A 144,179-nucleotide genomic window follows, 5' to 3' on the forward strand; every position below is an offset into this window, starting at 1 on the left:
TTAAGTTGACCATCTCCCACAAAGGAAAATTCCTGACCATCCGACAGCCCGAAGATATGGAGCCTCTGGCTAAAACCCTGGGCCTCCCCGTGGAACCCTTCCGCCATGCTCACCAGCCTGACAACAGACCCCGGGAAAGGGAGGACCACCCGGTTAGAGCATCTGAAAGGATCGCGGAGCAGAGGCAGTCCAGGGAGCGATGACGGGTGTCCCCTGCACAACGAGAGGCCCTCCCGGGAGATTTCCACCTTCTTCCCTAACACCACCTAAAATGGCGTCGGAAGGGTCCCCCGCCAAGTGCCTCCGTACAAGAAACACCAAAAGAAGCACTAACCTTTTAACAGGGGCTCCCAGCAGCAACTAGAGGAGCGACCGGCTCCATCCCCGCTGACACCATGAAGGCACCACCCGCGGCTTCACTGGAGATCGAGGAGGAGAGTCCACCTTGTGCGCACCGGATTCCCCCAAGATTGCATCCTGAGAGTCTTCATTCCGCTGCGGAGCACCACGAGGCATCCTGGGCGAGATTGAGACGAAGCAGACGTCATCACCGCGCGCGACCTCCAGACTCCACTCTCCGCATCACGTGGCCCCGACCTGTTGTTCCAGACCAGAGGCGTCGCACGCACAGCACCAGAGGAGGCCATGCAACAGCCCGGCAGCCCGGCCGAGGGGGGGTCAGAAGATCTCGTTGGCGGTCCAACCCCTGACGGTCCCAGGGGACCATGACTTCCCCCCTCCGCGGAGGGGCGGACGGCACAGGATATCCCGGTCGCTCCCAGCTGTGAGGCGTCCACGGAGGGTCTGTAGCACTGTTCCCCCCATGTTACCCCCGGTTATTATTATATATCCCATCACCCCCAGTTAGGCACCAGGCCTTAATTGTCCCAGCGTCCACGTCCTCCCAGTTAGAAAGGCCCACAAAGAACTCGAAGGGCATCCCCCTACCCTCCCCCCTCCTTTATCCTATCCCCCCACGCATCCTACCCACCCCCCTCCCTAATACCAACATCCCCACCCCTTCCCCCCTGCCCAATAACTGCCTCACCTCGCCCCTCTCTTCCCCCCGCCCCCCCCCTCTCGTCCTCGCTAACCCCTTCCACCCCACCCCACTTTCCTGCTCAAATCCCCCCCCCTCCCCTCCCTCCTACCCCCCCCCCTCCCTCCTACCCCCCCCTCCTCCACCTTCCCCCCTGCCCCCTAACCCCGCTCTCAACCCCTCCCCCAGCCCACCAGCCCCCCAAGAGAGGATGCACGCATCCCAGCTACAACCCAGTGACAATCACAAGTGACTCAGGACATGAAGCTAACATTTTTCTGAGCCGACACAAAAGGCTGTACTAACCCGGTACTATTGTCACTGCTAGATGCCTACAGTAATGTATGTTTTCTCTGGATAATGTTTTGGGGGCAATGGTCGAGGTGACCCCACCCCCTACCCCCTCCTCAGGCCCCCCCCCCTGCCCCCACTTCCTCACCCCACCCCCCCTGCGAGGTACCCCCAAACCCTCCCTACCCCCCCCCCCAACACCCCTTCCTGCCACTCGCCCCCCCCCCCCCGGTTCCCTGACCCAGAACTACCTACACCTCAGCCCTACCATACCTCAGCAGGTAACTCAGGCTTAGACTGCCGCTTCCCTCATGGGAGGACCTGAAGGGCGTATTGCCCCCATAGCACTGCAGAGATCTGACACATATCGAACGGGTGGGAGAATGTGTGAAGTATGTAGGGCACAAAGACCGGTGTTACCCTTGTCCCCGCCCCTCCCCCCCTCTCCCTCCCCCAGTACCCCAGGTTCCCCTCCACCCCCCGCCTCACCCACCTCCTCCCCCCCTACCTGCCCCCCCCGACCACGCAAGTCCCCCCCCACACCCCCGCCCCCCCCTCCCCCTTCTCCACCCCCCTTCCCCCACCCTTACCCCTTCTAGTCCCCTCTGAGCGGAACCGCTTACCTCTGTGCCAGATCAGCCGAATACGCTCACGACGATGGACCTATTAAGCGCTGCACCCAGATTCCTCACACGAGGGTACAGGACACTTGGGCCATAGAGAAGGTCTGTTATCAATATTGCTCAATGTACACTATGCATAAATGTCTAAGGTCAAACGTATAAGCCTGTACCGCCCCCTATCCCCCCCCCCCATCCCATATCCCCTCCCCAACTACCCCCCTTTTTTTTAATCTTTTTTTCAACCCCCCTTTCCTCCCCCTCTCCCCCCCTTTCCTCCCCCTCTCCCCCCTACTCTTCCCCCCCCCCCTACTCCTCCCCGGCCCCCCCCTCCCCCCTACTCTTCCCCGTCCCAGGACCTACTCCCTGCCCCCCCCCCTGTCTCCCAAATACCCCGTCCCTCCCTCTCCCTGTCCCCTCTCTAACCCCTCCCCAGTCCCCCCGGGCTGGTCCACTCTACCTTGAATCTGCTTGGTTAAGCACGCTCTCGAATGCGGACCCGACAGGCGCAGTTCCCGGGTTTACCACATGAGGCCGCTCAACGCTGGTGTTAAGGCAAATGTATAAGGTGTATACTGCTATATGTGATTCATGCACAATGCTGAAGGTTCAATGTACTAACCATGTATTATTGTCACTGCTAGAAGCCTACAGTAATGAACATTAAAGGTTCAATGTTTAAGCCTGTACCCCCCCTACCCCCTATCCCCGAACCCTCCCCTTCCACCCACCCCCACCCCAGCTTCCCTGAGCAGGAACATCTTCGAGACTGACGGTTACCTAAGGAGAATGGAGATATGTCTCTCAATGTCCCGCCTATGCTCCATCCCCCCTGTCCCCTCCCTCTCACCATACCCTTTTCTTTCCCAAGACCTGCCCCCTCCCCCCCCTTCACCCACCCCTTAACCTCCCCTCCCCCACACCAAATGAGCAGGGACCCTTCCCGTATACCCCCTCCCCCCCCACCAGCCACTAAGCACTTCAGATAGATAACATTGCCATACAACAGGTTCCACCAACCGAGAGCCCAAAATGAGATCTCTTCCCCTCCCCCCCTCTCCCCAACCACCCTCCCTCCCTACACCCCCCCCTCCATGCTCCCCCTTCACTACCCAATCCCTCCTGGCCCCCCCCCTCCCCCCTCCGCCCTCTAGGGCAATCACTCCCACAGCGACCTTTAAAGTCCCCATCCCCTCACCTCCCGACCCAGTTCCCCCTCCCCTGTCCAAGTCTGCCCACACACGGCTAGATAGAGCAAAAAGCCCTGTGGGCCTGTCATCTCACCGAATAAGCCAACCCTGCGATGCGGAGGCCGGTTGAAGTCACAGAATTTTCTGGGTCTCCACCCGGCCCGCCTTCACTGGAGAGCGTTCTCGGACCCGCCCCCAAGGGTCTTATACCCCATTAACCGGTTCTTTCTCTAAGACCGGTCAAACACTTTTAGACCCCATTAGGGTCGATTTTCCTCCCTCTTTCCAACCGCTGTCACTGTCCCAGCGGTCCCACTCCCGACCCCTCTTCCCCTCGCCCATTTTGACTGCTCCCCCTAGCACTACTCTAGAGATAACACAAGCGGTCTTAGCTGAGAGATAACAATGTCCCACCAAAAAGCCCTGAAAATTATCTCCCTCAACGTGAAGGGACTCCACAATAATAGAAAGCGCCGCCTGGCCCTCCAGGAGTTAAAGAAAATAGGAGGGGACGTTGTTTTCCTCCAGGAGACGCACTTCACGTCACAAGAGCCGCCTAAAATATTCCAGCAAGCATTCCCAATGAGTTATTTCTCATCATTTAGCAGCAAGCGCAGAGGGGTTGCCATTCTGTTCCGTCAGGGCACCCCATTTAATTTAACAAAAATCCAAGCAGATCCAGAGGGGAGATTTATTGTAGTCTACGGCTCACTATCCGGCATTTCAATCGCCCTTATTAACCTATATGCCCCAAACGAGAACCAGACAGAATTTCTTAAAAAGGTTCTGGAAGAAATTGACCCACAATACCTATCCTCAATACTCATTGCAGGGGATTTAAATATGGCTCTCAACCCAAAAGAAGACAAATCGAGCCAACCAGGACGGCAGCACTCCACTCAGTCACAAAGACTGGGGAAAAAAATTTATGACATTATGGGAGACTTTTCTCTGGTAGACATTTGGAGAACACAGCATCAGGGACAGGGAGATTACACTTTTTACTCGGCGCCTCACCAGTCTTACTCCCGTATTGACTACTTCCTTTGTTTCCAAGAACGTACTAGAGGCCACCACTGATACAGATATCGGCCCAATTACATGGTCAGATCATGCTCCCATCACCATGACCCTGTCCATCCCCTTCGGGAAAACTATCTCGTACTGCTGGAAATTAAATGATTCCTTACTGAACCACTCCGGGACAGTGATGGAACTCAAAAAATCCCTTAAGGAATACTTCAGAATAAACAAAGGCTCCGTAGCCTCTCCAGCAAGCCTGTGGGAAGCCCATAAGGCGACAATTCGAGGAAATCTTATCTCGATTGCCTCCCACCGGAAGAAAACTAAACTCAGATTACCTAAAGAGCTCACAGACAAAATAATCGACTTAGAGCAACAGCATAAAAATAACCCCTCCCGGAGAATTTATAAACAGTTGACAACTGCTTGAAACGATTTAAGGATCACCCAATTAGAAGATGTAGAAAAAGCTCTTAGATGGACGGGTCAAAGGTATTATGATAAAGGGAACAAGGCCGATAGACTTCTTGCCAGCAAGTTACGAGGCATACAGAAAAGATCGCAAATCACGGCGATCAGGAATAACTCTGGTGAACTCCAATATAACGGGAAAAAAATAGCAGAGGAATTCACCAAATTCTACACTAAATTGTATAACCTAAAAACCCACTCTGCTAACTCTAAAGAGATGGATACGGCTTTAGCCGCCGGTTACCTATCCAAATGCGACCTCCCTTCATTAACAGAAGAGGAGAATACTTACCTAAATGCGAAAATAACGCTAGACGAATTAGAAATGGCCGAGAGAGCCTCCAAAAATTCCAAGGCGCCGGGCCCTGATGGCTTCACAAATGCATACTACAAAAAATTCAAGCACTTTACCAGAACCCCTCAGCCTCGGTACGCCTCTCGGGCGGAGGATCTGAACGATTCCTAATCCAGAACGGTACCCGTCAGGGTTGCCCCCTCTCTCCCCTTCTCTTCGCCCTCACGATTGAACCACTGGCGTTTAAAATAAGACAGAACCCGAACATCCAGGGAATCCCGATTGATAAAACACAATACAAAATTTCCCTATTCGCTGATGACATCATCCTTACTCTGACTAAACCTCTAACTTCCCTCCCCAACCTCCAGAAGGAACTGGCGGAGTTTGGCAGAGTATCAGGATATAAGATACACAGCGACAAATCAGAGGCCCTAAATCTTAGTCTCCCTGATCCCGAAGTCAATCTCCTCAAAACCAATTTTAACTACAGATGGTGCCCTTCACACATTAAATATCTGGGAGTTAATGTGTCAAGGTACTACCGGGATTTATACCGGGATAACTACCCGCGATTATGGGACAAGATCAAAAAGGATCTAGATCAGTGGGAAGGTTACCAGATATCGTGGTTCGGTCGAATGATTTCCATTAAGATGAATATACTCCCAAGAATGTTATATCTCTTTCAAACACTCCCGACCCACGTCCCAGGCGCTGATCTCAAAAACATGCAAAACAGAATATTTCACTTTATTTGGCAGGGCAAAAGACCCCGAGTCGCCAGATCGGTCCTGATGGCAGCAAGATCTAGGGGAGGTCTGGGGGTACCGGACTTACACAGATATTACCTAGCTGCACAGCTCAAGCAGGTGGTAATGTGGAATTCTAACCCGACCCGTTGTAGTTGGGTGGAGATAGAGACTCAATGTGCCAAAATACCTTCTCTGCAAGCCTGCCTCTGGAGCCTGGACAGAGGGGAGGGACATACACACAACCTGAAACTTCAGGCCTCCCGTTTCACATGGAATGTGTGGTTACGTTGTAAATACAAATATGGCCTTACAACTAAAAGCTCCCAATTGACCCCTATTTTTAACAATCCAAAGTTCCCCCCGGGATGTGGATCTAAACTGTTCGAACAATACAGCACAAGGGGTATAGAGGCGATTGCGGATTTTCTGAGCCTGGGGAGGCTTCTGAGTTTCCAAGAAATAAGGACCAAATATAAAATCAGACAATTGGACACATTCAAATATCTTCAAATCAGAAACTTTATTAGAACAACTTGCCCTCTCCCAGAATACCCCACTCTCACATCGTTTGAACTTCTCTGCGAGACAAAGACCCATCAGAAAGGTCTAATCTCAGACATATACGGGGCTCTAGAGCGCTTCTCAACCCCAAAAGAGCACAATTATATGCTCAAATGGGCAGCTGACCTGAACACAGATATAGACAGAGAGACTTGGGAAGAAATTTGGGAGACAGCCTCGGAGACCTCCCTATGTACTACAATAAAGGAAAACATTTATAAAATTATGTTCGGCTGGTATCTTACCCCAGCCCGATTAAACCAAATCTACTCTCTGGCTTCAGATCTATGTTGGAGAGGCTGTGGTCATAGAGGGGACATGGTCCACATCTTGTGGTCCTGTCCAGAAATTGTAAAGTACTGGGCCAAGGTCCAAATTTTTAATAAAAGAGGTCACCGACCTGGAAGTGCCTATTGAACCACTGACCTACCTGCTGGCGGCACCACTGAAGGACATTGTCCGGCCAGTCAGGAAATTGATATCCTTCATTTTTACTGTGGCTCGATGCTGTATTGCGGCCTCCTGGAGGAAAACAACTACGCCGGCACTGGGAACGATCAGAAAAAGAGTCGACGAGGTGATGGTCATGGAACGGATCACCGCCATCGTTCGACAAAAACTGCCGGCTTACGAGGACATCTGGGACCCATGGATCTCCAACAATAGGGCCAGACAGCCAATCCCAGCGCTCCAAAGACCGGACACCCCACCATAGGCGATCGAACAATGCTCTATAGCTCATACCCCCAAACAGTCAGATGGGTCGTCCCCCTCTCTTCTCCCCCCCCCCACCCTCCCAGTCCCCCTCCCCTTTGCCTTCCCTCTCTGAAGGCTTCCCCCCCTTTTTCTACGGACAACGGCGGTTGTCTTTCTGTTCCCCCCCCAAAAAAAACTGTGGATTAGAAAATGTTAGGCTTTTTTGCACAATACCACTGTATGTATACCTGAATGCCTAATAAAATTGTTTGGAAAAAAAAAAGGTACATCCACCAATCCTATGTGGGTGGGGTGGGGGGCCATTGTGGCTATCCCAATGTATACCCTGTTCATTTGTGTAACTGTATTTTTAACCATTTTTAACCATGTATTATTTGTCATATTAACTATGTCCAGGACATACCTGAAAACGAGAGGTAACTCTCAATGTATTACTTCCTGGTAAACCATTTTATAAATAAATAAATAAATTTGGGACCCATTGAGAGCATAGATTACAACATTGAAAATCAATGGATTAAATTACTAGAGTTTTGATTTATTGTATTGTATTTTATTATTATTGCACTATCGTGATTATTTGAATGGGCAAAAGTGCTACTAGCCATCTTTGGCTAATAGCACTTTTTCCCATTTCTTTGTGGTGTTGGTGGTAGAGGGGGTGGATGGAGTGGGTAGTTCTCCCAGGGAGGGTGGTTAGGCCTCGCAGTGGAGGTTTACCCCTTCATTACCATAGCGGTTGCAATCGCTAAGGTATGGGTGAGATTAATCTCTCCCGGGAGGCCTAAATGGTTAAATAACATTGTAATGAAGTCTTATTAAAAACAGTGGGGTCTATGCTAGTTGCTTCGATAAGTGACTTATCGAGAATTTTGGGCACTTCTCGAGCGAGTTTGCAAGTGTAGCTATTCAGAAAGCTCTGATAACATGTCAAACTCGCCCGAGAAGTGCTTCTTCCTGATTGGTTGCACTCCCACACAGGCAAACCCTGCAAAGCTCAAAAAAATGCTCAAACTCGCATTTTTTGTAAAATCCAGCTATTCTTGTAGCTACGAGATTCACATCGCGGCGGCGGCGGGAACTCGCACTGTTTTTCAGGTGGCGAGGTGGGGTCAGCGATAGGACTCTGAAGAACAAAAGTATTTTTACTGCATCGGATGGAAGCCGGCTGTCTCCGGAGCTGACACGCATTAATATCAGCTCCAGAGACCCTGCTTCCATCCTTAGCGGTTACTACCACTAAGGTAATGAAGGGATTAACCCCTCCCGGTACTCACCCAGTAGGCATAAACACCCATCACTGGCAACTCCAACCTTCACCCACCCTCACTACCCCCAATAAACATTCAAATACAATACAAGCAGCAATACTAGCCAATATACCCATTGATTGCCACTGTGGGTACCTATGCCCTCAATGGGAGCAAAGTTAACCCCAATGGCAATGAATGGGCACCCTAATACCCACCTCCTCTACCCTCAACAATCCTCCCTCCCCCCACCCCCCAACACATGCAGTACACTAATGGGCAATATCCTGTGTATAAAGTAAATTCAAGTTTTATTTATCCATGCCAGGTTGAAGGCCGCCCTCGTCCTCATCTTTGTTCTCCATGTCTTCCGTGGGCAGCAACATTAAAATAAAAAAAACTAACTACTGGCCTCTAACCCCATAATTACCTTAGCGGTTAGTAACCGCTACAGTAATTAACGGTTTAACCCCCCCCCCCCCCAATACCCACCCAGGAGGCCTAACCACCCTCCTTGGGCAACTACCCCCACCCCTTTACCCCCATCACCACACATACAAATGGGCAGAGGCACTAGAGTAGCCAAAAATGGCTAATAGCACATTTGCCCGTTTGTTTGCAAAACAAAATAAATACACAATAAAATAACATTGGCATAACAGTACAATACATTATACTTGCCAATAAACTCATTGATTGTGACTATGGTAAACTATGCCAACAATATGGACATTTATTGCAATTAAGTTTTTATTTTATTTATCCCCACAAAGTTTAAATCTCCCGGTCACGTGACGTGGGAGATTTAAACAATGCAGAGAGATACCGGCACCCCATACCGGGGCCTGTAACTCCGGAAGCAAGGGTTCCCTGCGGCAGAAATGAATGCGCTTCAGCTCCGGAGCCTCCTGCTTCAATACTGAGTTATTCAAATAAAAAAAAAAACAGGGAGATCGCCTGTAAGAGCTGTGCAGGGAGATGCAGCTCTCTCTGTGCAGTGTGATCGCCTGTAAGAGCTGTGCAGGGAGATGCTGCTCTCTCTGTGCAGGGAGATGCAGCTCTCTCTGTGCAGGGAGATCGCCTGTAAGAGCTGTGCAGGGAGATGCAGCTCTCTCTGTGCAGGGAGATCGCCTGTAAGAGCTGTGCAGGGAGATGCAGCTCTCTCTGTGCAGGGAGATCGCCTGTGAGGCCTTGCCCCCACTGCCTGCTACAGCGTCCGCTGTGGCGGACGCTGCGCTCACGAGAGCCCTCCCCGCAACGGCGCCGGGCCCGCTGCGATTGGGGGCCGCAGCGCTCGCGCGAGAGCTACTCCTGCTCTCAATAGTATTGAGAGCAGGAACTCGCGTCGAGCGGCTAGGCACGCCCCCGTCACTCCTCCACCACGCCCCCCCCGGTCTCTGCTCCTGCAGTGAGCTGCAGACCGGGGAATCGCCGGAACGCGCAGCCAAAAGCGCGGGCGCGCATTAGAGCGCCGTGACCGGGCCTTAGCCTAAGAGCTGTGCAGGGAGATGCAGCTCTCTCTGTGCAGGGAGATCGCCTGTAAGAGCTGTGCAGGGAGATGCAGCTCTCTCTGTGCAGGGAGATGCAGCTCTCTCTGTGCAGGGAGATGCAGCTCTCTCTGTACAGTTCTTACAGACTGCAGGCAGATCACAGGGGCAGAACTTAGCAAAAGGCTGAGATAAGGACACTGCTATCCCGAGCGGTTTGGCATTTTCCTACCTCACGTTATCTGACATGCGATAACTCTTTCTGAATACTGTGATAACACACGTCTAACCGTGAGGTAGGATCATGCAAAACGTTTGATTTGGCAGTGATAACATCAAAGCTCCTAGAACAGGCGTGCGTGAGTGAAAGTGTGCAGCTATTGGAAAACAAAAGATGCAGCAAAGCAGAAAATTAAGCGCAAAAAACATATCCATATAGATCTAGATCAGGAAACAGAAATGCTAATAATGAGGGGTGGATGAAACCCAATGGAATAGGAATAGAGAAGAAAGAGGTGATTATAAGAGACAGAATCAGAAACATAGGGAACAAGATATAGATACAAATAGACAAAAAAGGGATTTTCAACACACACATTCAGATAGGAATGAAATGAGCACACATGGACAGAATTTGTTTTTTGAGAAACGCAGTTATCAGAAACCATATACACAGAGGTGGACGGGCGATTGGAGAGCTGTATTTGGGAAGCACCAAGTCCTTCTACCCCGGCAGACGACCAGGCATGTGACGATCGGGGAGCTGGCAGAGGGGATTGTGGGAGCAGAGAGTGGAGCGCTGGGAGAATGCCAATACATTAACCGCACCCAAAGAAGGCTCAGGGCGACCTCAATACGCTCTAAAGGCCTTATACTCACCTACAATTGTGAGTATTGTATTGTATGTCTTTATTTATGTAGCGCCATTAATGTACATAGCGCTTCACAGTAGTAATACATGTGGTAATCGAATAAATAACAGATAATATAAATAACAGATCATGGGAATAAGTGCTTTAGACATAAACATAACATTAAGGAAGAGGAGTCCCTGCCCCGAGGAGCTTACAATCTAATTGGTAGGTAGGGAGAACGTACGGAGACAGTAGGAGGGAGTTCTGGTAAGTGCGTCTGCAGGGGGCCAAGCTTTATGTATCATGTGTCCAAGATTATCCACAGTGCTATTCATATGCTTCTTTAAGCAAGTGTGTCTTAAGGTGAGTCTTAAAGGTGGATAGAGAGGGTGCTAGTCGGGTACTGAGGGGAAGGGCATTCCAGAGGTGTGGGGCAGTCAGTGAAAAAGGTTTAAGGCGGGAGAGGGCTTTAGATAAAAAGGGGGTAGAAAGAAGACATCCTTGAGCAGAACGCAAGAGTCGGGATGGTGCATAGCGAGAAATTAGGGCTGAGATGTAAGGAGGGGCAGAAGAGTGTAAAGCTTTAAAAGTGAGGAGAAGAATGGAGTGTGAGATGCAGGATTTGATTGGAAGCCAGGAGAGGGATTTCAGGAGGGGAGATGCTGAGACAGATCTAGGAAAGAGTAGAGTGATTCTGGCAGCAGCATTTAGGATAGATTGTAGGGGAGACGGGTGAGAGGCCGGAAGGCCGGATAGCAGGAGGTTACAGTAATCAAGACGGGAGAGAATGAGGGCCTGAGTCAGAGTTTTAGCAGTCGAGCAACAGAGGAAAGGGCGTATCTTTGTTATATTGTGGAAGAAAAAGCGACAAGTTTTAGAAATGTTTTGAATGTGAGGGGCGAATGTGAGAGAGGAGTCGAGTGTGACCCATAGGCAGCGTGCTTGGGCTACTGGGTGAATGATCGTAGTTCCAACAGTAATGTGGAAGGAGGTAGTAGGGCCAGGTTTGGGAGGAAGTATGAGGAGCTCTGTTTTAGCCATGTTGAGTTTAAGGCGACGGAGGGCCATCCAGGATGATATAGCAGAGAGACATTCAGAAACTTTGGTCTGTATAGCAGGTGTAAGGTCGGGTGTTGAAAAGTATATTTGTGTGTCGTCAGCATAGAGGTGATATTTAAACCCAAAAGATGTTATTAGGTCACCTAGAGAGAGTGTGTACAGAGAAAAGAGAAGAGGTCCCAGGACAGAGCCCTGGGGTACCCCCACAGAGAGCTCAATAGAGGAGGAGGAGGAGGAGGTGTTAGCAGAAGAGACACTGAAAGTATGATGGGAGAGCTAGGATGAGATCCAGGATAGAGCTTTGTTCCGAATACCAAGAGTATGGAGAATGTGAAGGAGAAGAGGGTGATCCACAGTATCAAATGCTGCAGAGAGGTCGAGTAATATGAGCAGAGTGTAGTGACCTCTGTTTTTGGCAGCATTGAGGTCGTCAGTTATTTTAGTGAGGGCTGTTTCTGTGGAGTGAGCAGTGCGAAAGCCAGATTGTAGAGGGTCTAGGAGAGAATAGGTGTTGAGAAAATGGAGCAAGCGAGAGAATACAAGACGTTCAAGGAGTTTAGAGGCAAAAGGCAGGAGGGAGACAGGTCGATAGTTAGAAAGACAGGTAGGGTCAAGCTTGCTGTTTTTGAGTAATGGTATGACTGTTGCATGTTTGAAGGAGGATGGAAAGGTTCCAGAGCAGAGGGAGGAGTTAAAAATGTGTGTGAGCGTAGGGATTATAGTAGGAGCAAGAGGTTTTAGGAGATGGGAGGGAATGGGGTCAAGAGGGCAAGTGGTAGAGGGAGAAGAGGCGATCAACAGCGACACATCCTCCTCTGAGACAGTGGAAAAAGAGTCAAGGAAGGCAGGAGGAGAGTTAGGAAGAGGTGTAGGATGGGAAGAAGAAACAGAGGGGATGTTCTGACGTATGGATTCCACCTTTTCCTTAAAATAGTCAGCAAAGTCCTGAGCGGAGATGGAGGAAGGAGAGGCAGCAGAGGGTGGTTTGAGTAGAGTATCAAAGACAGAGAACAGTCGGCGTGGGTTAGACTTGTGCATGTTGATTAGTGCAGAAAAGTGAGTGACATGTATGAGTTGTTTATTTATCAGTGAATGGTTTTACACTATATTCTCTTTTGCTCTTTTATTTCTCTCCTCCATATGTGCCGAGGATCTCTCCCTTTGTATGGAATAAATGACGTCATCCACTGCAGAGAGGGGGTTTGACCCATTTAATATACCCCAGTTTTTTCTCGCCGGATTTACCACATTGAATAATAATAATAACAACTTTATTTATATAGCGCTTTTCTCTCTATGGGACTCAAAGCGCATCACAGTTACAAAAAGGAAAAAAGAAAACATTCAAGGTTTCTTTTTTTTTCATAACCACATTTTTTATTGAAGATTGTACATACATAACAATTGCATATCAAAGTATCAAACACAATATTTGAGAGAGGGGTTTGGGGGGGGTATACAAAAAATAAAATAGGGACGAAATTAAAACCCAGGAAGGGTATTGAGTAGGGGGGAGGGTAGAAGGGGGAAGAGGGTGGAGGGAAATAGAATAGATGCACAGAAAATTTCAATCCAATTCACCACATCTTATTTATACAGGAACAATTCCTCTAAGAGAATCTCCGTGGGAAGCACTTCCATGGTTACTTTACAGTAAGAAGGAGTAGCGGTTAAGTCCAGGAATTTTTACGTGAGATATCCAAGGCTGCCACACCTTTTGGAACTTGTCGAGGGAGAAGGACTCATTCACCTGACACGTCAACATATCCATTTGGCAGATAAACCATATTTTGTTTTTATTTTTGGCTAGGGAGGGGATGCCAGATAGTTTCCATACTGCCGCTATTTCAACATGAGTAGCTAGTGAGATGTGCAAACTTAGTTTATTTTCTGACCTCGTCGTATTCTGCTGGAGTCTCCCAACCAAAAACTACATTTTGTACACATTGGTAATTCACCCAGCTATTTCATTCTAACACAAGGTTCTGTTTTCCATTTATTAGCTATTTAATACTTGGTGGGTATTCCCAAATGAGGACCCAGTCTTCCCCTTGGCCTTGCACTTGTTTGTCATATCAGCCATTGTTTCTTCTGTTGACCGAGCAAGATGCCTCTGTGGTAAGTCTATAGGCTTTTCATAGCTGCTCCTTGAGCCTCTGTACATATATGTCCTGGGTGATGTGCGCAGAGGGTTTAAAAACAGGAAGTGTTTTTAAGGGAAAATCAAAAGTCTTTTATTAGCCAGAACCTTCAAAACATAAACAGTTTGGGATCAGCAAAACAGGGATAACAGAAAACAAACAGCCCTGGCTCCTATATGGAGCACTAACTAAATAACCACATACCGCCTGTCTATGGGTTGGAGGGCTAAGCCCCTTACCAACAGCAAATTACAAACAGGGCGGAGGTCAGTTACCTGCGGCTGGGGTAGGGGTCTGAAAGTCCTTGTGCAAGGTTTCTCTCCCCAGCGGTCTAGGGTTCAGTACCTTACTGGGCCAGAGAGATGTAGTTCCCCTGTGAGCTCTCCATCAGTCCAGGGTTTCTCCCTGGACTAGAGATCTCCCTTCAGTGAATGCTGCAGGCTTTTTAAAGGAACTAACGAGCCAGCAGAGCAGGTTAATCTGCTTTGAATTAACCTGTTCAGTGCTGGACTCAAGCTCTCCCCAAGGATTTCCTGTAAAGGTACTTTGACAGGGAAGGCGCCCTGTTACATTCTTTCCCTGTTTGTGGGTAGCTAGTGCTAGCCATGGCGGAAACCCATCTCTTTACTCTCTCGAGACACAACTGCGGTTTAAAAAAGAATGGAGAGAGATAACCCTCAGTTAAGCTGGGATTGGAGTCCTTTTCGCCTGTGCACATAACAAGTGTCTCTTCAAGTAGACACTTGAATTTAGCATGCTTTAGTTGCTCGTGGATGGCTTTTTCAAAGCACAGCCTTGCCGTGATGTGCTTAGCGTCCTTAACTCCTGTGAAGGACATTTCGCTCAAGCTCTTTTTTCCATTACACCAAGACATCTTTTACTCGCTTGGTAACTAGTTTTTTCATCCGCCGTGCGATCTTTTCTTCCTTGTCGCTAGGGTAACCAGCCGCGTCTGGCTTAGCATCATTGATCTCGGGCAGCTCAATCTTAGCAGAGTTTTCATCAACTCTGATTGACACCCGTGGCATCTACCTTTGGCAGTCGGCAGGCTTCTAGTCTTGGGACTTTCTTTCATGATTCATTAATGATTCCAGCCTGACCACTTCTTCAATGTGTGGGAAAGTCCCAAGTGATGTATTCCTTATTCATCACAGGCTTAGCCACAAAAAGCACGACCCCCTAATCAGTAGAGAGGTCATTTGCGCCTGGTTCAAAGGTCTTAAATTCCAGAATATCAATCTTGTTTTAGTTCTCCTCACACTTAATCGTGTGTTGGCAAACCTGCAGTCAAAGAACAATCCCTACGCTCCTATCAATTGGGCTAATATATACTAGTGATATTTTTACATTTAGAACCTAAGTCTGTGTAATAAAGGAGTCATTTAGTTGCATCTTTTGATCAAAACATGATTCAAGTCTACCAACTTCGTCAAGGTAGATTCCGTTTAGCAGGTACCTACACTGAATATATGCAATTTCTTATTGTCCTGTGCACTAAACTTTGTGAAATATGTGAAAGTGCCCTGAAGGGGTTAAATAAATGAAGCATATGCGTATTTGTGATTTAGTGCTTTTAAAAGCTGGCCAAAGCCAGTGACAAAGTTATGTTATTATAACGGTAAACTGTGGGTGCACAAATACCCTAGGGTGAAATATTAATACTTACACATATCTCCTCTTTCTGTCAGCCATAAACACTCAAAGACATCATCGGTGGAGGATGAAGTGTAGACTGACAATGAGCTGTATAATACTTTATGCTAATTGGAGAATTGGTAAGGAGCTCCACCCTGAAGGGAGGAGCCAGACACATCCAAGGAACTGTTTAGTAAAACAGAAGCCAGGTGAGCCAAAACCTCTTCTATGGCGGAATGTATCAGTAACACGATAATTAAATGTCCTTATGGAGTATACAGCACGGAAAAAAATTGGCCTAACATTTATGGAAAACAAATACTGTGTAACGGAGTGCTCACCACAAACAAGGCGTGACCGCGAGCCCGAGGTGGGGATTTGATATAACACCAACCCACAGCCGCGTGGGCGCGTCTGGAGTGTAGATTGGTCGAGGTAGCCAGGTCAGGGTAGGAGAGATCTGGATGGTCAGTAATACTTGCCGAGGTCAGTATTGGAGAGGAGCGGATCGTCGAGGAGCTAGCCGGGGTCGGAATGGAGAGGTGCGGATGGTCGTACGTAGCCGAGGTTAGGAGAACAGAAGAGTGGAGTCCGGAGGAAAAGCGAAGGTCAGGAGCAAGGATCTGGAAGCACGACAAGACTGTGGAGGCAAGACAGCAGTGAACTCTTCGCTAGTAGAAAGGTTTATGCTCAGCCGATGAACCAGCATAACGGCTGAGCATATAAGGCAAACAGGAACTAATGAGGACAAGGGGAGAGGAGGCGCGTCAGGAACGCCTGCTGCAATTAGTTGACGAGGTGCAGGAGACAGGTGTAGGAGGACTTACAGGCGTAGGCTGGTGACTGGGTACCTGTGCAAGTAGAGCACGTGTCCCGCGCGTACGTGACGTACCGATGATGCCCCGCATGGGTGCAACCTGGAGGCTGGACCAGAGGGCTTGGTATAAACTTCCACGGTGATGCGCGCGTGTGCGCACCCGTAGTCCGACGGCTGATAGATGGTCCAGGTGACGCGCCGCAGGAGGCAGGGGAAGCAGAGCACCCGATCGTGGGCCGAGGTAAGGAGGGGGCACGCCGAGGGTAGCGGGACTCACGGATCCTTACATACTGTACATATTGCCTGCACTCCTCCCTTTGTGAAGCATGCAGCTAGTAAAAGTATTGGCCTTACATTTATGGAAAACAAAGAACAATTCCTGCGCTCCTCCCAAATGGACTAGTATATTTTAGCCCAATTGGTATGAGTGCAGGAATTGTTCTTTGTTATCCATAAATGTAAGACTAATCCTTGTACCAGCTGCATGCTTCACAAAGGGAGGAGTACTGGTAATGAGCTTTTGTTCGTCTGTACAGTATGACGACCGTTGCAGAGCGTTTGCGCAGATAACTTTCTCATTCCGTTTCCAGCTCAGACCTCAGGTCTTCGAAGTCACTACGCAAGCGACGCCCTGTGTTCAACACAGTCCAACAGTCAAAGGTGAGTGTGAGCAGGTCACTGTAGCTCGTTGTTCGTTTCTATCTCCTTTTCCAATCGTTAACACAGGAGATCACAGTCATGTCTGGCAGTGCATCTTCAGGGTTGGTCAAAGGATCGTCACTTATTTGTTCCAGCTCCACTTCCCTCTTACTGCTTGTAGACGGTTTCTCACTGTCAGAACCGGACAGACACTTCTTTGAGGGACAACTTCTGCCTTGGGCCCTCTGGAGAGTTCTCTATTCCCAAGACGAATCTGCCAGTCACTCTAGGCTAAAGGTCATCTCGGCCCCCATCTTATGTCGCAGGTCATCTGCGGACCTGTCTACAACTTCTACGGTAAGCCGAGAACCTCTTTTCTTCTTTCTTTCCTTTGTTTTCGTAGGCCCTGAGGCATCAACAGTAGTGAGATCCCACTCATTGCTTGAAACTTCTGCAGTTTCACTGCACCCACCATGCTTGGTTTGCAGTTGCAGTAGCTAGCGGAACTATTCGGCGTTCAGCTGGCACTGCTCTTGCCGCCGCTATTCAAATTCACGGTTGTAGGGACATGATTCACCCGGGTGAGGTTTACCACAGCCAAAACATACAGACATTTTTCTGTTGCATCTTGTTTCTGGGACCAAATAAGAGACCTGGAGTCTGTGATGGCAGATACAATAGATATCTTCAAAAAAAGGTTGGACATTTTTTAGAAAGGAAAGTTATACAGGTATACAGTGTTCGACAAACCTATACATTTGCACACCCCAGGCGAGTGGATTTAACATCGTGGCGAGCTCCTATTGGCCCAAGCAGCACACGTGTGGTACTAGGTGGCGAGGAGATTTTTTTGTTCGGCGAGTAGATTTTTTTGTTCGGCGAGTAGATTTTTTGGTGATTTGTCGACCACTGCAGGTATATTCCAAATAAGTAAACATGGGAAGGATGTTGATCCAGGGATTAATCAGATTGCTAATATTTGGAGTCAGGAAGGAATTTCTTTTTCCCCTTATGAGATATCACTAGATGATATTTCACTGGGGTTTTTTGTTTGTCTTTCTCTGGATAAATATAGTGTAAGCACGGATATATGTTGTCTAAATTTAGCATAGGTTGAACTTCATGGAAGTACAGTATGTCTTTTTTCAACCTCATCTACTATGTAACTATGTAACATCTCATAATCATCATCATAAGGCCTGAAGGGACACTCTTCCGTGTGTCCGGGTTCATTACAGGCAAAATGAATGTTGCTCTTCATTTTGGCACCTTTAGGTGTATTCTTCACACTGACCAAGGGAAGCGCTATTGAGTCAATATTCTTTGTATATTCTAAAACCGCAGTTGGTAGACATACAGGTGGGGAAGACTTCACTTGCAGAGTTCGTAGCTCTCGCAGACTTTTTTGAGACACCATTTAATAATCCCAGGGTTTTTTTTGTTGTTGTTCTTGCGCACATGTAATGGAGTAGACAACCTCACAGAAACTGTACCTTATGTGGGTCACCATCTGTAGCAGTCCCCCAGTCCGACTGTGGCATTTGTGGCTTTATCCAGCGCAGTGTAGCTAGATTTTCTGCCTGGATTTTTAGCCCTTTATTCTGGTCAGCTCTGCACGTGGTTCTTCTGCAAATATTTTCGCCGGCATTCTATGAGGCTCCTTTGAAATTCAAGGGACACTTTTCATCCCACATTGAACAGCGTTTGTAGGAGATGTGTGCAGAGGTTTTTTAAAACAGGAGGCGTTTTTAAGGGAAAATCAAAATAGGCTTTTATTAGCCGGAACCTTCAAAACATAAACAGCTTGGGATCTTCAAAACAGGGATAAAGGAAAACAAACAGACCTAACTCCTATATGGAGCACTAACTAAACAACCACATACCCCCTGTCTAGGGGGCTAAGTCGCTTACCAACATTCAATGACAAGCAGGGCGGAGGTCAGTTACCTGCGGCTGGGGTAGGGGTCTGAAAGTACTTGTACAGGGTTCCTCTCCTCAGCAGTCCAGGGTCCAGTACCTTCCTGGGCCAGAGAGATGTAATTCCTCTGATCTCTCCAGCAGTCATCGGTGTCTCCCTGGACTAGAGATCCCTTTGCAGTGAAAGCTGCAGGCTTTTTAAAGGAGCTAACGAGCAAGCTGAGCAGGTTAATTAGGACAGTCTGCTCTGAATTAACTTGTTCAGTGCTGGGCTTAAGCTCTCCACACAGGTTTTCATGTAAACCAACTAAGACAGGGAAGCAACCCTGTTGAAGTCATCATGAAGAGACTTCAATACTACTTCACGGTATTTGACTGGTAGCACTAACTGCTTTGTGCTTAAGTGATGGGACTTCTTAACAACCTGGAACAATACCTCACTCCTCATCACCAGATTAGTCCACTGTCTTAATAGCAATGAGATCTTGGAGTACACTTTCCTGATGGAGGAAACAGGTCTATTCCTTCTCAATGCAGACCATACCTCTTTTATTTCAGTGTCAAGCTGCTTTGCATCCCTAAGATCTTGCTGGTGTACCCAAGGCAGCCCCATCATAGTTAGGTCAGCCGTATTATTATATGCAATGGGTCTAGTGGTGTGGCATACCCCCAAGCTGTCCACCCCACGGCAGAAATCACACATCTGGAAGTCTCAATTTTCCTACATGAGGTCCGTACCCCAGTGGCAGTGATCTCTCCCCACTGGCTGTCGGGCTCTCTGGCACCTTGGGGGATCCTGGATAATGGATTTGCATTCATTTTCTGTTTGCCCGGTCTATACTTTAGGCTAAAATTATACGGAGCCAAGGCTGCTAACCAACGGTCTACAGTGGCATCCAATTTGCCAGCAGAAAGGATATAGGTAAGTGGGTTGTTTTCGCTGTGAACTACATATGATACCCCATAGAGGTAATCGTGCAGCTTGTCGACAACTGCTCCTGTTAATGCCAGAGATGAGTTTGTGGACTAGGTAGTTTTTTTCCTATTGAACCAGACCCTGACTCACAAACACAACAGGCCTCAATCTGCCCAAATGTTCTTGGTATAACACCACTCCCAGTCCTTCCAGGCTTGCATCTAAATGCAATACATAGGGTTTCTGCGGGTCAGCAAAAGCCTGCACTGGAGTGTTGGTGGGGCGGATCTTGAATTTTTAGAATGATTCCTCGCATTTCGTAGTCCACCTGGCTACAAACTGCGCTTTAGTTTTGAAATAGTGTTGACTACTGGTGCTCGGGGTCAAACTAGGTCCACAAGATGAGGATAGCCCTTTGTTAGCTGTGTTAAAAGCTGTAGTATGGCAAAGAAGTTATATACAAATATTCAATAGAACCCACAAAACCCTAGGAAAGACCTTAACTCAGGTAATTGCTTGGACCTGCGCCAGGAGGCAGTTAGGGTCAATTGAAGGAAATTTGAGGGATCAGTGGCAGACCCTTTTTGTGAGATGATATGTCCCACATAGTTAACTGAAGTCCTGTAAAACTGGCATTTGTCAAGAGACAGCATTAATCCCATTCGCTCAACCGATCCAGTACTTTCGTCAACCTGGGCCTCTTGGACTTCTAAGATCCTCCTGAAGACTATGAGGTCATCTAGGTATACTAGTACTTCCAGTAAGTTCATATCCCCCACCACGCATTGCATTAGCCTATGAAAAGTGGCGGGTGCCTCGGACACTCCTTGTAGCATTTGTTCGAATTAGTAGAACTCCAGCGCTGGTCTGGTGTGGTCTGTTTATTCAATGTACGGTAAGCTATACACATCCGCACAGCTTCACTCTTCTTTCAGGTCACCATAATTGGGAAAGCATATGGGCTTCTTGATTTTTATATCATACCAGTGGCTAATAACCACTGCAGATGACGCCTCACACCTTCAGCACCGAATGGGGCCAGTCTCTGTGAACTGTCTCTAAATGGATGGGTATCATGTAAAAGTATTCGGTGATCTACTCCTTTGGCTCGTCCCACTCATGGGTAAAGAATACTTCAGGCCTTTTGGTCATCTTCTCCCTCAGGTGTCTCTTCCACTTCTGGGCAGCACTGCCACAAAGTCAAACATATCCAGAGTCACTCTACCCAGGCAGGTCTTCCTTTGCTTAGCTTGACCCACTGCTTCAGCATTGTACAGGTTGGCCTTCACTGTACCTCTTCTCACCAACACATTACGTGTGGTTTTGTTCATTATTTGGAATTGTTATCCATTCTAGCTCCTTGGTTGACACGAACATCACCCCACTCTTCACTGAAAATCAACCCGGGAATCCTGCATGAGGGGGACCATCTGTCATCATCATGGGGCAATCTACTTCTCGATGGAGGCTCACCCTTCCTTATATTCAACTAATGCTGCTTGGGGGCACTCTCCTCACAGGATGAGGTCCAGTCCATCAGATCTCTCCTATCGGACCTGGCCATGGTGGGCTTTCTTCACTGCCGGTAGGCTTTCAAGAACAAAGGGTGAATGGTCAGAGTCCTACCATAATCATTCCCACTAACCATCTTACACCATCTTGCTAGTTGGACAAAGATATTTGCATCCATTCCAAATGTAGCCCGTCTCATCCTTACTTAAGACCTCTGAAAATATCAATGCATTCACAGTCAATGATCCCGACATGTCCATGATTTTCTTCTCCAACTCCACTACAACATACCCTAGATATGGGTAACTGGCATCACTGAGGCCACAAACAACAAGACCATCTGATCGTTTCCCTGATTGGACTTGGATCAAATGATCCTCTTGACAATGTGTTGCTAGTGTCTGTTAAAGCAGGGGATCTCCTTGGAGTCCATTCCCCTCCTTAATGGCGCATCTTGTCTGGGAGCCCACCGAGGGCCTCATTGCCCTTTAAAGCATCCATGCTCGGGGTGGGTCTTCTTCCACCGGCTAAGCCTTGGTGGCGCTGTCTCCCAACCCCCATTGACTATTTGACCTTACACTTAGTGGCCGTAGGTAGCTATCTGTTTGTTTTCATCCTTGATTTCTCAGTAGTTCCAAAAATGTAGGGGGCATCCCTTTTCTTTCCCTCAGTTAAAGATACAAAGTCATCACATCCCCTGTAGGGACTCCTCGTATCAACTGTACTATTTGTGTGTGATCAGCTTTGTGTACAGGGATCCTATTTTTTCATACGACCCTCTGGAGTACCACTTCTAGCCTACGAAAGAATTCCAACAATTTCTCCCCATCTTGTTGATACATTCCCCTAAACTGAAAGTAGAAGTCTTCCCTGCTCTCTGTGGCCCCGAATGTACTTTATAGCACCTGCAGGTACTCAGCAGGGGTGACAGCTTCTCCCCCTTCCCTAACTGCTCGTAGAAAAGCCAAAGTGGGCCCTTTAAGGCTCTCTGCAATACAGACTTCCTTATCCTGCTCTGATCCCCCCTATTCTTACACCATCCAGCTCTCAAAATCATCGTCGCTACCTGGGGTAGGCATTACACCTGAGAAAGTCTGTAGTCATAGATTCTAATTGTTCCACTTTCGAGATTGCATAGATTTCTCCACTAGCTTCCCTATAGCCATCATGAGTGCTTCGGGGAATGTTGGGGATTATCTGCAGAGGCGGTGGGGACAGCGGGCATTTTTCACTTTGTAAATCTTCCATTGGATTTCCCTCTTTAGCTAGAAACTCTTTGATCTTATCTACTATAATCAAATTCATGTGGTCGCCAGACCCACTGGGGGGCTATGCAATGTAATTATATTCGACACAGCATTTACTTCTGTCCCTTCTATACATGCAGGTTGTCAGTAACAATATTTTCAGTACAAATGTATCTTTGGTATCAGAGTAACTATCCCTTTTATTTGTGACCTTCCCTATACTCCAACCGCTTCGGGTACCTCGTTGCTAGTCGTATCATCAACGGTGTCAGGGATCCCCATTACCAGAAAGGCTTTCTAACACTAAAGCCCTTGCCTGGTAAACCAGTCATTCAAAATGGCCACACATCATGGTTAGACATTTTATATAAACAGCAGGGAGCACTGGGTAGTGCACGTCTCTCTGGTTAGGCCGAGAATGTTTCAGAAAAGTCTCACTGTCTGTCCTTACTGTTAATTATTTACACCAAAATTAACCCTAGCAGCACCTCTAATGTAACCCCTCCTTATTTCCCTAGATTGTACTGTGTGGAATACTAGGGCGGGAGTCTGGTACATCGCAAAGAATGGTGGTAGATGTGAATGATGAAAAGGATACTGAAGTACTGTAGTGCCAATTCCTTGGATGTGTTTCTTCTTGATCTACTCACAGCTTCGAGATTAGCATTACAACAAAAGGAAACAGGTTTTGGGGGGTGCTTAAAGACAATTATATGACCCAAATAATTGAGGAACCAGCCAGGAGAGGGACAGTTCTGGATTTGGTCATATCAAACAATGTAGAAGTAATAACAAATATTCAAGTCCTGGAACATTTGGGTAACAGTGATCCTAACATGGTCTCATTTGAAATAAATTATCAAAAAACAGATTACTTGGGTTCAACAAAGACCTTAAAATTTAGAAAGGCAGATTTTAATAAACTGAGGTCTAATCTAGTAGTAATACAATGGGATGAGGTTTTTGCAGGGAAAAATGTAGAAGATAAATGGGCAGTCTTTAAAACATTGTTAGAAAAGCACACTTATCAGTGTATACCCTTGGGTAATAAGTATAAAAGAAATAAGTCAAAACCAATGTGGCTAAATAAACAAGTAGGGGAGGAAATGGACAAGAAGAGGAAGACGTTTAGATTCTTTAAGTCAGAAGGGACGGAGACATCGTATCAGAATTATAAGGAATGTAACAAAAATTGCAAAAGGGCAATCAAATTAGCAAAAATGGATAATGAAAAAAGGACTGCAATAGAAAGTAAGGTCAACCCTAAAAAGTTCTTTAGGTATCTTAATAACAAAAAAATGAGAAAAGAAAATATAGGACCCTTTCAGTGTGAGATGGGTAGGCAGATTATTGGAGATAAAGGAACAAGCAGAGGTATTAAACAAATTCTTTGCCTCTGTGTTTACCAGGGAAGAATCAAGTTCAATAGTAGCGCCGCAGGAGGAAGCCACAACCTCCATATTAATGAACAATTGGTTAACTGAGAAAGAAGTTCATAAGCAACTTGAAAAAATGAAAGTAAATAAGGCACCTGGCCCCGATGGCATACATCCAAGAGTTCTCAAGGAGTTAAGCTCAGTAATAGCCAAACCATTATATTTAATATTCAATGACTCCATTTCCACAGGCTCAGTACCACAAGATTGGTGTAAAGCAGATGTGGTGGCTATATTTAAAAAGGGAGCTAGATTACAACCGGGAAATTACAGACCTGTAAGCCTGACTTCAATAGTGAGAAAACCACTTGAGGGTTTAATACGGGATAATATTCAGGAATACCTAATGGAAAACAAAATTATTGGTAATAGTCAGCATGGATTTATGAAGGATAAGAAAAAAGGGAAACACAAGAGCGCACCAAGATAAGAGAATTGAAGTGTATTACCAACAATAAAAGATAGTAACCACTTACATGAAATAAAATTTTAATATTCCCCGATCTCAATGATAACTTCTTTGGTGGGGCATCACATTAGGTGTGGAGGGGCAGTTTATTATTTTATTTTATGAAGGATAGATCATGCCAAACTAACCTTATTTGTTTCTTTGAGGAGGTAAGTAGGAAATTAGACCAGGGTAATGCAGTTGATGTGGTCTAATTAGATTTTGCAAAGGCTTTTGATACGGTTCCACACAAGTGGTTGGTGTACAAAATAAAGAAAATTGGACTCAGTAATAATATATGCACCTGGATTGAAAACTGTTTAAAGGATAGACAACAGAGGGTTGTCATAAATGGAACTTTTTAAGGTTGGGCTAAAGTCGTGAGTGGAGTACCTCAGGGATCGGTACTGGGACCCCTGCTTTTTAACTTGTTTATTAATGACCTTGAGGTTGGGATCGAGAGCAAAGTCTCCATCTTTGCTGATGATACTAAATTGTGTAAGGTAGTAGAATCAGAGCAGGATGTAATTTCTCTTCAGAAGTACTTGGAGAGACTGGAAATGTGGGCAGGTAAATGGCAGATGAGGTTTAATACTGATAAATGTAAGGTTATGCATTTGGGATGCAAGAATAAAAAGGCGACTTACAAATTAAATGGAGATATATTGGGGGAATCCTTGATGGAGAAGGATTTAGGAGTGCTTGTAGACAGCAGGCTTAGCAATAGTGCCCAAAGTCATGCAGTAGCTGCAAAGGCAAACAAGATCTTATCGTGCAAACGGGCAATGGATGGAAGGGAAGTAAACATAATTATGCCCCTTTACAAAGCATTAGTAAGACCACACCTTGAATATGGAGTACAATTTTGGGCACCAATCCTAAGAAAAGACATTATGGAACTAGAGAGAGTGCAGAGAAAAGCCACCAAATTAATAAAGGGGATGGACAATCTAACTTATGAGGAGAGGCTAGCTAAATTAGATTTATTTACATTAGAAAAGAGGCGTCTAAGAGGGGATATGATAACTATATACAAATATATTCGGGGACAGTATAAGGAGCTTTCAAAAGAACTATTCATCCCACGGGCAGTACAAAGGACTCTGGGCCATCCCTTAAGGTTGGAGGAAAGGAGATTTCACCAGCAACAAAGGGTTTTTACAGTAAGGGCAGTTAAAATGTGGAATTCATTACCCATGGAGACTGTGATGGCAGATACAATAGATTTATTCAAAAAAGTTTGGACATCTTTTTAGATGGGAAAGGTATACAGGGATATACCAAATAAGTATACATGGGAAGGATGTTGATCCAGGAATGAATCCGATTGCCAATTCTTGGAGTCAGGAAGGAATTTATTTTTCCCCTTCAGTAAGTATAGATATAGTATAAAGTATCTGTTGTCTAAATTTAGCATAGGTTGAACTTGATGGACCTATGTCTTTTTTCAACCTCATCTACTATGTAACTATGAAGCTTCAGGACCCCCAGTTTACACAGGTCCCCTTTACTTGACGATGTACTCTCCACTAGCTCGTATTCACTTCCTCAGGTACGTGCTGCTCTGCCAATCTGGGAAGGCTTTGCAACCACGCTGTATCTCGCCAGGCTCTTCAGGACAGTTCCTCTCTTCTCTCTGCAGGTCACCTCCTCCTCTGTTGCTATATCCCTCTCAACCCCCACCCCCCTCCTAGTTCCATGATATCATCGTTCCTGGTTACGCTATCATCTCAGTCCTTTCCTTAGTTCAGTCATTGGCCAGAGGACACACACACAGGCCTACGCCAAATGTAAGGTGCAGGGGCCCCTACACCTCACAGCACACTGCAGGGACCTGGGGGGGAGGTGAGGGCAGAAGAATATGAGGTATGGGCCTGGGGACAGGCAAGGCTACAGGATAAGGGGGAAAGCCTAGTGTGGAGGAGAGCGGCAGCCCTTCGGCCCACGAAAGGGGGGCAGCGTAAGGCAGAGGTGACCTACAGGCATGTGAATGGGACTGCAGAGGGCCTGGGGCCGAGGTCTGCAACCGGTGGAAAGGGGAGGGAGCCCGATAAAGTATGGTCGCCAGCAGACTCACTGGGCCCGGGACTGCAGCCCTCCCCCTAACAGCAGCCCTCTATACATCAACGTTTCAGTTCACACAATAACCTTTTTCAAGACCAAAAAAGTTCATGTTTGAACCCAATCGTTGGTAGTTGAGTCAAGTATTATTTTTCACATGATAAGACCTGCGAGAGCCTATTTCGACTACTTTGTTCTATACAAGCTGTTAGTGCACAATGAAGAGCCACTACATACATTTACACACAATATTCTTTTGCTTGCACCTGGCATTACTTCTTCCCAAAACTGGCTCTGCATGTTTGTGTAGCATGTACAAATGTTAAACCCAAGGGAAGCTCAATAACATTAGGGCTTCGTCAGACCACACATTAAATGGACAGGTTCATCCACCATATCAGGGAAACACTACTAAATGTATGTTTCTATTCCACGTTAATACTAAAGAAATATTTGAGGCTGCGTTATTACACAAGGGGCTGAATGTTCCAGGGCATACCACGAGCTGTGTTATTTTATTACCACTGATAATGTGTCTTGAAGCAATAATCCACCCTTACTAGGCCCCCTTTCTTTTTTTTTTGTTACCGTATTCAAATTGGGTTGGGGGGGGGGGGGAGGAGGGGGAAAGCAGCCATTTTATCTCCTAGAGGGAGATTTTACCAGATAACATCACCAACCCAGTATCTTGCCGCTGTTCAGCTCCGGAGATCCCTCATTTCCCAAAGATGGGATGGCCGCTTTAAGAGGCAGAATTCAGTTACAGCACTGAGCTTTGAGATACGATTTGGGGTGTAAGTTCCAGGGCAAAGCATTTGTTATTGGTCCAAGTGCTTAAAACTGCACTTTTACTGGAACAGAAGACCATATTATATAAGCTACACGATTTATGTTCAACATTTTATAGGTTTATTGTAAATAAACCTAGAGACCCTTTTTATAGCAGCAAGGTTCTGCTTTTCTCAGCCCTTTGGGTTGTTGAAGTCAGATGGTATTGTTTTCTAACATGTATAACTAATCAAAGAACAACTGGGCTCAGAAATCAGACGGGAATGTGTTGGTGACGTAAAAGTTACTCTTTGGACTGTGACACCACACACTGGCAAAAAGACAAACGCACACTCCCACATATCCTTATTGTAGACGCTGTGTAACCCAGTTCGAGTGCGTGAGGCAAGGAGGGAAGCACGTCAATTTACTGACGAGCATGTACTGTATGCACAGAAAATGTAACACAACCCTCAAGGAACACACACACACACACACACACTAAATGACAAGAAGTAAAACCCATGACAGCCTTTAATTTTTGGGAGCAAAATATGCATCAACAGATCGCATGTTCGGAAATAGCAACGTAAAAAAAAAAAAAAAAAAAGATAAGTTGCAGGATTTATGCAGCATGTTCAAGAAAACTCAGAACAAGAGTTCATAACGGATTACAGGCTTTTCTGCAGCATTCACGGTATTCTTCTGCTCTACAAAAGGTTAAGTACCCAACATCTTTACCATAAGATCAAGTATAAAAGCACTACAGATAAACTACACAGTTCTTACTTTAAAGTTACCAAAAATCGAGTTAAACCTTTTATGAAGTGTGTGTGACTGCACCTGCGATTCTTCCAACTTCAGATAAATCGGACTTGTTCATACCCATAAAGATACCCATGAATTTTGGAGACATTTTAGTCAAAATAAATCAAACAATTAAGATTGTAATGTTGAACCTTTTATGCATTTGTAAGGATCATTTGGCACAGCTCTAGGAGAGTCGGAACCATTGAGACATTCTCCACAAAAATATTATAAATTAAATGAGTCACATGGGAGAATATCCAATAAAAATAAAATTCATAAGAAACCAACCTAGGAACTGTACACAATCCTACATAATGACATGCCAGGTGTCACTGATTTCCCGTGCATTGTCTGCATCCTCTCTACTTCCACACAATAAATGGTTTGATCCGTCTCCAGAGACCTGCAGAGTATAGGAGGGCTGTGAGCAAGGAGAATAGCGCCACATTGTGATAGATCTCGGAACATGGGATACAAAGAAGGCTTCTCCATCCCTCCTACAAAATCTAGGAAACAGGAGAATGCAGCTGGTCCTCCAAGTCATTAAAAAGGGGGCCTTCAGATCTCACTGTATATGCACACATGCAACCCTAGTATTATTAGGAGAACATAAATAAATACGTCAAAAACAAAAATATCTTCAATTACAGGAAAGAGTTAAAAAGATGGAAATCCTCCTTTTCCCCACAAAGCTGGGTTAAAGAATCCAAATTGTTCTGATAAAATTGAAGTTACATTATCGCGAGAGCCCTTACGCCACCAATCTCTCCAGAGCTGCTGGTGGGGCTCAGGTACATTTATGATCTTTGCCATAATCTCTCAAGAGCGCAAAGTGGCAGACTGTCCTAGCACAGGTGGACGGGCAAGTCATCTCCGTACTTCCTGATGAGCTTGCTGTGATTGTGGTCCACTGACCACTGTTGCGGGAGGTGTTTGGGCTGCATGGTGTCCAGGAAATGCTGCCGCCACCGTCTCTCCAGCTCCATGAGGGACTTCAACCCACTATTGGCAAAGCTCTGCACCACTTTCAACCCATGGGGCTTGAATGTCTCATTGAAAACTCTGCAGCAATTAAAAGAAGGAGAGCACAGGGCAACTGAGTTTAGCTGGGCCGTCATGTGGCTTCAACAGAGACAGAATACCTTTAAAAAGGCTGGATTTTACGATGTCACCATTAAACAAACGTTTTATGGTGCAAGTATGTAGCTGTGTGGGTGTGTGATTTTTTTTTCTTTATAAAGCACTTGATCAGCAAGTAATGACCTCATAATATCCATTTTGTCTCACTTATGACCCACAAAGTAACCCATAGAATATCCCAAAATAAGACATCGCCCTGACGGCTGTGAATGTTGATGCCCTCCTTCCATTGCACCTGGCACCTCCCGATCGCCTTGAATAGGTGTCTCCTCCCCCCAGTGTACGTGACTTATCCCTTCGGTATACGTGGTGCCCCTTTTGTGTATGTGGCTCTCCACACCTATGTATGTGGCACCACCCATCCTCTTCCTGCTGTGTGTACGTTTCTCAACCCTCCAGTGTATATGGCTGGCCTTGCTCCTCGACCTGTGCACGTGGCTGGCCCATCTGTGGATGTGACACTGTGTACATGACTACCGCTGCCCACCGCCCATGTACCGTCCTCTTCCCTGTGTATGTGACTGCCCCCTCCTCCTACGTACATGACGTGACATTTAATATAGTTTGAACTCTGTGGACATGTCTTTTTTTTTTTTAACCTCATCAACAATGGAACTCCCCACCCTTCTCATTCTCTCCCCTCTTGTGCATCCCACGTGACTCAAGCCTCCTGTGTCTGCGGCTCCCCCTGTCTTGTGTCTGCGGCTCCCCACCCTCCTGTATATGTGTGTCTCCTCTCCCTCCACCGGTGTACGTGACTTCCCTCATCCTTCTTCCTCGCCCTCCTGTCTACTTCTCCCCCCTCGTCCTGTGTACATAGCTCTCCCCCATGCTCTTCCTCCCCCCTCCTAAGGTCCTCACCTGGTCTCCAGGTTTGCTGCTTCTTGCAGTGTCTCTGCAGTGATGTTCTCTGTGCTGTAGAAAGCTTTGATTATGGTCAGCAGCTCCTCCCTGCGCTGCTCGGGGAGTCCGCCTGCATTCAGTAGAGCCCTAGCCCCAGAGCGCACCTGCCTGCGAACGGGATCTTCCAGCAGACGCACACCCTCCTCACAGCCATTGGGGGCGCTGAACTCACCGGCCAGCTGCTGCTTCAGGCTAGTGTCATAATAGTTAGACACGGCATGGCAGGACGTGCAGAGAAGCAGCACATCGTGGGAGTTGTGATCCTTCATCTGGATAGGGAAGTGACGCCGGTACTCATGTGGGACAATATTCTTCCTGCAGATACACAGTGAGGGGACAGAGAGTAGCATAGTGGTAAAAATGCTGCTCTATGAAATGGGAGAATCCCAGTGTCACCTCCTAGTGGCCGTAGCTCTGAATCGCAGCCCGGGCAGGGCTGTGGCCTTCATATCCCGGCCCTGCTCTCACCGTATATACGACTCTCTCTTGCCGCACACCACACAAAGATTCTCCTTCACCGTCAGATAATAATCTATGCTGGACTCTGGGCGGCCGGATGGCTCAAATCGCAGCTTAACGATGAGTGGATCACTGCTCATCATCTCTACAATGAGAAGCCAACCAGGAGCTCAGCAGAGGTGAAAACAGAGAGGCATGAAGTGATAAACTAAGGGAAGAGGAGAGAGGGAGTCTCAAGCATGAGAGGAAGGAGAGATGGGAAATGCGAGGAAGGAGAGATGGGAAATGAGAGGAAGGAGAGATGGGAAATGAGAGGAAAGCATGAGGAAAGGTGGAGTAACAGAAGAGGGAAGGAGTGAAATACTCACAGTCCCCTAACCAGGTGCAGTGCGAATGTGGACCAGTCTGTCACACTCCTTGCTGAGGCCTGTCTATACTGGAGTAAGACCGGGAACTGGATGGACGCAGACACTATTGGGCCTCATTTGGATGCATTTTTTTTAATGCAGCCTGGCAGGAATCACCTTTATACAAACTGTTTGGACTAACAGCACTCACCCCCAATGCCTTTATCCAGATACCACTGGGCTTTCTTCCTATCACAAGTACACAGGGGCTGCCCATCAGGGGCATGCAGAAAGCAGTTATCGTACAGCGGTGACTTCCTGAGGGTAATACAAGAACACGTCATGAATCTCTCCCAGAACTGGTGTGTGGGCGTGCATATTTATGCATATGCAGTATTATTTTTCTATATGTACACACAGCACTTTTAAGAATTAGCAAGACAGTACAGGGAGATCAGTAATACACAAGTTTTACAAGTGCTTTAAAGAGGAAGTTAAACAAGTAGGATTAAGGAGTCCCTGTCCATCAGTACTTAAGATACAAAGTAACTGGTTTGCAATGGTGGCATATTCGGTGATATTCTGCATTATTAATAGGTAAAGTTAAGCTTGCTATATCTGTATACTGTATAACATGGACTGCACTCTACCTAGTAGTACTATACATATCAGTCAAACACATGTCTGTGTTCAACTCAAGACTCTTATTCTAAATGTGAAAAATGTAAACAATATATATACTGTACACTTGGAGAAAGTCGAGTACTCAGTCCTCCTTTAAGGCCGGGTTCCTCGGGTTTTCATGGTCCAGTCAGGGGACCGCCAACAACATGCAAAAAAATGGGGGGGGGGGGGGGTGGAGGGGGGAAGAGGACAAGTACAATTCTTGCTTTAGTATAAATGCAGATTTGCTGGCCACAAGCCTGAATTCTCACTTATATATTGAATAATGCATTGAAAGGGACCGTTGGATCAGATCTTAGTATGGAGTATGATCTAGAGTCAGACAAGAGGTGGTGTGCCTCTTGGACATAATCTATCCTATTTGAGGACAACTCCCCCCTTGTGCGCTTCACCAATTCTACGTTATGGTTTAGAGCCAAAATCTTCACCTTTAGACACATTAGAGTTGTATTTATTTTTGCAATTGTCACATATGGATTTGAACTCCTGCTCGAATAGATTATACAACACTAAATGCTAAAATTAGATTATTATGAATTTAAATGTATATTCTATAGTACTATTAATAGTGTCCTACCAAGTTAAATTATGCTATAAAGCAATCAATAATAGAGGTATAAAGCATTGACTTTTGAAGCAGCCACCCCACCCTGACGAAGCTTGGTTTGCCGAGCGAAACGCGTAAGGTTCGCTAGGTGGCGCCGCTACCCTTTACCAGAGGAGACCCGAAGTTTTTTTTGGAGAAGTTGGCAAATCGGCAGTTATTGACGCGCAACACGTGACGTCAGACGCTGTAACTCCGCTGTGACAGAGATCCCGGCAGTGCAGAGAGAAGTGAGGACGCCAGGATCCCGGCATCAGCAGCGTTCTACAGGCGCCGCCTAAACGAACTTCCCCACATCTTTACAGCGGCAACAGTTTACATCCATACCACTGTGTAACCTCTGATGCCGCATTATTCAAACTCAATATGTGAGAATTGGGGCTTGTGGCCATAATACAAATCTGAATTTATACTAAAGCAAGAATTGCGCTTGTCCTCTTTTAAACTTTTTTGATATAAATATCAGTGTTCTATCATATAAACATCACATGGACTAACGCGTTTCAGGATGTGACAAGGTCTCAGCAATCACAGGACATCAGAGCTGTGAATCGATGCTGCATTGAGTTATTTCAACCTCGTACAATATACACGCTGTGCATCAGATACCTTGCCGAGTAGCCCACACCAAGTGCCTTCCTCTTGTTTCTCCGGGGATCTTTGCCTTGTGAGCCCTGCGCTGTCTGCTCGCTGGCCCATACTCTCCGCTTATGTGATTCTCCGTTTCCCTCTTCATTCAAGGTGCAGCTCCCTTTCCCTTTGAAGGGAATGTCGATAAGCCCCTGGCACTTTGCCAGCAATGATTGCCAGGAGCAGGGCGGATCCGGGGAGGGGAAGAACCCCAGCAAGTGCAGGAAAAGGGCAACTGACACCTGTGCATCCCTTGCAGCATAAGAGACCTGCAAATATTCACCATGAATTGTAACTCTCTGACAAGCTGTCACATAAATGCTGAGAACCATGAAACCTTGCTAGGGCTTTGGTCCCGCTGCGTCCGGCGGCGCGCGTGGCAGCAGGCCACCAGCCCCTTTCCTCCAGTCTGGAGGTCCCCGCTGGCTCCTTCCGACGTGGCTGACTGCGTGCTGCGACGCGTCAGCCGGCCGATGCTGGAAGCTCCTAGTGATTTGCAGCTCTGACGCGTCACGTGGTGCGGCAGTCAGCCAATGAGGGAAGGAGGCGGCTTGGGAGGGGAGCAGGGAAGGAGCTGCGGGGGAAAAGTGTGTGTGTGTGTATATGTATGTATGTGTTGTTGGGGGGGGGGGGGGGGGAAACGGCACCACGGTCTCATCTCAGACCTGGCAAAGTTTTTGACCGTCAAACCACACTCCCCCCCCCTCCCTACAGACCGCATATAGCGGTCAAGTGCCTCTCAACGCGCCGCCTGTCTGCAGTGCGGGCGCGTGGTCTGAGGCAGCGGGACCTTAGCCTAGGACAACCTCCCAAAGACCCTGTAATGGGCAGAAAGAGGCGAGAACATCTTTCACATTGGGGGAATTCATCACAGACTCCTCTAATCCATGTAGAAACTCTGATAAGATTAACAAAGCGTCCCTGTATATAAACTGCAAATAAACCTTGAAGATAATACTGCAATTCTAAATCTGTATTATGATTAAACAGAGACAGTAGTGCTGTGTGTGCTGTGTGTGCTGTGTGTGCGTGCTGCCTGAGCGAAGAGGGTTATATACAATTCTGAGCTTAACAGTGAGCAGAGACAATCCACACCTGATCTTGAGAGAATTCCTCTGCTTCCCAGTTACTGCATCGAAGGTGAAGTGACTTTTCCAAGGGGCAGCATAAAAGTGTCTCGGAGAGAGATTTCAGGCTCAAGCAATTATGAAATAGGTCCCTCCTATGAATAAAAATGTTTAATATCTAAATTAGAGATTACAATGTGTTAATAGAAATGTATAGATTGAAGACATCAAACCTGATCAATAGTGCTGTAGTAAAAATGTATTATGTATCCATTGATAATTGTTCAAAACAGATAAACAGATATTTTCTGGTATACAAGAACGTGACAACCCCCCTCCACTGTATGGAGTACTGTAATGATAGAGAACATTTGAATACAATACAGTCACACAGACCTGTCTGAATGGTTCTGGTAAAATATGTACTCTTAATCCAATGGAAATGGCTGTAGGATAAATAGTTTACACCCCAAATTAAAAAAAGCCCCTTTCATATATTGATTTAGTGTATGTCATATCTAAATCTCGGTCAGCTTAACAATTGGAACATGTTCCTGCTGCTCAGCGATACTTAGGCACGTTCTATAGTGCCGGGCGCGGAATTTCAGTTGGCTGACGTCAGTCAGCCATTCTATAGAAGGGCCGCACGCGCGCACGGCAGGGAGAGGGGAGCCGACAGACAGCGGCGAAGATGAAGAAATTCATCTTTTCGCGCCGCTGCCTGCGCTCAAATGTATGTATGTATGTGTGTGTATGTATGGATATGTGCATGTATGGATATGTGTGTGGTATATATAGATATATATAATTGCAGAAGTTTAAAAAAAAAAAAAAAAAAAAAAAAAACTTAATTTTTTTTTTAAGAAAAAAATCTATCTAGGACTTACTTTCACTCACACAACCCATGCACACACATATACTCACAGATACATACACATGCACACACATATACTCACACATGCACACACATATATACATATACACAGATATACCGTACCTGCAGCTCCCGGCACTATATAAAGGAAAAGCATGCGGCATGTGCACACATAGGAACGCACGGCCGCATCCTGTATATAACAGGCCTTATTAGACCAGACACACAAGTCTTTGGAGGAGCAGTGGCAGCTTTGTGTGATCCTGGACACAAAAGGTAAAGTTGTGTCTCAGCTCTCCTGATTAGATGCTCCTTATGCAAAAATTGTTATGACATGTAGTGCGTTTTGAAGACTGTACAATAAGAACCTCAGTAATATACATACATACATACATACATACATACATACCTTTGTCTCATGGCCAGGTACCGGATATCTACATTTCCTTTCACAGAAAGGCCATAGTCACATAGCAGCTTGGAGGCATCTTCCCAGCACCCCACTCCAACCTTCAGAATGCTGCCATCTGCCAGGAGGTCCAACAGAGTCTTTGGGATGGTCCTGCCAGAGCCAACCAATCTGGGCAAACGAACCAGGACACACAAACCGCTGTAAGAAGCCATCTGCAGGAGGGAGACTGGGTTCGCCTTTCCATCAACAGATACCTGGACAAGGCAAAGACAGTACTTGGTGGAGTGAACCTTATCATGGAGAAAAAGCTGCCTTACACGAGATAGAAAACAACTCACTGAGGACGGAGGAAACCGTATTAAACAGCTGCCCCAAGGACTGTGCACAGGTTCCTCTTTGTATCAATCCTACGCACCCAATGACCAACGTGCAGTAGGACTTGGAGGTCCTAAGTACCACTACTCTTATTTACAAAATTATAGCTCCAGTATCTTTCAAAAGCAAAAGGGATCTATTCGTTTAAAAATAAAAAGTTATTTTTGTTGATAGCGTATAAATATTATATAAAAGTTTATAAAGGGAGTCTAAAAAGTTTTGCCCAATCTTTAATAGATTTTAAAGGTCTAAAAATCAGACACAATGAACCTACTTTAAGGAACGGAGATCACTGTACGCACCCATTCACAGTCCATTCCAAGGACAGGGCAAGCTGCTAGCTCTTTCTGTATCAACGGCCAAACTATCTCCCATTCATCAGTTCCAGAGACTATTACAGCTTCTGCTGCCAGTATCTTCTCTACCACGGAAATGTCGGCGTATTCCAACACCGAGGGTTCTTTGGCGTTTGTGCCGGAGAGCAGTCTGCTATTGTCCCTTCTGACAATTGTGTTTCTTTGGTCGCCTGCAGCACACTGCTGTCTCCTCCGATGTTTAATGAACTTCCACAGAACGAGAGACCCCACTGTTGTACCCACCAAAGTTGCGATACTGAGAGTTATCACTGTGTGACTGGGCATTTTGTTGCATTACCTGCCAAGAAAGGAGTAAAAAGCAATACTCAGTATTTCAATTAGAACAATATGGGACTATATGGATGAAGATGATGGCAACATTTTTGGGTGTGTTAGTTTTAGTGCTAAAGTCATACAAACCTTTATCACTAATATTAGTAAATAGTGTCCTATTTATAATAGCCATACTGCGAAAACATGACATTATATAACCTATATGAAACAACCGGGCAGTGTAAATAAAATGTTGCTTGATATATAGCAACTTAATTCTCGCTAACACTATTAGAAAAACAGGATACATATGTAATAAAAAATAAAAAAACTAACAGGGAAAAATATTGCAAAAAATGGAGAAAAAAAATAAATAAACCTATATACCGATTTAGAACAAAAAAAAAACAATAAACCCACTCACGTGGTATCAGATCAAATCAATCAGATTGAGGATAAACCTCCTGAACCAGGTAACGGATTATCAGCAGGATCAAGGTTTACCTCATAAAAACAAGAGAACAAAATAGTGCAAAAATGCTTTATAATACAGGCATACCCCGCTTTAAGTACACTCACTTTAAGTACACTCGCGAGTAAGTACATATCGCCCAATAGGCAAACGGCAGCTCACGCATGCGCCTGTCAGCACGTCCTGAACAGCAATACCGGCTCCCTACCGGCACCGAAGCTGTGCGCAAGCGGGGAGACTATAGAGCCTGTTACACATGCGTTATTTACATCAGTTATGCACGTATATAACGATTGCAGTACAGTACATGCATCGATAAGTGGGAAAAAAGGTAGTGCTTCACTTTAAGTACATTTTCGCTTTACATACATGCTCCGGTCCCATTGCGTACGTTAATGCGGGGTATGCCTGTATATAAAAAAAAACACGCAAGTGAAAATACACTCACAAAGTAGGCTTAAAATAAGCAGTGATACCAACGAGGGTCCAGGAGCAGTGCTGGAGACGTCGTAACCAGAGTACACAGAGCTGGATGTCAGAGGTGAAGAGACTAAGGACTGCACTCCAGATACATCAATGCCCTACGCGTTTCGTCCTTCACGGAGTTCCTCAGATTGCCCCTATAGCTTTTTGCATTGTTGCACTATTTTTCCTGTTTTTTTTTTTTTTTAATTACATATGCATCCTATTTTTCTTGTATGTATGCAAGACGATTTGGAAATGTCTTACCACTTCGGAGCATCACTAATTCATACAGTTTTATTGTCATTTTTTTTTTATGGCGTCCACTTTCACAAATGTGTTGTTGATTCGCTTCACTTTGTTCTTTTTTTCGTTTTTTGTTTTTATCGTTGAAAATTTTTATTGGGTTTTCCATAACAAAACATATTACATTTCAACAAGACTACAAAATACCAGTTTACAGTGATTACAATATTTCTTTACATTTAGCAGTGCACTAAACCAGTAAATAATATATTAAAATTACATATACTTTAGACAATGACAAACAAAAAATGAAAATGAAATTTTAAAAATCGATGAATCAGTTCTATCTGCAGTGCATCATTTCCCTCTGTATCTTTCCCCCCCGTACCCACAGTTCCTGTTGTTTCTATGCTATAGGTCCTAACCTTATCTAGGGATAACAGACATTAGATATGTTATTCTTTTCCCCCCTCATCACCTTCTGTGCCTCTCACGTACCAGACTTCTTAGTAAATACCATGACGTTCGGCCATCATCAACCTCTCTGTCCCTGTCTGGTAACATTTCAATAAAGGGATCCCATTTTTTAAATAGTGTTTCCGTTTTTAGCTCTTTATTAGTTTTGGCTTCCATTTTATCGCACATGAATAATTGTGTTAAATATTTGTTTCGAATCTCCATGTTAGGGGGTATATCCTTTATCCATTGTGACATTACATTATTGGCAGCCAGAAAAAACTATTTCTATGAATTTAGGTATTCTTACCACGTTATTCATGATCTTCCATTCCTCCAAGTTGCCAAATATAAAAGAAAATGGTTCTTTCACCATGGTTATTTTAACATTCTGCTGTATATAAGGCCTCGGCCATGTTTGCTGCTTGCTTGCGGAAGCGTGCTGACACGCGCTCCCGCTCAGCACTGAGCCCCTACAGCCGCAATTAGAGCGGCTTTAGTAGGGGCTCACCTGCGCTTCCGCGCGCTTGCGAAAGCGCAGGTCTTAGGGGAATTTAAAATTCCCCCGCTTGCCGGCGAGACAGGCCGGTCACGTGAGCAGTTCGCCCAATGAGGGCGAACCAGCTCCGTGACGTCACTGGCCCGCCCCCGGCCAGTGACACGCCCGCCCCTGGCGCTGGCGGCGCGTGCGGTAAGCAACCGCAAGGCCAGGGAAAGCACCCGCTTTCCCTGAGCCTCAGCGCGCCTCAGCGAGCAAGCAGGGAGCATGGACTCAGCCTAATCCAGCACTTGGTCCCAAAAATGTGCAATCGTGGGGGAGTCCCATAAGTAGTGTTTTAGGTCTGCTTTAGGATCTTGGCACTTTGGACATTTATTCCAGGATTTGTCTGTAGTCTTGTAACTTATGTTAAAAGCACAATATGCCCGGTGTGTCAGTTTTAGTTGCATCTCTCTCCACGCTTCTGATATGATACGTTTTCTAGTTCTATCTAAACCAGTAAGTATTACATCAAGTTCCGTTATTTCCTTGAAATCTTTGTTCCAGGGCACAAGATAGATAGATATAGATATCTCTCTCTGATAGTGTATCTATTCTCTCTGGAAAGACTAAAAAAAAAATTATCAAATATATTATTTGACAATACATCCCTTTTATAGTTCGCCAGATTTACAATAAAGTGTCACCCGTGCATACGAATAACCATGTGAACTAGGTATCTCCCACTTTTCCTTTAATTCCTCAAAAAGGTAAGGAGCCTTTCCTGGTCTTCCTTTATCAAATGTCCTATACACCCTTGACTTCCCACAAATGAAAGGATGTCTGATTTTGGCCTGGGAGGAAGTTTGCATTTCCCTTAATAGGCAGAAATGTAGAGATTGTGTATGATAATCCCATATTCGACCTTATTGTCTTCCATGCTGCGCAAGTGTCTCTTACCAATATATTATCTTTGATCTCTCGCGGTAATGCTCCCCACTTTGTATGTATTATCTCTTAGATTCATAGGCCACACCTGCTGCTGCTCTCTCTCGCTCTCTAAATTTGAGTGGAAACTTTTCCCCAAATTGTACTTTTTGATATCGGGGAAAGAGTCCCCCTGATTCTCTGCATAGTTGTAGTTTTTTTAATGCTATTCTGGGTCACGCTCCTCTCCAAATGCACCTACTAAATGCTCTATTTAATTCTTAGGTATCTGTGTGATTTATTAGTAATGGTAACATTTGTATGGGGTAGAGAATTCTAGCAAAGATGACCATTTTGATCAGTTGGCATCTCCCTGACCGGTTCAGAGGGAGGTTCTCCCACCCTTCCAGTTCCTTTATTACCTTCTGAAAAATATTCTTAAACTTGTCTACATAGTTTACCCACGTCCGCTGCAATATTAATACCTAGATATTTGATAGATTTCCTTGTCCTTTTAAAGGGTAACTTCTCATCCCATGTTACATCATGGTTATTTGTCAGGATTAATATTTCTGTTTTTGTAACATTAACTTTGAACCCTGAGAATTTACCAAATTCCCCAATAGCTTTAAATATGTTGGGCAACACCTCCTCAGGATTAGACACTAGGAGCAGCAGATTGTCCACAAATAGAGCTAAATTTAGCCTCATACTTCCCCATGTTGATTCCCTTGAAACTTTCCATACTTCCTCAGATATTCGGCCAAAGGCTCGATAACCAAATTAAAGAGCAACGGTGACAGAGGGCACCCTTGTCTCATACCGCTGTATAATTTAAACTCGGGAGACAGTAACCCCGCTTCCATTATTTTAGCTTTTCGATCTGCGTACATTGATTGTATTATCCTAAGGAAAGGTCCCTCAATCCCCACTTTTTGCAGTACCTGGAACAGATACTTCCAGCTTACATTATCAAAAGCCTTTTCGGCGTCTATTGATATTATATTATTTTTGTTATTTTCTATATTAGATTTGGTCCAGTTTACGGCAGCTATAACTTTTCTAATATTCTTTACTGGATGTCTCCCCTTTACAAATCCAGACTGATCTGATGGATCAATTTTGGTAGGATTGATGCTAGCCTCTCTGCTAAAAATTGAGAGGATCTTGGTGTCTTGATGTAATAATGAAATTGGTCTATATGGTTCTGGATTTAGTGGGTTTTTCCCTTTCTTGTGAAGAATCCTTATGAAAGTCATCTAGCCTGTTTCTAAGTATTCTTCAGTTTTTAATAGATCTTTGAACGCTTCCTTAAGTGGTAGACCTATTTCCGCACTTAAGATTTTATAGAATTCTGCCCCAAACACATCGGGACCTGGTGCTTTGCCATTTTAAATGTTTTTTTTTTTTTTTAAATCGACTGATATTTCTTCTATGGAAATTGGCTCATTTAATCTTTGTTGATCTTCCCTTGTTAATTTAGGCAACTGTAATTTTCCCATTAAATCCTCCATTACCTCTGCGTTTTCCTCACTCTTTCCATGTCATTTTTTAAATGCTAAAGATATTTCTTTGGGTTTAGTTGAGATTTCCCCATTAGCTTTCTGTATTTTCGTTATATGTTTAGATGTGTAGTTCCTGACTAAATTCCCCAAAACACACACACACACACACACACACACACACACACTAAAGTCTCTATATTGCATTTTTTTTTTACTTCCTTTCTCTGCAGCCATATCTCGCATATATCCTTTTTTTTAAATTATTCATCTTTTGTGGCCAAAGATGGTTTTAGTTTAAAGCTCCTGTATGCTTCCCTCAGCTCGTCACTCGCTTTCCTGAATTGCATGTCTATCTCCTTCCTTGTTGTATTTGAAAAGGCCATTATTTCTCCCCTTAGCACCGCCTTTGCGGTTTCCCAATACAATTTTTTCTTCTTTTGGTGGGCATTGTTATTGTCCTTGAATTGGTACCATTTGTTTAGTAGGAGAGCTTTAAACTCCTCATTGTGATATAAATGTGAAGGGAACCTCCATATCCTATCGTTGTGCTCTTTATGCCCAACATTTAGCCCTATCCATACTAAAGCTTGGTCAGAAATCAAGATTTTTTCAATGGGAGCCATAGCCAGGTTAGGGATTAGATGGTCACTTATTATTGTATTGTATGTCTTTATTTATATAGCGCCATTAATGTACATAGCGCTTCACAGTAGTAATACACATGGTAATCAAATAAATAACAGATAATATAAATAACAGATCATGGGAATAAGTGCTTTAGACATAAAAGTAACATTAAGGAAGAGGAGTCCCTGCCCCGAGGAGCTTACAGTCTAATTGGTAGGTAGGGAGAACGTAGAGACACAGTATGAGGGAATTCTGGTAAGTGCGTCTGCAGGGGGCCAAGCTTTATATCATGTGTCCAGTATTATCCACAGTGCTATTCATATGCTTGTTTAAGCAGGTGTGTTTTAAGATGGGTCTTAAAGGTGGATAGAGAGGGTGCTAGTCGGGTACTGAGGGGAAGGGCATTCCAGAGGTGTGGGGCAGTCAGTGAAAAAGGTTTAAGGCGGGAGAGGGCTTTAGATACAAAGGGGGTAGTAAGAAGACATCCTTGAGAAGAACGCAAGAGTCTGGATGGTGCATAACGAGAAATTAGGGCTGAGATGTAAGGAGGGACAGCAGAGTGTAAAGCTTTAAAAGTGAGAAGAATGGAGTGTGAGATGCGGGATTTGATCGGAAGCCAGGAAGATGCGGGATTTGATCGGAAGCCAGGAGAGTGATTTCATGAGGGGAGATGCTGAGACAGATCTAGGAAAGAGTAGCGTAACTCTGACAGCAGCGTTTAGGATAGATTGTAGGGGAGACAGGTGAGAGGCCGGAAGGCCGGATAGCAGGAGGTTACAGTAATCAAGACGGGAGAGAATGAGGGCCTGAGTCAGAGTTTTAGCAGTCGAGCAACAGAGGAAAGGGTGTATCTGTTATATTGCGGAGGGAAAAGCGACAGGTTTTAGAAATGTTTTGAACGTGAGGGGCGAATGTGAGAGTCGAGTGTGACCCCTAGGCAGCGTGCTTGGGCTACTGGGTGAATGATCGTAGTTCCAACAGTAATGTGGAAGGAGGTAGTAGGGCCAGGTTTGGGAGGAAGTATGAGGAGCTCTGTTTTAGCCATGTTGAGTTTAAGGCAGCAGAGGGCCATCCAGGATGATATAGCAGAGAGACATTCAGAAACGTTGGTTTGTATAGCAGGTGTAAGGTCGGGTGTTGAAAAGTATATTTGTGTGTCGTCAGCATAGAGGTGATAATTAACCCCAAAAGATGTTATTAGGTCACCTAGAGAGAGTGTGTACAGAGAAAAGAGAAGAGGTCCCAGGACAGAGCCCTGGGGTACCCCCACAGAGAGATCAATAGAGGAGGAGGTGTTAGCAGAAGAGACACTGAAAGTACGATGGTAGAGGTAGGATGAGATCCAGTATAGAGCTTTGTTCCGAATACCAAGAGTATGGAGAATGTGAAGGAGAAGAGGGTGGTCCACAGTGTCAAATGCTGCAGAGAGGTCGAGTAATATGAGCAGAGTGTAATCACCTCTGTCTTTGGCAGCGTGGAGGTCGTCAGTTATTTTAGTGAGGACTGTTTCCGTGGAGTGAGCAGTGCGGAAGTCACATTGAAGAGGGTCTAGGAGAGAATAGGTGTTGAGAAAATAGAGCAAGCGAGAGAATACAAGACGCTCAAGGAGTTTAGAGGCAAAAGGCAGGAGGGAGACAGGTCGATAGTTAGAAAGACAGGTAGGGTCAAGCTTTCTGTTTTTGAGTAATGGTATGACTGTTGCATGTTTGAAGGAGGATGGAAAGGTTCCAGAGCAGAGGGAGGAGTTAAAAATGTGTGTGAGCGTAGGGATTATAGTAGGAGCAAGAGGTTTTAGGAGATGGGAGGGAATGGGGTCAAGAGGGCAAGTGGTAGAGGGAGAAGAGGCGATCAACAGCGACACATCCTCCTCTGAGACAGTGGAAAAAGAGTAAAGGAATGCAGGAGGAGAGTTAAGAAGAGGTGTAGGATGGGAGGAAGAAACAGAGGGGATGTTCTGACGTATGGATTCCACCTTTTCCTTTTATTAAAAAATGATCTATTCTTGAAAAGATATTATGAGGATGGGAGAAAGAGTACTCCCTCTATATGGGATTTAGTAACCTCCAGCAGTCCGTCACCCCTAGCGCTTCCCGCGGAGTCTTAATACTCTTCTGTCCTGGATTTAGTCCCATCTGTTGTATATTTTGCCCTGATTTGTCTAACAATGGATCTTGAGCTACGTTAAAATCTCCGCCCACTATAGTACTGTTACTTTTGTCTATCAATATTTTTTCCCACCATGCTCTGGAAAAAACTCTGGCTATTTTCATTGGGGCCATATAGATTATTATAAATGTTTAATTCTGTTTTGTGTATTTTTACTCTGCATTGCACCAGTCTCCCCGTTGTGTCCCCAGAGGAAGTTATTATTTCCAGGGGCAATGCTTTATTGATTAGCATTGCTACACCTCCCTTCTTTCCCACTGCTGGGGAATAAATACATTCTCCCATCCAGTCCCGCTTAAGTTTTTTACTTTCGTCTTCATTCAGGTGGGTTTTCTGAACAAGTGCAATATCTGGCCTTAATTTTCTGAGGCGTCTAAGAATTTTGTTTCTTTTTATTGGAGAATGTATGCCCTTTATGTTCCAAGAGACTATTTTTCATGTAGATTTTACTGTGCGTTTGTGATTATATACTTGCGGTTCTCCTGCTGCCTTTGTGGGTATCTTACTCTCTTCTACAGCACACCGTGCATTCAGTCCTCGTATTACTTTTGCTGCTGATGACCTTAATTCCATGAACTGAAACACATCTGACAATAATATAACATAACACACACACATACAAAGAAAAAACATTAACATCACTTGTCCCCTTTTCCCCAGGAGCAGCTCCTGCCTCCCATCCTATTGCGATACTTCACTCCTCCCGCTCCGCCATATAATATATATCCTTTAATTTATGCCTGACTAATAAGGTTTTGGCTTTTCTAACCACTTGTTAGGCTTTATTAACCTGTTACACCCCTTACCGCTTCCTTATATAAACATATGTAACTGCTGCTTGTATTAGCATAACTTTTTTTTATAACGAGTTAGTTAAAGCACCTAGCTTGGGCTTGAACTTTGCACTTCCCCAATGCCTGTTAACAAGGCAATTCTAGTCCACTCTACTCCACAAACTTTTTTCCTCCGTCAATCTTATCTCAGGATACGCCAAGAAGTACTCTTAGTCCTTTGCACCATTCCAAGTCCTCAAGATACTTTTAAAGTCCTGGCGCTCTCTTCCTCTGCGTCGTTTTGCGCTCTTGCTGGCCTCGCTCCTTTTGGGGCTTTCGTCGTTTCTTCCGTTGCTCCTATATTTGCCCCAGAGCCTTTATCTTGTGCCTTTGCTTCGGGTCTCTGTAAGATCTTTTCCGCTTCCTCTGCCGTGTTGCACACTCTTGTTCCTGCCTCCGTGGAGACTCTCAGCGTGGCAGGGTAGCTTAGTGTACATTTTTTGAAGCCCTAAAAGAGAGCGCTGCACACCTTGCTGAGTTCCCTCCTTTTATCTGACACCGCTGCGGAATTATCTTGGAATAACAGGATCATGTGTCCCTCAAATATTTCTCCATGATCTATTTTCCAGATCATCCATTTTTTCCTCCAGGGACGGATTCTTTCTTTTTAAAGTCTGCATTTCTAGTTGCAGTGCTGCAGAGTTCTCCTCCAGGTCACTATTTTCAGCCTCCCCTATTCTCTGCACGCTGCTCCATGAGGTCAGCAGACATCTTGGATTTTTCTTTTGAAGTGAAACTTCTTTAGTGGCACCTACCACATGAGCAAAATTCAGTGGCAGTGAATGGAGTTGATGGGAACGTTAGTCAGTGGTGACGGAAGTAATGTCACTGCTGGCAGAAGAGGCCGTCAGCAACATTCACTGCCACTGCATTTTGCCAGCTTCCACCAGCAGGAGTCAGGGGAGACACACGCCGCCAAACAACCCTCCCGCTCCCCCAGTGAGCCGCCGCCGCGCAACTCCCCCCAGTGAGCCCCCGCCGCCGCCGCGCAACTCCCTCCAGTGAGACCCCGCCGCCGCCGCGCAACTCCCCCCAGTGAGCCCCCGCCACCGCGCAACTCCCCCCAGTGAGCCGCCGCCGCGCAACTCCCCCCAGTGAGCCCCCGCCACCGCGCAACACCCCCCAGTGAGCCGCCGCCACCGCGCAACTCCCCCCAGTGAGCCCCCGCCACCGCGCAACTCCCCCCAGTGAGCCCCCGCCACCGCGCAACTCCCCCCCGTGAGCCGCCGCCGCGCAACACCCCCCAGTGAGCCGCCGCCGCGCAACTCCCCCCAGTGAGCCCCCGCCACCGCGCAACTCCCCCCAGTGAGCCCCCGCCACCGCGCAACTCCCCCCAGTGAGCCGCCGCCGCGCAACACCCCCCAGTGAGCCGCCGCCGCGCAACTCCCCCCAGTGAGCCCCCGCCGCCGCGCAACTCCCCCCAGTGAGCCGCCGCCGCCGCGCAACTCCCCCCAGTGAGCCGCCGCCGCCGCGCAACTCCCCCCAGTGAGCCGCCGTCGCCGCGCAACTCCCCCCAGTGAGCCGCCGCTGTGCAACTCCCCCCAGTGAGCCCCCGCCACCGCGCAACTCCCCCCAGTGAGCCGCCGCCGCGCAACACCCCCCAGTGAGCCGCCGCCGCGCAACTCCCCCCAGTGAGCCGCCGCCGCGCAACACCCCCCAGTGAGCCGCCGCCGCACAACTCCCCCCAGTGAGCCGCCGCCGCCGCGCAACTCCCCCCAGTGAGCCGCCGCCGCTGCGCAACTCCCCCCAGTGAGCCGCCGCGCAACTCCCCCCAGTGAGCCGCCGTCGCCGCGCAACTCCCCCCAGTGAGCCGCCGCTGTGCAACTCCCCCCAGTGAGCCCCCGCCACCGCGCAACTCCCCCCAGTGAGCCGCCGCCGCGCAACACCCCCCAGTGAGCCGCCGCCGCGCAACTCCCCCCAGTGAGCCGCCGCTGTGCAACTCCCCCCAGTGAGCCGCCGCTGTGCAACTCCCCCCAGTGAGCCGCCGCTGTGCAACTCCCCCCAGTGAGCCGCCGCTGTGCAACTCCCCCCAGTGAGCCGCCGCCGCTGTGCAACTCCCACCAGTGAGCCGCCGCGCAACTCCCCCCAGTGAGCCGCCGCCGCTGTGCAACTCCCCCCAGTGAGCCGCCGCCGCTGTGCAACTCCCCCCAGTGAGCCGCCGCTGCGCAACCAAGCCGCCGACAGTGAACAGCCGCGCAACCCACCCCCCCAGTGAACCGACGCACAACCCACTCCCCCAGTGAACGGCCGCACAACCCACTCCCCCAGTGAACCGCCGCACAACCCACTCCACCAAAGAGCCGCCGCCACGCAACATCCCCCCAGTGAGCCACCGCGCAACCCCCTCCCCCCCAGTGAGCCCCTGCCACGCAACCACCCCCTCCCACCCGTGAGCCACCGAACGCCCCCGTGTCCCCGCTCCAACAGAAGGCAGCACCAGGGCACAGCTCTGCCGGGGGAGAGAGTGGGGGCTGCAGACAGGCACTTCCGCCGGAGGGAGGAAGGGAGAGAACACACACACACAAGGAATTCAGCTACTATAAATATACAGGTGCACATAGCTAAAACACACGTTCTCAGTAAGACTTCTTTGCGTTTTGGCAATGAAATTGTGTTTTGATTATTAATGAAAAACATCACCATTACAAACACAATTTCTGTGATAAGATAAAGAAGTTTCACTTAAAATGTGCGTGAACAACACACACAATTTTTTTCTTCTTCTCTGCCTTCTCAGGACGTTGCTGCTGCTTTGGAGGCATCTTAGATTTTTTTCAGAAATATATTTTTCCACCCAGCTCACTTGGGACCCTTTCCTCTCTCCTTGCCTGTCACTTTTTTTCAGATTAGTTCTGTTTTGGGTGGTTACTAGCTGGGTTTCTGCAGAGCTCAGCACTCACTTTGCCCAGTACCAAAACAGAACCCCCCTTTATTTTTGTGGGGTAATCTGACTTTAAAATGCTAAGGAGCCTCTCATCTATCTTAGCTCTACACCTCTGGTGCCCCTTTGTGTGTACAGATTATTGCCTTTTTGGCAATTTAAATATCACTCTAAATTCAAGTGAAATGTGCGCTTGAATCCCAATCACTTCGGGCCAACACAACTTTTTAACAAGTTATTTACCTAGCACCAAAAAGGTGATTACATTTAGCCCTTTCATGTCGCTCCCCTGCTGAAGAGGTGAATGAAGAAGCAGAAAATAATAATAAATAAGCGCTCATTTAAACAATACATTTACAATACTCCCCCCCCCCCCCCTCAAAACCACTTCATCCTACAGCACAAATATACAAATAAAAATATTACTTGTGAGCACATTCACGTCTTAGACAGGTCTGCAACCCTGCTTTTCACCATTATCACCTAACATACATTGCTTCCACTGCAACCTGCAGTAAATAATGTGTGTATATATGTGTGTACACACACACACACACACACACACACACACACACACACACACACACACACACAGTATTTGTACTAAAGGTGGGTTTTCAACCACCACCCGTGTACGCTTTATTTCTCATGTATAGGGGCAATAACATATCCCATAGCAGGCAGCAGTTTCCCCACTGAATGTCATGTTTAATGCTTTAAATCTAAACACGCCACACATAAAGAATTTCACAGCCTTGCATACTGTGCAAGAACTTGCCGAATAACCCCGTTGATCGTTACCTGTTTGCTCTCAGCACACACTCTACTTCCGCCTCCCATACACCGCGCTGAAACGCACGCATGCGTTCCAACATCCGTGATGTTCCTTTTCCTGGAAAACCAAAAAATACGTCACATACATTTGTCTCCCATAGCGGCTGCCATATTGTACGGAAAGTGGCTTGTAGCCGACAGCTGTTTAAGTACCTCAGGTCCGATCTTCACTCACCTCTTAACCCGTACAGCGCTGGAGGATCAGACAGCAGCCCCCAGCACTGCCCGGGTTAAACATCGTATGGGGGTTTCTACATTACAAGCACACACAGTGTTTATACATTCCCCCCCCCCCCCCCACACACACAGGGGGTTATATACTGTTTAGTTTGTGTATACCAATGTATCGCAACTATTACACATGAAATCAATGGTATATCGCATTTTCAGACCCATATATCAGTCCAGGTAGTTCGATTTAATATGGAATCCCAATGTGACAGGGGAGTGCTACTGTGTATATAAGATTGGTATTTATTATAGTGCACTGTAACACGCAGCAGGGCCTGATCGTGTGCGCATTGTATCAGCACGGAAAGTAAGTGTGACTCACACTCACTCACCCCCTCTCTCACTCTCTCACTCACTCACTCCTCTCTCTAGCTGCCCCGGTGAGAGGATCAGGGGGAGGAAGCTCTGGATCAGCTGAGAGAGGAGGAGCCGGGTTCAGCCCCGCAAGTTCAGCCTAAACAGCTCGATGCCTGTGTGCGTGAGCGGGGCTCGGGTCACTCAGGGTCCGGCCTGTGTTTGGGACCTGGCACCATGAGGAGGGACAGTGGCTGTGGCATGAGGTCCGTGCTGGGATTTCTGTCCCGGAGAGGCCTGCACGGAGACCCCCTGCTGAAGGAGGACTTCCAGAGGAGGAGGCTGCAGGCCTGCAGCAACCTCTACAACAAGGACCTGCTGGGCCACTTCGGCTGTGTCAATGCTATTGAGTTCTCCAACAACGGGGGCCACATGCTGGTGTCAGGCAAGTCACGGCCTGCACCCCAAAAATCCCCCCTCACCCAGTGCCAGCACCCCAACCCACGCACCATCGCTGCCTGCACGCCGCAAACATCCCCCAGTATTAGCGCCCCACAAAATATCCCTACCTCCGGCACCCCCCCCCCTCCCCAAAAACGCCCTTTAATAATAATGCCTGCATTGTAAAATTACCCCTCAGTGCCAGAACCCCAATAACCTCCCGTCACTGGAACAGGTAAGGTTCAGCCCTCTCCCCACTTACAGTTTGCACAACAAATCCCTCCCCCCTCCTGTCAGCACCATAAAGCGTTCCGACATTGGCACTCAATCCTAACTACCCAACTTCCCACCACAACTCACACATAATACCCACCACACACAACCACCTACCCCTCCCCATTATACCCACCACATACAACCACCTACCCTTCCCCCATAATACCCACCACACACAACCACCTACCCTTCCCCATAATACCCACCACACACAACCACCTACCCTTCCCCATAATACCCACCACACACAACCACCTACCCTTCCCCATAATACCCACCACACACAACCACCTACCCTTCCCCCATAATACCCACCACACACAACCACCTACCCTTCCCCATAATACCCACCACACACAACCACCTACCCTTCCCCATAATACCCACCACACAAAATCACCTACCCTTCCCCATAATACCCACCACACACAACCACATACCCTTCCCCATAATACCCACCGCACACAGAACCACCTACCCTTCCCCATAATACCCACAGCACACAGAACCACCTACCCTTCCCCATAATACCCACAGCACACAGAACCACCTACCCTTCCCCATAATACCCACCGCACACAGAACCACCTACCCTTCCCCATAATACCCACCGCACACAGAACCACCTACCCTTCCCCATAATACCCACCGCACACAGAACCACCTACCCTTCCCCATAATACCCACCGCACACAGAACCACCTACCCTTCCCCATAATACCCACCGCACACAGAACCACCTACCCTTCCCCATAATACCCACCGCACACAGAACCACCTACCCTTCCCCATAATACCCACCGCACACAGAACCACCTACCCTTCCCCATAATACCCACCGCACACAGAACCACCTACCCTTCCCCATAATACCCAAAGCACACAGAACCACCTACCCTTCCCCCTTAATACCTACCGCACACTGAACCACCTACCCTTCCCCCTTAATACCTACCACACACAAAACTACCTACCCTTCCCCATAATACCCACCGCACACAGAACCACCTACCTTTCCCCCATAATACCCACAACACACTGAACCACCTACCCTTTAAGTCACCACACATTGAACCCCCTTACCTCTCCCTGGCAGAAGACCCTTAAAATGACAATTACCAAACCGTAAAGCCACTAATGTCACATATTAAAAGCTAGTCACTGTGGCATATAACATAGATAATGGGATAATGTAACCCCCCCCCTGTAATGTGAGCTGGGGCAGGTGTCCTACCCCGCCCCCCCCCCCCGTAATGTGAGCTGGGGCAGGTGTCCTACCCCCCCCCCTGTAATGTGAGCTGGGGCAGGTGTCGTCATCCCCCCTTAATGTGAGCTGGGGCAGGTGTCGTACCCCCCCCCCCTCTTGTAATGGGAGCTGGGGCAGGTGTCCTCACCCCCCCTTAATGTGAGCTGGGGCAGGTGTCGTACCCCCCCCCCTCTTGTAATGTGAGCTGGGGCAGGTGTCGTACCCCCCCCCCCTCTTGTAATGGGAGCTGGGGCAGGTGTCCTCACCCCCCCTTAATGTGAGCTGGGGCAGGTGTCCTACCCCCCCCCCCCTTAATGTGAGCTGGGGCAGGTGTCCTACCCCCCCCCCCCCCTTAATGTGAGCTGGGGCAGGTGTCCTACCCCCCCCCCCCTCCCTTGTAATGTGAGCTGGGGCAGGTGTCCTACCCCCCCCCCCCCCCCCCTTGTAATATGAGCTGGGGCAGGTGTCCTACCCCCCCTGTAATGTGAGCTGGGGCAGGTGTCCAACCACCCCCTGTAATGTGAGCTGGGGCAGGTGTCCTACCCCCCCCCCCCCTGTAATGTGAGCTGCGGCAGGTATCCTACCCCCCCCCCCCTGTAATGTGAGCTTGGGCAGGTGTCCTACCCCCCCCCTGTAATGTGAGCTGGGGCAGGTGTCCTACCCCCCTCCCCTGTAATGTGAGCTGGGGCAGGTGTTTTACCCCCCCCCCTGTAATGTGAGCTGGGGCAGGTGTCCTACCCCCCTGTAATGTGAGCTGGGGCAGGTGTCCTACCCCCCTGTAATGTGAGCTGGGGCAGGTGTCCTACCCCCCTGTAATGTGAGCTGGGGCAGGTGTCCTACCCCCCTGTAATGTGAGCTGGGGCAGGTGTCCTACCCCCCTGTAATGTGAGCTGGGGCAGGTGTTCTACCCCCCTAAATGTGAGCTGGGGCAGGTGTTCTACCCCCCTTAATGTGAGCTGGGGCAGGTGTCCTACCCCCCCTGTAATGTGAGCTGGGGTAGGTGTCCTACCCCCCCCCCTGTAATGTGAGCTGGGGCAGGTGTCTTACCCCCCTCTATAATCTGAGCTGGGGCAGGTGTCCAATCCCCCCCCCTTCTAATGTGAGCTGGGGCAGGTGTCCTACCCCCCCCCCTGTAATGTGAGCTGAGGCAGGTGTCCTACCCCCCCCCCTGTAATGTGAGTTGGGCCAGGTGTTCTACCCCTGCTTAATGTGAGCTGGGGCAGGTGTCCTACCCACCCCCCTTAATGTGAGCTGGGGCAGGTGTCCTACCCCCTCCATAATGTGAGCTGGGGCAGGTGTCCTACCCCCTCCATAATGTGAGCTGGGGCAGGTGTCCTACCCCCTCCATAATGTGAGCTGGGGCAGGTAACCTACCCCCTCCATAATGTGAGCTGGGGCAGGTGTCCTACCCCCTCCATAATGTGAGCTGGGGCAGGTGTCCTACCCCCCTGTAATGTGAGCTGGGGCAGGTGTCCTACCCCCCTGTAATGTGAGCTGGGGCAGGTGTCCTACCCCCCTTAATGTGAGCTGGGGCAGGTGTCCTACCCCCCTTAATGTGAGCTGGGGCAGGTGTCCTACCCCCCTTAATGTGAGCTGGGGCAGGTGTCCTACCCCCCTTAATGTGAGCTGGGGCAGGTGTCCTACCCCCCTTAATGTGAGCTGGGGCAGGTGTCCTACCCCCCTTAATGTGAGCTGGGGCAGGTGTCCTACCCCCCTTAATGTGAGCTGGGGCAGGTGTCCTACCCCCCTTAATGTGAGCTGGGGCAGGTGTCCTACCCCCCTTAATGTGAGCTGGGGCAGGTGTCCTACCCCCCTTAATGTGAGCTGGGGCAGGTGTCCTACCCCCCTTAATGTGAGCTGGGGCAGGTGTCCTACCCCCCTTAATGTGAGCTGGGGCAGGTGTCCTACCCCCCTTAATGTGAGCTGGGGCAGGTGTCCTACCCCTCTTAATGTGAGCTGGGGCAGGTGTCCTACCCCCCTTAATGTGAGCTGGGGCAGGTGTCCTACCCCCCTTAATGTGAGCTGGGGCAGGTGTCCTACCCCCCTTAATGTGAGCTGGGGCAGGTGTTCGACCCCTCTTAATGTGAGCTGGGGCAGGTGTCCTACCCCCCTTAATGTGAGCTGGGGCAGGTGTTCGACCCCTCTTAATGTGAGCTGGGGCAGGTGTCCTACCCCCCTTAATGTGAGCTGGGGCAGGTGTCCTACCCCCCTTAATGTGAGCTGGGGCAGGTGTCCTACCCCCCTTAATGTGAGCTGGGGCAGGTGTTTGACCCCTCTTAATGTGAGCTGGGGCTGGTGTTCTACCCCCCTTAATGTGAGCTGGGGCTGGTGTTCTACCCCCCTTACGAAATCTTAGCTAGGCCAAGCGCCCCACCGCTTCATATATATATAAAAAAAAAATTTTTTCAAATTCAAAACAAATATGTAACGGTTCAACGTTTTTTTTATTAGATAGATAGATATATATATATATATATATATATATATATAATTAGAAATGTACAACATAACTGAAATAAAAATACATTTAAATTGAGTAAATTAAATAAACAAAGTTACAACTAAAATAAGATACATCTTAATCGTGGTTGTGAGGTTGGACCTCCAGAGATATATAGGAACTGTCCCGGCCATCGACCCATTTGATACATGAAAGAGATGTGATTTTAATATAAAGTGACGGCTGCTTTAATTTGGCTTGAAAAGATTTTAATAAGGTTACACCTCTAAATTAGGTTTTGTATTGTTCCTCTAATCTCCAAGGCCAGAGGTATAGAGACACCAGGCATGCCATATCGATAAAATTTCCTTATTTATCTCAGATTAACCCAGCAACACAGTACTCGGCATTCTGGTCTCATAACATACAAAGAAACGTTTATTTTGATGCTAAACTTACATATAAAAATAGTACAAAATGGCGGTGAAGTTCCAAATAAGTCATAATACAGCTGAACCCCGTTATAATGCGGTGCTCGGGGTCCACAGAATGAGACCGCGTTATAACCGGGATCGCAATTAAATATTTTTTTTAAAATAGCCGCTGCGATCAGGGGTTCCGTGTCCTGTGCATGAGAAGCTGGTGAATCTGTGAGAGGGGGGGAGCGGGGGGAGGATCTCACGGAGTCTGGAGAAGCCGGGATGTCAGCTGTCTGTCTGAGTCAGCCAAACGAAGAAGCGGTGCACTGAGGTAAGCAGAGAACCACACGCAGCTCTAACAAAAAACGACTAATTTATTGAAAAAAAGGGAACAAACATCATGAAGCTAGGAACCTCTTACGCGTTTCATCCCGCAAGGGACTTTGTCTGAGTCCCCCAGCCCGGAACCAGCTCTCCTCTCTCTTATTCCCCCCGGCGGAGGTACAGGGAGGGAGGGGGGAAAGTGGCGTGTGTGTATATGTCTCAGCAGGTGTGGAGAAGCAGCCGCATGATGGTGGGCTAATCGTCTGATGTAGCATGAGATGGGGCTACTAGGATGCATGGGTGGGGGGGAGTCAGAGTCGAGGCACTAAGACAGGCATGGGAATCAAGGGGGCAATGGAATGGATTGGGAGGTCATGAGGTCAGTGAGATTCATGGGAGCTAATGGTTGTATTGGGGTGCATGGGAGCTAATGGTTGTATTGGGATGCATGGGAGCCAATGGTTGTATTGGGATGTATGGGAGCATCATGGTTGTATTGGGATACTGTTCTGTTTTCATTGTTTTACTCATAATTGTCTAATGGGTGATGGTATGTATGTATTATATCAGCGTAATTGTGTGTGTACGTATCAAAGTGTATAAGGCTGCGCTTATAGTAAGCGCGACGCTGGCGGCGCGAATTTTTGAAGCTGGTCAAATTAGATTTTTCAGAGGCTGTCGCTACATGTGACAGCCTCTGAACCAATCAAAGACCTGGTCGCCCGCGACTTCGTCAGAAAGCGATTTACAACTTTCGCTAGCAGCGACGGGTGACGTCATCCGTCGCCATCGCGCACACTATAAAAGCGGCCTTAGGAAGGATATATGTGTATGCATGTGTATCAGATGGGATAAATGTATGTAATGTGTGTATATTTGTTTTTGTATATACTTCATAACTGTGATGTGTAATAATTATTAAATATACTGTACAAAACACATAAAATCGCAGTGGGGCTGGCAAGGTCACTTTCTGTGGTTTGTAACTGATTTTAGTGCCTCCAGGACAGTTGACGTCTCATCAGTTTTTAAAGTTTACCCTCTTTATGAACACTGTTCCTTTCAAAGTGGGTCTTGCTTCTATTATCCCTTACCAGTATCCTCTTTTTTAAATTGCCCTTCAAAGATGCAGTGTGCGTGTGCATGCGCGCGCGCTATTGGTGAAGGTACCCGTGATGTGTTATTAACGTTTGCCCCCCCCCAAAAAATAAAATAAAAACAGGAGTCACACTTAGACCGTGTTATAAGTGGATCCGCGTTGTAGCGGATCGCTCTATAACAGGATTTAGCTGTATTGTTAAGATGGTTGCATAGTTTTCTGTTTCTGTGGAACTCTTGTATTTGATCATAATATCATGATATAACTTCTCTCCATCTCCTGGTGTTAACCCGTCTCTCTCATCTTTCTGGTGTAATCCCTCTGTCCACTGTCTTCTGTCCTACCAGTTATTACCCTGCTAGATATTTATTCAGAAATTATTCCTTAGTCAGCTCTTGCTATCTAATTCTATTACCATATAAAGTCCTACAGCCAAACTGATGTTGTCTGATAAGGAACTGCCCACGCCTCCATTATAGAGAATAACCTAATATGGCATGCCTTCTGGAAAGATCCAACCTAATGCCATAGCCCAGGCCTGCACAACTTGTACAGTGAGAAGGGCCAAACTGCTCCAAGGAAAAAAATATTTGGGCCACACGGGTAAAATCATCATCATCATCGTCATCTCTCCTCCAACACCTCTCATCATCATCCTCATATATCTCCCCCAGCACCCTTCATCATCATCATCCTCATATCTCCCCCAAAACCCATCATCAACCTTTGCGAGACTCCCCAGCAATCTCCCATACCCCCATCTCTCCCCCTCACCCATACACATAATACCCCCCCTCCACATCAAACACACAATACCCCCTGCACACCACACACATCCCACCCCCCTGCACCTCACATCACTCTCCCCCCTGCACCTCACATCACTCTCCCCCCCTGCACCTCACATCACTCTCCCCCCCTGCACCTCACATCACTCTCCCCCCCTGCACCTCACATCACTCTCCCCCCCCTGCACCTCACATCACTTTTCCCCTCCTGCACCTCACATCACTCTCCCCCCCTGCACTTCACATCACTCTCCCCCCCTGCACCTCACATCACTCTCCCCCCCCCTGCACCTCACATCTCTCTCCCCCCCCTGCACCTCACATCACTCTCCCCCCCCTGCACCTCACATCACTCTCCCCCCCTGCACCTCGCATCACTCTTCTCCCCCCCTGCACCTCACATCACTCTCCCCCCCTGCACCTCACTTCACTCTCCCCCCCTGCACCTCACTTCACTCTCCCCCCCTGCACCTCACTTCACTCTCCCCCCTGCACCTCACTTCACTCTCCCCCCCTGCACCTCACTTCACTCTCCCCCCCTGCACCTCACTTCAATCTCCCTCCCCCCCTGCATCTCACTTCACTCTCCCCCCCTGCACCTCACATCACTCTCCCCCCCCCTGCACCTCACATCACTCCCCCCCCCCCTGCACCTCACATCACTCCCCCCCCCCTGCACCTCACATAACTCCCCCCACTCACAAGGAAAACACAGCCCATTTCAGCAGCCCCCCCCAGCCCATTCCATTTCAGCAGGCCCCCCCAACCCATTCCATTTCAGCAGCCACCCCCCATATGTCAGCAGAACCCTCCCCCCTTGTCAGCAGGCCCCGCAGTCCATTCAATTTCAGCAGCCCCCCTCCCATGTCAGCAGCCCCCCCTCCCATGTCTGCAGGCCCCCCAGCCCATTCCATGTCAGCAGCCCCCCAGCCCATTCCATTTCGCATGAATGAACTACCCCCCACACCCCCCATGCTTACCTGACGATGGCGGTAGGGAAGCGTGAGAGAAGCGCAAGGGATGCGCGCTCTGGCCACAGACTCGGAAGTTCCGGGTTGCGCTACACTGCTAGAGCGTGTCACCTTCCTGGAGCAGGCTGAGGGGGGGAGAGCGCAGTCACACAGACACTGCTGGAGCGCGCTCCTACTTAATGCTGGAGCGAGCGCCTACTTCATGCTGGAGCGCGCTCCTACTTAATGCTGGAGCGCGCTCCTACTTAATGCTGGAGCGCGCTCCTACTTAATGCTGGAGCGCGCTCCTACTTAATGCTGGAGCGCGCTCCTACTTAATGCTGGAGCGCGCTCCTATTTAATGCTGGAGCGCGCTCCTACTTGATGCTGGAGCGCGCTCCTACTTGATGCTGGAGCGCACTCCTACTTAATGCTGGAGCGCGCTCCTACTTAATGCTGGAGCGCGCTCCTACTTAATGCTGGAGTGCGCTCCTACTTAATGCTGGAGCGCGTTCCTACTTATTGCTGGAGCGCGCTCCTTGTGTCCTTACCAGAGAAGGGGGGTGAAGGAGGGGGGGGGGGTTGAAGGGGGCCTGTCGCGGGCCGCACCGGCTGTATGTTGTGCAGGCCTGCCATAGCCTCTTCCGGTTGCATCAGCTCTAACTACAGTTTTCTAAAGTCACTGAACACATAGGGTTTCTCTACAGAAAACTCGGCACAGCTGCACTCTCAATATACTTGCCTAATGTATCTGAATCTATTTTATGGTCGCGTACATCTATGTGCACTGTCCAGGAAACAGACCCGCTAGGCAGAGGTGGAGAGTAGAGACCGACCCATACCTGGGATCCGAATCCTGAGGAATAGAATCGTGAGGTCCGGATTTGAGGTCAGGGCTGGAGAAAGCAGGTTCGACGTGGTCACAGGCTGGGATCAGCAATAGCAGGAGTCCAGGGAAACAGAACCTTGCACAGGCAATGAAGAGAGGGGAATGCAGCCTTAGACTAAGGCCCCGCTCCCTCAGTCAACGTGCCCGCACTGCAGACAGGCGGCACGCTGACAGGCACAGACCGCGATATGCGGTCTGTAGGGAGCCGCGAGGGGAGTGGGAGGGGGACATGAGTGGGGGGGCGTGGTTTGAGCGGAGGGACCCGCTACTCCCTCCACGGGTTCGGTCTCCCGGGCTGCTGGAAGGTAAGCAGCTCCCGCTCCCTCCCCCTTCCCCCACAAATGCCCTTCTCACACACGTTGATACACACACGCGCACACACACACCACCCCCTACCTTGTGTAGGAAGCTGTCTGACAGCTCCCGCCCCCGCCGCTGATGGGCTCATCAGCGCACCACGTGACGCGTCACCGCTCAGGATCACAATTTTCTTGCATCCCCTGGGGGCTGATGCGTCACAGCGCGTAGTGAGCCGTGCAGCGTGGGGGGACTGGGACCGGCTCAAAAGGATTCCCCTGCTGGTGGGGAACGCTCACGCGGCCGCCCGCGCCGCCGGGCGCAGCGGGTCCCAGCCCTTAGGCTGAGGCCCCTGTGTTGGCGCTGCACGCGTGCCTGCTAGGCTGGCGGCGTGTGCAGCTGAGATCCCGGGCTGCGGTGAGCTGCAGGGGGAAGACGGGGGTGGGTGGCCATGACGTCACACGGCAGGTTCCCCCTCATTGGCTGAACCGCCGGGGGGTGTGGCCAGTGCTCCGTCGCAAGTTGTGAACACAGATTTCCTGTCTTCAGAGAAATCTGGTCTTGCGGCGGGCAAGGTAGGTAGAGGGCCCGGCCCCATTGAGGGGTGGCTCTTGTCCCTGCAGCGCACGCTAGAGCGGGTTGTGCCGGCAGCGGGGGGACGACAACATGTATTCAATATTACATTCCCCGGGCGAAGCCGGGCACAAAAGCTAGTATGAAATAAATCTGTAACTATTCAATTATCTCACATACAGACGAAACCACGAGTATTCTAAAGCTTGCCTTAAACTAGCCCGGTTACATTCTGGGTATGTGCTGGGTGTAACCTGGCTAGTTTAAGGCGTTTCTGCATTGACTAATGACCCATAGGATTAACACAGCAGGGGTCCCTGGCAGTCCCATTCAGTTTGACTTTTAATCTGATGGGCCATTAATCAATGCAGAAATGCTGGGGCAAGTTTAAGGCAAGTTTAAGGCATGTATCCAGCGTGTACCTGGGTCTTTTTGGCGATTGCCACTGGTTTGTGTTAGAATAGTCGCAGTCTCTGCTGTAACCTACATGCTCTACCTTTTTTTCTCCCAAATAACAAAATCATAACATTTTTACTGTCTCAATGCAAACTAAACATGAATGATAAATAATCTTGTCCTGATGTAGTAAACCAATTATTTTAGACTTAAAATGTAAATAAGCTTTAAAATCTACCTGTTCAAGTCTTGCTCTAATTATGTCAACTTAATGAGGATTTTGGAGACAATAATATATGAGCTGAATATTACTAATAGGTATTCCTAGTACAGGCGGTCCTTGTTATCCGTCACGTCACATTACGACGGGCAGCTTATCCGACGCATCACAGTGCAATTCTTTGGGGACGTTTTCCGCCGCCGGAATGCCTTATTCGCCGCTTACCACCGCTGATTAACATGGGACTCGCTTTACAACACTTTCACTATCCAACGCTGCTTTGCAGAACGGATTCCGATGGATAACCGAGGACCGCCTGCACTGTCATAGGAAATAAAACTTTATTTTCCTAATATAGGTATTAAAAAAATACTTGTATATAGATCATTTATACATCCCAATCACGTATTTACCCATCAATCTGTATGATTTTGAGCAAATGCAAATTCTTCTGGCAAAGTTCGTTGTAATCCTATGGATGCAAGATTAGGGAGAAACACCCACTCTGTAGCAGGCGCCCAATGGCAGGGGGGAGGGGAGTGAGCCGCAGGTGATCCTCGGTTTAGGGTGGCGTTACGGTTAACCCCTTGTATGCTCTTGCTAACGCGGCGCCGGTGCGTGGTCTCCTGGGACGTGACGCATCACCCGTGTTGTCACGGGACGTGATGTGGGGGTGGGGCCTAAGCTCGAGCTTGGAGGTATCCCTCTGTCTGACGATGCTGGGCCTGTGGGTAGCTTCCCTAGTCTACGGCTCATCACCTGGTTGGTCACGGGACCCAACGCCGATCCTCACACCATCAAATTCTATGTACTATTGTGTACTTGAGGCTCGGGCCTGACTCACTAACCCCCTGGTTGCTTGGGGCACCTAGCAACAAACTGGTAAATGGAGAGCGGAGCTGTCAAAAAGAGGAGCCTGGGAAACACAACTTGTGTCCCACCTCACCTAGGTTTGCTGCACAGCTTTTTCTCCTCCGAGACTACATGTATAACCTCCACTACTGTCATGTTTGAGTTATTGCGGAGTGTTTACCCAGCACTGAGCAGTTGCTGTACTCTTCTGTTTACCGTACCAGGTTTAGTAAAACATTGTGTGTCTCTCTTGTCTTGGGCTTTGGACAGAGGGGCACATGTTCTTGCTTAGTTCTGAAGAGGCTCACCTTGGACACCCTGATTAGCTGAGGAGACTCATGCATTTCCCTGAAGTCCGTCAGACACAGGAGGAAAAGTATATTCCCAAGCAAATGCTTTATAAATGTTGGCAAGACAGTCAGTACCTACTGTATGGTGCAAGGACACACTGTATAGATTCTACTGGTAACTAACAACTATGAAACACATGGGCCTTCTGTTGATTCATTAGGGTCAGTTTTTAAAAAAAAAATCAGCATCCAAACTCTAGTTTTTAACGTGTTAGCAGGTCCTTCCATCACTGAAGGGGTTAAACTGATATTGTTTTGTTTCTTCCTCTGTTGTAGGAGGAGATGACCGTCGAGTTTTGTTGTGGCACATGGAACAAGCCATTCACTCCAGAGCCAAACCCATCCAGCTGAGAGGGGAGCACCATTCCAACATCTTCTGCCTGGCATTCAACAGCAGCAACACCAAGGTGTTCTCTGGAGGTGAGCCCTCTCATTATAAACCTCTCACTTAATTCAGACTAGTTCTCGCATTCAGAAGAACAGGAGTTGCATTGCCAGTAAGCTTTCTGACGGTTCACAAAATGATCCCTGGGACCATGTTTTTGAGATGATCAGTATCGTATCCTGACCACATCCTGACGGTTTTCATTATGTTTGGAGATGCATTAGTCCAGATATTTACAAACCTCTGCAGTTGAAAATGTAGCAATCCACAGATTTATCCGGGAATGTAAATGACATTTAAACCTTAAATCTCGTATTCAATATGCAGCGAAGCTGCTTCCCGTGCTGGAGAAGATTTTAGTCCCATTCCTGGGAATGTAGCAGATCTCTTCTATCTCTTTCACAGGGAAGAGGTAGCACAGCATAATGAATAATTGCCAACAAGTTTGTTACCTGTGGATGAGCTAGGCTACGGCCCGGTGTCGGCGCTGCACGCGCGCCTGACAGATTTACGGCGCATGCGGCTGTGATCCCCTGACTGTAGAGCTGCAGGGGGAATGGCGGGGGGCGCGGCCATGACGTCACCAGGCAGGTTCGCCCTCATTGGAAGAACCACCGGGGGGCGAGACCAGGGCTCCGTTGCCAGTTGTGATGATGGTTTAAAGCTATGTCCCCGGTACCTGCGTGGTGCAGGGACAAATGGGGCCGGACCCGCTTGCTGCCTTGGCCCGCTGCGTTGCGCGAACAGATTTGTCTTCAGAACTGGCGTCGGAGTGCTGGCCACTCCCCCCGATGGTTCAGCCAATGAGAGCAAACCTGCCGGGTGACCTTTTGGCTGCACCCCCGTCACGCCTCCCCCTGCCCTCCCCCATCCTCCCATCTTTCCCCCTGCAGCTCTGCACAGCCCTGGGATCACAGCTGTTCGTGCTGCCAGCCTGGCAGGCACACGTGCAGCGCCGACACCGGTGGCCGTAGCCTTACTGTCTTCAGAGAAATCTGGTCACGCGGCAGCCCGGCCCTTAATGAGAGGCGGTTCTTGTCCCTGCAGCGTATGCCATAGCGCGCGCTGCAGCAGGGACCTAGGCTTAGGCACGTTTGATAGTGCCGGGCGTGTGCTACGTCGTACGCGCGGATTTTTAGTTGGCTGAACGTCAGCCTTTCTATAGATGTGCCGCTCGCGCAGGGAGAGGGGAGCCGACAGACAGCGGCGAAGATTAAGAAATTCATCTCTTCACGTGTGTGTGTGTGTGTGTGTGTGTGTGTGTGTGTGTGTGTGTGTGTGTGTGTGTGTGTGTGTGTGTGTGTGTGTGTGTGTGTGTGTGTGTGTGTGTGTGTGTGTGTGTGTGTGTGTGTGTGCACACAAAATTATTAAACTTTTTTTAATTTAAAAAAATCTTGCTTACACTCACACAACACATACACGCACATACACTTACCTGCAGCTCCCGGCTCTATATACACGGAAAGCATGCGGCACGTGCACGCGCGTTCGCATAGGAACGCGCGGCCGCATGCTGTATAGAACGGCCCTTACTTGGAATCTGGAGCTCCCTGCTTTAAGGCACTTTTAAAAGGAATGCGTTTTGGATTGCACAGGTTCAGTAATACTTGCTCTGAATTGCACTAAGGTGTTGGGGCTTCCCTATATCGACATCTGTGCAGTAATTATTTCTAGAGTACTTGGTGCGCATGACCTGTTGAGTTGAGAAGGGCAGCAGCACATCTCTCCACATTATGCTGCAGGCCTTTGTATCTATCGAAAGGCTCAATGTGCAAGTTGGATTCAAATATAAAAAAACCTTCTAAAGCAATTACCTTTATCAAATTGGCAGATTACAACCCTTTCTGATTAGTAGTCTGGGAGTAATTATGGAGAGCATTATTGCTCATATATGTTCAAACCCCCAGGACTGACCCCCTCCAAGCTATATGTTATTAGTGGCATTAGAAGATGAAATCACAGCTAAGTATAAGAAGTGAGTTCAAGTCATAAAAAGTGTTTGGTGTGAACAGGTAAATGGATGCAGCAAGAAAAACGTGTGGAGCAAAATTGGCCCTGGGTGTGACTTCTTTTTGCTTGTTTAGTGGTATTTGTACACTCTTCTATTGGCATTTTAATATAGCTTATTGTGTACTTTTCTGCACTGGTTTTTTATTTGTTTTTTTTTTCCCCCTCACGATTCTCATCTTGTGAGGACTCAGGAGTCTATGCTCGGGCTGCTGATTTTAAATTATCTTACAACAGTAATTAGTATCTTAGGGATACATAGCTATCTATAACTTTAAACCCTTTATGTCAACAAAACAGTTGTATGTGAGGTGGTCAATCAAAACCAGCATGTTTATAGACAACTTCTTTGTTCATTTTGTAGGAAATGATGAACAAGTTATCCTTCATGATGTTGAGAGGTATGTAACATTGGCATCACTGGGATCCATGCTGAATGTAAATGAACACAATGGTAACACTTTTACAATGACTTTAATTCTTCCAGTGGTGAAACTTTGGATGTTTTCGCTCACGAAGAGGCTGTGTACGGTCTGTCGGTCAGTCCAGTGAATGATAATGTGTTTGCTAGCTCGTCGGACGATGGAAGAGTTCTAATATGGGATATCAGAGAGTCTTCCCAAGGAGGTGAGGAGAATTGGGGGAACATTTATTGCTTCACTGAGGCTGCTGACTACAGTGTAACAATGAAAGACACTAGTCCACATTATTCCCTGAAATTCAATTTAGACTTGCAGACCTCTACAGCACTGTAAGGGTTGACGGCTAAAAATGTCTGTCTTGGGGGTCCTTCAAAGTGCATGAAATAATAATTATCCGGCAGAAAAGTATATTAATGTACTTGGACTGGCATGCATTGTAAACAATCTGCATCCCCCTGAAAGGGTGAGACGGCTTCTGGTCCGTTCCTGGAAGCAATGATTACCAAGAGTAGTGGGGGAAATGCAGTTAGAGGATTCATGAATGTTTGGCACAGATGCAAGGAGATTGTATTGGGTGTGATGAATAAAGGCCATAATTGTGTTCTGATCTGTGATTTTATGAGCATGTTTAGAAAAAGGCAAACCACATGTAAATGGCATTCTGTGTTGTATGTATGTATGTATGTATGCATGTCTTTATTTATGTATGTCTTACAATACTGTTGTCAGTATTACGTTAAAGTAGAGAAAAATGGACAATTTAATTATCATGTGTGGTGCATGTGACTTCACAATAGGGCATACAATAAAGTTAAGAGTATCAATGTGCCACTCTGGAGGTCCTATTGGAAATATTTTTATTTAATTAACATTCTGGTCCTTTTAGTGTTCATTCTCGATGAAGGTCCAACCTTCTGAGACTGAAATAAAAATGGGTGGAAATAAAAACATTTGAAATTGAACCTCCAAGTGGCGCTCTGATGACCAGTTGCTGATATACCCAGTTGCAGTGAGTGAGCAGCCACTTTTTTTCTTTTACAATGTAATTGCTGTTCTTTGCTTTTGTGACTTGCGATGTACGTGAATATTGCAAATATATCCTGTAATGGTCACGCGGTGATATAACAAGGTTACGCAGGCCCAGGAACTTCTGCGAAAATAGACAAAATTATTTTCTATCTCTATCCTAAGAGTAGAAAAGAGAAGAAAAATATACAATAAGAACACAAATACATGTCGGGTTACACAATTCTTATCCACTTTTTGAATAGAGTAGCAAAAGCTGCAGTGAGTTGTCTCCCTTGTATCCTCAGATCCTTTCTGCTTGGCACATTACCCCTCAGCCTTCCACAGTGTCATGTTTAACCCAGTGGAGCCAAGGCTGCTGGCGACAGCCAATTCTAAGGAGGGAGTCGGACTTTGGGATATCCGGAAACCGCACAGGTGAGCTGCTCCTTATCTGACCTTAACACTGCAAGCCCCACTGTAGCGGCAGTGATGTCTTGTGTTACAGTCCTTACACTATTTCATGCCATACAACAATTTGAGAGATGCGTGATAGTAGAGAGTTTAAGCTGGGCTTCACAAGGGATAGGAAGTAGCACGAATACAGGAAGACAAGTTTCAAAGAAAAGGCACGGCCACGGTTCTAGTTTCCTTACCAACTTGTGACACCTGTCATGTTGCTTCTTTACCAATAGATGGCATTGGGGAGCCTGCTCTGTGAGCAGCAGCCGCCTCATCCTGGCATAATCTTTTACAAACCCATATTCAGACAAATCTCTGGCATGTCCTGACAAGAAGCGCTGGAAGCTATTTCAGACTTCAGAAGGTGCCAGAATCTTCACATTTCTGTCTTTCCTTGGAAAGCTTCTAACATGACTCAACACCCACTGCAGAGATCACTGTGCCTCAAGAGGAACAACAGTAGAACCGTTTAGCACTACAGTAGAACGTAAAACAATTGTTATTCAAGGGAGATGTACCCAAAATGTCACCCAATGTCACCCAAAATAATAGCAAGATGTTCCAGAAATGTGTTTTAAACTCTCTATTCCCTTTAGTGCTCTGTGGGCTCAGAAATAGCAGCAGTTAGGTGTCTGTGTGTTTGACAGTATGAGAAACTGGGTGAAGAAAAACTTTGTTATTCTGTTTAATAATTTCAATGACACTGCAAATTCTTAACTGTAGGGGGGGACTAAAAAGTTTAGTATACTGTAATTAGGGGCCATTAAACTAGAAGTTACACATCTAGATACAAGGTATGTGGGCTGACACACACACACACACACACACACACTGCTTAGTCTAGTCAAGGAATAAAACATGATTGCAGAGAGTGAAATCCTATAATTCTATATACACACCTATATAATTACCGAACATGTTTGAATTATACAATGATGTCATAGTGAGGGTTATACAGCATTGGGCTCCTTGTGGCAGGACATTCCAGCAGGGTACCAGCAGTCTGGGAACAGTAAATGTCGCATGTCTTCAGACATCTGTCGCCGCTCACTTAAAGATGTAATGTGGCTGGTTTTTGAGGCACAGCTTGGGCTAACCTGTCTGTTAGAGGTGCTGCTCACCAGCTGGAAGCCTAAGCCGGGGATAATATAAGAGGCCCTTTTTACCGAAGGGGTAAAAATACGTAACAAGATTTCATGGTTGTCCCCATGACAGTAGGCACCAATGGGTTAAGTTCTACCCTACAGCTGAGATTGGATAGAAATCTCTCCTTGTGGGAGAACCATAAATAGTCCCTCCTTTCCTCTCCAGGGAGTCTTTTCTGTCCTATTTAGCTGAGGTAGCTGTTAGTTTTTTTTCTGTAAGGAAGGGGGCTTACGTGAATGCCTTTTGATAGTTGATCCACGAGAATTGCCTCCCACTCTCACCCGCTAAAACCTGCACAACCGCACTCCAAGGGGTAGCCTGTCCATGGGGCCAATGTTTGCCCTTGCTGCAGATAACTGCTCAGGTACGCAGCTCAAGCTGTTGTGGTAAGGCTGCTTGAAAGCAGGAGCATGCAAATCCCTCTCCCATAGAACGCCTCAACTCACGTGGGCTCATGATGCAGCGAGAAGATGTCGGGATGACGTTGAACGGGGAGAGGGGAGGAGTGCGAAGGATTTTGGATTGCTCGGCCGGCACACCTAAACTCTGCCCTATTACTCTGCAGTTCTCACTAATACAGACACGCTAAGGAGAGCACAACTGCTGCCAGTTCGGTATAAGAGCTTTAAAGTCTACCAGGTGATGCACACATTGCCCAGACTCTGCAAAGCCTATAAGGGACCTGGCCAGGACTAGTTCATGTCATGGAGACAGTTTCTACAAATCGCCCTATTGCTAAAAATCCTAGGTAAGCCCCAGGGCCGAAGTTGAGTATTAAGATTTTAATTTTTATAAAAGAGATGGCTTTAGTTCACTGATTATCTATGCTAGTACTCCAGGGTTGCAGCCCGAGGAACAAATGACTAGAACAACTATGGAGACGACTAGTAAAATGAACAGTACAAGGAAGATTAAATATTGTGCGCTTGTGATAAACCGGCGTTGGAAAACAAAAAACTCTGCGAAGATTGCCTGAGATACGGCAAAGGACCCTATGGAGCCGGTGTCAGATTTCCTTTCATGGATGAAAGATGCGGTAACCCAGGGTATTGAGGCGGCCTCAAAGTGTGCAGGTAGAAGCCAAAAGCGCACCAGGTCGCAAACCAGACTGGATATGCCCCAGGACTCATCTTCTGAACGATAAGAATAGGAGCAGTTTGTCAGAATGGAGATGGAATCATCAGAGAGGGACTTTTCCACAGGAATCATCAACATTTGACCTTGAACTTCTCAAACCACTCATTAAGGGGGGTTAGATAGATATATTGGATATTGAGGATGAATCTTTCCTTACAGAGCCTAGGGATAATTTATTTAGGAGCCTACACAGGAAACTAAGAAACTTCTTGGTTCATGAGGTGGCAAAGGGTCCAGACAGAAAAGTATCCATGACCAAAAAGTTTGCAAAAATGTATCCTTTCGAGAATAAGGACGTGGAAACCTGGAACTCCTCCCCTCCCCGAAAGTGTATGCAGCGATTTTGATATTCGCCACACAGACAACCCTGCCTATTGATGATGCAGCCTCCTTTTGGGATGCTATGGATAGCCGGATGGGAAACGCCTTAAGAAAGTCATTTACTGTGGCAGGAGCAACTTGTAGGCCATTCGTAGCCATAACATCAATATCCAGAGCGATGAAACTGTAGATTGCTTATTTAGAGGAGGCTCTGGAGAATGGAATTAAAAGGTCTCGAATAATTGGGGCATGCTCTGAGTTGACATTGGTGGCAGATTTTGTACCTGAGGCATTGTTGGGCTCAGACTGGCAGCATGGTCAATGGTGTTATCTGTCACAGCTAGAAGAGCGCTATGGTGTTGGCTGGGGATTCTATGTTTTAAAATCTATGTTCAACTCCTTTTGATGTTCACCACCTCATGGTAGGAAATTAGACTCCATAATCAAAAGAACTTCTAGAGGTAAGAGTATTTTTTTTTGCCACAAGAAATAAAAAGAAGATATGGTAGCCCAGCTTCTATGAACAAGAGGCATAAGATCCCATAGGCCCGGAAGAGGATATTCGAGGGCAACCACCAGGCGTGGGGCCAAACCTCTCTTTTGTGGTCCAAGGGACGTGGACCCTCATAGTGACTGGAAGGTTTCCATGAAATGAGAGGAGCTCAGACATCGTATGTAGGAGGAAGACTCCATCAGTTTCGGGACATCTGGGCTCGTACGATTTAAGATGCATGGGTACTCGGCAAGATTTACAAAGGCTAATCTTTAGAGTTAAAGACTTGTCCCGGAAGACAGAGGTTGAGAAAATCTTGGCTGCCGAGAAACAAACTAGCCGTTCAAGCCTCAAGAAAACGTGTGAAACAGTTAATGGATGATATGGCGATTCAACCGGTTCCGGTACAGGAGAGTTATCAAGGGATTCACAAAGGTACTAGTAGCACTCGTCGCCGAATTAAGATGGAGTTCACATTTGCCATTATCTGGACAATATTTTAATAAAAGCACAGAGCAAAATACAGATGTTCCAACACTAGACGAGGGTACTGGATTTCGTGACATTACACAGTTGGCTAGTCAACCTCAAAAAGAGCTAGATGACCCCAAGGCAAAATGTAAGGTTTTTGGGAGTGCAATTAAACAAAGGGCAAGGTATCGTATTGTTTTTCCTCACAGCAAAAGAGACTAAAATAGATGGTCGACGCAGCCAGAGCCAGTGGCCTGTGGCAAGCCCGGCAATGCATGAAACTGGCAACAACCATCAAGGTGGGGATGTGGGCGAGATGGCATATGAGACCGTTCCAACAAAATTTCTTCGAGCAATGTTCTTGCTAAATTTCTTACAGTCAAAGTTGGTAAAAGTCCATTCCACAACATCCATGGCCACATCCTGGGCAGCAAAGGCACAGGCTTCCCACACACCGTTATGCAGGGCGGAAGTTTGGACTTCTATTAATACCTTTTAGAAAATATCGTTTGGCTGTCCATGCCTCGGCATACGCATGCTTTGGCAGGAAGGTCCTTCAGTCCGTTGTCACTGCTTAATAAAGAAAGCTATACATTATCAAAACATGTTTTTTGCGGGGGGGGGGGGTGTAATTTATTTCAAGACCCCCCCTTACTTGGGTACTACTGCTTTGGCAAGTCCCATTGGTGTCCACTGCCATGGGAACAACCACGAACATTGAAAAGTGTTACTTATCTACAGTGTTCGACAAACCTATACATTTGCACGCCCCGGACGAGTGGATTTGACATCGTGGCGAGCTCCTATTGGCCCAAGCAGCACACGTGTAGTACTAGGTGGCGAGTAGATTTTTTTGGTTGGCGAGTAGATTTTTTGGTGATTTGTCGACCACTGCTTATCTCACCATATTTTATTTTCCCTGGAGAGTCCACCTCCTGTGTATTATGTGAAGGCAAACTCCTACCCAGGACACTGTAAGAAACTTTTCCCTGAATGTGTTAAATCTATTGCTAGAGAAGGGGCGCCTTCATAATTAAGTTTTGCTTGGATTAAAACCTTGATTCTAGAAATCTTGTCATTTCGTTAAGGATCAGTTGCATTATCTTCATGTGCATTTTAAGAGAGGCAGATTTCCCTTCGTGTCATAATCCTGGATGTCTTCTCTTCAGAAGATCAGGAATCATTCTCTGATTAGGAAGGAGAAGCAAGAGATATCCCTGAGAATTAATTATGGGGGATGGTGGGTAGGCTGAGTAAAAGCATCAGGCAAACAATAGAAATTGAGGATGCTATTGACCTAAATACCGTGGACAGGGTCTTTCAAGGCCTACAAAAAAAGACTAGGTCATTTCTGGTTCATCGGGTGATTATGGGCCTTATTGATTTGGAATTGCAGCACACTGATAATCTTCTGGATGCTCATCACCTTTTATCTAAGATGTATCCATTTTTGGAGCGGGGTGCAAAGATTTAGGAACATTTCCCTAGACTGAAACCGGCAGTAGGGAGAATTGCCCATAAAACAAAGATCCCACTTTTGGATGGTTCCTTCCGTGACCCAATGGACCACAGGATAGAGTTCATGGAAAAAATGATATGCAGTCATTGGGCTCGCTTACAAGCCAGTTATTGTGATATGCCGTATGGCTAGATTCCTGAAGATCTGCTTTGCCACATACAGACGATGATAAAAAAAAACACTGTCATGTACGGCACACCTGTGAGCACGTGACCTGCATACAGGACAATAGGTGAATTCACCGCTCTGAAGCTGGCCCACGTTTCACCTTCGCAAAGGTCCCACAAGTGAACAATATTTCCCCTCAATCTGTCGCCATATACCATCTGTAGAGAAAACTACGGCGCTCCCCTTTAACACTTAAGAAATTCAAACGTAGGAGCCTAAAACAAAGAAATATTATACTGGCCCTTCAAATTGCAGCTCAAACGTGAGGAGATCCTTCCTTGACCTCTACCAATTCGTTATTCTTGTAGTGATGGTGAGCGCATATGTAAAAAAAGGAGATAAACACTATGTAAATATTAGCACATTAAATGTAGCACATATAGACACAGGGAATGAGTGGTGGAACATAACAAAAAAGGCTGATGCCAGATCTTACTCACACGGACAAGTGTGAGCCAATCTTATCAGGGTTTCTGTGAAATTGTTCTCTTGAAAGATACACTTCAAAGGGTAGTAACCGGAGATGGTAGGGGTGGAGGGTTGATGTAAGAAGTTCCCTCCCTCTTGTGTGGCTCCAAATAGGGGCGAAAACATGATCAATGAATAGAGGTAAGTTTATTAAACAACAAGTAAGTAAAACACTGCCGGCGTCCGTCTCCTTAGTGTCAGCTCGTGCAGGGATCCCCCTGCTGCCGCGTCCGGTCGCAGGGCCTGAAACTGAGCTTCTCCCTCAAGAAATACGGTGGCCTTCAGTGGTCAAAAACAGAGCAGCTATGCCGACACTGGGCTACGCGTTTCGCGAGTATCTCTCGCTTCGTCATGTACGGCACACCTGTGAGCATGTGACCTGCATACAGGACAATAGGTTAATTCACAGCTCTGAAGCTGGCCCATGTTTCACCTTCGCAAAGGTCCCACAAGTGAACAATATTTCCCCTCAATCTGTCGCCATATACCATCTGTCATGAACAGCACACAAGTGAGCACGTCACGATCTGCAACCAGGGTTAATACACACGGCTACTCTATCTAACTCGCCTTTCTACTCTGTAAGGTACTTTCAGTGAGTTGAGATTAACCCCTTACGCAATTGCAATCATATCTATAGAGTTCCACCACCTGAGAAGTGTGCAAAATATGTAATTAATATATGTCTGCCAAGGTCTCCTGTCCCAGTGTATTATAGAAAAAACTTTGCACTTAACACACACATCTGTGCGAAGATGTAAATACTCTCTACAAAGCGTGCAACAGTTCATTCAAAACCCCAAAGCATTACTTTAATATTTAAAAAAAATACAGTGCTTGGATTACAGAAAAAGGCTTACAAGAACATAGTTTCTTAAAATAACAGGATTGGGAAAACGTGAAAAAGGAAGTGCTCAAAGCGCTAATGCTGTATTGAGTGTGCTAGGAACTAAATCTAATGGACGTTTAACTCACATGAGAAATTACACTTGGGTAGTGAAGTGCACACAATCGTATAAATGGTATAATAAACACAATGTAATTATATTTGCAAGGCTGCCTAGGTAAATCCTCTGAGGACAAGTTACTGTTTGACGCCTCTGTGGGAGAAGATATATATACACACAGACACACAGACAGTCACTGGCAATCCTAAGAATATAGGTATAAGAGCGGTGCTTGGCCCATAAAGATGAATAATGCATGTAATCACCAGCAAGGTGATAAAAAAGACAGCACTCACCAGGTAAAGTCCAAATAAACTATTCCGAGTGTTCACACAAATTCCTACGTTTCGATCCTCTTCAAGGGATCTTTCTCAAGGGGGTGTGCAAAGGACAAATGACAGTCAACCCCTTATAAACCCTCACCCAAGTGCCAGACACACCCATCAATCATTTAATTAAAGAAATGTGTAAAAATCCAGGTGAGTACACTGATTGTATGACAAGTATGTTCCTAACTCAGAGAGCCTCTGCAGCTGTGTGTGAGTGTACTCAAAGCTGAGAGGCTATAGGCCTGGAGTATACCTGTTAGGGGATTGTTATCAGTTTAACTCTGATAGTGGATCCTAATGTATTCAGCAATCTTCTAACTACCAAGACCAGAGCATGCCATAAAGGCACCAGAACGTTATAGTCCCAATACAATAAAGTTACAAGGACAATGACCTGAGCATGGTGTCTGAGAAACTAAGAACCAGTGGACCAAAGGATGATCACATGTACAAAATCACCCACACAGTGAGGTAGTGCAAAAACATAGGGAAAGCACATAATCGGATGGGGGGAGGAGGGATGGATGGGCGCGGAGATGTGCAGCCAACAGACATAGATCTTATGTAAAACCATAGTACACATGGAGAAAGAGCATAAAGTAACAGAATAAGATAAGCAGCATCACAGGAAACACCCAAGGTTAAGGTCTTCATTAAGACCCCTTGGGGTGATGGTGTCCAGTTTATATATCATCCTGGCCTCCAGTTGCAGAAGTAGTTTGTGTCTGTTGCCGCCCCTGTGAGGAACATGGGCTTGGGCAATGGGCATGCATCTAAACGTTGCAAGGCCGTGCCCCTTGAGTTTAAAGTGTCTGGCCACTTGGAGATGTTTAAGTTCATCCTGACTAGGGGTTTTCGCTAGCGCTTTTCAGATGGTCGATCTATGGACCGCTGTTCTCTCTTTAAGCATTCTAGATGTTTTGCCTACATAGAGTAGACCACATGGGCATTTGATAATGTACACCACAATGCGCGACTCACAGTTCAGAAAGTTGGGGATATTTATCTTGTAACCCCTGTTAGGGTGCGTAAAGAATTTACCCAAAATTAGGAATTGACAGTTTACACATCCTTTGCACTTGTGTTATCCTGGTGCCTTGGTTACCCAGGTAGGTTTATTAGTGTACTTTTCTACCGGATCTGAACTGGTCAATAAGTCCCCTAGGCTCGGTCCCCTCCTGTAACAGAAGTGCGGGGGGGATTTGCAATCCCTGCCAATTTTTTTGTCATTGGCTGTATATGCCAATGACTGCGTATGCTGCGCTGAATGTGCCCTGAAGCCGTAGAGTATGTAGAAACTACATGAATGGGGTCCTGTCGGGTGACTTGAGTCCCTGGTATAAGGAGTTCTTCTCTAGAAGGAAGCCTGGTCTTGGTTAGTGCTTGTTGTATCTCTTCTTCGCCATAGCCCCTCTCGCGAAAGCGGGTGGCCATTTTCTGGAGTGCGTCCTCTACATCTGACGGGTTACTGGTCAGCCTCCTTACCCGTAGCATTTGTGAAAATAAATGGTAAACCTCTTTTCAGGGGTGTAGGCTGATGACTACTGGCTTGTAGTAGGGTGTTTTTATCCGTTGGTTATATTGGAGCCCATGGCCGTGCCTATCAGCTGTAGATAATATGTCCGCTCAAAATGAAAGTGTACTCACCTGGATTTTCACACATTTGTTTGATTAATTGTTTAATGAAATGATTGATGGGTGTGCCTGGCACTTTGGTGAGGGTTTATAAGGGTTTCACTGTCATTTGTCCTTTGCACACCCCCTTGAGAAAGATCCCCTGAAGAGGATCGAAACGTTGGAATTTGTGTGAACACTCTGAATACAGTTTATTTGGACTTTACCTGGTGAGTGCTGTCCTTTTTATCACCTTACTGGTGATTACATGAGATATATATATATATATATATATATATATATATATATATATATATATATATATATATATATATATATATATATATATATATATATATATATATATATATATATATATATATATATATATATATATATATATATATATATATATATATATATATATATATATATATATATATATATATATATATATATATATATATATATATATATATATATATATATATATATATATATATATATATATATATATATATATATATATATATATATATATATATCTCATGTAATCACCAGTAAGGTGATAAAAAGGACAGCACTCACCAGGTAAAGTCCAAATAAACTGTATTCAGAGTGTTCACACAAATTCCAACGTTTCGATCCTCTTCAGGGGATCTTTCTCAAGGGGGTGTGCAAAGGACAAATGACAGTGAAACCCTTATAAACCCTCACCAAAGTGCCAGGCACACCCATCAATCATTTCATTAAACAATTAATCAAACAAATGTGTGAAAATCCAGGTGAGTACACTTTCATTTTGAGCGGACATATTATACAAAGATAATAGAAAATGGACCAAACCGTAAAACAATGTCCTGTCCTATGCGTCAGGGCTGGACTTCAGATGACAACATACTGGGTCCCAGGACATGTGGAAAAAGAGTGAGAGAATACATAGTGTAATACTTTAACTCAAAAACAGAAATATCACTTATAAGGAAACAATTCTGGGGAACAAAAGAGAGACTCAAACTACATGAAACTCTGATTTTATTACCTTAATTTAGTGTCATCACCAAAGCTGGAGACTTTGTTCTATATATGAACTTCAAGGTCATTAATAAACAAATTTAAAAAGCAGGGGTCCTAGTACCGATCCATGAGGTACCCCTTACAAATATAGCCCAACCTGAAATGGTTCCATTTATGACAACTCTGTCTATCCTTAAGCCAGTTTTCAATCCAGGTGCAAATATTTTTATATTTCCTTTATTTTGTACACTAACCTCATGTGGAACCATATCAAAAGCCTTTGCAAAATCGAAGGAGACCAAATAAACTGCATTACCCTGGTCTAAATTCCTACTTTCTCCTTAAAAAAAAAAAAAAAAAAAGTGATGGTTAGTTTAGCATGATCTATCCTTCATAAATCAATGCTGTCTGTTACTAATAGTTTTATTATCCATTAGGCATGACTATGAAAATAATCCCATACTAAACCTTCAAGTAGCTTCCCCACTATTGAGGTCAGACTTGCAGGTCTGTAATGTCCCGTTTGTGATCTTGCTCCCTTTTTAAATATAGGCACCACATCTGCTTTACGCCAATCTTGTGGTACTGAGCCTGTGGAAATGGAGTCCTTGAATGTTAAATGTCATTGTTTGGCTATTACTAAACCTAGCGCCTTAAGATCTCTTGGGTGCATGTCAATGAACTTCTTCCTCAGTTAACCAATTGTTTGTTAATATAGAGGTTGTGGTTTCCTCCTATGGCACTATTGTTGCAATTAAGTCCTCCCTGGTAAATACAGAGGCAAATAATTGTTTTAATACATCTGCTTTTTCCTTATCGCCAATAATTTTCCTGACCATCTCACACTGAAACAGTCCTATATTTTATTTTCTAATCTTTTTGTTATTAAGGTACTTAAAGAAGTTTTTAGGGTTTATCTTACTTTGTATTGCAATTTTTTTTTTCATTTTCAATTTTTGCTAATCTGATTTGGCTTTTTGCGATTTTTGTTGCATTCCTTATAATTCTGATACGATGCCTCCGTTCCTTCTGATTTCAAGGATCTAAACGCCTTCCTCTTCCTTTCCATTTCCTCCCTTACAGTACTTATTTAGCCACATTGATTTTAGACTTGTTTCTTTTATATTTATTACCCAAAGGTATACACTGATAAGTGTGCTTTTCTAACAATGTTTACTGCCCAATTATCTTCCACATTTTTTGTATTCTATTGTATTGTATTTGTATTGTATTTGTATTTCTATTGTATTGTATTTGTATTGTATTGTATTTGTATTTTTTATCTTCCACATTCCAATGTATTCTATGTAGATTATTCCTCCGTTTATTAAATTTCTCAATTGCAGTGTATATACACAAATAAAGGAAATAGAAAAATAAAAAGATGGAACACAGCAAGAACCAAAAAATTATCGTTAAGAAATAAAGAAAACAACATCTGATAGAATCTATAAAGTCACTATTGTAGATCTGTAAAGTCACTATTGTAGATCTGTAAAGTCACTATTGTAGATCTGTAAAGTCACTATTGTAGATCTGAAGTGGAGTAAATATGGTCATGGTTGGAACAGAATACCGGCATAACCGAAGTCCACACAGGATTATAGAGTCTCCAGCCGAGTATTTTGCATCCGTGATACAAGTAGCAGCTGCTACTATAGAGCAATAAATAAGTTCTTCTAACAAACTGTACCCAGAAGTAAATATGGGAATGGAGCGAGAACAAGCAATGCTGCCCGACGCGCTTTTCGCTAAGTAGCTTCTTCTGGGGCTGGCGCAGGGAACAGCTGAAGGTTCAGGGTTTGAATACATTCATATTGATGATATCACAACAATCATACCATAGTTCACATCAGACTGCCTGGAGGCCAATAGGGAAGCAGTAGACAAATGGAATCTTCAACAGGGACTAATAGTATTAGTAAATAATAGTAAAAAAATGTTTGTATGTATGGGTGTGTACACACACAGACACAAGACGTGCTATTCTTTGTATCTCAGCTCCCTGCTGCGCTATGGAGGGAACCTCTCCTTGCAGAGCGCTATGAGTGTCCGATTCAACAGCACAGGGACTCGACTTCTAGCCCTGCGCCGCCGCCTGCCGCCTGTCCTGTACGACATCCACTCACGGCTGCCCATTTTCCAGTTCGACAACCAGGGCTACTTCAACTCCTGCACCATGAAGAGTTGCTGCTTCGCAGGGGATCGGGACCAGGTAAGGAGAGGTCACCAGCTGTCACCTGCATCACATGGTACAGTGAGAGAGAAATGATCATACTCACGTTTACAGCTTTGTGTTGGCGACAGAATGAATATTTTCTGTAGCCTTCGTGTAATGGGGCCTTATTATCTGAGGATGTGCAAGCTAGTGATGGGGACGTGTGGCATGTTAATGTCTAGTTTATGCCAGTTTATCAGGAAGGTCACCTTAGTATTATGAGGATATACCAGTTTTTGTGTGAGTGTTACGTACATGGAAGCATCCAATGTGGCAGAGGTGAATTGTAGGTGTAAGTCACTTTTTATAACCCTTACAGCTTTAAGGTTTGTTAGAGATGGTAAAATAGGGCTGACATTTCCACTCGTTGAAAAATCAGATGTGTTTTTTTTAACTATTTGTTTAATAACATTTCACAATTTTTTATTTAAATTACCACTTTATCCTGTGTGAATAGAAGAGAGAATAAAGACTTTTCTTGGGTTTAAAATGTGATTGTTACTGCGGAAGTAAACTGAATACCCGGCTCACTCGCAGGATGGCCTCGGATTACTGCATATGTTTGCGATCTTTGGCTATTGTCTCTCGGTTCCCTTGTTTGACAGTTACAGGCGACCTGCCTTGGCCATGTAAAGTGTATACAGACTAGGAGAAAATAGCCGCATTCAAAGGGTTGTGCCATTTCAAACGGCATATGATGCTTATTTATTAAGCATTAGTGCAGAACACATGCAATGTTTCGGAGGGAACACTCCTTCCTTCGTCTGCTTGATTGTCACTGACACAAACTACTATGATGTAACCATAAGGGTTTTCATGTACACGCTTACCCGTGTGCGCGTGTTTGAAAGGGGTTAACAATAACTAGCCTCCCAATTGTCTTCAGCACTCTCACCCCAAATCAGTCACACTACACCCCAATTGCGCTGCATACCACCAGGATTAATTTAAAGGCTAATACGTCAGGTGTCCGTGGTGTCCCCTTTATACCAGAAAAATATACAACTTGAACAAAAACCCAATTTAGCAAAACGTGTCAGAAAATTAGGGCAATATCTTCAAAAGGCACTAATAATGGTGGCTTCATCAGGGATCGAATCACGATAGCTAGAGTTGGTGGAACTGGACGAAGCCTGGAGCGTGGCTGTAGAGTAACTGTGCATCATACAGTTCTAGAAGGGACTGGAATAGACAATTCTCCATCGTATTGCCTGTACTGACCTCAGCCTGCCTGACCTTTTGTTATGTGTTTGCCGATCCTGCCCTTCAAAAACTCTGCTGCTCAGCCCATCTCAATGGCCATACTCCAGGCTAAATCCAGTCCACCTGCTCCAGCCATTGGGATCCACACTCTGTCATTGAGCCAACCATCACAGGTGCCTAACTGATTGATCTGGCCCAAACATGGATTTCGCTGGCCCAATTCACGCAATTGCTGAACTGGTAGGTGTCATTCAGACATTGAACAGGTTGGAAGAATTTCTTATTAATAAATGGAGGTGCAAAGAGATAAGTAAGCCCTTGGTCCTTATTTGACTTGTTGTCCTTTCATAGGTCACTTTGTGGGGTACCCTTTGCTCGCCTATAGGCCCTTATGGTGCAGTTACTGCTGTAACCCCTTTTGAGAAATCTTTCTCTCATAAAAGCAGCCTGGACTGTAAATTCTGCATCATTGGAACAATTCCTTCGAACTCTAAGGAATTGTCCCACTGGTATTCCTCCTAACAGCGGTGCGAATGGTGGCTGTTAGGAACTTGACTATCATCTTTTAATAGTACACACATTTCATTGGCCAATACGATCATGTGACCTGTGGTCCCATGGTAACAGGAATTTATGTCCCCCTGACAGGATCAGTAGGTAGGGGTCACCTAGACAAAGCTTTGCTACACGATTCGGCCGTGATTAATGCGCTAGCACTGACGCCACAGCGTCCGCGCGGGGCCAGTATTAGGATCGGGGAATTGGAGCTGCAGGCGTGCAACGGGTCTGCGGCCTGCACGGTGCAGCAATAGGGAGTTCACTAAACTCTCAGCTATCCAGCCAGTTATCCTTGTGGTAGCAAGACGTTTCTAAATATGCAGGGCATCCCTTTACCCCATCACTCCCCTACCCCGGTTGCGGGTTTATCCTTTATGGTAAGGATTTGCATATATGGCTCATATACATGCTCAGAAGTAGTATAGGTTACCTCATATTACCTACTCTTTCATATCAGGCTATTCAGCTGTACCAGCCAGTTGGAATCTGTATTAAACGTGATCACATGAGCACAACCTATGTAACTACTACACCAATCCGATCCTATTTTTGAAAGACCAGTTTGCAGCTGAACATTCTCTCGCAATTAGTCTATACTCCACTCTGATTTAAGAATCTGATTTTAACACAGAAAAGTATCTGATTGTATATCAATAGTTGTTACTTAATCTCAAATCTTTACTAACACTGTTTCAGATCATTCATTTGAGTGATAATTACTCACTATTGCTCTCATTTTTTAAGTAATAGCAGATAACTATCCCAGCCAATTTATTCTAAACCACTTGTGTTATATTTACATGGGGTTCCTATACGTTGGTTCTTTTATTTTTATGTATACGTATGTCCATTTAACAAGTACTGTACCTTTAATTTTACTCTGAATTCAATTTCACTCATTTTGTATTCTGCACTGATAACTCAACATAGGGTGATTATTAGTTGATTTGTGACTGGGCCCACATCCACATTCCATTTAAGTGCAGGCCATTTTGTTATGAGTTCCCATAAGTCTTTTCCTTTTACAGTTTCTGGTACGCCAATTATTCTTAAGTTGTATCTTCTGCTTCTATTTTCTAAGACTTCTAGTTTGTCAGTGAGAGTATGTGTGGATTTCTCAAGATTTGTTATTCTGTCTTGGTATCTGGTTACGTCGGTTTCGCAATCTGCAGTGCACTGTCATGCTTCCCTCTATCCGTTTCATATGCGAGTTTAGTTCAGCAAGAGCAGATTTGATGGTGGGATTACGTTTTTCATCAAGTAAAGTATGTGATCATTGTAATGACTGGTTTTGCTGTATCTTCTGCTACCGTATTATTCGGGGGACCATTTTGCGTGTGTGATGAGGGTTGGCTCTCATCATTCATTATGAGTTGCTGTCCCTTTCTCCTCCCCCACTTCTCTTGATGACTTTTAGGCCTCATTCTTGGATCCAAGAACTTCTCCATTGAACCCACACGACCAATCCTGACTCGTCCGGGTTTGAGAGACCTATATATTGCTCCAGGGAGGTGAATATAGTTACTCTCTTGGCGTTGGAAGTATTTTTTATTTTTTTTAGGCTAGTCAATCGTTGTTTGTTACATTCTCACTTTAAAGCAAAGGGGATTTGTGTTGAGTAGAATGAGTGAAATGAGAGAAAGAGGACGTAACTATACAATAGTGTAGTAAGTTGATTGTAATCGTAATATGCAAACAAGGTGCAGGATCTGCCGGGCAGCTGATGCTATCGGTCAGTGATTTTGTGAAATGAGGTGAGATATATTTGAGATTTTATTGAGGAGAGAAAGACAAGATAACCGCTCAATAGTTCATTAAATGTTACAATATTTTGGCAGTTCCCCCAATCTTATTTATTTGGCTTTAATTAGCTGTGAAGCCAAGTTGCAGGATGATGTTGTGAGGGTGGTTTGCAGACGTAGTGCAGGGTCTGTGTTATCAGTCTGCAATAAACTGTGGTTAGTGTTTGCCTAGATTGATGAAACAATTTTTACAACCCCAGCCGATCTGCCCTTTTGTATGGTGGGGAGTTATTTATATGCTCTTCTCTCCCAGGTCCGCGACACCCACAGCCTGATACTCGTATCCACCGTCCGTCCGACTCCCCCCAGGCATTCGTCCCTACCAGAGTCATTCCCCAAGTGAGGGCGAGTACGAGAGGGACAAGGGAGAGGGACAAGGCTGAGAGAGAGAGGGGGAAGGGGAAGTGAGGGGGATAAGGGGTGCGAGAAAGGTGAAAGATGGGGACAAGGGGAGCGTGCGCTCAGCACTTCAATGTACTGGGTAGAGCGCTCCTAAACTGCTGCAACTGGTGATCCCTTCATTCACCACTCCTGCGTTCTACCAGTGCTACAGACGCCCTGGGTGATTGTTGAGGGTGTTTATACCTCAGGTGGTTTCTAGTGTTGCCCGCTGCATCTCAGGGAGACAAGGAGCTGTTACACAATTGTAGGAGGCACCAGGCACCAACAGCGTAGAGGAAGGCCCAAAGTGTTTGCTGGGCCACAATTGCGACTGCACAATCAAGCCTGTTGGAGCAACCGGAGTAGGCGTCACGCGTCACACGTCATCCGCCCTCTTGGAATATTTGGTGCGAGCATCGCAGGGGAAGGGCCAAGGCGTTGGAGTAATCCGTAAACCGCGACCACAAAGTCACAGGCCTCGGAGGAAATCTCTGCTGATGGCATGTCCACTGTCCATGTGTTATTTAATGAGAAAGCTCGATGCGCGGCCTTGCACCTCAGCCTGTCCCATTGGGTGCAGATTCTCTGAGATGTATTTAGTGAGGAGGTTTTCCTGCCCAGGGTTACCATGTCTTGGAGTGGGGGCTCGCTGTGTCTTCTCTCCCGGTATGCGGTTACTGTGGCGTGCTGTTATTCTTGGCTCCCTGCCGCTCTCAGCATTTAGTAGCACCCTCCACCCACACAGGTTTTTGGATAAGTGTGGGTCGCTTCCCTTGGTGAACCACGGCCGGTTATAGGTTAGTCGCGGGGATTAGGGGTGGAAGCCCAAGATTAAAGGGGGGCCTCTATGCCCAGAGCCAACCACACGGCTACTCCAGCTTCGCCTCAAACGAAGTTTCCGCCGAATCTCGCTAGACTTTTTTCATTTTTGGACTTATCTAATCAACGGGAGCTCCATCCTACACAAATCTGTCCAAGAACAAAATGGCAAATTATCCAGGAAGTCACAAAGAACCCCAGAGTAACATTCAGGGACTTGCAGGCCGTGCTTGTCTTGGCCAATGTGAGTGTTCATAACTCAACTATCAGAAAGACTTAACAAGAATTGTGTTCATGGAAGGATAGCCAGGAGGAAACCACTGCTCTCTAAAAAGAACATTGCTGCCAGTCTGAAGTTCGCCAAAGACCACATAGATGATTCATAATACAGCTAAACCCCGTTATAACGCGGGTCTCGGGGTCCACCCCGAGACCACCGCGTTACTAACGGGGTCGCGAGAAAAAAAAATGGCTGCCGCGCTTTAGCGCATATTCATCCCGCGGGACAGGAGATGGGAGCGGGCATGTCCCTCCGCTCCCCGCTTCCCCCTGTCACCGCGGGACAGGCCGCGGGGCAGGAGATGGGAGCGGGGATGTCCCTCCTGTCCCCGCTTCCCCCTGTCACCGCGGGACAGGCCGCGGGGCAGGAGATGGGAGCGGGGATGTCCCTCCTGTCCCCGCTTCCCCCTGTCACCGCGGGAACTGGCAGGCAACATCCACTCCTCACGAGCCGCACGGCGCATGCGCATGCGCACGGCGAACGTGAGGGGTGCCTGCATAAGTGTGCTGCTTTTGGAGACAGGTAAGCAGTCTCCGGAAGACCGCTAACCCCCCCCCCCCCGCCGCAGCACAGGGCCCTCGCGTGTGTGTAAGTGTCTGTGAGTGTGTGTAAGTGTCTGAGTGTGTGTGTAAGTAAGTGTAAGAGCGGGAGGTGGGAGGTTTGACAGGGAGGGGGGGCGTGGCTTGAGCGGAGGGACCCGCTTCTCTCCCCCCCCCTCCCTCCACGGACTGCAGGAGGGAGCTGCTACTCTCCCCCCCCCCCCTCCCTACACGGACTGCAGGAGGGAGCTGCTACTCTCCCCCCCCTCCCCGGACTGCAGGAGGGACCAGGTATGTAGAACTTAAGCATGGTAAAAAGGCCTCGCTTTAATATGCTAACACTATGTGCAACGTGTGGGGTATTTAACAACAAATGACAATCTTGCTGACATGTAATCTATCTTTGGTACAGAAATCTGCCTAGCCTCATTGCCAAGATGATCATCTTCATCTTTTGGTAACACAAGTGCTGTTCATTTCTATGGGTCCCTCCCTCCACTGGCTGCAGGAGGGACCCGCTACTCTTCCCCCCCCCCCTCCCTCCACGGACTCGGGCTGGAGCACTCATACATACACACATACACACATACACACACACACACACACAGGCACTCACGCACTCATACACACACACGCGCGCACACACATGCAGGCACTCACGCACTCACACACACACACAGACAGGCACTCGCACTCACACACACAGACCGCTAACCCCCCCCCCCCCGCCGCAGTACAGGGCCCGCCGTAGCCGCAGCGCAGCGCAGGGCCCCGCCACCCCCCCAACCCCCACAGCACAATGACTTCCCACCCCCTTAACTTTGTGAAACAAAAGTCACAAGACAGGCAAAATACATCTGTTAAAGTGCAGTTGTCTGTTTATTTCTATATAATAATTGTGTGCAGTGTGCAGTGTGCAGTGTGTGTGCAGTGTGTCAGTGTGTGCAGTGTGAGCAATGAGCAGTGTGTGTGCAGTGTGCAGTGTGTGTGCAGTGTGTGTGCAGTGTGTCAGTGTGTGCAGTGTGAGCAATGAGCAGTGTGTGTGCAGTGTGCAGTGTGTCAGTGTGTGCAGTGTCAGCAATGAGCAGTGTGTGTGCAGTGTGTGTGCAGTGTGCAGTGTGTCCAATGAGCAGTGTGTGTGCAGTGTGCAGTGTGTGTGCAGTGTGTCCAATGAGCAGTGTGTGTGCAGTGTGTCAGTGTGTGCAGTGTGAGCAATGAGCAGTGTGTGTGCAGTGTGCAGTGTGTGTGCAGTGTGTGTGCAGTGTGAGCAATGAGCAGTGTGTGTGCAGTGTGCAGTGTGCCAGTGTGTGCAGTGTGAGCAATGAGCAGTGTGCAGTGTGCGTGCAGTGTGCGTGCAGTGTGTGTGCAGTGTGTGTGCAGTGTGAGCAATGAGCAGTGTGTGCAGTGTGTCAGTGTGAGCAATGTGCAGTGTGTGTGTGCAGTGTGCAGTGTGTGTGCAGTGTGTCAGTGTGTGCAGTGTGAGCAATGAGCAGTGAGCAGTGTGTGTGCAGTGTGCAGTGTGTGTCAGTGTGAGCAATGAGCAGTGTGTGTGCAGTGTGTGGGCAGTGTGGCAGTGTGAGCAATGAGCAGTGTGTGTGCAGTGAGTGTTTGCAGTGTGTGCAGTGTGTGCAGTGTGTGCAGTGTGTGCAGTGTGTGCAGTGTGTGCAGTGTGTGCAGTGTGTGCAGTGTGCAAAAAAAATATGTAAAAAAAAAAAATTTAAATTTTTTTTTAAAAAACGGGAGCCACGGGAAAACCGCGTTAGAACCGAATCGCGGTATAACGAGGCGCGTTATAACGGGCTTTAGCTGTACTTCTGGAGCAATGTTCTCTGGACAGACGAGTCAAAGGTAGAATTTGTTGGCCTCAATGTTACAACGTTACGTTCGTTGAAAATCAAACACTGCCTTCGAACAGGAGAACCTCATCCCAACCACCATGCGTGGGAGTGTGATGATTTGGGGCTACTTTGCTGCCTCAGGACCTGTACGGCTTACCGTCATTGACACAACCATGAATTCTGCATTGTATCAGAAGATTTTAGAGGAGAATGTCAAGCCATCCGTCCATGACATAAAGCTGAAGCAAAAGTGGGTCACGCAGCAAGACCATGATCCTAAACATACAAGATCTACAAAAGAATAGCTGCAGAAGAAGAAAATGTGTGATTTAGAATGGCCTAGTTAAAGTCAAGACCTAAACCCCATTGAAATGTTGTGGCATTACCTGAAGTGAGCTGTCCATGCAAGAAAGCCCTCAAATGTTACTGAGTTGAAGCAGTTTTGTAAGGAGGAATGGGCCAAATTCCTCAAAACCGATGTGAGAGACTAAACAGCAGTTACAGGAAATGCTTGGTTGACGTCATTGCTGCTCATGGGGTACTGAATCTAAAGGTTTACATACTTTTTCACACATGGATATTGAATGTTTAATCATGTGTGGATAAATAAATGTTGAAAAAGTACTGTTTTTGTTTTTGTGTCATTTGTTTGATCAGGTTATCTTGATCTATTATTAGGACTTAGATTAAGATCTAATAACATTTTAGGTTTGAAATATGGAAAATATGTGAAAATTCTAAGTGGTTCACAAATTTTTTCTCACCACTGTAGTTTGGCACAGGTTTTGGATGTCCCAACTTGTGAGATTGGTAGAAGGCGAGTACTTCTGCAAGTGTGTGTGTGTGTGTGTGTGTGTGTGTGTGTGTATAGGAATATGTGTAGGGCTGCCAGGTGTCCAGTATTGAACCAGACTATCCTGTATTTGGACACTGTCCAGTTAAAAAAAAATAGAGGTAATACTGGATGTATTGGACTGGACTGTCCGGTATTGCCTCTCTGGACATAGTGACCGACTCAAAGCGCCGTGGGATTTCCCCAAGCAGGGAGAGAGCAGGGCCTTTTCTAGAAGCCACCTGGCAACTGTGTGTTTGTGTGTGTGTGTGTGTGTGTGTGTGTGTGTCTCTCTTATAGCCTTAGATGGTTAAAGATTGTTGTTCCTCTGTTAAGGAGCTTTAACATTACATGGCCATCTTGATCATGCTCCAGGCCACGCCCCTCCCCAAACAACTTTTAATATGTGACAGATACCAGATGCCCACACAGTTCTGTAGATATGTGGCCTGTCTCACATTTGTCACTTCCTCTTCTGTGAGACCTTTTTACTACTACCTGCGTTAGGACAGGATATAGAGATACGAGATAGATATGATATCTAGATATAGATATATATCTATCTCTAGATCTAGATATCTATATCTATACATCTCCTGTCCTAACATAGGTAGTAGTAAAAAAGGTCTCACAGAAGAGGAAGTGACAAATGTGAGACAGGCCACATATCTACAGAACTGTGTGGGCATTATATATCTATATCCGTAATCACCAGATTAATGATACCCGTATCCTTGCAGTCTGGTACTTGTAAAAATGCTATACAAGTATAATTGCTGTTTACATATTTATACCCAGCATCCCTTAGAATTGCACTGAGCAGGAATTATCTTTGAAAATATCACTGTAATGATATGAATATAGTGCCCTTTTTTGTATCATCTTTGATTAGGAATGTAATGGACCATGTTTTGAAGCTCTCCCGTCCAGTTAAGCCTCTTTCCCCCTTCACACGCACCGGTGCATGCAGCTCAGCTGCCCCCTTTGCCAGTGTAATATAAACACGGAGGTAGGGTTAGATCCTGAGAAACACGATACATTTCTTTCATTGTCGGCTTCCCCTCAAGTCCTGAACAAGTAAAGTTTATGAAGCAGGCCTGCTGTGCCAGAGCTACAAAGGGGTTTTAGTGAGTAGGTTAACCTCTTAGCTGCCATACTGCACATGAGCTTTAACTACTACCTGGCTTTATTGTGGCTGGTTTGTTCTGAATCGTTAGATGTTGCATAACTCACTGCTATTTCTGTTTTATATCACACTACATGCAATCTCCCCAGGAATGCCCCCTATGGGGCCTACTCTAGTAGCGTCGAAATGTGACTTTACGCGTCCAAAGTACACTTTAGAAGCTAATTTGCATGTTTTGCTATCTGTAAAACCTGTTTGAAAGCCCAAACCATAGGAGGACAACCTCCTAACGTTATAGTATATCCAGGTGTATATATGTCCCATCAATCCTCCCTCCAAATAAAGTGGGACTACCTCGAATATGGTAATGTCTATACAAAGTATATTTAAATGAGTCACACATCCTAAAATATATCCTTAAGACCAATAAATCTAAGGGCCCTTGTGATTAAGGGGGTACTAGTGTCAGGGCCAACAGGATTAGAACCCACAGCCCTGTCATACTACTCACACTTGTATCCCCTCCCCTAGCTTCCTTTAAAGTAGCAGCATCTGACATCTTGGGCTGCGGTCCCAGTCACTGCTACAGCGCACACCTTCGCGTGCGCTGTGCGTATAAGCACCGCCCCTCAATGGGGCTGGGCCCTGTACTCGCCTTCCCACTGAAGGTGCAGCTGGGCTGTACTCGCAGTTTTTTTTTTTAATTCAATGGAATTGAGTTCAGAACTGGTGACGGAGGCGTGGCCACGCCCACGCCAGCGGTTCACCCAATAAGGACGAACCAGCCGCGTTAGATCATGGCCACACCCCGCAAAACCCCAACCACGCCCCCTCCCATCGCAATCTCCCTCCATATAGACCGCAGATCGCGGGTAGCTCTGTGCTTGCGATGCCCCCCCCCCCCCTGCCGGGCGCGCGTGTCGCAGTGATCACTGGGACCGCAGCCTTAGGGCTGTTCTATACTGCGTGTGCTTGCTACGCCGTGCGCGCGCGACAGTTTTAGTTGGCTGAGGTTAGTCAGCCTTTCTATAAAACTGCGCACACGGCAGTGAGCGTGGAACCGGCCGACGGGGGAAGAGGAAGAAAATAAAAAATTTGCGCCGCTACCACCGCTGGTTGTGTGTGTGTGTGTGTGTGTGTGTGTGTGTGTGTGTGTGTGTGTGTGTGTGTGTGTGTGTGTGTGTGTGTGTGTGTGTGTGTGTGTGTGTGTGTGTGTGTGTGTGTGTGTGTGTGTACAATGTTAATAAACAATTTATTAAAGTATTTCTTTATTTCAAAACTTATTTAACATACACACACATAAATACACACACATACATATACATACAGTACCTCACTCGCTCACAGCATACACACAACAAAAAGCGTGTGGTACGCGCACCGCCGCACACACTACAGTATAGAACGGCCCTTATATTGTTTTTTATTTTTTTAAATAAAAAGTTCTGTACTATTGGATAAGTGTTTTGTTTTATTTTATTCAACTCTTAATGCCATTTTGAATCCGTTTTAAAGCATCCTTTGATCTCTATAGCAAGTTTTAGCCACCTCCCCAGCAGTGCAAGATCTTTGCAACACGTTCCTGTTTATGATAATTTGTTGCAATGTTCCCAGCAGTTTGAGCTGTAAGCTGTAACAATAGATAATGTTAATTTAGCAATATAATGATACATTCTAGCAGCCGAGTTACACTGACTGAGGAATTGATCTAAACTGAAAGGCGGCCATTATGTTAGGCACAAAGTATTTTTACAGATTTATAACAGGAGCACCAAAGGATTGCTAGCTTAGTTAACAATGTAAAATGATACATTGTCACATGCTTTACATATTTAGTATTGTTGCTTTAAAGCAGACAATTTCCTCTTTCTGAATGCCAGTTTAATGTTCCTTCTACAACAACAACATAATGAGCGCACCGGAAAGGCCCGAGAGAGAGAGAGAGGTGACAGTGGGGTTCCCAGCATTTGGTTTGGTTCAGTGCTGGAGCTGCTGCCCTGGGTGACATGGTCGTGGGTTCTAATACTGCTGGCTCTGATACTTCATCACAAGGGCCTTTTGATTGATTGGTCTTAAGGATATATTTTAGGATGTGCGACTCATTTAAATATACTTTGCATATACATTAGCATATCTCCCCGTGTACCTGAGGTATGTTCCTTTTTCAGCACAGGCATCTCTCCCTAATTTATTTGGAGGGAGGTTTGAGGGGGCATCTATACAATTGGAGATACTATTGTTAGGAAGTCCTCTCCCTCTTCCCCCCACCCCCCTCCTCCTCCCCTCTCCCCTTTCTGTAGACGTGGTTTAGGAAATGCAATTTGCAATAGAGTACCATTTTTTTAATACCGCGACACACACGTGTCCCAGGCCTGGAGGCTGTGCAGGACCTTCCCAGCCGGACCCAACTTCTGCGTCCAGCTTGCCGGGCCTCTGGTTGCCACCTCCTTGTTCTCCCCAGCTGCTGCCTGCCTCTTCTCATGCCGTCCTCTCTCTCTCCCGCCGGTGCCGGCGGAAGCTGGGGAGAACTGGGAGCTGGCCCAGCGGCGGAAACCAGAGGTAAGTAGTAATTGTATTTGGGGGGGAAAGGGGGGTCTTTGTATCTGGGGGGTGTAGTGGTGTCTCGCAACACATGTCGGCGACTCTACCCAGACCTACTGTACATTGCAGTGAATTAGGTCGGAAGTGCTTTATATTATTATATTATATTAGATTTTATACTTATATTAGAAGGGCTTAATAATATTATATTATATTAGATATTATACTTATATTAGAAAGGCTTTATATTGTTATATTATATTAGATATTATACTTATATTAGAAGGGCTTTATATTGTTATATTATATTAGATATTATACTTATATTAGAAGGGCTTTATATTATTATATTATATTAGATATTATACTTATATTAGAAGTGCTTTATATTGTTATATTATATTAGATATTATACTTATATTAGAAGGGCTTTATATTATTATATTATATTAGATATTATACTTATATTAGAAGTGCTTTATATTGTTATATTATATTAGATATTATACTTATATTAGAAGGGCTTTATATTGTTATATTATATTAGATATTATACTTATATTAGAAGGGCTTTATATTATTATATTATATTAGATATTATACTTATATTAGAAGTGCTTTATATTGTTATATTATATTAGATATTATACTTATATTAGAAGTGCTTTATAATGTCAGAACAGCCATTTTCCAAGTACCTTCTAGATGTGACCTAGTCCTGGTACATTATACAGAGGGCAGGAGATGTGTTTCCATGTAAGGCAGCCTATTCCTATAGCCACATCTATTGGTGTCTTGAGGCTTCTCGACCCTTCTAATTGCTTCCAGCCCGATGCAATGAAACCTTAAAGGAGCGATCCAAGCAGCCCTTTTCTTTTTTATTTTACAGTGCATTGAAGCATGGGGTCTCCGGAGGTGAACCCCATTCATTTCAGCTCTGAGGACCTCTGCTTCCCAAGAGAGCTGCTCCAAAGGGGGTACCAGGCTATCGGCAAAGTTTAAAGCTCCCGCGTCACAAGGGCCAATAAGTTAGCCGCAGCAGAAGACGTCACGGCTACCTATTGGCCCGCAGTACACGGGAGCTTTGAAAACCCAGCTAGTGAGCCGGAGCAGCCACCGGCTCCCCCTACTGAGGTAAGTATCTCGGGAATCGGGGGTCCCCGAGAGCTGAAATTAATGGGGTTCGGCTACAGAGACCCCGTGCATCAATCCAATGGGAAAAAATAAACAAAAATGGAGAGAGCGAAACGGCTGCTTTAACCTCCCTGCTACATAGCGAGGGGAGTTCATTGCTCTTTGCAGATTCCTTCTAAGCATCTCCCTGTAACAAACACAACTCATACAGAAGTCCATCAGATAAGCTGCACTGGCACCGCCTGCTTTGTGGGCTTTGAAAAGGCAGCACTTTGTAGCAGCTCTGTTAATAAGGCCGTAAATGTATAAAAATAGGTGAATATTTAGCTGATGGATGACACCTTCCTTTTTCATTGAATTACATAACATATTAGAAAGATCACTTATTTTCATTAAAGTGCAATAGTGCTGATCTGACACTAACGCACAAAAACACCAATGAACTTGATCGGCACTTCTCACACTTTAATGAATAACCTCCCTAGTGTCTGATTCTTGAGATAAAGCATTCAAGTCACTCCATCACCCTGTGCCTTGGTCATTAACAATAGTCCGCTCTTCAGTATATGACTTGACTGTGTGTGTAACATTTGGGTATGCCTGGCCTGTGTTATTTAAAGCATTTGTGTATATGTAAAACTTGGAAATGTTTAACATATACATTAACATATTTTTGTGTTCTGTAATTGTATTATTTCAGTATATCCTTTCTGGTTCTGATGATTTCAACCTATACATGTGGAGAATTCCCTCCAGTCCAGAACCAGGTGCGTGAGTCTAAATTTGAAACAGTGGATTGCTCCTTTTTATTTGTAGGAGTGCGAGAGATTACAATAATTGCAACAGAAATCACTAAAATCCATCTTTACTAAACGGTGCTTGGCATTCTCATCTTGGGCACTAATGTACATAAGTGTTAGCTAGGTGTAATAAATCTCCATCTGCTATGCGCATCATTCCGTGAACACACGAACAGGGGTAGTGTCAGACAGCAGAGATTAGTACCAGTAGGCAACTGATCCAGTTATAATTCGTCCCTTAATCTTCACTGACGATCTTCAGGGTCCCAATTAACGAGCAGGTGCAGAGTGCATGGAGCATAGTTTGAGCAGTGGACCACACAGAAGTCACCATCTTCCAATAGCACAAAACAGTGCGTAAAAAAGTAGTGTTTATATCTCTTCAATTCTCTCGGTGCCATTAAGTGAAAGCACAGTCCAGGTTTTTAGCCAAAACGTAGAAATGACAGAAAATGCATGTATTTTTGTCTCTCTCTTAGCTCAGGCTAAGTCCTTCCTTGTATCGGACATGTCTGTCTCTCTCGTGTGTGATGGTCACATTTGTAGATGTAACTAGAGAGGCTTTAAGGGTCACACAGTTCTTCATATTTTCTGTGGTGGTCCAGTATATTGGCACCATCTATTTACAGGACAAAGCCTACTACTTGTATTAGTGCAGAGAATAGGTGACTTGCCCTGTGTGAGGGGATTTTAAACGGCAGCGGTGACCCCAGCACATCCTGAGCCCGTGGCTGACCGCAGCTCAGTATTTCAGATTTTCAAAGACCCCCTAATTGATTCTTCATTTAACTACTAACCGTAATTATTTTATTTTTGATATAGTAACAGTGAGGACACTTGTAAACCCTGCTTCTGTAATTAGCCTGGTGAGCCAGGCCCTTCTGAAGTGCGTCTTAAAATATACGGAAATATAGAATCTGCAGAGTTGTGCATGTGTCTCTCGACTTTTTAGGATCCTGTAACTGACGGCCCCAACCTATCAATGTCCTCTCCTGCCCTCTCAGGGCCTCTGCTCTCTGCTGTTGTTGCTCTACTATCAATATTGACATCGTATGCCCTTATTTTTATGATCAGAATATAACAGAAGTGCTATATCACAAACATACAGTAATATCCAGTGGTTTGGTTTACTGGATGTATTATAACCTGAAATGAATTATCCATGTAACCAACAGATGCCGATATGTATAAATATTTCCGATGTCCATACATAAATTGCCCACAAGCTCACTCCTGCCTGGGTTCTTTTTGTAAATTGATCCATGTACAGTATGAGAGCCCCCTAAGATGAGAGCACCAGCCAGATAAATGTATTGAACCTAAGTTTTTGTTTTTGGAGCACACAAGGTATTTCCATTATTGTTAATGGTTGGAGTAACCCAACTTTTATTAGCAGAAACATCTCGTTCTCATAGCAGTTAGCATGTGACTAGACACTGAATATACTGTTTGTCCGAGATGCTTTGCTGTCCTGTAATCATAATGTCTAGTGACTGCCTTTTTGAACAGGTACAAAGGTTTGTAGAAAGACCTTTCAGAAGTTGATGAACCACATATGACCACTTTAAACACAGGGAGGAAGCCAATCTACCTGCAAACATAGTTCCTAAAAATAGAACAGGATTATTACATCCCTGACTGTTGGGCTTTACAGGATTGGCACTGATCACCATATAATAAGATCATAACATGACAACACTTTCTATGTTTTTATAGGTTTCTGTTTGATCTGCTCAGCAACGGAGATTAGACTTTAAGACTGCAGCACAGTGCTAGGTTTTTAAAGTGGCCTGTTTTTTTATTTATTATATATATACATTATGGTTAGTTTAATATGACCAAGCAGATTGTATGAAATAATAATTGTGGTATTTTCATTCGTTAGGTGGAGCAGGTCGAGTTGTAAATGGTGCTTTCATGGTACTAAAGGGACATCGTTCAATTGTAAATCAAGTGCGTTTCAACCCTGACACCTACATGATCTGCTCGTCAGGTGTTGAAAAGATCATAAAGGTGAGTTTCTGTTACAATGAGGCAACATTGAGTGGCCTCATATGGGTGAAGTGTCCTAAGAATTCTGTAAGGTGGGACACGCTCATACACAAATGTGTTGATTTGTTTCATGGATGCAACGCTATGCAGACAATGCAAAATAGGCATAAGAGGTGTACAAGTCTGGAAAAATATTTGCACAGGTGTGACATGCTGAGAAATGTCCCTTTTTATGAGACACATATAATGAACCTCAACTGTAGCTCTTTATTACAATGTTTGTAATTAAGGGATGTGTGATAATATGGATGGGACATTGCCGGAAGTGGCTAGTGTTGTCTTCTTAGTCAGGAAAGCTGCAGATTTCATGGGGTTTGTGGTGATTTATTTCAGGATTTAATTTGAAATAATTTTCCTGGTTGTCGGCCTGGCAATGGTCACCAATGGTTTAAGTTCCACCCTCCAGCTGAGATGGGACAGAAATCTTTACCTGTGAGAGGACCACAAATAGCCCCTCCTTTCCTCTCCAGGTAGGCTTTTTCTGTTCTAACCTAGCTGAGGTAGCTCTTAAGATCTTTCTGTATCATAGAAAGGGACTTTCCTGACTACCATGTAGTCGATCCACGGGAGTTATCTGCCTCTTTCTCCCGCTGAAGCCTGTATGTCCGCACCCCAAGGAGTTTCTTGTTCCATGGGGCTGACGGGAGGCCATGCTGAAAATAGCCACTGAGGGACATAACACCTGAGTTGCCCTAAGAGAAGCTACCCAATATGTCCAGCGTGGACGTGGTTAACAGCACGAGAACAAGAGACACTTAAACAAACCACCTGGAAATGATCAGTCCCTCCCCTGTGCATGTTGGATTGAGGTATTGTGTGCTGGTATGCTGCTTCTTACATTTCTACCAAAGAATCTCTGGGATATAAAACCAGAGTTGCCCCAAAGGCGTGTTCGCCTTTGGCGTCGGCCGAGGGGCAGCCAGGGGGTGTCTCAGTTTGGTAATGTTGCAGCTGCATTTCAATCTGAAGCTCACCAACCCTCTCATCCCTTGTGCCCAATGTTTCAGCTGACACTGCCTTGTACATTGTAAGCTCTTTGAGGCAGGGCCTCTTCTAACACAGCACATTGCAGGCCTATCCTACCTCTCCTAACACAGCACATTGCAGGCCTGTCCTACCTCTCCTGACACAGCACATTGCAGGCCTATCCTACCTCTCCTGGCACAGCACATTGCAGGCCTGTCCTACCTCTCCTAACACAGCACATTGCAGGCCTATCCTACCTCTCCCAACACAGCACATTGCAGGCCTATCCTACCTCTCCCAACACAGCACATTGCAGGCCTGTCCTACCTCTCCTAACACAGCACATTGCAGGCCTGTCCTACCTCTCCTAACACAGCACATTGCAGGCCTGTCCTACCTCTCCTAACACAGCACATTGCAGGCCTGTCCTACCTCTCCTAACACAACACATTGCAGGCCTGTCCTACCTCTCCTAACACAGCACATTGCAGGCCTGTCCTACCTCTCCTAACACAGCACATTGCAGGCCTGTCCTACCTCTCCTAACACAGCACATTGCAGGCCTGTCCTACCTCTCCTAACACAGCACATTGCAGGCCTGTCCTACCTCTCCTAACACAGCACATTGCAGGCCTATCCTTCCTCTCCTAACACAGCACATTGCAGGCCTGTCCTACCTCTCCTAAAACAGCACATTGCAGGCCTATCCTACCTCTCCTAAGGCTAAGGTCCCGCTGGAGGCTGCTGCATGCGCGTCTGGCGTTCTGGTTGCGCATGCACAGCGCAAAACCGCGGTCTGCAGGCTGCCAGAACTTAGAAACGAACTGTGGTCCGCGATCGGAAACAATAGAAACTGGAACTCCGTGAATACGGAAGATTTCCTTCACATAGATGTCTACTAGGGTGGCAGAATTAGGGAGACCTTTAAGTGGTATAAAATGAGCTTGCTTAGAAAATCTATCTACAATGACCAGGATGGTATTCATACCGCTAGAGAGTGGAAGTTCGACAATTAAGTCCATAGAGATGTGTGTACAAAGGCAATCCGGAATAGGCAAAGGGCGAAGCAGACCAAACGGCTTGTTGCGAGCGGATTTGTTTCGAGCACAGGCTGAACAGGAACTGAAAAATTCTTTAATGTCCAACATGTTTGGCCACCAAAACGTGCGTCTGATTAGGTCTGAGGTTCTCTTGCTACCTGGGTGACCGGCAGATTTAGAGGAGTGACCCCACTCGAGGATCTTTTGGTGGAATTGTGGAGCGGCATACAAGCACCCCTCCAACGCCTCCATACCCTCAGGAATGAGTGTTTGAGACTCCAATATCTGATCCAATACGTCAAAGGAATTAGCCGAAAGGATATACTTAGGGGAAGAATGCTCTCAGGGATATCTTCAGATTTATCTTCGCTGACGAATTGGCGGGACAAAGCATCGGCCTTCAAATTCTTGGTACCAGGGTTGTATAAGCTAATGTAATTGAACCTTGAGAAGAAAAGGGCCCAATGGGCTTGACGAGAACCAAGACGGCGAGCACTCTCAATGTATAATACATTTTTATGATTTGTAAGGATTGAGATAGGGTTTTCAGTACCCTCCAGGAGGTGTCTCCATTCTTGTAGGTCAAGTTTAATGGCCAAAAGTTCTCTATTCCCAACATCATAATTTTGTTCTGAAGACGAGAATTTCTTAGAGAAGAATCCATAGGGGTGCAACTTATCCTAGGGAGAACCACTTGTAGAGAGTATGGCTCCTGCTCCAATATCCGAGGCATCTACCTCCAGAGTGAAAGAGAGAGTAGGGTCAGAATGACATAAGATTGGGGCGGAAACAAAAGCCTTTTTGAGAGAGTCGAAGGCTTGGCATGCATTGGGGGGCCAGGAAGAGGGGTCCGCTCCTTTCTTAGGGCAGTAATGGAAGCCACAGTAGCAGAGAAATTACGAATGAATTTACGATAATAATTGACAAAACCAAGGAAGCGCTGAATCGCCTTGAGAGAAGTGGGTTGGGGCCAATCTAGGACGGCTTTAAGTTTATCAGGATCCATCGCAAACCCCGTATCAGAAATAATGTACCCTAGGAACGTAGTAGAGGTCCGGTGGAACGTACATTTCTCCTTTTTGGCATAAAGATGGCTCTTGCGCAGGCGAGAGAGAACTAACTTAGTGTGCTGAATATGTTCTGGGAGGGACTTGCAATAGATGAGAATGTCATCAAGGTACACAGTGACGAAAATGTTAAGGACATCACAAAAGATTTCATTCACGAACTCCTGGAAAACCGCAGGTGCATTACAAAATCCAAAGGGCATAACTAAATACTCATAATGGCCGTCGCGTGTATTGAAAGCCGTCTTCCATTCGTCTCCTTGTCATATACGTATAAGATTATAAGCCCCGCGGAGGTCCAGCTTGGAGAAAATGGTAGCACCTTTTAAGCGGTCGAAAAGTTCGGAAATAAGGGGCAAAGGGTAGCGATTCTTCAAAGTAATCTTGTTCAAACCTATGTAATCAATACATGGGCGAAGTGACCCATCCTTCTTCTTAACGAAAAAGAACCCAGCGCCGGCAGGGGGAGTGGAGTTTCTTATAAAGCCCTTCTTTAAATTCTCTTGAATATAATCGGACATGGCCTTAGTCTCCGTGAGTGATAAAGGGTAAGACCTAGCTTTGGGAAGGATGGCACCGGGCAAAAGATCAATAGGGCAGTCAAAGGGACGATGAGGGGGCAGAACCTCAGACTGAACCTTATCAAATACGTCAAGAAACTCTGAATATATTACAGGAAGAGAAGGGTTAGCAGGTTTGATGTTCTCTAGGCCGGCAATGAGTTGTATGGGGGGCGTAGAAGGGCTCTTAGTGTCTGGACTCCACTGTATAGGTTTATCAGTCCAGTCTATCTTGGGATTGTGCCGTTGGAGCCAAGGTAGACCAAGGATTACCTGCACTGCAGCGGAGTGAATTACGTCAAAGGAAAATTTCTCTTTTTGGCCATCCTTCGTGGAGAGGGAAAGAAGAACTGTCTCCAAAGTAATGAAGGCTGGCTGGAGAGGTCTTCCATCAATGGCCTCGAAACCGACGGATATGGACTTATGTATCATAGGGATGTTGTGCTTGTTGGTGAAATACTGGTCCACAAAGTTTCTCCCAGACCCAGAGTCAATAAAAGCAGAAGCGGATACATGGAAGTTAGGACCCTCAAGGAAGATCGAAAGCATAATCCTTTTTGGTAGTCTTCCCTTAGTAGGGGGAGAAGAAGAAATAGTACCCAATGAGATTCCCTTATACCTCATTGGGTGTGGGCGTTTCCCGGCTCCGTAGAACAGCGGCGCACCAGATGTCCAGGTAGACCGCAGTAGAAACACAAGCCCTCATTCTTCCGACGTTGTTTCTCAGAATAGGAGAGTTGATAACTTCTTAACTGCTTGTGTTCTGGGACCTCAAGAGCTGGGAGAATGGTGGGAGCAGGACTGCGGATAGAAGGCATAAGAGTGAGAGAGCGAGCATGATGGCGTTCAAGCCGCCTTTCCTGAAGGCGTTGATCCACCCGAATACATACAGCTATCAGGTCCTCTAGTGCGGAGGGTCTTTCCTGGGCCGCTAACTAATTCTTCAGAGTCTCCGAAAGTCTTTGCCAGAAGGCTGCAGATAAAGCCTCCTCGTTCCAGCCCGTCTCCGCAGCGATGGTTCGGAACTCCAGGGCATACTAGCAACAGATCTGTGGCCCTGGGAAATATAAAACAAAGAAGATGCAGCAGTAACTTTACAACCAGGGGTATTAAACACCTGCTTGAATTATTTCTTAAACTTAGCGAAATCTTGTGTAAGTTCGGGTCTCAGTTCCCAGATGGGAGAAGCCCAGAACAATGCATCGCCAGTCAAGAGTGCAATAATATAAGCCACTTTAGCTCTGTCGGAAGAGAAGCGAGAAGGAGTTAATTCAAATTGAATATCACATTGTTTTAAGAATCCTCGACACCGATGTGGGTCACCAGCATAGTGATTGGGAGTAGGGAGGCGTGGCTCCAGGTGTACATTGGGCTACGAACTAGAGGGTGACACGGTTGAAGGACTGAGAATTTGAGACATAGCCTGATGGAGCGAAATTGTGTCGACTTTTTGGGCCAAGGTGGCGACTTGGTTGTCCAAATACTGGACATGCTCAGAAAGAGAGGACAGGGCTGGGCCCACCTCAGGGGGGGTCTATGTTTGTTGGGCTCAGCATACTGAAACGCTTGCGCTGCCCACAAACAAGACCCCGGCACTGAGGTGGGAAGGTATAACACCACACACCCGCAGCAGCAGAGGCGTGCCTGGAAGGCGGATAGTTTAGCGTAGCCGGGTCTGGGTTGGAGAGTGTAGGAGATGCGGTATACTTGCCGAGTTCCGGAATTGGAGAAGACAGGATAGTAGGGTTCCGTAAGTCGTGGTCTGGGATTGGAGAGAGCCGTTTAGTCAGAGTCCGTATGCCGTGTTCAAGGGTAGGAGAGATCGCCGTAGTCGAGGGAATTCCAAAATCCAGAAGGGTCCACAAACAAGCAGAGTCGGTACACATGAGGTTAACTGCAAAGGAGACTGAGCACTGCACAAAACGAAGTGAACTTCACGAGGCTGCATAAGATTATGCTGAGCAAAGCATAGGAGGAAGCAGGAAGTATTTAAAGGCATGACAGGAGGCGGAGCGGAGGCACGGCCCCAGCGGAGCTGGGATAGGCTGCAGGCAACAAGGCCACGCAGCTGGGGATCGTTGCACGTCATCGCGTGTGCACGCCGCGCGGGAGGCGGGACCAGATTCAGTGCGGCAGCTAGAAGGGCTGCGAGTGCGCGCGCGTTCTGTAATGAGCGGGGGAGCGCATATGGGCAGGAACAGTGGCCGCCGCGACAGCAGCAGGTAAGGAGGGAACACGCCACAAAGGACGTGTTCCCTGATTCCTTACATCAAGAGCTTAAGTACATGTTGTCCTCTACTGAATCCGGTCTGGCTCATGCTTAAAACCAATGCAAGTGGGACAGGCTTGGTTGCCCAACTCAGGACCGAGAGCCCAGGGCAGATGGCCTATCGGAAGTCACGAGAATCAAGCAAACATTTTAGAGTTATAAGCAGTAAAGTAGGCAATCTGGCACTTCTCACAGTAACTACAAGGGTACAACGTGAAGGTCTCATCAGACAACTGTACGACAGGGACCTATATTAGGAGACAAGGAGGAACAAGAAGTCCTGTGCTCTGACAGGAGTTACTTCTGATTCTTACCTGGGCAGAACATCTTTTAACAGACCTTACAGCGATCCATATTGCAGGAAAAAGAAATCTATGGGTAGACTTCCTTAGCTAGAAGACCTTAGGCACAGGAGAGTGGTCTCTAGCGTGCAGATCCTTCAACCAATTAGTAAGAGGATGTGGGAAACTAGAGAGATCTCACAGGCAGGTATCTAGAAAGTTTCTGTTCAAGTATGTGTCACCCAGAAGCTACCAACATAGATGCTCTCTCCTTTCCATGGAAATTCCATCTCGCATACATATTCCCAGCAATTCCTCTGATGCCAAAGATTCTCATGTATGTCAGACGGGACAATGCAGATGTGGTGGCAATACTCTCGAATTAGCCAGGTAGAACCTAGTTCACACAAATAATCCACCTCTTGACAGACGAACCATGACAGCTGCCAGTGTTTCAGGGCCTCCTATCCGAAGGTCCAGTTTAACATCGAAATCTGAGGATTTGGACTTTGACGATATGGAGGTTGAGCAGAAACTGCTCAGATGCAAAGAGCTATCCCACAAAGTTGTAGAAACCTTTATGGCAGCAAGGAAGAAAACTACCTCTTCAATATACTTTAGAACTTGGCGGTGATTTAATCTGTGGTGTGAAAGCAAAAGTGTAAAACTTTTCGAGCCACCTACTCTCACGATTCTGCCGTTTCTGTATGGTTTTCTAGAGCTGGGACTCAGTACTTGCTCACTAGAGTTACAGGTGTCGCATTATCGGCATTACTAGGAAAGCAATTAGTCACCATAGATTTCAGGCTCTCGAGAACCAAACCACAATATAAGGATCCAGTGCCTGCCTGGAATTTACCTTTAGCATTAACAGGCTCCACCTTTGATCCCGTTCTCAAGCTTCAGACCCGGATCCAACATTGAAAAACGTCCTGTTGATAGCGATGACGTTTGCACGCAGGATTGATGCATTATAAACCTTGTCCATGAGGGAACCATTTGTTATTGTCCACAAGACCAGATCGTCTTGAGGCCAGTTCAGCTTTTTCAAGCCAAGATAGTTTCAAAATTCCTTCTCAGTGAAAAGATAATTCTACTTTCATTTTCTCAACGCCTGGAAATGACAGAGCGAATTCTTTGCACGCTAGACGTAGTGAGGTACTTAAAACTCCATATTTCCAGAAGAGAAGGATTTAGGAAGTCAGACAGGCTGTTCGTACTTCCAAAGGGACGAAGAAGAGGGCAAACAGCTCAAGGTCTACAATGAGTCACTGGATTGTAAGAGCTATCGGGAAGACCTATAATATCCAGAAGATTCTAGCTCCAGAGCTGGTGAAAGTCCACTCTACAAGAGCCATGGCCACGTGCTGGGCAGCGAAGGCGTAGGCTTACCCCGCAGAATTATGCAGGACGGCAGTATGGACTTCAATTAATATATTTATTAAATGCTATTCTTTGGCTGTACATACTTCAGCAGACACATGCTTTGGCAGCAAGGTACTGCAGTCAATTGTCACCACTTAAAGTAGATGTAAGTGACAAGGAGTGTGGTGTTTTATTCTAGGATCCCATCCCTTTATTCGATACTGCTTTGGCAAGTTCCATTGGTGACCACTGCCATGGGAACAACCAGGAAAATAGAAAATTGATACCCAACTTGTCGTGATTTTGTTTTCCTGGGAGTCCATCCATGACAGCGCTCACCAATTCCTTCCCAAAAGTGCTTGATGTTTCTAGTTATTGCCGCTTTTCTACGAAGACTACCAGAGGAGGAAAGAAGAGGCTATTTATTGTCCTACCACAGGTAGGACAGAAATGTCTATCTCAGCTGGAGGGTGGGGCTTAACCCATTGGTGAGCACTGCCATGGATGGACTCTACAGGAAAAAAACATTGCGGTAAGTTTGGTATCAATTTTCTATTTGTTAAATGTTTGGAAAAATGGAGCAAAAGTTACAACAGCAGAAATGTTACACGTGTGAGTGCATAGGTTCATGTGAAGTCTTGTAAACACCATATGTGCTTAATTAGACTCGTAGTACATCTTTAAAATAAGACCTAGAGGTTCCATGGAAGTTGATTTTGTTGCTATGGATTGGAGATGGCCTGTTTGGATGAAGTGGCATTTTGGTTTTGTGTAGCAGTGTCCCTACCAGTGCTCCTCGGCTACAGCTGGTGCCATTGCTACAGAACATTGACAGGTGCACCTGCTGATTATACATTTCAATTTGAAAAAAGGAAAAGGTGCTCATGAATGTTTCCTCAAACCCGCAGATGGTTAAATGCTGCGAATACGTCTGTTTACTGTAATACATAATACGTTCTAAATATAACTACATACAGTAATGTTTCCTTTGAATGTTTAAAAGGAAGACACCACTAATAATTCCCAGGAAACCAGGCATCATGAACAGGAAAGTTGTGAGTGGTAGTTCTACTGTGAGCAAGCAATAGATACGTGTCCTAACAATAGAATACTGCAGGGCTGTACAGGAATACATAGAAGACAGCACTTTCCTTGCTTGTTCAAAGTATGTCAGACACTACATTTTCTCTCCCCAGTGCAGTCTCTGCTTAATGCAGCATCCTGCAGTCATCTGCTTTCCTGTACTAGAGGCAAGAATTCAAAGTAGCAGCACGACAGGAGGGACTCCCAAATATACACAAACTGCATATTTATTTTTGCAGAAAACTGCAGTATTTTTAAAATGGCATTATCTCAAATAACATTGAATCTAAAATAGAGACATACATCAACAGGACCGCTGACAGCCTTCCCGGGGCACAGGACTAGTTTCCACTGGGGCCCCCCTCCCTCTTTCTCACCTACTTGATCTCTCACCTCTATTTCTCCCCCCCCCCCCGCCCCCATTTGCACTGCCCTGCCCCTTCCTCACACTTCCTCCATTTATTTCCCCCCCTCTCGCTTACTCTCCCCGTCTTAAACTCTTCCTCCCCTACATCCCCTTTCTCTCCCTGCCCCACCTCCCCTCTCTCTCTATCTCCCCCTTTTTCTAACTGACTCCCTCCCCTCTATCACTCAATCCCCCACTTGCCATGAACACACAATTCAACCCCCACGCGCGCACACAGACACAAGCCCCCCCCCACACACACACATCTCCCCTCCAGCCCAATACACACACCCAATTTACACATCTCCCACCTACACACCTTCCTTCCCTCGCCCCCTCCAAACGCACCTTTCCCCCCCCCCCCCAACACACGCACCTTTCCCCCCCCCACACACGCACCTTTCCCCCCCCACACACGCACCTTTCCCCCCCCCAACACACGCACCTTTCCCCCCCCCACACACGCACCTTTCCCCCCCCACACACGCACCTTTCCCCCCCCCCACACACGCACCTTTCCCCCCCCCCACACACGCACCTTTCCCCCCCACACACACGCACCTTTCCCCCCCACACGCACCTTTCCCCCCCACACGCTCCTTTCCCCCCCACACGCACCTTCCCCCCCCACACGCACCTTCCCCCCCCCCCACACGCACCTTCCCCCCCACACGCACCTTCCCCCCCACACGCACCTTCCCCCCCACACGCACCTTCCCCCCCCACGCACCTTCCCCCCCCCACGCACCTTCCCCCCCCCACACGCACCTTCCCCCCCCCCACACGCACCTTCCCCCCCCACACGCACCTTCCCCCCCCACACGCACCTTCCCCCCCCACACGCACCTTCCCCCCCCCTCCCCACATGCACCTTCCCCCCCCTCCCCACATGCACCTTCCCCCCCTCCCCACATGCACCTTCCCCCCCTCCCCACATGCACGTTCCCCCACCTCCCCACACGCACCTTCTCCCCCCTCCCCACACACACCTTCCCCCCCCTCCCCACACGCACCTTCCCCCCCCTCCCCACATGCACCTTCCCCCCCCTCCCCACACGCACCTTCCCCACCCCCTCCCCACACGCACCTTCCCCCCCCCCTCCCCACACGCACCTTCCGCACCTTCCCCCCCTCCCCACACGCACCTTCCCCCTCCTCCCCACACGCACCTTTCCCCCCACTCCCCACACGCACCTTTCCCCCCACTCCCCACACGCACCTTTCCCCCCACTCCCCACACGCACCTTCCCCCCACTCCCCACACGCACCTTCCCCCCCACACGCACCTTCCCCCCACTCCCCACACGCACCTTCCCCCCCCTCCCCACACGCACCTTCCCCCCCTCCCCACACGTACCTTCCCCCCCTCCCCACATGCACCTTCCCCCCCACCCACACGCACCTTCCCCCCCACCCACACGCACCTTCCCCCCCACCCACACGCACCTTCCCCCCCACCCACACGCACCTTCCCCCCCACCCACACGCACCTTCCCCCCCCCACCCCACATGCACCTTCCCCCCCCCGCCCTCACGCACCTTACCCCCCCCCCAGCCCTCACGCACCTTACCCCCTTCACCCACACACGCACCTTCCCTCCCTCCCCACACGCACCTTTCCCCCCACTCCCCACATGCACCTTCCCCCCCTCCCCACACGCACCTTCCCCCCCTCCCCACACGCACCTTCCCCCCCACCCCCCACACGCACCTTCCCCCCCCCCACCCACACGCACCTTCCCCCCCCCCCACCCACATGCAACTTCCCCCACCCACACGCACCTTCCCCCCCCCACCCACACGCACCTTCCCCCCCCACCCACACGCACCTTCCCCCCCCACCCACACGCACCTTTCCCTCCCTCCCACACGCACCTTCCCCCCCCACCCACATGCAACTTCCCCCCCCCACCCACATGCAACTTTCCCTCCCTCCCACACGCACCTTCCCCCCCCACCCACATGCAACTTCCCCCCCCCACCCACATGCAACTTCCCCCACCCACACGCACCTTCCCCCCCCCCCCCACCCACACGCACCTTCCCCCCCCACCCACAAGCACCTTCCCCCCCCCCCCACCCACACGCACCTTTCCCCCCCCCACCCACACGCACCTTTCCCCCCCACACACGCACCTTCACCCACACACGCACTTTCCCCCCCTCCCCACACGCACCTTCCCTCCCTCCCCACACGCACCTTTCCCCCCACTCCCCACACGCACCTTCCCCCCCTCCCCACACGCACCTTCCCCCCCTCCCCACACGCACCTTCCCCCCCCCCCTCCCCACACGCACCTTTCCCCCCCCCAACCACACGCACCTTTCCCCCCCCACCCACACGCTCCTTCTCCCCCCCCACACGCACCTTACCACCCCCCCCACACGCACCTTACCCCCCACCCACCCACACACCTTACCCCCTTCACCCACACACGCACCGTCCCCCGTCCCCCCACCCACACGCGCACCTTACCCCCCCCCACTCCACCTATACATGCATCCTTCCCCCCCCCACACCTACACACGCACATTCCCCCCCATCACACGTATTTCCTCCCCCCACCTACACATGCACCTTCCCCCACACACACACATGCACCTTCCCCCACACACACATACCCCCACCCTACACACGCACCTCGACCAGCCTCCCCCAATGGGGGCGGAAGGCCTCCAGTGTTACGTCAGTCCCGCACGTGACATGAGGAGCTGCAGTATAAGCGCTTTCGCTAGTTCTGTACCTTTCTTTTCCCATTTTGCACTTTCATGATGTACAGTCTCTATTTTACATTCAAAGTTACTTGAAATAATGCTATTTTAAGAGCACTGCTGTTTTCTGCAAAAAAAGGCATTTTAAAATGTAAAAAGAGATGTTACTAGATGCATAATGGATGTATATTATTTCCGTGGATATATTATTAACCCGTGGAGTCCCTACTGTTGAAGTTAACTTACTTTGTCACTTTGTGACTGGAAGTAATTGATGTGATATAGTTCTCCAACTGCATTATGTGACTTTCATTCTTTCTAAAATGATATTACGATTTTCACTGTTATAGAAGGGTTTAAATCTGTAGATATATAGTCACCTTGTTTGTTTATATGATATTAAGGGATGCAATGTTAACAATGGGTTAATCACAGGACTAGGTATGTGATTGGGATAGAGATCAGGACGTTTGTATCATTTAATCTCCTTGTTCCACACCCGGATTTGATTTGTTAACTAGATGTTCTATGTATATAAAGGAGGCTGGCTGCGGGTCACATACTTTTATGCACCTGAGGAAGGGAGGTTGTATCGCTTCGAAACGTAGCGCTTTTTCTACTGGGTATATGATCTGTTACACCGCGCGGTTTGTGCATATTTGGGCATCACTCCTGTCGTGCTGCCACTTTGAATTCTTGCCCCTTGAGTGCTGTACAGGCCCTGGTAAAGAGTTAAACTTGCAAAGAAAGGAGGTAACGTTAGAGTCACTCTGGGGTGTGGACAGTGCTGTGATGCAATGCAGCTTGTAGTGATTTGAATGATTTCTCATACAAATGTTCGGTGCTTTCTTTATTTTGCAGCTTTGGAGCCCTTACAAACAGCCCAGCTGCTCTGGAGACCTTGATGGGCAGATAGAAGATGATTCACGTTGCTTGTACACACATGAAGAGTACATCGGCCTTGTGCTTAACAGTGGAAGTGGTTTGTCTCACGATTATGCCAACCAGTCAGTGCAGGAGGACCCCAGAATGATGGCGTTTTTTGACTCACTGGTGCGGAGGGAGATAGAAGGATGGAGCTCAGACTCTGACAGTGACAGCACAATTCTGCAGCTTCATGCTGGAGTCAGCGAACGCTCTGCTTATAGTGATTCCGAATCTTCAGCCTCTCTGCCTCCGTCGCCAGTACAATCCCCAGGAGAATCCAATGAGACTCTTGCTACCGGGGATTCACAGAGATCAGAAGAGTCTCCGTCCACTAGAAACGAGATGTCTTCCCAGCAAAAGCGATTATCAGCACTGCGGAGGTACCAGGACAAACGCCTGTCTACCTTGTCCAATGACTCTGACTCTGAGGATAACGCCTGTGAGACCGAGGCAGAGAGTGAACCTTTTCCTCGGCCCCGATCCCCAAGTCCTGGGGAAGACAGATCCAGCAGCAGCAGCAGTAGCAGCAGTAATGAGGAGGATAACCTTAATGATCGCCGAGCCTCAACGCGACAACGCAATGCGCTACGACGTCAGCAGAAAATACAGAGGGAGGAAAAGACTAAAGTGAGCTCTGAAATCTCAACGGCTGTTATAGGAGAGGATGTCTATGATTATCCGCAGATTGCAGTGGATGAACTTTCAACTTCTACAGAATCCTCTTCTGGGAGAAGGAGCCCTAACGAAGTAGAGAGAAAGTCTTCATTGTGTTCAAGCATCGACTCGGTAGAGCGGAAGATCTACAAAGCTTACAAATGGCTACAATATTCCTACATATCCTATTCCAAAGGTAAAGATGGAGAATCCTTCCATGAAGAAGGGGAGAGTGACGAGGGAAGACCAGGGACCAGTGGAAGGAGCAGTGCAGTGCCAACTTTAAAAGGTGACCTGAACTCCATTCCACAAGGCAGCAAAAATCTTTCTCCTGAAGGCCTGGGCAAACAACCTGTGCAGAAAAGTTCCCTACTAGAAAGCCTTGATACCTGTCAGAGTCACCAGGGTGAGCAGCAGCTGTGGCTGGATGATCTAGAAAACTCATCCCAAGACGCTGGTTCCTTGGAGTGTTCATCGGAGGCTAAAAAGCTGAATGGATCAGCTGTCCATAAAGAGCTTGGCCATTTTTCTGAAGACTCTTGTGACCAGTATGGTGGGGGCATTGCACCAAGCAGCAGCCCAAACCACCAACAGACAAACCAGCAAACTCCTTTAACCACAAGGGAATCCTCTTTTGTGAAAATCAGCAGAGACTGCTATGTGAGAAGCCCGGATGATGAGATTGAGGAGGAAGGGGCTGACACTTCCTGCACTAGCCATAGCAATGGACATTTCCACCCTCACTCCTCAGTCCTTAGTAACAGTGGACAGAGTCTTGGTGAGCAGCCAACTGAGGTGTTATCTTCAAACACCCTCACCAATTCGGGCAGTGACAGCCTGCCGCAGGTGGTGCTCACGCTGCATAAGGACATATGTTTGACAGAATCGGGCTCTAATATGAGTACCAAAGATAACTTCACTGATCATATGGACACTGGAAGTTACCAGGCTCCGGGAGGAGTAAAAAGGCACTGGCAAGAATATGAAGAGTCAGATAATTCTTCATCAGAAAAGAAAATGAAAACATAACTTTTTTTTTTTTTTTTTTTTCCTTTTACATACTTAAAAAGTATTAAAACCTGTACAATCTGGGTAAAAAAAAGTGTGTGGGTGGCTGTGTGTATCAGATTCTCCAATCCATTCTTATTTTGGCTTTATTCACGTTGGATATAAATGACACAGCCAAAGTTTAGTTTGCACTAAAGAAAAGTTTTGTCTGGCTAATTTTACAGTTTGTCTCCCTTATGTTAATAGTCAGTGAACTGACTCCTGGCTTTGCTCCCCAATAAAAGAGCATCCTTACTACAAGATATAAACATGTTTTTGTCACTAGTATGTGCCCTAAATGTCCAGGAGCACTTGCAGTTCTTCACCAAATCGGAATGAACTCTGCTGTACAAGTGATGGATAGCAGTGAAAGATCATCTGAAATTTGCCATGATGCTTACAAATAGGTAACTTTTTTTTCCTCTTTGCATTGCTAAAGCACACAAGCCGTTTCCTATTAAAGTGCTTACATTGACTATCTGTGACCAGAAAACTCTAGGAATAAATCAACGGATTAAAGAAAAACGTTCTTTCCACCCAGGTTTTGTTTGGGTCTATTTCTCTTCTACCTAACAGTACATCGTAGATAACAGATGATGTTGCTATCCTATTGACAAATCCACCCCACAGGGGGGACACACAGATAAACCCATGTTATCCATGATTGTGAATGGGGTATAAATATACAGTGTGGCTTCTCCCCAGCCTCTGGTATTCTTTCCCTTACACATGAACCACTTCATTTCCCAACCCTTGGATATTTCATTAAATCAGATGCCGCTTAACCTTGATACTGTGCATATTCCCATTTTGCTCGCTGACAAATTATCTTGACAACCAACCTCTTTTGGTGATTATTCTTTCCCATTAATGTCACTCATTCCATGACTTGCTTTTGATGGAATTAACTCCCTTGTTGACCCATCAGTCGCTCATTTGACACCCTATCCCGCAGCCAGCGCAGAGCTGCATGGTGATGCATGAAGCCTTAGAGCACTTATTTTATGGAGCAGCCCTAAAGTTGCCTAGCAGAAGCGGTATGCTTTACCACCCACATGGATGTGACCATCTCCACTGCTAGCTGTTTAACCTCTGTTATTGAAGGGTGGGTTCTGCATGTATAAAGAGGTTCAGGTCTCCACTTATATGACCTCATGTACCATGGAAAATAGGCAGAATTAAGACGGTGCTGGGCAGGTTTGTCCAAAAGCTGACCACCTTCCTGCTGTGTTACTTTGTTTCCATCCAACACTGGTTATAAACAACACTATACAACACAAACATATACAACCATATTTGCTAAGTGGTTCTATGCCATAAGGCCTCTTCCCGTCACAGAAGACCCCTTGCAGCCAATTCACTTGAATTAAATGACCCAGCACTGCTTAGTAAATAATGGTCGATGCAGACAAATCTAGATACACAGAAGTACAAGAGCACAAGCATAATGGCAGGTCCATACTGCTGCAGACCGTGCGGGGCACGATCACATTGCCTAAAGGCATTGATCACGCCCATAGACCGCGCGGGCGCAAGCAGGAGGGGGAGCGCGTTGCGCAAGAAATCAGTTGGAACTGATTTATGGGCGCCTGACAGGCACGTCACGTGAGCGGTTCGCGCAATGAGTGCAAACTAGTTCCAAGACGCCCCTAGGCACGCCCCCCACGGCGCGTCCAACATGGACACTAAACGCACCCGCTTCACGCGGGTGACGTCACAGCCTTCGCATGCCTCCACGCGGGCAAACGCAGTATGGCCTTAGCCTAAGAGAAAACACCGTAAGAAGCAAATCACTGCGCAAGAGCTTGGAATACAGGTGTGATGGGAGAAATACAGTGCAAGTAAATGTTAACTCAGAGATTTATATCCATGTGCTGTAGAAAGTAGAAATGACGTGTGTTTGGTGAGAGGACTGCGAGGCTGTTACAGGTTCTCAGGCTCCTGTAAGATGAGGAGATGAGGATGTACACCAGAAATACCTGAGGGGAAGACCGGTTCCATTAGACTAGAGATAAAAGGATAGGAGTGTAGATAAAAATTATTTCTAATGTGCAATGATCTGTCACTGCACATCTAGAGCAAGGGTGCGCAAACTTTCCCCGCTGCGCCCCACTCCTTACCTTGTCTTCAGTGTCAAATAATGCCGCGGGGTCACGTGACGCCGAAGACACGGTAAGGGACGTTGTAGAGGGCTCACGCAATCCCCCGGCACTTAATTTAAATGCCGTGGGGAAGAGCGCGGGGCCTCTGCAGCTGCCGCACCCCCCCAGAAAAATCTTGCACCCCCACTTTGCACACCCCTGATCTGGAGTATAGTAATGCGTCAACAGACTAGTGGGACAGAGCTTTCGTGTCTTAACATGTGAGAATAACTTTTTTAGGATTCCTTCTTCAGTGTCTGCACCACATCTGATAAATCGTTGCCACATTGGACAAACTCAGACACAGCAGAAGGATTGATACAACAAGTTAAACATTGCATCATACCAGTATAACAAGTGCATCAAGTAAATAATGCTGTTTCCGCCTATATGCTCCCTCTAACGCTATAACTGCTCGTACTGCTCCCTATGACTTCCTATTGCTTTATAGCCGTGATTCCCAACGAGGGTTTGCGAGGAATCTCCAAGGGGTTTGCTCAAATAAAATCAGTGGCGGATCCCAGGCAGTATAGTGGGTTCCTGAGCCTTGTGCAGACAGTGCACTTAGTAAGGCCCCAAGCTGCACCTTGGTGTGTGCGATTCAGCGGTCAATTACAGCAGGGTGTTCCAAAGTCGCTTCCCACAATGCTTTGCATCCACAGCGGCCGGCAGGGCATTGTGGGTCATTACTTTGGAAGCAGTGGCCGTGATTGACAGCTATACCATCCATGTTGTCTGCAAACAAGGTGCATTTTGGGGTCTTATAAAGTGTTGTGTGTGTCCCATCCACCCAAAGTCAGGACATTACACTGCCTGGGATCGGTGAAACTTTGGTTACCAATAGTCTGATCAGAAGCCATAAGATTTATTAATTAGGAGTTCGTGGAACAAATATTTTCAAGCAGCGGGGGCACAATGTACAAACGGTTGGGAATTGTGGATTTATGTAACCCTTTTTCTCATTTGCTGAAACAAATGGTGCGAAACTGTATTTTGATGCAAAGTGACACAAAATGTACACATTGGTGTAACTGAAATGAAGATCAGTACGTGAATGTAACAACCAGCATGGAAAAGAAGGGAAGAAGAGACCGTGTCAAATGTGATCTTTAAATGTTTAGGAATCTGGGCTCGGTGTACAAATGGTATTTTGGTAACATGTTTTTGCTGGGTATCGAGGGCCTTTCTTTTGGATTGGAACTGAATGGGCTGTTGCTTAGCATGGTTTATGTATAACCAGGTTGCAGGCTTTCACACAAAGATCCTGTACAGTTTGCGGCACTTTATTACATCAGCATATAGTGTTCTTGGAAGGTGTATTTCGCCACAAATCAAAAACTGCACGATTTTTCACACCAGAAATTTAACTAAAATGATGAACCGTGAAGCACAAATAAAAGCAAAAAACTCTTCAAAAAAAGTCGTGTTTCAGTCTGGATAGGAGTAACGCCAACACGTACTTAATGCCACATTATTGGAAGCAATTACATGACTTTTAAGCCTGTGCTAATGAGATATACAATGGCTGTTGTGTTTGCATATAATTAGCCTTGTGGATGTGTCTTAACCACGGGGGAAATAACATCCGTTACTGGTTTCGGTAACTTGATGTCAAAAGCCATGAATTAACAGAGCTTTGTGAATCTGGCCCCAAGTGTTTAATATAGCGCAGTGTCTGATTATAGGGTCTGATGATAACCGCGTTAATGTCTGCTCCGGGCACCCCCTGCTTCCCGAGATACCTGTCAGAGAAGGTGCCGGCGGTACTTCATGGAGGTTTAAATATCTTACGTGACGCAGTCCGATAGGAAGCTGCAACGGATGACTGTGGCTTCCTATTTGGCCAAGTGACAGGAAATTTAAACCTCCATTTTATTTCCCCTCGAAGGTACAGTACCCACAGCACCTGCCCCTGTAAGGATCTCGGGAAGCAGGGTGGCCCTGCAGCTGGAATGAATGCAGTACAGCGCGGACACCCCCTGATTCCTATACACATAAACTATAAAGGAGGAGGGGGTGGGGGGAAACAGTAGTGCGAACTGCTCCTTGTAAGGGGAAAGCAGAGTGGTGCTTTCATTTAATTAACTTTTCCCAGAATCCTGTTGTGGATGTTTGAAAGCAGTAAAGGTTCAGGGGACATTGCTTTTAATTGTTTTTTTTTTGTTTAAGTCTAGATGAATCTTTTGCATCAGTATCGCACAAGATGCACCTTGACACTCCCCCCTCCTAGGGGTAGACTGGCTATGATTTTATGTTGTTTTTCAAGGTGCAGTACCTGGTAACAGACATTTTGTAATTGCCTTCATTAAACAAATGTAACCATACATAAAGCAAAAATGTGCCTGCTCTGATTCTTTGTCAATTAAGCACAATAAAGTTTTCTTCAGGTACTGAATGGGGGAGTATTTGTCAATCAAGTGTTTGTTCACCCTTATTCCATCCTGTCATTACTAGAGAGCCAATAAAGGTAAGGGAGGAGGCAAAGGATGTTTATCCTCTGCAAACACCTGTTGAGCTTACAGTGACATCACACAAAAGGGATAAGCCAGAGGAAATCCAGCCCCTCCCAAATTTCAGCTCACTGCGTTTAGTCCTAGTTACTTTGGTCCTCGGAAGGACTGCCCTTTAGGATGTCCCACCCATCCAGGTCCCCTGCCATTTTTCCCATCCAAAAACCATACTGCTGTTTTTACCCTGTTCTTTTCCTGATCTTAATCACTTTGTGTTCAGTAGCCTCCAATCCCCAACACGCACTAGGTTTGTTTTCTTTATAACTTTCAGTGCAGAGAATATGACTCACAATTATATAGCTTTACTTTCTCCAGAAAAAGTACTTGCCGGACTTTCTGCCATTTATGACCTTTTTGAAAATAAAAATATTTGATTTGCACCCTAATTAGTCCGTATGTCACATACTGCTGTTGAAGACAGATGTATGACACCTACAGTTGCGTGTATTTCACCAACATTAGTATGACACCTACATGTTTGTTACCAACATCTTTGATACGTCTCAGAAACGTGGATTCTAGTGACCAGTCAGTAACATTAGTATGACACCCATGTGTCTGTCACTAATAGGCTCGCTTAGTTGCTGTTTTCCCTTTTATTATATCTCCTTTTCAGGCATCTTGAAAATACTTGTGTGGAATTCGTTCCTTTAATGTTTCAAATGAATCACTCTCCAGATGTGAAGATCCCTGCAAAACATCAACATGTTATAATTATTACTAACATCTGCACATCAGATGTTTCCTCTTGCCCCAAGGTACGGCTTCACACGTTAGAAAAGAAGAAAAAAAAGCTGCTAGGTAAAGTTTGGTGCTGCTCTGTCCCATGCAATACCTCTCCCCTTCTGTGATATCCCAGAGCATTGTCATTAACCGCAAACTAACTTCAAACTCCATCAAAGAATGAATATATATATCGATATATATATATACACACACACACACACACACACACTTTACCAGATGGGGGGGTCCGGGAAAAAACGAGACAGCACACAGCCAAGAAAATCCAGAGATATTGTATTCAAGATAAATACATGGCACTGCATCCAACGTTTCGATCATCAAAGTGTGACCTTCCTCAGGGACGTGCCTGAGGAAGGTCACACTTTGATGATCGAAACGTTGGATGCAGTGCCATGTATTTATCTTGAATACAATATCTCTGGATTTTCTTGGCTGTGTGCTGTCTCAGATTTTACCAGATGGGGGTCTGGGAAAAAACATCTGTGTATGTGCATATATGGGATAAGCATCAGTGGATTATCTGTTTACAGTGTGCCAACTGCCCTCTGTTCTTATTTATATATACATATACATATATATATATAAATATCTCCAATAAAGAATATCACTTGTGAGCACATTCACATGTCTCAGACAGGTCTGCAACCCTGCCTTTCAACCATTATCACCTAGCGTACAGTGCTCCCACTGTAGCAAGGGATTCTGGGAAATGACGTGCAAATGAGCACACAATGTGTCCCTTGCTGCAGTGGGAGCACTGTATGCTAGGTGATAATGGTTGAAAGGCAGGGTTGCAGACCTTTCTAAGGCCAAGGACATGGTCAGCGCTTACTCGCTGAGCCGCGCTCACGCTTACCAGTGAGCCCCTGCAGCCGCAATGAGAGCGGCTTTAGCAGGGGCTCGCGCACGTTTCTGCAGGCGTGCGCAGGAGGAGGAGACAGTCAGATTTAAATTTGCGCGCTGAGGGGAGTGGAGGGTCGTTCACGTGAGAGGTATATATATATATATATATATATATATATATATCTATCTCAATCAAATAAAAAGATCACTTGTGAACACATTCACATGTCCTAGGCAGGTCTGCAACAGTGCTTCCACTGCAGCAAGGGATTCTGGGAAATGACATGCAAATGAGCACACAATGTGTCACCTTTTGTCTGAAAAAAACATTGTTACATGGAGCCCATATACGCTAATGCTTGCTGTTAAGGGCTGGTCCCCGCTGGCTACTGCAGCGCCCGCTGTGGCGGACGCTGCAGGGACGAGAGCCCTCCCCTCAATGGCGCCGGGCCCGCAGCGAGGGGGGGCCGCAGCGCTGTGGCGCGAGTTGCTCCTGCTCTCAATAGAATTGAGAGCAGGACTCGCTATGGAGCGCTAAGCCACGCCCCCGGCAGTTCAGCCAATGAGGGCGAACCTGCCGGGTGACGTCATGGCCGCGCCCCGTCACTCCGACACCACGCCCCCCCCCCCCAGTCTTTTGGTTTGCAGCTCCCTGCAGACCGGGGAATCGGATGCACGCGCCGCCAGTCTCGTGGGCGCGCGTGCAGCGGAGGTACTGGGGCCTCAGCCTAACCCCGCTTTAAAGCACAGCATGGGAATCAGATGCAAAGCAAGAGAAACCAATCACAGACATGTTTCAACCTTAATGGGGATCATCAGTGTGAAGTTGGTTGTACTGCTGGCTTTGCATTTTCAAGACTGTAGGGTCTACCGTCACGTCTCAAGTTATGGTGGGTGGGTGGAGGTTTCTTATTGCCATTGAGACGTGATGGTGTATATATATATGTATGTATGTATGTATATATATATAAATGAAATACACACATACATTACAAGCTTTTGAGGCCTGAGGTGTCACTTCAATTTAACTTTTATATAGCTTCTTCCTCGAAAAGGTACTTTGCGCTATCAGATTACATTTTTAACAGGTCTTCGTTTGTGTATTTTCGTCTTTCTTTACAGGGATCCATGTTAAAATGGATAAGAAGCATAAAGTGACACTATGTGCTCAGTTGAATGTCATTACCCAGAATCCCTAGCTGCTGGGGAAGCATTGTGTGCTGAGAGATAATGAGGCAAGACAGATTTGTGGACCTTATTATCAAAAAGAGAAAGCAGTAAGCCCCACAGAAAGGGCTCACAGAAACTCCAACATGGGGCACTCTGAGGTGGCACAACAAATAGATATGTTATGGAACAAGCAATTGAAAAGGACAAAACAGACTGGCAATTATAAAAACACTAAAAAACATATAGTGGGCCGTCTCCTGTGAACATTGTAAATGTAAATGTTTAATCTATCCAGCCGGGAGTAGTGCTTTTTCAGTCCCCTTGTATCCATTAGCTTTGTGGACCTGTCTGGAATGTGAATGTGCTCACCAGTGGCATTTTTTATTTCTTTATGTACACGTAAAAAAAAAAATTGGGGTTTCGCCAAAAATATTTCTTAACGAATTGTCTAATTCTGCTTAATTTCAGCAATTACTTTGTTGTGAGCACCTATTAAATCTAATAGTGTCCGATAGAAGCATTTAGATTGCAATAAAGTTGTTCATTATAATTATTGCTACAATATACATTTTCATTTTGAACTGTTTCCGTTTCTTATAAATGCCAATAAAAGGACAGACAGAAGCCTGAATCCACAATGTCTCAGCTGTTCAGTGTGTGATTTTTTCAGCCCGCTGCCAAGCGTTTCAAGCATCTTAATAAAGTAGTATTTTATGTTTGGCAGATTACATTCCATGCCCAGAATCATAACGTGACTGGTGCAATTCATGTGAGCACACATAGCAACATGAGGACTAGTACCCATGCATTCTGTGGGGTTGTGGCGATTCACTGGTGGGGTCTCCAAAGGGACATGTAGTTCTGTACGCTGCTGCTAGACAGGTCCAATACAAATGCTAATGTTGCTTAGATGCTTCCACTTTATTATAGCATCACTGACTTCTATCTGGGTATCTGTGGAAATAAATGAATCATTAAATAGAAATTACTATTATGTTAGCTCTACTGTTAATGCATTTGTGCATATGAATTAAGGGCAGCGATTCCCCTTTTCTTATTTATGCTCATGATTTTTGCTTTGATGTGATTGTATCTGTCTCTCACTACATTTACGTCGCAATAAAGCACTCTGTAGGATATATGTTTGGCTTTATATAAACATTCAAATAATACATGCATGAACCAACTCCTTCGTGCATTTTAATATCAGATAATGGGTTTTGTCCCTATATGTTATACTGTAGCCTCCATACTGCATCAATGGCTGGTGATTTTCTAGGAACATTTGTTATTGTGTTCGGATTGATTGCAGCTTGGTCTGGAGCTGGGGCTCAGAGGCTGCAGAGCAGGGTCTGTGCCTCCCGCACTGCTCCGTGACGTCACTCTAACCGAACCAATCAGGCGCGCCTGGGAGAGTATGTCCATATAAGGACAAGCTGCACCTTCAGTGAGAGGAGTGCGTGTGTGACACGCAGACCTTACCTTACATGGATATAACGCGCCCCCAGCCTCCAGCTGCAGCTCTGCTGAATATTTCTAATGTAAACTTAGGAACCCCCCAAAAGTATGTCAGGGAGCAGCCATTCGCGGTATGCCGGTCTCACTGCTGTTTAACCCATTGATTTGATCAGGGAGGGCAATCTGCGGCTGGTAAAAACTTTAGGTTTGTGTGTGTGAGATCACAAAGTACAGCTAACCCTCACTCTCACACTGACACACACACTCACACCAACACACTCTTACACTCACACTCACTCTCTCACACACACACACACTCTCTCACACTCACACCGACACACTCTTACACACACTCACACTGACACACTCACTCTCACATACACTCACACCGACACACACTCTCACACTGACATACACACTCACACTGACACACTCACTCTTACACACACTCTCTCACACTGACACACTCACTCTCACACCGACACACACTCACACTGACATACTCTCACACTGACACACTCACTAACACACACTCTCACACTGACACACTCACTCTTACTCACACACTCACACTGACACACTCACACTCACTCACACCGACACACTCACTCTCACTTACACACACTGACATACTCACACACACTCACTCTTACACACTGACACACACACTCACTCTTACACACTGACACACACACTCACACACTCTCTCGGACCAGAGGGGGGAGGGATAGAGACCGAGGCCAAAAACATACCATTTAAAAGTAAATCCAAAGCAGGATACGCAATCCCATCTTCACACCCTAAATATCAATTATTTATTCTGCAACCCCCCAAATTCAACATCCGCTCAATCAGAGTAGGAAAAAAGAACATTAATTCAATTGTATAAATATTTTTTTATTATTAATATCTCACAAATACAAAGTTAGGGACCGCAAAACCATCATGGCCGCTGATATTTTTGCTCGTATATATTGATTATATTCTACTTTGCCTATCCTTTATTTCGTGAATATGAAATTCCTACTTCAAATAAATCTAAACATCGGAAAGGAGTAATCCTATTCTGCCAAATGAAACGAAGCAAATTACCATATAGAGCAGTTTTCTCTAATAGAAGTAATGTTTTTATAATGTGTGTAAGGAAATGCTTTATTACATTTCTTAAGGAAGGCCTCTGGGTTTTTTGTTTTTTTAATGTAGTTAAGAAAAATTTAATTTGTCATGTATGAAACTTGTAAGCTGAAAAAGATATCACAGACAATATTCTGCAACTTTCTGTTCAAGGAAACCTGTACCTTCCTGCAGGAATTGTATTGTATGTCTTTATTTATGTAGCGCCATCAATGTACATAGCGCTTCACAGTAGTAATACATGTTGTAATCATATAAATAACAAATAATATAAATAACAGGTCATGGGAATAAGTGCTTTAGACATAAACGTAACATTAAGGAAGAGGAGTCCCTGCCCCGAGGAGCTTACAGTCTAATTGGTAGGTAGGGAGAACGTACAGAGACAGTAGGAGGGAGTTCTGGTAAGTGCGTCTGCAGGGGGCCAAGCTTTATGTATCATGTGTTCAGAATATCCACAGTGCTATTCATATGCTTCTTTAAGCAAATGGGTCTTAAAGGTGGATAGAGAGGGTGCTAGTCGGATACTGAGGGGAAGGGCAGTCCAGAGGTGTGGGGCAGTCAGTGAGAAAGGTTTAAGGCGGGAGAGGGCTTTAGATACAAAGGGGGTAGTAAGAATTCTTCTTACAACGGGTTGTGATGTTATTAAATGCTAAAGAAAGTTTCAGGCCTGGGACATATTTTGCACTCCTCAACACGTTGTTTGTGAAGGAGATCCAGTGTTCATGAGATAGTGGTTTATATTAATAATGGGTTTTTTTTCTTGTATAGCGCTGACAGTGTATGCACATCCCTGCCCTGTAGAGCTTACAATCTATTTTTTTGCGCCTGAGGCATGGGGAGATAAAGTGACTTCACAAGGAGCTGACACTGGGGTTTGAGCCACGCTCCCCTGCTTCACACTCGGCGTTGTTGTTTCTTAAGTCGGTGCCTTTACTCACTGAGCCGCTCCTTCACCCCTGTGAATTTCCGGTGCGTTCGGAGAAAAGCGCGGTGTAAATAGAATTATTACTGATACAGGGCTCACATTATTCAAAATAGGCTCACAGCTGTCAAACAGATTGCTCAGAGCGTTTATTGTATCAAAATAAAAATGTTTTTAAGCAATAGCCTACTGAAGATTACTTTCATTCCATATGCATTCCTATGTATGAATATATATATTGGCACCCACAGTGTACTCGTCGCTTTACAGAAGAGACAATACAGTACAGGGAATTATAATACAATAAGTGCAACCAACAAGATCAGACAGTAGGAAAGGAAATCCCTGCCCCAGCGAGCTTACAATGTATGCATATATATATGTCTTTCTATAGTGCCGACAGTGTGCTCAGCGCTTCACAAAGACCATACAGTACAGAGAATTATAACAATAAAATAAGTGCAGCAAAGTCAGACAATAGGAAAGGAAATCCCTGCCCCGAAGAGCTTACAATCTAAGTGGTATGTTGGGAGACTTACAGAGACAGCAGGCGAGGGAATAAGTGCAGTAGATGGCAGTGCTTGGCCACAATGTTTGGTGGGAACGACTGTGGGTGTGGGACAGTAGCCATGAGTGCAGGCTATTGGGATGTGTCTTTGGCAATGTGTTTTTAGGTTGGTCGGTATTAAATTAGATGGGTTAATACCATTAGCAGGAAATGTGTATATGATTATCTATGATGATGTGAAGGAGCATTAAAGCTGAGAAGAATTTTGTGATTCAACATTTTACAAATAATACTGAAAATGTTTGCAGATTACGATGCCATTTATTGGCCTACATAACATCTATGTGGCATTGTATTTAATAATTTGTAATCACATAAGTTCCATAATTAGCAGCCATTCTGTGTGCAAGTAGAATTATAAGTACATACAGTATTTATTTACATTGTCTGTCTGCAAACTTGTGAGTTGATGCTTAATTATGCTGGAGGAAAAAAAATGATATTTCTGAGCAGCAACATAAAAATGAGAAATACCAATCCATACAGAAAACCACTGAAGAGTGCTAACCATAAACAAAACTGTGTTTGAAAGAGGAAATCCAAGTTGCTTTAAAAAAAAAAAAAAAAAAAGTCTATATATGCAGCATTTGGTTATTTTTTATTGAAAACGAATTACCTAAGCTGCCAATTGATTGGTTCTCCCGTGATCTATCAGCAAAATCCAGTTTCCCAGGGTTCACTAAATGGCTGCCTTTTAGTTTCAAATGTAACTCAACAGCTACAATGTATTCTTATATTACTATGGTAGCATTTTCTATTGTTACAGTTTGCAGCTCAAACTGCTGGGAACATTGGCAACAAATGATCACAAACAGGAAAATATTACACTGCTGGGGAGGTGGGCTAAACCTGCTATAGAAATCAAAGGATGCTCAGTGTATTAAAACTGTATATATGTATGTCTTTATTTATATAGCGCCATTAATGTACATAGCGCTTCACAGTAGTAATACATGTGGTAATCATATAAATAACAAATAATATAAATAACAGGTCATGGGAATAAGTGCTTCAGACATAAAAGTAACATTAAGGAAGAGGAGTCCCTGCTCCGAGAAGCTTACAATCTAATTGGTAGGTAGGGAGAACGTATAGAGATAGTAAACTCATTTAAAATGGCACGGAGTTTAATTTTAAAATAAAAAACGGTAGTAAATATCTAATACTACAGAACTGATTTTTTTTTTTTTTATAAACACGTAGGATATTGCTTGGATTGTTCCCTGAAAATCAAGTGGGACTGGGGATTATCTAAACCAGCAGTGAGCAAACTGGGGGGCCCGAGACTTTATTGGGGGGGTGCGGGCCGCGCAGTGGTTAGAGGCCCCGCGCTAAGAGCGCGAGGACGCTGTAAATGTACTTACCGGGTTCTTGTCCATGCAACTCCATGGCAACGCGCCCATTACCATGGAGACGTGATGTCAAATGACGCCGTGGATCACGTGATGTGATGTCACTTGACCCTGCAGCGTCATTTGATGCATCATTAGAGGCGAGGGGGGCGCGACCGAGGAGGCAGCAGGTAAGGGGGGCGCAGGCGTGGGGAGTTTGCACACCGCTGATCTAAACATTAGATACCAAATAGGTATAACCACATACTTTATTCTTAGGAAGAGTACAAGTGAACTGTGATAACGCATGACGTTGAGTACCGTTTTTTTTTTTGTCCCCCTCTCGTTTTTTCATTGATTATATTTGTTCTCCTTTTGTGTTATCTGCCTTGGAGTGTTCCCTCATTAATTCAGGTGAAACATTCTATATATTAGGGTCTTTAACCTATTATATACTACCAGACAGTTTTATGCTGGGTTTGAATTCATGCTCTTTAGCAATATAGAGACACAGACCTGTGGATAATTAAAAAAAATAATAATAATAATCAGATGTCTTGAATGTAGCCTTGTTTGAGCTTATACCAGTACATTTAATATAGTATGCGTTTCTACTTTTTGGACACGCCATATTATCAGTGTTTCTTTGAGTGATTACTATGGATTGATGTTCTCTATTTAAATACTGTATCTATGTATAATACATGTAGTTGTATGATTTTCTACTTATAAGTAACATCAAATATTTAGCATATCTGATTTATCCATTATTACTAGCAAAATGAGTGCGGAGAACACCATGGGTGTAGTATTGCTCCCTTCGCACCTATCTAGATGTTCAACTATTCTCTGCTGTTGTCATGCTGCCTTTCACGCTCCTTCTCTGTCATCCAATGATGTCTCATAAGAGGAAAAATACATTTAATTCCTAACTCCAAATATTGGCAATCAAGTTTCACACTGGATCAAAATCCTTCTCATGTTTACTTATTTGGTATATCCCTGTATACCTTTCCTTTCTAAATAGATGTCCAACTTTTTTTTTTTTTTTTTATAACAAATCTATTGTGTCTGCAATCACCATCTCCATGGGTAATGAACTCCACATTTTAACTGCCCTTACTGTAAAGAATGTAAAACGAAGAAAGGAAAGCAGAGCACCTGTCTCCATTGAAAAAAATGTAGTTGAGCAGAGAGAGTGGTCTCAGAGTATGAAAAATGTATTAATTAAGGAAAACAAACATGGACATATAGGCCTGTCAGCAGCACACTTACTGTAAAGAACCCTTTCCTTTGTTGCTGGAGAAATCTCCTTTCTTCCAACCTTAGGACAGCGGTGCGCAAACTGGGGGGCGTGAGATTTTGCTGGGGGGGGGGGGGGCGCGGGCGGTTGCAGAGACCCCACGCTCTTCCCCCAGGAATTTTATTAAATGCAGAGGGATCGCGTGAGGCCCCTGCAACACTCCACTTACCGGGATTCAGCCGGCTGTGTGATGCGTCGCCATGGGACATCACACGCGTTAAATGACGCCGCGGGTCACGTGACCCCCAGCATCAGTTACCGCGGATACAAGGTGGGGGGGGGGGGGCGAGAGCTGGGGGGATGGAAGACAGGGGGGCGCAGCTTACAAAGTTTGCACTCCCTTATCTTAGGGGATGAGCCTGTGTCATTTGTACTGCCCGTGGGATGAATAGTTCTTTTGGAAGCTCCTTGTATTGTCCCTGAATATATTTGTATATAGTTACCATGTTCCCCCCTTAGACGCCTTTTTTTCTAATGTAAACAAATCTAAATTGGCTAGTCTCTCCTTATAAGTCATATTTTCCATCCCCCTTCATTAATTTAGTGGTTATGTTATTCTCTGCACTTTTTCTAGTTCCATAATGTCTTTTTTTGTGGAGTGGTGCCAACAACTATACTCCATATTCAAGGTGTGGTCTTAAAATGCTTTACAGAGGGGTATAATTATGCTTACTTCTCTTCCATCCTTTCCCCGTTTAATGCAAGATAAGATCTTATTTGCCATTACAGATCCTGCTTGACATTGAGCAGTATTGCTGAGCCTGCTGTCTACAAGCACTCCTAAATCCTTCTCCATCAAGGGTTCACCTCATTTTTCCCCATTTCATTTGTAAGTCGCCTGTTTATTCTTGTTTTCCAAATCCATACCCTTACATTTATCTATATTAAACCTCAACTGCCATTTACCTGCCCACGTTTTCCAGTCTATGCAAGACCTTCAGAAGAGAAATTAGATAAAGATAGAAATGGGTGCTCAAGCAACCAAATAATACAAATAATGACAAATATTACACGCATGCAATATAAGCAGAGAACTCCACAATGGGGTGGGTAAATTCAGAGTGAATTGTATAAGTACATAAACACAGTCATGAGCTTAAGGGTGAGAAGTCTTAGTAATGATCTTGAACAATAGGACAGGTATCCCCTGGAGGCCAAAGATGGGTGAGGTGATCCACACTCCTCTACAACCTCATTGGGGTGTCTTCCAATACATCTTCATCAAGACTTAATTACTCACGATTTCCTATGTGAGGATGCTCTCAACCACTTGAGGAGACTCTCTGGAGGCGTGCCAGCCGCGGGTAGCAAATCCAGGTAAGAACAAGAAAGGAGCAGCGCACAGCCAAGGGAGTAGGGTCAAAAAGATCAAATTAATTTATTGAAAACATAGCTAAAAAGGAGGTACACAGCTCTCCTACACGTTCTTACACCTAAGTACTTTATCAAGTAAAGTACTCCTTGATAAAGAACTTTGGTGTACGAAACGCGTAGGAGAGCCGTGTACCTCCTTTTTAGCTATTTTTTCAATAAATGAATTTGATCTTTTTGACCCTACTCCCTTGGCTGTGCGCTGCTCCTTTCTTGCTCTTACCTGTAGAGAAATTACATCCTGCTCTGATTCTATTACCTTACACAATGTAGTATCATCAGCAATGATGGAGACTTTGTACTCTATGCCAACCTCAAGGTCGTTAATAAAAATAAAAAAAATTATGTATTGTAGTTTAGATATAATCTGTTCTTTGCTTAGGTTTTCTGCACATTTCCCCATAAAAACACCACTCCAGTTCTTTCCAACCTGCAATGAGTGTGTCTAACTCCAGTTTGACCAACATCTAAGTTCGGGTACTTTATAGAAGTACATTTACTGCTACAACATGTGACAACAATATTCAACATTTCTAATATGTCAGTCCTCTTTCAGTGCTTTAACTACTATACCAGGTACACTCTACATAGAGCTCTATCAACAGCTCCGTGTGGGCTGGCGCAGTTGGGTAAAACCAAATTCTGTCTGAAACGCAACATATTTATCAAGTGTATTTCTATTGTTTTAGCATTTGACACATGCTGCGCGCGCGCGCGCACACACAAAATGACGCCACCTTTAAAATGACGGAGAAATCCAACGCAGAAAATCATTGAGAAAAGTTGCACAAGCCGTAAATCCCTAATACACCGACCGGCGCCATTATGCAAATGTAATCCCGCCCTGGCTCCTTTCACTTGCTCTATCAATCCTTCACCGCAATGCAGATATGCCTGAAAACTGAGCAACTAACACGAATGCAGGGAAGCTGCCCAGCGTAGGTGTATTTCAACGCTGAGTTGAGACAAAATAACAACTTTGTCAACATTTTGCCTTTGATACAAAGAGCACATGAATTTCAATATGTAAAATTCAGAGGTCATTGGAGATCCAATACATAGAATTATTAGACTACAAGAAGTGTGTATGAAACAGGGCTTCTGGTCACATTACATCACAATGTCTTAATTAAATTGACATGAGTTTCTCGTCTGTGAGTTCAATTTAAAGAAAATATACATGTTTGTCCTGCATATTTAATAATAATTTTTTTTTAATGAAGTATATTAAAAAATAAAACTTTTATATCTTTTTTTGTACAATACACAGAGAAACATTCAGGGATAAGAAGTCAGCCAGCAACACTCTCCACGTCTATGTTTGTAATATAAGCAGTTGTGCTGAGAGAAGAATGTTCTCTACTGTTCAGTAATAATCCCCCTAGCTTAATACCCTGCATAGGTGGAGGGTGCCTGTTGCCAGGGGATGATAAGCAGAGGCCTCGGGTGATTTTTGTTGGCAGGCTTTTTGGGTCAAACGAGTATATGTGAGCTCAGCTGGGCAGAAATCGGCACCCCTTCAGGCTAACCTACCTAGCTACCTACCAACTACCCGCCCTTTTATTTGTTTTTATTTTACAAAATATGGCCACTGTCACAGCATTTGGAGATGTCTATCCAGAGGTACATTGAATTACAGTAGCTGTTTTGTTGTTTTTTTGGCCCAGATTTGGGGTTCTACAGGTGAAAACTAAGGAGTTTGTCTCTGAGGCTGTTCCCTGTTACTGCCTACCTATGGTGTGATTATATTGGTTTCAATAGTGTGGTGGTGGGGGGGGGGGGGGGGGGGTTATAATTGACAAGGCTTGGGGTTTGACATTATGTATGTTATTTATGGTATTTTTTAACATGTTTGCACTATTAAAAAGTGGTGTAGTGTTCTGGCCCCGGTAGATGTGCTCCAAATAAGACTCGGATAAGTAGCAATTTGTTTGATTTTTTAGTTATCGGACATTTAATTTTAGAACATTGAAACTAGACACAAAATGATAATAATAATAATAATTATTATTATTATTGTAAAGCTGTTACATGGCTTTGTTTTTATTGGGTTTTTAACAATTTCAGTATATAAATTTACTCCTTTAGAAGCAGTGGTATCAGTATCTTCCATTTGAGTATCTGTGCCTACCTTCTCCCAAACCCCACAGCACAGTACAGTACTAACAGTCCACGCATACTCCCCTTCCGTTATTATACAAGACTTTTACTTGTGAGCTCTGTTTGTGGAAGCTCAGACTTCCTTCCTGTTGATTAATTCTGTATATTGTAACTCGCCAGCACGCAGCGTGATCACCTTACACACTGCTCATGTATCACAGACACACAAGCAGTTACACTCAAAGAGGAACTCTCAACAAAGAAGATTGTTGAAAGCACAAATTCATGATCAATATACACTCATCTTCAAAAATCAACATGCATTTAAAGCAGCAATGCCCCACAAACGCCTGAGTAATAGGGATATAAGCTTTCCCATTCCCCACCCCCATTGCATTCCCAGCTTTTCTTTTAATACATTTTAGCATTCAAAATCACTGTTTTCTTCATCTGTAGCAGTTGAGGTTACCATGGTAACCTTGGGTTGCTCTGGGGAGACATCCATTTTGACCTTCTCGACATTTAACCTTTTCAGTGTCAGAGGGGTCATGGTGCCCGAGTAACACAGCTCAGTGGGGTCACGAGACTGCGGCGGCCATTTTGTTGGAAACAAGGCGGGATCCTCCGTTTCCTCCCTGGTTAGATTGCGTCCTGCGCTCCTGCGTCTTGCGACCTTTGAGTATGATGTCACTCCGTCATGGAAGTAGGGAAAGAATCTAGCGGATGAAATTGGATCTAAATGTGAAGCTACAAATAGCCAATAACAATGATAGGGAAAATTAGCACAATATTGTGGATCTATAAAAGAGAGCTTTTGGCCGCAGTGCCTGAAAAAAAAATGTGTACAGATCACTAATAATTTAATATAAAATATACATTTATTAAAACAATGACAAAATAAAAAATGATTTATACAACATCATTATAGAACCCAAAACCTTTAAATGAGCTGAATCAGATACATTGCAATATACATTCCAAACAAAACCCAATACCTAGATATCCACACATAGTCCAACAGATGTTTCATTAGCCCTGGATATATTCATATACCTGGAGAGGACCTGTAGTGGATAGAAAAGGAGGCTTCCTGATCTTTCATTTCTGGTGGTTAAAGCGCTTTATCTTAGGTTGGGAGAATTTGAAAAGGGAGAAAACAGAATCATCTCTGTATTAATGTTAAATATCCTTATTTTACGTCTTAATTATGCCAGCATAACAGACCTCAGTAATTCTGGTTCATCACATAAAAACAAAAACGTTTCTTTTGAAGATAATTACTTACATAAAAATAGTACAAAATGGCAGTTGATGTTCCAAATTAATGATGGATTCTTAAAAATGGTTGCACAGCTTTCTTTCTGTTTCTAAGTGGATCTTAATGTCATGATAAAACTTCTGTTTCCTCCATCTTGGTTTTAACCTGTCTCTCTCTTCATGGTGAAATCCTGCAGTATGTCCTCACATCCTGGTGGTATAAAGATGTGCTGCTCCTTCCTCCCGCCTCTCGCCTAGCCTCTCAGCCTACACTGCTTCATATTTATCCAGATAATATTCCTTGAATCAGCACTCTTAATATATATTTCTATTCCAAATTAGGTCCTGCAGCTTCAAACTGATATGATCTCATAAGAAACAGCACACGTGTTCTATACATAGAATACTGGAATAGTCCCCGATCTCCTTATCAATCTAACGTAACTGTCATAGTCTCTTCGGTTGCTAAACCTACAGATTTTAATAATCACTCAGTGTCACCCTGAACAGAATTTCTGCCTATTCTGACCTTTTAGGACAGTTGCACCATCAATATAACTGTCCAATGTTATTGTACATACAATCAGATGTTATATATATATATATATATATATATATATATATATATATATATATATATATATATATATATAACAGTAATATATATATATATATATATGTAGAGGTATCAGTACCGTGTTAGCCGAGCTTCAATAATCAAAAAATAAATAGATGATACCGTTCTGTGGCTAACGAAATGCTTTTATTTGTGCGAGCTTTCGAGATACACTGATCTCTTCTTCCGGCGATGTTACAATGAATGAAGCAAAAGGAATACTTAAAAACAGTGTCTCTTGGAATGTTATCTGTGCTGTTCCTTCCCCCGGTGTGGATGTGTTTTATGGCTAGAGGTGTCAAAAGGTTACTGAAAGCAAGTGAAGAAACAGTGTGTATGTGTATCAGTGTGAATAAAAATGAATGGAGAGCCCACAGTATATACAGTGCTTTACACAAGGTGTGTGGAGAGGGAGTGGATATAAATGGTGTGGGTGGGTGTGGAAATGTGAGAGTTTGTAGCACAACTAAAAGTGTGTGTGGATACTTAGTGGTCCCTATTGGTGTATAGGGATGGAAAAACAAGGAGTATTAGTATGAGTGAGAGACAGCTGTGTGTGCATACATATAGCACAGTATGTACAGACGTCGTTCCTGAATTCTTGATGGTTAGGTGATCCTAAGACCATGGCACCACCGGAGTGCCATTCCCCGTGATCTAGTGATTACAGCCTTCGGCTCTAAAAGAGTTAATATTTCAATATATTAATATTTCAACTGCTCATCTCCTGAACCCGACAGTGGGACTGCTGAAGTAAAATCGTTTTAAAATGTTTGGGTCAAAGATAAGGCTGACATAGAACAGAGCGCTCCAGAAGTACTGAACAGGTACAAACTCCAGTTAGGAGGCACGAAGATAGGAAACTCTTTCGCCACTACATGTACTAAACATAGAAAATATATTCTACACAAAATAGAAAAGTATACATACAAAATATGGGCGGCGGGGGGCATAAAATAATTGGAGTTTACAATCTTGTCCAACCCCTGCAAAGGGCTTTCTCAAGGGTATCTTTATAGAACCAGGGACATGCTAAATATAACAAAGCCAAAGGGTCTAATGTCTCTCACCCGATAAGAAAATAGGCGGACTAGGAGATTTGTATCAAATGCCATGTTAGGCTATAAATCAGTGCTGAGTATATGCACACATTCGCAATTGAAGGCTGTAATACACCTTCACTTCACTACTTTACCAAGTCTGGGCTGCAGTTTGGAACTTCACTTCCCCTCCAAACTTTGTTTTGGGACCTCCTCTGTCCTGGTCACCTGCAAACAGCTCTCTGGTTCAAACATGGACCTGTAGAAGTGCTGCTAATATTTTGTCTTGTTTTCAAACAAAAGAAACAAATATCAAAGCCTTTACTTTTAGGTGCTTCAGGGCACCCCAGTAAATTCTGCCTCCTGTGCGCAGGTCTCTCCCTCTGTTCCTATAACTCTGCCTCTGTGCGCAGGGCTCTCTCTGTCTCTATAGCTCTGCCTCTGTGCACAGGGCTCTCTCTCTCCCTATAACTCTGCCTCAGTGCGCAGGGTCTCTGTCCCTATAACTGTGCCTCTGTGCGCAGGGCGCTCTCTGTCCCTATAACTCTGCCTCAGTGCGCAGGGTCTCTGTCCCTATAACTCTGCCTCTGTGCGCAGGGCGCTCTCTGTCCCTATAACTCTGCCTCTGTGCGCAGGGCTCTCTCTGTCCCTATAACTCTGCCTCTGTGCGCAGGTCTCTCTCTGTCCCTATAACTCTGCCTCTGTGCGCAGGTCTCTCTCTGTCCCTATAACTCTGCCTCTGTGCGCAGGGCTCTCTCTGTCCCTATAACACTGCCTCTGTGCGCAGGGCTCTCTCTGTCCCTATAACTCTGCCTCTGTGCGCAGGTCTCTCTCTGTCCCTATAACTCTGCCTCTGTGCGCAGGGCTCTCTCTGTCCCTATAACTCTGCCTCTGTGCACAGGTCTCTCTCTCTGTCCCTATAACTCTGCCTCTGTGCGCAGGTCTCTCTCTGTCCCTATAACTCTGCCTCTGTGCGCAGGGCTCTCTCTGTCCCTATAACTCTGCCTCTGTGCGCAGGGCTCTCTCTCTCTCTGTCCCTATAACTCTGCCTCTGCGCGCAGGTCTCTCTCTGTCCCTATAACTCTGCCTCTGTGCGCAGGGCTCTCTCTCTGTCCCTATAACTCTGCCTCTGTGCGCAGTGCTCTCTCTGTCCCTATAACTCTGCCTCCGTGCGCAGGGCTCTCTCTGTCCCTATAACTCTGCCTCCTGTGCGCAGGGCTCTCTCTGTCCCTATAACTCTGTCTCTGTGCGCAGGTCTCTCTCTGTCCCTATAACTCTGTCTCTGTGTGCAGGTCTCTCTGTCCCTATAACTCTGCCTCTGTGCGCAGGTCTCTCTGTCCCTATAACTCTGCCTCTGTGCGCAGGGCTCTCTCTCTGTCCCTATAACTCTGCCTCTGTGCGCAGGGCTCTCTCTGTCCCTATAACTTTGCCTCTGTGCGCAGGGCTCTCTCTCTCCCTATAACTCTGCCTCTGTGCGCAGGGCTCTCTCTCTGTCCCTATAACTCTGCCTCTGTGCGCAGGTCTCTCTCTGTCCCTATAACTCTGCCTCTGTGCGCAGGTCTCTCTCTGTCCCTATAACTCTGCCTCTGTGCGCAGGTCTCTCTGTCCCTATAACTCTGCCTCTGTGCGCAGGGCTCTCTCTCTCTGTCCCTATAACTCTGTCTCTGTGCACAGGGCTTTCTCCGGCCCTATAACTCTGCCTCTGTGCGCAGGGCTCTCTCTGTCCCTATAACTAGACCTCTGTGCGCAAGGCTCTCTCTGTCCCTATAACTCTGATTCTGTGCGCAAGGCTCTCTCTGTCTCTATAACTCTGCCTCTGTGCGCAGGGCTCTCTATGTCCCTATAACTCTGCCTCTGTGCGCAGGGCTCTCTCTGTCCCTATAACTAGACCTCTGTGCGCAGGTCTCTCTCTCTCTGTCCCTATAACTCTGCCTCTGTGCGCAGGGCTCTCTTTGTCCCTATAACTCTGCCTCTGTGCGCAGGGCTCTCTTTGTCCCTATAACACTGCCTCTGTGCGCAGGGCTCTCTCTGTCCCTATAACTCTGCCTCTGTGTGCAGGGCTCTCTCTGTCCCTATAACTCTGCCTCTGTGCGCAGAGCTCTCTCTGTCCATATAACTCTGCCTCTGTGCGCAGGGCTCTCTCTGTCCCTATAACTCTGCCTCTGTGCGCAGGGCTCTCTCTCTCTGTCCATATAACACTGTCTCTGTGCGCAGGTCTCTCTCTGTCCCTATAACTCTGCCTCTGTGCCCAGGGCTCTCTATCCCTATAACTCTGCCTCTGTGTGCAGGGCTCTCTCTGTCCTGTATTATTTACATCCTAACTTCAATGGCTAGTTACAGTATTTTTATATCCTCATTTATTGGTAATGTGCCAACATATTCCGCAGTGCGGTACGGGGTGGGTTCAGAGTGATGCAGATGACACAAACAGAATCACATACCAAATAAGGACAAAGATGCGCAAGGTAATGAGGGTGCTGCTCATGAGACCTTACACTCTAGAGGAAATAACGGGGAATGTTGAAACAAGAGGTAAAGTGGCTGCTAATTGTGGGACGGCGTGTGTCTCAGGATGGAATATCGTCCAGCCACACATCTGATCCCATTTAGGCTGTGTTTATAGTACTGGCTACGGCGACTGCGATGTTACGCAGCGCCATAGTAAGAGCATGCAGTCTGTCGCGGGTGCCCATAGTGGGCACGACCGCGACGTCACAAGCGATCGGCGTGTGACATCTGCAGCACGTGAGCGGTTCAGCCAATGAGGGCGACCCGCTCACGGCCATGCCTCCGCCACACCCTCCGGTCACCCTCTCTTGTCTCCTGCACCAGAGTGCAGGAAACGCTATAGGGACAGCGATGGCTGACGTCACGCGGTCGCGTAGCTCTAACTATAAACGCAGTCTAAGGTTGGGGGGTGGATGTTAGGGGGTGTTAACACAGAGTTTGTTCCAGTCTCATCTCTGCTGCTCTCTTGCTCTGACTGGGTTTTTGCCATTAACTGACCATCACGCCATACAAATTCCAACTGTCACTTTGCACTGCTAACTGCCATAGAATCTCTCGCTGGCAGTACCCACCCCACTAACACTGACAGCCATCCACCACTTTGCTGGCAGCATCCCCCACCCCTCGCTGGCAGACAACCTCCCCTTGGTGGCAACACCCCACCCTCCCCTATCTCACTGGCAGCACCCACTCCCCTCGCTGGCAGTTTTTTTGCGGGGGCCTATCACTGATGGCCGACTAAAAGTGTTGTTTAGAAGGCAAGAAACGATAGCCATGTACTATTCTGTCAGCCTCAAAGAAAACTATTCTTCTTGAATGATTATTGGTGTATGCCAAAGCGAGGTGACACACAGGTCAAGTCTTAGTTGGGTGAATTTATTAAAAATAAGACTATCAGGTGTTAACATCGATTCTAAAGAATAACGTTCAGATATGTGCAATCGTTTCAAGGAGTCGCAATGAGACCATACACGACCTGAGTAAGAGGTGCCAAGGACAGATATCTGTTTGTCACTCAAATTTAGGAGCAAGATGGTTATAATTAGCCTTGTTACGTCCATCATAAGAGCCTGAATCTATTGATATGACTCACGTGTTTCTAAGTATTAGAGAAAGGAAGTTATGAGTGTGTTTATATATTGAGGCAAAAATGTAAATGTCGTTTGTTATTTTTTTTTTCTTCTCTAAAACAGTCAACCTAGCAGCTGATTTACGACAGGGGTGGGCTTATGTTGTTTCAATGGGGACAAAATAGTACATAAGACTTTGCAAGGTATTATGAAAATCAGAATTCAACAGAGGTGTGTTTTGGAACAAACACGTGAATTCTCATATTTCTACACCAGTGACCTCTCTGGAGGAAATCCTGACATAAGGTAACGTATAGGGATTTCTGTTTTATGTTTTATCCTGTTATTTTAAGAAACGGTTTTGCATTTACTGTAATTGTATTTTTTTGTAATTATCTTTTTCTGTAATCTGAAGCACTGCATTTTTTATATATATTAAACCATTCTTTAATAAGTAATGCTTTGGGGCTCTGAATTAACTGTTGCATGCTCTGGAGAGAGTATTTACATTTTCTGACACATTTTGCTACAACAGATTTTTGTGTGTGAATTGATTTTTCTATAATAAACACTGACCAGAAACCTTGGCAGATATATTAATTTACATATTTTTGCATATTTCTTGGGTGGTGGCAGTGAATAGACGATTATGGGGTTAATATTAACTCATTGAAAGAACCTTACGCAGGAGAAAGGTGAGTTGGCTAGAGTAGCCGTGTGTATTAACCCTGCTTGCATATCTAAGTCACGTGCTGACTTGTGTGCTGTTCGTGGTATGGTATATGGGTACGGATTGAAGGGAGATATTGTTAATTTGAGGGACCTTTGTGAAAGTGAAAAGTGGGCCAGTTTTCGAGCTGTGTATTAACCCTTGTCCCGTATGTAGGTCACATTCTCACAGTTGTGCCGTACATGACACGAGTCTTAAAAATATTTTTATAACAAACTTGCTTTTAACTGTTTTATTAATCACTTTGAGGTTGGCATAGAGAACAAAGTCTCCACCTTTTCTGATGACATTAAATTGTGTAAGCTAGTAATATCAGAGCGGGATGTAATTTATCTCCAGAAGGATTTGGATAGACTGGAAACTTGGGCAGGTAAATGGCAGATGAGGTTTAATGAAGATAAATGTAAGGTTATGCATTTGGGAAACAAAACTATACAGGCAACTTACAAATTAAGGGCCTCATGCACTAAGCGCCGAAAAAATGCTTTCGGCAAATGTTGCCGATAGGCATGATTTTGGCGATTTGCCCTCGCAGTTTTCAGTAAGGGCCGAATCCATGCCGATCCCTGCCGAATCTCTGCGAAAGCAAAACGCAGATGAACCGGTGATAAAAGAGCCTGGCTCCCGATAGCCTGGCGATAGGCCGTTTCTGCCGATATGTGTTTGCAGTAGAGAGAGACCCGCCGCTCTCTCTGCGCAAACATCGGCAAAATAAAAACATATCAAAACAACGTTTACTGATAGTGTACATGTGCAGGGGGTCTCCGGAGCTGAACCGCATTGGTTTCAGGTCCGGGGACCCCCTGCTTCCCGAGATACAGGCCCCTTTATGAGGTGCCGGTATCCCTCTGCATTTAATGGTCCCGATCACGTGACCGCAGAATGTAAACAAAGCAGAGGGATACCGGCACCCCCTAAAGGGGCCTGTATCTCAGGAATCAGGGGGTCCCTGGACCTAAAACCAAAGCGGTTCAGCTCCGGAGACCCTCTGCACATCTACACTATGAATAAAATACCCATATCAATAAACAATCATTCCTTACCTTTGCGGCTATTTGCTATGGTAACGAAGCAGCATGAATGTATTTTTAATAATAGTGTACTGTGAGTAGGGGGTCCCCTGAGCTGAACCGCATTGATTTGTGGACCATGGACCCCCTGCTTCCCAAGTTACAGGCCCCGGTATGTGTCATCGGGTGGCAGTGTCACCGCCATCTTTATAGCATCCCATTCGCGCCGTGCCCGCCATAAATATGGCGGCGACACTGTAACCGATGCCCCAAACCACAGATGTGGGACCACCGGTTCGTCCCCGCAGGTGTCACCCGTGGAACCACCAGCCTGATACCCGTGAGATACCCGAGGATACCACAGGTGGTCTCCAGAGATCTCACGCGGAACCAAGGAACAAACATTGAATGTAAAATAAATAAACCTGGCCTATACATTCAATACATACATTCCCCCTCTCCCCCCCCCCCCAACACCTACAGTACAATAATGTGCCAAATAACTATTATCCAGATAGGGATAATAGATTATTTGCCCATTATTAAACACATTAACTAGCATATTAAAATAAATAAAGTACTACTGACCTCATCAATAAGAAGCCCCCGTCGCCAGGAACATCCTTGTATTTCGTTGCCCACAAAATACATAGCCAATACATAGCCAATACATTGCAATTACATTCAGATATCAATGAACCCCTTAAACACCTTATCGGATAATAACCGCAAAGGTAATTAAGGGGTTAAGCCACACTGTCCCGATACCCACCCTTCACCCATTCATTTGTACAGTGGCTTCATCATGCAACTATATATATATATAACATACACAAAAAAAGCTGTGTGTGCTGTGCACGCGCATAGTAAGTGAAACTTCTTTGACTTTTGTCACAGAAATTGTATTTGTATTGGTGATGTTTTAATTAAAAATCAAAATACAATTTCATTGACAAAACGCAAATAAATTTGACTTAGAACATGCGTACACATACCTTGTATTTGCACTAAGCGTGAATTCCTCGTGTGTGTGTGTGTGCGTGACTGTATGTGTGTGCGTGTGACTGTGTGTGTGCGTGTGACTGTGTGACTGTGCGTGTGACTGTGTGACTGTGCGTGTGACTGTGTGACTGTGCGTGTGACTGTGCGTGTTACTGTGTGACTGTGTGTGACTGTGCGCGTGACAGTGCGTGTACGCGTGACAGTGCATGGTGCACGTGACAGTGCGTGTGCACGCGACTGACTGTGTGCGCGACTGACTGTGTGTGTGTGCGTGTGACTGTGTGTGTGTGCGTGACCATGTGCGTGTGTGTGTGACCGTGTGCGTGCGTGTGACCGTGTGACGTATGCGCAGCCCCCCTGCACCTCACACATCCCCCTAACCTATTCACAGTCAGTGTGTGTGTGTGTATGTGTCAGTCAGTGTGTGTGTGTGTGTGTGTGTGTGTCAGTCAGTGTGTGTGTATGTGTCAGTGTGTGTGCATGTGTGTCAGTCAGTGTGTGTGTATGTGTGTCAGTCAGTGTGTGTGTGTGTATGTGTGTCAGTCAGTGTGTGTGTCTGTGTGTGTATATATGTATGTGTGTGTGTCTGTCACTGTATGTGTGTCTCTCTTTCTGTTTCCTGCCCCCTCTCTCCTGACTCCCCCCCCCTCAAAGGCAGGCAGAGCTGCGGACCCGCGGCGGCTCTGCCTGAGTCTCTCCTCCCCCCCCCTCACAGACAGGCAGAGCTGCGGACCCGCGGCGGCTTTGCCTGAGTCTCTCCTCTCCCCCCCCCCCCCCTCACAGACAGGCAGAGCTGCGGACCCGCGGCGGCTTTGCCTGAGACTCTCCTCCCCCCCCCCCCCCTCACAGACAGGCAGAGCTGCGGACCCGCGGCGGCTCTGCCTGAGACTCTCCTCCTCCCCTCACACCCCCTTACAGACAGGCAGAGCTGCGGACCCGCGGCGGCTCTGCCTGAGTCTCTCCTCCTCCCCTCACACCCCCCCCCTCACAGACAGGCAGAGCTGCGGACCCGCGGCGGCTCTGCCTGAGACTCCTACTCCCCTCACAGACAGGCAGAGCTGCGGACCCGCGGCGGCTCTGCCTGAGTCTCTCCTCGCCCCCCCCACCCCCTGGCGAGACGCGGCCGCACCGGGCACCGGGCAGATACCTAATAAAGGCCCCCCCCTCCGGAAGTGCTGCGTGGGCAGAGGCAGTGTCGGCGGGGAAGGGGGGCAGCGCGTCATCGTCAGCGGGAGCTGGCTTCGAGGGGAGCGCTGCAGCGATCCCCTTCTGATGGTGCTGTGGGGAACGCAGCTCACTCTACCCCCCCCCCCCGTTCCATGCCTCGGCCGGGGGAGGTCAGCAGGAGTGGCGGCAATTAAATTTTGAGGGCTGCCGCCGCATGTCAGCGGGTAGGGGGAGCAGAGCTCGTTAGGAGCTGCGGCGGCGGATACCCTCCATGATCCCTGGGCTCCTCTCCTCGACCCCGGCAGCGCTCAGTCAGCGGGACGCAGGAAAGCGGAGGTAGGGAGGAGAGAGGCTGCGTGGCATGGCAGCGGCCGTTAGGAGCGGCGGCTATTGCCGCCGCATATGTCACGGTGTGTGGGGGGTGTGGGGCTGGGGGGGGGGGGTGATTATATCGCCGCCGCCGCCACCGCATCTGATTTGTGGAGCGGGTGTGATGTCAGTGTTGGGGTCGGGCTGAGCCAGAACACAGCCCGGCCTCAACTGCCAGCACTGACGTCACATCCGTTTCATTTCTGTCTCCACAATTCTTTTTTGCCCCATCACGAATGAGGTGCCACTAAGGAAGTTTCACTTCAAAAATGAATACCGCATCAACAACCAACAAATAAATGCATAATCAAAACCTATCTTAAAAAGAAAAATAACTGAAAAGAATTCACAGAAAAGAATTAACTGCTAGGCGGTGCTAGAGGAATAAAGTAAATATGAAAACACAGAAAAAGAAACCTCTAAGAAGCACTCAGACAAATTAATGCAAAATAATGATAGTAATTTATTAAATCAAAAAATAATGAAAAACAAAAACAGCTAACTTGAAACCTGCCTGACTAAGCAAAAAAATATAAATAGATAAACCCCCCCAAAAAATATTTTTTAAAAATACATACAGGGTAAGAAATGATGTTGTTTTAAAAGCTTGATTTGCTGTGTTTTAAATTATTTTGGCTATGCTGCTATGCATAAATGTGTGTGTCATGTATTTTAAAATTAGATAGACGTAATTTTTGCTATTGTATGGTGTACTTTAGGTCAGGGTGAGGCTTGCTTTGTATATTGTATTATTTTTGGTACTTATATTTTGTCAGAGGATAACTTGTTCTGTTCAACGATTGAATTAGTTAATTGTTTAATTGTTAGGGATGGAATGTAAATTGTTTAGGGATTTAATTAATGAATGCTAATTGATTTATGGTTACTGGATTGGTTTAAATAGTATACTTGTTTGGATGTATTGGTATTTTGTTTGGAACATGTTATTGTTAACATTCATTTGCAGAATGTACATGGTGCATAGATTGTAAGCATGATGTATATAATGTAAATGCAATGTTTTGAGTGGCATTTGAGGCTTTTAATTGGCATTTGAGGTTTTTGATTGAAAGATCAGATTGGATTATTAAAGGAAATTGATTTTATTGTAGTGTGTCTGTATGGAGAAGTGGTATTTGTAGTACAGCATGTTTTTGGTAACCCTTCTACATTTATTTGTATATTGGTTCACCATGTGTGTGTGTATCTCTCTCTCTCTCTCTCTCTCTGTATATATATATATTATAATTCTTCAGAAGGCTGCGTCTTAAGGAGTTCTTCCACAACAGACACAACCAAGATTATGCCAACACTGCAGAAGGAGAGCCGCTGCACATGAGCAGGGAGAAGCAAAAATCAAACTGGATCCCACAAACTGGGCGCAACCCCACATTGGACCGGTACATTGAAAGCTTCAGACACAGCGCCAAAACCACCATCCTGGACAAAGTAAGGAAACAAACATATAATCTGACACTGATGGAGAGGAGAGCCATAGAATCGCTAAAGGCCAACCACAACATAACAATCAAACCTGCAGACAAGGGAGGAGCAGTGGTCATAATGAACACCACAGACTACCTGTGGGAAGCACACAGGCAACTCTCTGATTCAAAGTATTACACCCAACTGCAGGAGGATCCAACTAAAAAATACATGCGAGAACTCAACAGGATCATTAAAACACTCCCGATCCGCACAAGAGAACAAATTCTGGACCTGATACCAGCTAACCCAAACCTGGCACATTCTACATGCTCCCTAAAATTCACAAAGAGGGCAACCCTGGGCGCCCTATTATCTCTGGATCTGGCACACTTACCGAGAATATTTCTGGCTGGGTGGAGGGCATTCTAAAACCACTTGTCAGGAACACACCCAGCTATATCCAGGATACCACCGACCTGCTAAACAAACTGAATGCAATTGGCCCCCTCCCAACAGGAACACTACTAGCAACCATGGATGTAGAGTCACTTTATACCAACATCCCCCACGAGGATGGGATTTCAGCCTGCAGATACTTTCTGGGACCGCAGGAGCCACTCACAGAGACAGTGACTAAATGCATCGAATTTATTCTGACCCATAACTACTTCACATTACTTCACATTTGGAAATGACACATACCTTCAGACAACCGGGACCGCTATGGGTACTCGGATGGTGCCACAGTATGCCAATCTATTCTGCGCAAAACTGGAAAGTGACTTTCTGTCCACCTGTCACTTGAAACCCCTTACATACCTTCGCTACATCGATGACATCCTCCTGATTTGGACCTCTGGCGAACAGGACCTCCTACAGTTCTATGACAACTTCAATACTTTCCACCCGACCATCAACCTCAAACTCACCCATTCCCCGGATGACACCACCATTACTATAAAGAACAACCAACTACAGACCTCTCTATACCGCAAACCTACAGACAGAGCCAGCTATTTGAGGGACAACAGCTTCCACCCGACACACACCAAACATGCAACCATCTACAGTCAAGCCATACGATACAACCGGATATGCTCTGACACAGCAGACAGAGACCAGCGGATTAAAGCCTTGAGATCAGACTTTATAAACCGTGGATATAACCACAGAATTGTAGACCAGCAAATTCACAAAGCCACCAGAATACCAAGAAGTGATCTCCTTGAATACAAACAGAAGGAGACAAGCGACAGGGTACCTTTGGTGGTCACATATAACCCACACCTAGGAGCCCTACGCAAGATCTCCAGGAAACTACAACCCATCCTCCAGGAAGATACAAGACTGCAACAGGTCTTCCCTGAAGCACCCTTATTATCATACAGACAACCCCATAATCTCAAGAATATTCTGGTGAGGAGTAAAGTATTCAGCAGTACAACTGAATGCGGGACAAAACCATGCCAGGACCCAGGGGGCTGCTACTACATAGGTGAGACAGGGCAGGGGCTAAACAAGAGAATGAACCTGCATCGCCACAGCATCACACGCGGTACAAGAGACAGTCCTGTTGGCGAACATTTCTCTGACTCTGGCCATAAGATGAACGATCTGAGGGTTGCCATACTCAAAGGTAATCTTAAAACCCCGAAAGAGAGACGGTTGCATGAATACAAATTTATGCAACTGTTCGGGACACTTAGCAGTGGCCTAAACAGAGATCGAAATTTTATGAGTCATAACTGACAGTAGTGAACTCTCGTCCCATAAGCGCTAAAGGCTATGTCTGTACATACTGTGCTATATGTATGCACACACAGCTGTCTCTCACACATACTAATACTCCTTGTTTTTCCATCCCTATACACCAATAGGGACCACTAAGTATCCACACACACTTTTAGTTGTGCTACAAACTCTCACATTTCCACACCCACCCACACCATTTATATCCACTCCCACTCCACACACACCTTGTGTAAAGCACTGTATATACTGTGGGCTCTCCATTCATTTTTATTCACACTGATACACATACACACTCTTTCTTCACTTGCTTTCAGTAACCATTTAACACCTCTAGCCATAAAACACATCCACACCGGGGGAAGGAACAGCACAGATAACATTCCAAGAGACACTGTTTTTAAGTATACCTTTTGCTTCATTCATTGTAACATCGCCGGAAGAAGAGATCAGTGTATCTCGAAAGCTCGCACAAATAAAAGCATTTCGTTAGCCACAGAACGGTATCATCTATTTATTTTTTGATTATATATATATATATATATATATATATATATATAGTTGCATGATGAAGCCACTGTACAAATGAATGGGTGAAGGGTGGGTATCGGGCCAGTGTGGCTTAACCCCTTAATTACCTTTGCGGTTATTATCCGATAAGGTGTTTAAGGGGTTCATTGATATCTGAATGTAATTGCAATGTATTGGCTATGTATTTTGTGGGCAACGAAAGACAAGGATGTTGCTGGCGACGGGGGCTTCTTATTGATGAGGTCAGTAGTACTTTATTTATTTTAATATGCTAGTTAATGTGGTTAATAATGGGCAAATAATCTATTATCCCTATCTGGATAATAGTTATTTGGCCCATTATTGTACTGTAGGTGTGGGGGGGGGGGGGATGTATGTATTGAATGTATAGGCCAGGTTTATTTATTTTACATTCAGGGTTTGTTCCTTGGTGCTGCGTGAGACCTCTGGAGACCACCTGCGGTATCCTCGGGTATCTCACGGGTATCAGGCTGGGGGTTCCACGGGTGACACCTGCGGGGATGAACCGGTGGTCCCACATCTGTGGGGGCACCGCAGACCCGTAGTCTGTGGGGAAGAACCGGTGGTCCCACATCCGTTGGGGCACCGCGGACCCGTAGGTGCGGGGAAGAACCGGTGGTCCCACATCCGTGGGGGCACCGCAAGCCCATAGTGAGCACTCGTGAGTTCCCCAGACCCCCGTGAGAACCACCCGAGGCCCCGCAGACACCTGTGGGTCTGACCCGGGGCTCCCAGACATCCGCGGGCCTACCGTGGGGACCCAATTGTGGCCCACGGTGACCCAAGGAGACCACCTGGGGGCCATGGCGCTTGGCAGGACCCACCAACAGGCCTCCAGAACCTGTGTGAAACATGTTGCTGGTACCCTGTAGGTCTGTCAGGTGACCCGCCAGCCCGCCGGGGACTTGCGTGCGGCTGGGGTATGAACCCTGTATGTAAAAGGATAAATCATGTATTTATGGGGGGGCACAGGGGGTGGGTAATGTATTTAATAAATAGAATGATGTTTAATGTGGAGCTATGTATTGTTTTTATTGTGGGTACTGGGGGTGGGGGGAGGGGGTATTGGCCCCACGGGTATGTGGGTAGGCCTCCTTTGTGGGTAGTGGGTGAGGGTGGTTAGGCCTCACGGGGTGGGGGGTTAGTGTGGGAGGGTATGTAGGCCTCCCGAGTGGTGGGTGAGGGTGGGTTGTTAATAACCGCTATGGTGATTAAGGGGTTAGGGGACATTACATTGGATGTTTTTATTCTTGTGTTTGTTTTGCAGCATCGGAGGGGGCATGAACAGGATGAAGATGAGGATGGCCTTCATCGTGGCAGCCAGACATGGGTGAGTGCTATATGTATTTAATGTATTTATTGTCCTTTATGTATTTAAAATGGGCACATTCACTATTATCCATTTGTGGATAATAGTAATTGTGCCCATTACTATACTGTATGTGTTAGGGGGGTTATTTATTTATAAGTATGTATGTGTTTTGACATTAATTGGGGGGGGCACATAATTGGTACTGCAGGCACCACCCGAGGGCCCCCGCCTGCCTATAGTATCATTGATGTGCATATATGTGTATGTTAGGGGGGTATAGGGTTTGTTGGGGTAATATATAAACATATATATATATATATATATATATATTTATTTAGATATATTTATTTATTTATTTAGATATATTTATTTATTTATTTAGATATATTAATTTATTTATTTAGATATATTTATTTATTTAGATATATTTATTTATTTATTTAGATATATTTATTTATTTAGATATATTTATTTATTTATTTAGATATATTTATTTATTTGGATATATTTATTTATTTATTTAGTGTGGGGCTGTTGTGCGTGTTTTTTTTTTATTGTGGGTAGCGGGTGTGTGTGAAGGGGGTATTAGCCCCAACGGTGGTTGTTTAGGGCTTGCGGGTGGGTAGCGGGAGGGCTTAACCCCTTCATGACCGTAGCGGTATTAACCGCTACGATCGTGAAGGGGTTAAGTGCACCCGCAACCCCCCCACAGCCCTGAACAAGCAACAAGGGCCAAATACCCCCTTCACCCACCCCCGCTACCCACAATAAGCCTAGCACGGCGGGTTAGCCCCTTCATTGCCTTAGCAGTTAGCCGCTAAGGTAATGAAGTGGCCTTTAAATGCCTTTTTCCTGCCTCGGATGCATGCCGGGGGGCTCCGGTGCGGGTATCAGCTCCGGAGACCCCCGGCATCAATCACAGACAGGAAAAAGGCCTGATTTTTTTCTAAGTATTGACCTTGCCGATGCTTCTCCTCCACCAACTTGCCAACTTTAGTTGGCGGGACAGATTGGCGTTAAATTCTCAATTCTGGAGTGCCGATCAGCAGCGAAAAGCTGATCAGGGCTACTAGAATAAAGCCGATTTCAAAAAGTGCCGAAAAGTGGCTTATCGCCACCCGGCTGCCGATAAGTTTTTATCGGCAACCAAAATTGCCGATTTTTCCCACTTATCGGCGCTTACTGAATCGGAAAGGCAATTTTGGCGAAAAAATGGCGAAAAACGGCTTTTCGGCGCTTACTGCATAGAGCCCTAAATTGGGAAAAATTATGTGAATACTTGATGGCGAAGGATATAGGAGTGCTTGCAGACAGCAGGCTTAGCAATAGTGCCCAATGTCATGCAGTAGCTGCAAAGGCAAATACGATCTTATTTTGCATTATACAGTAATGAAGGGAAGGAAGCACAAGTATGCCTCTCTATAAAGCATTAGTAAGACCACACCTTGAATATGGAGTACAGTTTGACACCAATTCATAAAAAAGAAATGATGGAACTAGGAAAAAGTGCAGAGACAAGCCATCAAATGAATATAGGGGATAAAAAAAATCTGACTTTTGAGAAGAGGCTAGCTAATTTAGATTTGCTTGTATTAAAAAAAATGTGTGTAAGAGGGGATATGATAACTATATACAAATATATTCAGGGACAATACAAGGAGCTTTCAAAAGAACTATTTATCCCAAGGGCAGTACAAATGACACGGGGGCATCCCTTAAGGTTGGAGGAAAGGAAATTTCACCAGCAACAAAGAAAAGGGTTCTTTACAGTAAGGGCAGTTACAAAGTGGAATGTGTTACCCATGGAGACTGTGATAGCAGATACAATAGACATCTTCAAAAAAAAAGTTTGGACATCTTTTTATAAAGGAAAGGTATACAGGGATAAACCTGTAACGCTTGCACTGCCCACGAGCAAGAGAGGACCCCAGTACTGAGCTGGGGAAGTATAGAACCACGCACCCACAGCAGCGGAAGTGTGCCTGTCAGGCGGATTGTCAATGTAGCCGGGTCTGGGTTGGAGAGAGTGGGTTAGTCCTGATACTTGCCAAGGTCTTCGGATGGAGAGGTCAGATTTGTCAAAGTCCGTTAAGCCGTGATCTGAGGTTGGAGAGGTCAGAATCGTAGAAGTCCATATAGTCGTGGTCTGGGTTGGAGAGGTACGCAGAGTCGAGGGTAAGCCGGGGTCGATATCCAGAGGGGTTAAGAAGTCAAGCCGGGTCGGTACACTAGAATCAAAACTGCAAGAGAGACAAGACAGGAGCAAGGCACAACAAACGCAGGAGCTCAAGGCTACAACCAGTTATGCTCAGCAAAGCAGGAGTGAATGAGCAACGCATTTATAGCAGACAGGATCCAATGAGGCAGGGGGAGGAACAGAGGCGTGGCCTCTGCGGAGGCAGAGATAGGCTGCAGGAGACAAGTGGGCAATTAGAATACTTGCCACGCAAGTGGGGAGTGGTGCACGGCGTCACGTGTGCGCGTCTGAGGGGACGGGGCTAAGCTCCGTGGCAACCTAGAAGAGCTGCGAGCGCGCGCTCTGTAAGCAGAGCGGGGGTGCGCACACGCGCTGGTGCCAGAGCGGAGGTCTGTGCGGCGACAGGTAAGGAGGGAACACGTCGCAAAGGACGTGTTCCCATATTCCTTACAGTACCTCCCCCCCCCCTTGAGAATCGGCCTCAGGACGCTTCCCATAAGGCTTGTGCGGGTACCTGGTGTGGAACCGCCTCAACAAGCCGAGAGCATGAATCTGATGAAGAGGTATCCAAGAACGTTCCTCCGGTCCAAAGCCTTTCCAGTGTACGAGGAATTGGACCACTCCTCTGGAGTATCTGGAATCAATTATGGATTGAATTTCAAATTCTTCTTGACCCTGTACGATGACAGGTGGAGGTTTAGTTGAGATGTCAGGAAACTGAGAACTTTGAAAAACAGGTTTTAACAATGAATCGTGGAAGACTGCAGGAATTCTCATTGATGGAGGCAGTTGCAAGCGGTACGCCACAGGATTGACCTGTTTGAAAATGGTGAATGGACCCAGGAATCTTGGAGCCAGCTTCAGTGTAGGTGTCTTCAATCTTATGTTCTTAGATGAAAGCCACACTTTGTCTCCTGGCCTAAACTTGGGTGCCTTACGGCGATGACAATCCGCCTATGTCTTTTGTCTGAGTACTGCTTCCTGTAGAGTCTTTTGAATTCCCTTCCAAGAATTTTGGAGCGAGTTCACTATGGAATCTGCTGCTGGAACTCTGGAAGGATTGGAAGAAATAGGAAGACGAGCTGGATGGAACCCGTAATTTATTTTAAAAAAAATGGTGATTCTTGGGTGGACTCATTTCTGAGCGAGTTATGGGCGAATTCTTTGACGAAGGCCTGAGGGCTGAAACGCGTCAGAGGATCCACCAGCTACACATGTCTGTTTAATAAAACCTTTTTGCAGTCACCACCCACGTCTACACCCTGTTTGTCCACGGCTGTGCAGCGCTACCTTCCCTGCTGTTGCTGGAAGAATTTTCCTGCCGTCTACTGCTGCTATGCACGCCGGATAACCCTTGCACACGGAGGAGACCACCGCTGGTCAGGTGACAGCCGTGCGCGATGCCGCAATCACGCCGGGAGTGGCGGTGCCACATTCATACAGCAGCTGACCTGAGGCACAGCACCAGGCATTTCCCCACCTCACCAACACCGGAGGAGATCACCTCCGGTCACTTGACCGCCCTACGTGACGCTCCAGTCACGAAAGGGTTGGCGGTGCTACATTGCATCATTGCCACTGAGGACTTCATACACGGCGTTCACTCTCCTCAAACCGTGAGTTATACAGCAACCATTGGTGCCCAGAGCTGGGCCAGTTGCCATCTGATATTTATGGTTTAAGAACACCAATACTAACACTATGCAATGGTTATTTTACTTATTCTGATGCACCTGATAGGATATACATGTGTATCCACTTCTACTATGGGCGAATTCGGCCCATGGTAGTAGTTCTGCCCAGTCATCCCGTGCGTCAGAAATAAAGCATTGCAGATATTGCTCAAATGACTGGTTTGTTCTTTCGGTTTGTCTGTTGGTTTGGGGATGGTACCCAAAAGAAAAAATAAGAGTTATATCCAACCTTTGAGCGAAGGCACGCCAAATTTCGAGACGAACTGTGACCCCCGATTGGACACTATAGAGAGTGGGACTCCATGAATATGAAATATTTCTTTGATATAAATATCTGCTACGTTAGCAGAATTAGGAAGACCCTTGAGGGGAATGAAATGGGTCTGTTTGGAAAACCTATCAACAATAACG

General features: G+C 46.2%; 2 protein-coding genes across 9 annotated transcripts; one reads left to right on the forward strand and one right to left on the reverse strand.

Annotated features, from left to right (window-relative positions):
* Positions 1 to 27,665: 27,665 nt before the first annotated feature.
* EXD2 (exonuclease 3'-5' domain containing 2) lies at positions 27,666 to 49,152 on the reverse strand. Of its 8 annotated transcripts, XM_075613283.1 has the most exons (12): positions 48,146 to 48,755; positions 47,938 to 48,028; positions 44,305 to 45,006; positions 43,894 to 43,998; positions 35,757 to 36,108; positions 35,077 to 35,333; positions 33,822 to 33,948; positions 32,706 to 32,995; positions 31,020 to 31,126; positions 30,471 to 30,606; positions 29,961 to 30,317; positions 27,666 to 29,021 (listed from the first exon to the last, which is right to left on the reverse strand). In XM_075613283.1, exons 5-12 carry the CDS (start codon positions 36,093 to 36,095, stop codon positions 28,805 to 28,807), a joined length of 1,830 nt encoding a protein of 609 aa, XP_075469398.1. In that variant the 5' UTR covers positions 36,096 to 36,108; positions 43,894 to 43,998; positions 44,305 to 45,006; positions 47,938 to 48,028; positions 48,146 to 48,755; the 3' UTR covers positions 27,666 to 28,804. The 8 variants fall into 8 exon arrangements, with proteins under 8 accessions (XP_075469398.1, XP_075469399.1, XP_075469397.1 ...); XM_075613284.1 differs by lacking the exon at positions 44,305 to 45,006; XM_075613282.1 differs by lacking the exon at positions 44,305 to 45,006 and having other exon boundaries at positions 43,894 to 44,009.
* On the forward strand, positions 48,078 to 107,002 carry DCAF5 (DDB1 and CUL4 associated factor 5). The gene is made up of 10 exons (XM_075613278.1): positions 48,078 to 48,128; positions 48,574 to 48,940; positions 60,332 to 60,475; positions 62,812 to 62,848; positions 62,935 to 63,074; positions 64,183 to 64,312; positions 75,968 to 76,181; positions 89,938 to 90,004; positions 91,923 to 92,050; positions 104,700 to 107,002. Exons 2-10 carry the CDS (start codon positions 48,733 to 48,735, stop codon positions 106,446 to 106,448), a joined length of 2,817 nt encoding a protein of 938 aa, XP_075469393.1. The 5' UTR covers positions 48,078 to 48,128; positions 48,574 to 48,732; the 3' UTR covers positions 106,449 to 107,002.
* Positions 107,003 to 144,179: the final 37,177 nt, after the last annotated feature.

Source organism: Ascaphus truei, chromosome 9, assembly GCF_040206685.1.
Source record: "Ascaphus truei isolate aAscTru1 chromosome 9, aAscTru1.hap1, whole genome shotgun sequence".
In the NCBI taxonomy this organism is placed as follows: Eukaryota; Metazoa; Chordata; class Amphibia; order Anura; family Ascaphidae; genus Ascaphus; species Ascaphus truei.

What these genes read in the sequence shown, in the direction of transcription:
- DCAF5 (XM_075613278.1), top strand. Translation starts at nt 48,733, where the DNA reads ATGAGGAGGGACAGTGGCTGTGGCATGAGGTCCGTGCTGGGATTTCTG. An exon ending in GATATCCGGAAACCGCACAG is followed by an intron (nt 64,313 to 75,967) that starts GTGAGCTGCTCC and finishes TTTGTATCTCAG; the next exon opens with CTCCCTGCTGCGCTATGGAG. An exon ending in TCCCTCCAGTCCAGAACCAG is followed by an intron (nt 90,005 to 91,922) that starts GTGCGTGAGTCT and finishes TTCATTCGTTAG; the next exon opens with GTGGAGCAGGTCGAGTTGTA.
- EXD2 (XM_075613281.1), bottom strand. Translation starts at nt 36,095, where the DNA reads ATGCCCAGTCACACAGTGATAACTCTCAGTATCGCAACTTTGGTGGGT. An exon ending in TACCTGGCCATGAGACAAAG is followed by an intron (nt 33,949 to 35,076) that starts GTATGTATGTAT and finishes TTTTATTCATAG; the next exon opens with GAGGGACCTATTTCATAATT. An exon ending in AGGAATTCTCTCAAGATCAG is followed by an intron (nt 32,996 to 33,821) that starts GTGTGGATTGTC and finishes GAATATTTGCAG; the next exon opens with GTCTCTTATGCTGCAAGGGA.